The sequence below is a fragment of the Xyrauchen texanus genome, chromosome 15 (assembly GCF_025860055.1).
Source record: "Xyrauchen texanus isolate HMW12.3.18 chromosome 15, RBS_HiC_50CHRs, whole genome shotgun sequence".
NCBI lineage: Eukaryota > Metazoa > Chordata > Actinopteri > Cypriniformes > Catostomidae > Xyrauchen > Xyrauchen texanus.
In genome coordinates, this window is record NC_068290.1 from 42,936,463 (window position 1) to 43,058,358 (window position 121,896).

Consider the following 121,896-nt stretch of genomic DNA (forward strand, 5'->3'; position numbering starts at 1 on the left):
GGTAAATTGCGACAGCACTCAGAGTAGCACTATACTTTTGACATTAACATGCCAAGAAAGTGACAACACAAGTGAGTCAAGACATTACAGTAATAAATATAAACCCAAAGTGTAGTGTAGCAAAATGACATAATCCCTCTGTATAATCTCACTATAATATATTTATTTTCTGCATTGTGACATCAATCATGAATTATTGAATTTTATGATTTTGATTAATGTACGAGTATGAATAAGTGTATTCATTAAGAATATAAAATATTAACGGTAAAATGCTCAAGATTTGGTAGGCATTGCATGAAAGTCACCCTTTTATTCATGTTGTTATAAAACTGAATATCAACGTTTATAATGCACTTGTAAATGACTTATTAGTCATTAATGATAGCATATATACACAAATGAAACATTAATGTTAAGTGATACCAAAAGTTCCAAAGTCCATCATTCATAAAATTCTACACATACCAGGCCCCTGGCATGTGTGTTTATGAAATATATGGGGTTTACAGAACATTCTTTAACAAAGTGCATGATGTTTAAATACATTTCTGCAGATTTTCTCTAAAGATCAGTGCAGAACATGCCAAAGAAGTCTGCTGAATTCATCTGGGCCAAGCTATAACAAAATGATTGGTTATGCTTGGTTGGTTACTTGGTTTTTCATTAAGAGGTGATATATGCATACTTTATGGTTTATATAAAGTATACTATCATTGTTATTAAAAAAGTACACTGAGCTTGATTTAAATAATATGCATTCAGTTTGAATTGGTATATCCAATTTCCATTTAAAATAGCAGTGCCTGCTATGTCCAGAGGAAATACCTCTGGTCAGTGGGGATCAAATGAGTGTCATTGTAAATTCAATCACTCTTGGCAGTCTGTGGAGCTACACGGCAACTTCATTAAAGAAAAAATTCAGATCCTCTAAAGAAAAAAAAGCGTTCACAGAATCGATTGCCTTACAAGGGCAACGCTAGGGCTTACAGAGACATCTCCCTAATAAAAACTCCTTAAAAGGGAAAGCAGGAAACTCTGAAATGGCGAGAAATATTGATGGTGTATCAATGACCTGGGTTATGAGCTCACACTAATTTCCCTGTGAAGATAAAGTGAAAGGTTAAACTATTTGTATTTATTACTCCATCTGTGCATTCATCAAAGCTACCTTGAGCTTGGGTAAATAAAGGTGTTGATGTGAAGCGGAAGGTTTTTTGATGATAGTAGAAGTTATGAGGAAAAAAACTATTTTGATGGTACTCTGCAGCTGAAAGGTCCATGAATATCTCAGAAGGCAGAGAGAGGCAACAGCCGTTAGAAATCTCAGAAGGCAGAGAGAGGCAACAGCCGTTAGAAACCTCGGCAAACTCGCTTCTCCATGAATAAAATCACAGTGGGACTTTGCAATAGCCCCAGCAATGCATTTGCACATAAATACACAGCTCTCAAGAGAACCCTCAGAAAACCCAGCAAGTGGACGCCACCCTGAGTCTGTTTACTTGCAGAGATATAGGACCACAGCCTGCGAGTTTGCACGTGAGCTATATAGAAATGTAGCAATGTATAATAGCATTGTGGAGAAATGAAAGTAGACAGAGGGTGTGGAATGGAGAGGTGAATGAGGTGAACAATAGACAGAGATGCAGGAATGAGACATTTCTGATCCCCAGGTTGAGCATGATCTTCAATCTATACACTCTTAAAGATAATGGCCATTTAGGTGGTTCTACCATCAGTTGTGCATGTGTGTGTGTTTGTGTGTGTTGGATGATTTTTCAAAGGTTCATTAAGCCACTGTGCACAATGTTCACCAGTAAGGAGAGTTAAAAAAATGAAGCTGCCAGAACAGACCATCGGGCGTAAAATAATTTGTCTTGATGTAACTCAAGGTTATAAATTGCTGTATTAAATCAGTACTAGCTAAACATAACAAAAATGGTGTTAATATTTAATAAAGGCCTGCTTTTGATTAGCCGATATTTTCTATAAATCTGTAAATCTTTCAGTCTTTTTTCTATAAATCTGTAGTCATGTCAGACGCAGATGTTGTCTGACAGATAAGGCAAGGACAAACTTTTATTCAAAATGAACATAACGACTAAAGCAATGGGACTCATTCATGAAACCTGAGTAGAACTATTTTTTTGTGTAAATCGTTCGTAAAGCTGTTCTGACGTAAATTCTCGAATTCATTAATATTTTCAAGCGTGGGGATTATTAAGAGGCCATGATAGATAAGGGCTGAGGGGGGGAATTTGTTTAGGACACAGAGGTACATCCCTACTCTTTACTAGAAGTGCCCTGGGATTATATTAACACATGCATTTTGGTGGATGAATTTATTTAGACAACTACATTTAAGGCATGCAGTTTTTTTGGTGTGGGAATGGAACCCATTAGCTTGGCACTCTACCAGTTGAGCTTAAGGAAGAATTTTGTTTCTCACAGCATCAGCACATATGTGTTAGCGAACTATATATGACCTTAAAGAGGGCGCTGGCTTTCACTGGCTTTTACATCATGTTCTTTGCTGAAATTTTCAACATCATAGAAAACAGCAGCACATATTGCCTTCACACTCCATTAGGTATCACGCAGCTCTCTGTGTTTGTGGCAAGACCTAACCTTCCATATCCTTCTTCTCCTCTAACCTCTTCTATTATCAGCCTTCTCACTCTGTATTCTGCTCCTGAACACATGCAAGTCCTTGACTGTTTTCTCAGGGAATATTACGTTTTCAGATTCACAACTCATTCCTTTCATTTTCCTGTCAAGGACGGGGAGCAGCCTGCCCCTGCCCCCGCCCCCTCCTGACTCTGAAAGCATCTGAAAGCAGCCCGTGTTTGCAGCTTTACTCAATCTTGTGTTTGATTGTCAACAGCAGCAGGTCTATTCTTCATTCTCAGATGTAAGATATCAAAAACAACAGTCTGTTCTTATTCAAATGCTCAGTCTGCCACCATCTTGTTAGACATGTGCTTCAAATATACAATGCATATAAAAAAAACGCCACAGTAGTGCTTTGCTTTGTATATATTTACATTTAGAAAAAATTTTAATACAGCATAAATATTTGCCTAGAAATTAACTACGAACCATGCATGCTTTACACAAGTGAACACTTATAGCCAGGCAAACTTGTTTGCAAAATATGCTTTGCGTTTTCATTGTTGATGAAAGTGCTGCTAAAGTGGTTATTAAATTACTAGACTTATATTTACTTATATTGAAGGAGGGACCTGAGCCATATCTAGAGAATATCATAGAGTAGGGCTGCAATCTTTGCCACATGAATATAAGACACTTGAGCATTTTGCCTCTTCAATATGGGAAGTTTCACCATCTGACCAGTAGAATAGCAACAACGGTGGATTAGGTGTCCTGTATAGAAAATATGGAACGTTCCGGCTGTTGGCAAATAGGGAAAGAAAGAATTTATCACCCAATCTTGTTATCATTTATCATAGTTGGGTATGTGGGTCACTTGACTTGGTTAAAAATTTCTCTGATCATTAAGTCAGCCTGACCTAAATCCAACATGGCCACCCATGGTCCAGGAAGTGCGGACTTTGTGATAATGAACTATATATTAGTCTTACTTTTCTTCAGTAAAAACAACCAAACAATTGTGAATATTGTCTTAAGATGCTGAAGACATATGTTGTTCATACTTTTATTTAGCACATTTTCAATTGAGCTTTTCCCCTGAGATACGTTGCCAGATTAAGGGAAGAAAAATGGTTAATCCACAATATTACACATACATATTTATTACACTTACACATGTCATACATGCAACCTTAAAGCTAAACTTTTCTCAGTTTTGTTTCACAAAGTGCTGGGTAGTAACAGATTACAAAAATCAAGTACGTGTTATTGCATTAAATTATATTTTTAAATATTCGTAATTGGACTACAGTTACTTTTTATGTAATTGGACTACAGTTACTGTTAGATTTAATGTTTAAAGTATGTACATTCATGTAATGTTTAATGCACTTTTTAAAAACTGAGCTCTTTTTGTGAGGCTCTTTTTGTTTGTAATAAAGAATGGAATGCATTTTCTTTCTTACGGTACTTTTATGTTAAAATGATTCAAGTTTATCCTAATAATATGCATTTAACATCAAATAAAATTGAATTAGGTTGGAAGTAATCCAAATGTTATAAAATTAGATTACCCCAACATGTAATCTACAAGATTTTTTATTACTGATTGCATTTTTTTGTCATGATACACACACACACACTCCCTCTCACACTCTCTCATACACTAAAACACACACACACATATATATATATTTTTATTTATTTTTCATCATTATTATAATAATCACATTTGAGCTTTTTAAAAATTAAAAGATTCTACATTCTATAAATTAATATTGCCATGATATTGCATACATATATAATAATGAAATTGTTTGAAATAATATGTAGAACTTACAAGTATTTTCATTTATTTGTATAACAAGCGCTACTGTCTCTTTAAGAATGATGGCAGTTCAGAGAGAATCTCACAGAAGTATTTTGGTTGAGCACACATTAACAAGAGGAGTCACACAGCTTCTTCAACGTGCTATGTGTGATAAAAAAAATTGTTTTTCACTTTTTGATCAACAAGTTACTATAAAGAACTGAAAGTATATTTGAAGACTCATTATTTAATTATAGTGGAGTGCAGGGATCAAGTTCGCTTGTACTAAAAAAAAAGCTAAATTTAGGTTTTTTTATTAATCAATTGATGGTCCTTGTTCAAACTCTGTAAACAATGTAGAAAGCCACAGAGCCACAAAGAGATTTAATGTTTGACAGGTGATTTCATTTATCACATTGACAGATAACTGGTGCAAACTACTAAATATCGCATTTGGCCTCAATATGGTTCATAATTTATTTTGGTTCACAATATTTCGACATACAATGTATTGTCCCATCCCTATTGCCAACCCTATAGATGAGTGAGCTTGGCTTGGGCCAGTAGGAAACCACTTACATACTATCTCAGAACACCCTAGCAAGCACTTAGCAACAACCTGGCAGACACCACCCACAACACCATTGAATCAGGTAGTCTAGTTCCCCTTCTGTCGCTCTCTCCACGTTGTGTCAGAGAAGCGACACCAGGGGTCTCTCTTGAGCGCCAATATTCACCTCTGATCTATGAAAAAAGGCCAATGAGAAGTTGGCAGCCGGTATTTGCATGTCCCGCCCCCGGACATACGGGTATTTAAGCGGCGCAAATATGGGAGTTCATTCAGAAAATTTCTTCGGAGCTGACGGTCGTGTCTGCAATTGCTGCGAGTTACACACCAGTTCCTGCTATTCCTCTGCTGCATGCTGTTGGATCTTACGGCGCACAACAGCGGCTTTCTCCTGCTTGCACGGCTGTGCATTCCTGCCCCTGGGCGCTTCGACAGTACAGATTAAAACACTCTCTCGAGTTTTTTCCATAAAAGAGTGATTTTATTTAAAAGAGTAATTTCCTCTAAAAGAGCAAAACACAGCGGCGTTGAACGTCCTTTTAAGGATGCATCTTTATAAAGATGCCTTTCTGCCCCTGTGTTGTTCCTGGATGCGGTAGAGTGCTCTCCACTTCAGGCGGCCACAGGCGTTGTCTCGTGTGTCTGGGTAGCGATCACACCGAGGCTGCGTTTGTGGATGGTTCATGTTCTAACTGCGAGAACATGACCATGACAACGTTGCGGTCGCGGCTCGCTTACAACCGTAAGCAAGCCACTCCAGCCGCCCCCCGCGTTGCTCCTTCTTCCCACGGGATTGAGGACGATGCGGTTGGCGATGGAGGCGATTTGGGGATGGCAGCGGGTGCAGCTCCGCATACCCTCCTGACATCGAAGCCGATGAGCTCGCCGTGGCATCGGAGGGCGCGGTATCTGACACTGAGGACTCCCCTAGGCTGCCGCTTTCGGGCCTGCACGCCCAGGCTGAGGCCGACGCGCAGGTGACCGACATGCTTTCCCGGGCAGCCACTAGCGTGGGCTTGGATTGGAACCCTCCATCCCCCCCACAGCCATCACGGCTGGACAACTGGTTCCTGGAGTCTGGACGCCGCTCACAGCCTCGTCCCACCCCAGTCCCGTTCTTCCCGGAAGTGCATGATGAGCTGACGTCTTCGTGGAGAGCACCCCTCTCCACTCGTCACACCACCACCTGCTCATCCGCCCTCGCCACCCTCGACAGCGGAGCGCGCCACGGGTACACTGCGATTCCCCTGGTGGATAGGGCAGTTGCGCTTCACTTATGCCCTGGAAGCCCTACCACCTGGCAGGGCCACCCTGTACTCCCCTCCCGGACCTGTAGAGCAACATCCTTGCTGACCGCAAAGGCCTACAGTGCCACGGACACGCCGCTTCCGCCCTGCATGCCATGTCTCTCCTGCAGGTCCATCAAGCCAAGGCACTAAGAAACATGCACGGGGGTGTTCCTGATCCCAACAAACGCTGCAGGAACTGCGCTCAGCGACCGACCTGGCCCTGAGAGCGACGAAGGTCACAGCGCAGGCGCTCGGGCAGGCGATGGCCACGCTCGTGGTCCAGGAGCATCAACAATGGCTGAACATGGTCGAGATGCGTGAAGCAGACAAGACTCGCTTCCTCAACGCTCCTGTCTCCCAGTTTGGCCTCTTCGGCGACACCGTCAAGGATTTGCCTAGCAGTTCTCCATGGTGAAGAAACAGACGGAGGCCATCTCTCACATCATGCCTCGTCGCAAACCTGCCGCTACGGCTCATGCCCCGTCTGCTCGCCGAGGGCATCCTCCCGCGGCCAGGAAACCTTCTGCTCTGCCTCAACCCGGGCACAGCTCTCAGCCCCAGCGTCGAGCCAACCGCGGGAAGCGCACGCCCCCTGTCTCTTGGACCCCCTCGAGGACCCGGAAGGCTCCCAGGCACACCTGAGACAGCCCACCCAGAGTCCAAGACGTTAGCTCCGGAGGTGGTAAGACCGCTCCGCCCCCCGGTGGAGGGCCGGGAGGAGAATTTTTTGTTTTTACATTTGCCCAAATTCTCAATAAAAGTGCTATTTCCTATGTCTCTGGGTCACATGGCCCGCAAATGCCATTCTCACAGCACTCTGCTTTCAGGCCTCAATAGTCCCGGCTTCCTGGACGCAGCGTCCCCGCCTTCAGCCCCACGACTGTTCCCCGGCCGGCCGATTCAGACGAGTCCAGAGGACGCCAACATCAGACATCCACCTCAGTCACAAACCCGCCCCCTCCCGGGTGCGTGGAGCAAGGTAAGTGCTTTGAGTCTATTCTCAGCACCGGAGCCTCGGGCCGCTTCACTGCCTCCCGACGCCGCATTACCTGTTCCGCACCGCTGCGAAGCCCCGCCGGGTACATCCAAAATACTCGTCCCCTTGGTGCCCCTAGCACGGAGCTTAGAGGCATGGCTTTCACTGCCCAGCCCGTCACAGTGGCTGCACCGGACCATTCGACTCGGTTACGCAATTCAGTTTGCCAGGCCTCCGCCCCCCTTCGTGGGCGTTCATTTTTCCACAGTACACGGCGAACATGCCCAGTCCCTCCAACCGAAACGAAGAAGGGTTTCTACAGCCCTTACTTCGTTGTACCCAAGAAAGGCGGCGGCTTACGACCGATCTTGGACCTGCGAGTTTTCAATCGGACCCTGTCCAAACTCCCGTTCAAAATGCTCACCCAGAAACAAATTCTATCTGGCGTCCGGCATGTAGATTGGTTCACTGTGGTAGACCTGAAGGACGCGTACTTCCACGTCTCGATTCGCCCTTGACATCGACCCTTTCTACGGTTCGCGTTCGACGGCCAGGCGTATCAGTACATAGTCCTCCTCTTCGGCCTGTCTCTGTCCCCTCACATCTTCACGAAAGTCGCAGAGGCAGCTCTTGCCCCGCTCCGAGAAGCCGGCATACGCATACTCAATTACCTCGACGACTGGCTCATCCTGGCCCCCTCGCGAGAGTTACTATGCGTGCACAGAGACCAGGTGCTCAGGCACCTCAGCCATTTGGGTTCAGGTCAACCTCAGCCGTTTGGCTTCAGGTCAACCGGGAAAAGAGCAAGTTCACCCCAGTTCAGAGCATCTCTTTTCTCGGTTTGGAGTTAGACTCAGTCTCAATGACAGCACGTCTCTCCAACGTGCGTGCTCAGTCGGTGCTGAAATGCCTTGCTTCCTTCATGCCAGGTACCGTGGTCCCTCTAAAATGATGCCAACAGCTCCTGGGGCATATGGCATCCTCCGTGGCGGCCGCGCCGCTGGGGTTGATGCATATGAGACCACTTCCAGACTCGAGTCCCGAGACGAGCATGGCGCCACGGCATGCACAATGTGAAAGTTACCACCGCCTGCTGCCAAACCCTCAAACCCTGGACAGACCTCTGCTTTCTACGGGCAGGGGTACCCTTGAAGCAGGTGTCCCGAAGCGTTCTGGTCACAACCGACGCCTCCAAATTGGGTTGGGGCCCCGTGTGCAACGGGCACGCAGCCGCAGGCCTTTGGAACCGGGCCCCGCTGCGTTGGCACATCAACTGCCTAGAGCTGCTGGCTGTTTTCTTTGGCCTGAGGAAGTTTCTCCCATTAATTCGAGACAAACACGTCCTAGTCAGGACAGACAGCACCACAGTGGTAGCCAACATAAATCGCCAAGGCGGAGTACGCTCCCTCCACATGTCACAGCTCGCCCGTCGTCTCCTCCTTTGGAGTCAGCAGCGACTCAAGTCACTGCGCGCCACTCACATCTCCGGCAACCTCAATGTGATAGCGGACGCGCTGTCAAGACAAAGCTTGCCCAGCGGAGAGTGGAGGTTCCACCCCCAGTCGGTCCAGCTGATCTGGGACCGGTTCGGCAAGGCCCAGGTAGACCTGTTTGCCTCCCAAGAAACCTCCCACTGCCCGCTCTGGTATGCCCAGACAGAGGCTCCCCTCGGGGCAGATGCGTTGGCACACAGCTGGCCCACGGGGCTGCGCAAGTACGCATTTCCCCCAGTGAGCCTTCTTGCACAGGTGCTATGCAAGGTCAGGGAGGACGAAGAGCAAGTCATTCTGGTGGCCCCCTACTGGCCCACCCGGACTTGGTTCTCGGACCTCATGCTCCTCGCGACAGCCCCTCCCTGGCGAATTCCCCTGAGGAAGGACCTTCTTTCTCAGGGACGGGGCACGCTCTGGCACCCGCACCCAGACCTCTGGAACCTCCACGTCTGGCCCCTGGACGGGATGCGGAAGATCTAGCCGGCCTACCACCGACCGTCATAGATACTATCAACCAAGCCAGAGCCCCCTCAACCAGGCATCTTTACGCCCTAAAGTGGCGTCTGTTCGCGAACTGGTGTTCTTCCCGAGCTGAAGACCCACAGAAGTGCATGGTTAGGTCAGTGCTCGTGTTTCTACAGGAGAGGCTGGAGAGGATGCTGTCCCCCTCCACCCTCAAGGTGTATGTCGCCGCCATCGCTGCTCACCACGACACGATAGACGGCAAGTCTCTTGGTAAGCACGACTTAATCGTCAGGTTCCTCAAAGGTGCCCGGAGGCTAACTCCCTCCCGGCCTAACCTATTCCCCTCCTGGGATCTCTCAATCGTCCTCACGGGCCTCCAGAGACCCCCCCTTCGAGCCGCTAGATTCAGCTGGACTCAGGGCCCTCTCTCTCAAGACCGCCCTGCTGATCGCGCTCGCCTCCATCAAGAGGGTCGGGGACCTGCAAGCATTCTCTGTTAGCGACACTTGCCTGGAGTTCGGTCCGGCAGACACATACGTGATCCTAAGACCACGACTGGGCTATGTGCCCAAGGTTCCTACCACACCCTTCAGAGATCAGGTAGTGAACCTGCAAGCGCTGCCTCGGGAGGAGGCAGACCCAACCCTTTCGTTGCTGTGTCCAGTACGTGCTTTGCGTATCTATCTGGACCGCATGCAGAGCACTAGACGCTCTGAGCAGCTCTTTGTCTGCTTCGGGGGACAGCGGAAAGGGAACGCTGTCTCCAAACAGAGGCTTTCCCACTGGGTTGTCGACGCCATTTCATTGGCTTATCACACCCAGGCCGTGCCCCCCCCCCCCCGCGGGTCCGAGCTCACTCCACTAGGGGTGTTGCGTCCTCATGGGCACTGGCCAGGACACTTTCTCTAGGTTTTACAATCTCCGTGTTGAGTCAGTATCGTCCCGTGTTTTCTCAGGTCCGAGCCTGTAGAACTCGGTAACACGCTGACTTTCTGGCCGGGTGAATCGCTTGCGCCTAGCGCCCTTTCCCTCATCCGAGGTAAAATAGTGCACCTCCGTTCCCAGGAGACCCCATCTTCGGGTCGCTGGTTGACTCCTCCCTAGCCCTTTTGGGTCCGCAGTTCAGCGGAGGAACTCGCCGACCCAAGCCACTACGGGTACCCAAAGGCTACCCTGTACTGGAATAGGTGCTCTGTAGGTAAGGCCTCCTGCTCGGACTCCCCCTGTGTGTAATTCCGCAGTACTGTCCCCTCACGAGCGGACCCCATGTCTCCCTTAGGCAGTTACAGCTGCCTCGGTCGCCGTGCTATATGCTTCCCCCCTCTACGAGGCTGGATCTACCACTGCACCAGCTTTTCCACATAGGTCCTAACAGGCCATGTGATGTATTTGCCACTCTTTGCCTCCCCTGCCGGGTAGGTTTGGCCTCCGCAGGGTCTTCTCCCCCTGAAAGAAGGGCTAAGACCCCCTTCCCTCAATGCGTGTAAGGGCCCCGGCCGTAGTTGCTCTATGCGAGAAACATAGAGAGAAAAGAGGCCCAGCCAGGCAGGCAGGTTGGTCGTCCTGCACGTAAGAATACCTGTTCGCTCCTGTATCAGCAATTCACGTACACGGCTCAGCGCATGGCACTTTTATAAGTGGACCCCTAGTGTCGCTTCTCTGACACAACGTGGAGAGAACGACAGAAGGGGAACGTCTAGGTTATGTATGTAACCTCCGTTCCCCGATGGAGGGAACGAGACGTTGTGTCTTCCCCGCCATGTCGCTGAGCCGAGCCACTGTTGTGGCCGGACCATTTCCGGCTCCTCAGAAAAATCCTGAATGAACTCTCGTATTTGCGCCGCTTAAATACCCGTATGTCCGGGGGCGGGACATGAAAATACCGGCTGCCAACTTCTCATTGGCCTTTTTTCATAGATCAGAGGTGAATATCGGCGCTCAAGAGAGACCCCTAGTGTCGCTTCTCTGACACAACGTCTCGTTCCCTCCATCGGGGAACGGAGGTTACATACGTAACCTAGACGTTTTATTTGGGCAAGAAATAAAAAATCACATTTTACTACAAAATTAAAAAATCTAGTTCTCAAATATTACTGTACCCTCAAATCAGCACTGAATACTTTTCGGGTAATCACTGGTACTGGTACTTGTAAACATGTATATTTGTATACAGAGAACAGATCAACTTATATATTTGTTGTAAGTATACACCCGCTCATTCACTAACTGTGTGTATGCATATATTTGTTTGTAAAATCTGCATACAGCGTTTTACACAAAAATCATTATTCATGAATAAGTTCACACTAAAATAAATGCAAAATTTACGAACAAATTTAGGATCAACTGGAATCACACGTACCCAAAAATCACATAATCTCAGTGTCCTTATAAACATGGCATAAACACTAAATGAACGATATTATACACACTATATAAACATTTAGCATTTTTTGTTTTCAAAGGAACACAAATTCTTTGCGTTTTACTTTTAGCTCCAGCTGGGTTCTAGACCTGCACTTGCGCTCAGTGATACGGCACACAAACAGCATACAATGACATAGGATGTGCTTGGATGCTGGTGGAATACTCTAATTTAGCCTGATATTGTCAGATAGCTTTAGCATAGTACTACACAACATCACAATGGCACAGGAAGTTTCTTTACCTTATGGCCATGGGAGTGCTTGATTCTAACTCCTATAAGGTGCCAGTATACTGTTTGTGAAACAATCAGGTGAAGGGACAGAACTGCAATGGATTTATTTGCACTTTGAGCACTTCCCTGCGGGTCACATGAACAGTCTGAACATGAGGATGATGAGGGACAGATATATGCTCCTTCACAAGCAGCACTCCAACCACGCCTTCAGGAAATGTTTCGTGATAATTTTTTCCTGTGCATATAAGTATGCAAAATGCAAGCAATTATTAGTGAATGAGACCCATTGTTTTTACAGGGATCCATCTGTTCTGTCAGTGTGAGGTAAATGGTGGAAATGTGGTGAGATTCACTTGACTGAAATTTACTGAAACAGCAACAGAATTAAGCATATGCATGAAAATCTTCAAAGCATATGTGTGAAATGTGATAAACTACTTTTTAATAAAGACATTTATCTGCCGTGGCCTGGTGTCATGATTGCTCAGATATAAATCTGAGGTCTTTCAGTGTGATTTAAAATGTCTCTCCCTAAACCAAGCCAACATTAATGTTATGCAACAAGAGCAACACAACAATGCTTGCATGAATTGCCAAAGACCTTCTTTCTTGTTGTGGAGCAGGTAAGGCATCAGATGATTAGGATAACTAGCAAATCATTTCTTCTTATTTTTAGCACTGTACATGGCAATTCATTCAAAGTGGAAGTGTCACTAGCTGAACAGTTTTACCTTCTTATTGGTGTTTGCCCTTTTTTAACCCTTCCTTGCTCTTGGCAATCAAGTACCACTGTTGCACTTAGGAGGTTGCACATTGCACATTCAATCACAGTTCAGCAGTCACAATTTGCACATTTTCCTTCCCAATAACAATTTTAGCATCAATAACTTAGAGAAGTAACCATTTTTTGTTCACAATTTCTCTAATAAAATGACAGTTCACAACTATGGACAAATGTAACAGCATTTTCTCCAAATGGCAAGACTCTCTCTTTCACACACACACACACACACACACACACACACACACACACACACACACACACACACACACACAGTTGTGTTTCCATGTTTTATGGGGACTTTCCATAGACATAATGGTTTTTATACTGTACAAACTTTATATTCTATCCCCTAAACCTAACCCTACCCCTAAACCTAACCCTCACAGAAAACTTTCTGCATTTTTACATTTTCAAAAAACATCATTTAGTATGATTTATAAGCTGTTTTCCTCATGGGGACCGACAAAATGTCCCCACAAGGTCAAAAATTTCGGGTTTTACTATCCTTATGGGGACATTTGGTCCCCACAAAGTGATAAATACACGCTCACACACACACACACACACACACACACACACACACACACACACACACACACACACACACACACACATGTTGTGTTTCCATGTTTTATGGGGACTTTCCATAGACATAATGGTTTTTATACTGTACAAACTTTATATTCTATCCCCTAAACCTAACCCTACCCCTAAACCTAACCCTCACAGAAAACTTTCTGCATTTTTACATTTTCAAAAAACATCATTTAGTATGATTTATAAGCTGTTTTCCTCATGGGGACCGACAAAATGTCCCCACAAGGTCAAAAATTTCGGGATTTACTATCCTTATGGGGACATTTGGTACCCACAAAGTGATAAATACACGCTCACACATACACACACACACACACACACACACACACACACACACACACACACACAGGCATTTGTTCCCATTTGTTTATTGACTTCTATTGTACTTATTTTGAGCTAATATTTATGAAGATAAATCAGTAGCAAAACCCGAGAACTTGGCAAATGACAAATGCTCCGGGGATGTTGTGAAATTTAGGCCCTGAGTTCCAAGTAGGGGTTAAATGTTGTGTATAACATAAAATAGCACAACATAACAGCATAGAAATATTTCAGTCAGGACCACTTAATTCAAGTGAATACTTTGAATAAATAAATGTATTCACTTATATGTAGACAATTGAAGCAATATGTTGGTGTTGGCGGTATGGTTCTTTACTGGGCAAACCCCCATCCAAGCAGCCATGCATTGACAGAGGAGGGAGTGCAGCAAATAAAAAACCTCCAGGGATAATAGAACAGATCCAGCAGAATTATTACAACACTGTACTTTTCTTTTCTTTTTTCTTTTTTAAGACATAATTTTCCTTTTTGGGTTAACTATTCATAAACTTTTTAGCAATATAAAAATTCTGTGACCCTCAAATTTTGATGTCCCCCTGGTCTTTACAATGAAGTTCTAACCTAGTGTTCCATGTGCAACACTGAAATCAAACATGCATTTAAAGCTGATAATTGACATACAATTATCTTTGATATTACTTAATCTGGAGAGTTTTTATCCACCAGTCATCCATTAACACTCAAGGTATCCATAAAGTACATGCAAAATATTTACATATCCTTCAAAGGTGCATCCATCAATGACAAAATCTCAAATGTACATAAATTTTTCCCATCTGAACATAAATTTTGCAACCACTCAAAATGATATTCTGTTACTCTTCAGCTATTAAGATTATTAATGCTATCAATGATTAAAAGTTATATGTATTGTGAAAATATACAATAAAAATTAAGACTTAAAATATGTCCTGTAAAACTTTATTGTGCGCTTGGCTAGATAATGTGTTATACTACAGCAATCCACTCACCCCTGACACAGACCTGTCATAGGCTCTTTGCAGTTTCTTCAGACTGTATGACTGTGCCCAAATTTCTCCTTACTCCTCTCCTCCTCAAGAATCAGAGGTACATGCACCAAGAGATTAGTGCCAAGTATGCTAACAAAAACAGAGAATCATATATAAGCATGATCAAGAATTACAGGCAATATCATAATACTTGGATTTATTGTGACAATACTGTGGTTGGGGAAGCAAAAGTGTAATAAATCAACAATGTTTTTTAATACTTTGGGCATTTGGAACGCTGGCATCTTTCCAACTGTGATCGCACATATTAAAAATAATATTATTGCTCGATCATAGCCGATACACACTTGCTGTACACTGGCCAAAAGCACCAGCTCTCTGGCGTAGCGAGCGGTGTTGAGCGGATTTCTTTCACGCCAGTGTACACATACCGTTACATCATACATGCTAAATACGTGGTGCAAGAAATCAGTTAGACAGACCGTGTTTAAATGAAGAAAACATGGCAAAAAAAAAATTCTTGAGGTGTAGTAGTATTAAGTGGAATAATTGTCTCGAATGCCGTGGGTGTGCAATAATTGTCAATAATTTGATGGTCCCTCATCAATTATTCCATACTAAACTGAAATCAGAAAACAATATTTTGGCTTTCTTAAGCTTGTATAATTAAATAAGTATTTTGGCGGGCGGACAAATATGGTCTGCATGCGAACACGTCAATGGCCCTGTCAACGAAAATGACTACCTACAAACACATAACAATTGGACAAATACATGAAATACAAGCAAAATACCAATTATAACAACAAATTAAAGTACCTCTGAATTGATGTGATTCTTCAGTGACTTCCACATTCTTTTTATCTGTTGCACTTGTAGCTCTTCAGGTTTTCTTGTTTAAAAGGTTTGTATTGTGCGGAAGAGTTTGTGCTCTACCTTTACATAAATGAAAGTCCAAATGATCCAATACCCTAGGAGGGAACCAGAAGTCCACAGGCTGCTCTTACTCACACGTTATATGTTGTTCAATTACCCGAAAGAAGTTGCGGAACGCAGATGATCGCTTCACGCTCATATCACAAACTTGTCAGTTGCGCTTGAGCATCAACTCATGGACTGATGACCAGATGTTCTCCTCTAGGATTTTCTGGTAGAAAGCAGAATTAATGTTTCACTCAATTATTGCATGTCACCCTGGCTCTGAACCAGCAAAGCATCCCCACACCATCACACTACCACCACCATTCTTAACCCTAAATTTGATGTTCTTTTTGTGGAATTCTGTGTTTGATTTACGGCAGATGTAACAGGACCCCTGTCTTCAAAGCAGTTCAACATTCGACTCATCAGACCACAGAATATTCTCCAAAAAGTTTCATCAAAGTGTGTTTTGGCAAAATTCAGGTGATCCTTAATGTTCTTCTGGGTTAGCAGTGGTTTTTGCCACTGTTCCATGGATGGCATTTTTGTCCAGTATCTTTCTGACAGTGGAGTCATGAACAGTGACCTTTATTGATGCGAGAGAGGTCTGCAGTTCCTTGGATGTTGTCCTTGGCTTTTTTGTGACTTCTTGGATGAGCCGTCGCTGTGCTCTTGGAGGAATTTTGGAAGGTTGGACACTTCTGGGAAGGTTCACTAATGTGCCGAGTTTTCTCCATTTTGAAATAGCTTTGTAACCATTTCCAAGACTGATATATTTCAATCACCTTTTTCATCATCATTTCTGGAATTTCTTTGGACATTGGCATAGTGTGCTACTGGATGAGACATTTAAGCCAACTTCATGCTGCTGAAAATTTTTATTTAGGTGTTGATTTGATTTAATAGGACTGGCAGAAATCAATTCTGGGTGTGTCTAGTCCAGCTTAACCACATTATGAATGCAGTTTCATAGATTAGGGATTTATTAACTAAGAGGGGCAAATAATTTTTCACACAGGCCCAGTTGGTAGCTTCAATAAATAACATTATCATTTAAAAACTGTATTTTGTGTTAACTCAGATTGCCTTTGTTTTATGTTAGTCAGGCATTCCACAAGGCTCTATGTTGGGTCCTCTACTTTTTTCTCTTTATATGCTTCCTTTAGGCTACATCTTTCAGAAGTACAGTGTAGCCTATCATTGTTATGCTGATGACACACTATTTTACCTTCCTGTCAGGTCTAACGATTGTTGTTCCATCATTAATCTCATCTCCTGTCTTGAGGAAGTTAAATTATGGATATCTGAAAACTTCCTCATGCTTAATGAGGATAAAACCGAGGTCATTGCTTTTGGCTCATCGTTACGTATCGCTGACATTGAAAATCAGTTAGGTACTTTGTCTTTAACCATGCACTATAGAGTTAAGAACTTGGGTGTCATTTTTGATTCTGACTTATTATTTGATAAGCAGATAAATGCTGTTGTTAAAGGAAGCTTTTTTCATATAAGGTCCATTGCTAAATTAAAACAGTTTCTCGCACAGAAGGACTTGGAAATAGTGATTCATGCTCTTATTACATCCCGGCTGGATTACTGCAAAGCCTTATATGTGGGTCTGTCTCAATCTTCTTTATCACGTCTGCAAGTAGTCCAAAATGCAGCAGCAAGACTTCTAACGGGTACCAAGAAAAGAGAGCATATTACCCCAGTTCTCGCTTCCCTACATTGGCTTCCAGTTAGTTACAGAGTTAAATTCAAGGTTGTGCTGTATGTTTATAAGGCCTTGCATGGTTTAGCCCCTCAGTACATTGCTGATTTACTTCATCTACATTCGGCACTAGGTCTCTTCGATCATCAAATCAGTTACTCCTCTCTGTTCCTCGATCCCGTTTGAAAACCAAAGGTGATCGGGCGTTTGTGGTTGCGGCCCCCAGGTTGTGGAATGCACTCCCATTTGTTCTTAGGTCTTCTTCCTCATTTCCTATATTTAAATCTAGATTGAAGACACATTTTTTCTCTTTAGCCTATAATGTTGGTTGAGAATTATAACAGTTTTTTGAGTAGGTTTTATAATGTTTAATTAATTTGTTCTTTTTAACATTTTATAAGTTCTATTTCATTCTGTTATTAATGTTTGTAAAACAATTGTACAGCACTTTGGTTACAACACTTGTTGTTTTTAAGTGTGCTTTATAAATAAACTTGAACTTGAACTAGTCTTAAGTAGTGGCTTGTGAACGCTGGCAGGTCTTTCAGTAATTCATCATCAAATATGGTGTGGATGTGATGGCTTTTTATGGTTGTGGACTTTCAAATACGTATGGTGATTTCAATTAAACAGTACAAAGTTTGGGATGCCAAGCAAGTTATTCATTCCAAAGTTGCAAACGTAAATGTTTTGGCTAAAATAGCATGAATTTCCGATGGACCAGATCAATCCAAAAATGCATGTATACATAAAAAAAGAAATATACATTTATCAATAGTTACAGTATTATAAGTAATAATACTAATAATAATACTGCGTCTCTTACTCGAGTGCGAGCATTCCACAAATCATTGGACACTTGATGAGAGTGTAGTAAGCCAAGGAAGCACATTGCTATACCATGTCTCTGCAATCTAGCAAAGTGATAAAACAATCGCTCCTGTTTACAATCAACGAAGCTGTCTACACTGCAAGAGTGCAAAATTTTAGTGATTTAGTTGTCGTGCTCACTCATATTACAGCTTCTTTGACAACAAGAGCAGTCATAACAAAAATGCTTTGTGTACACTGCCACCAGAACAGCTGCAGGGTGAAGAGTAATGCTTGAAACAGACTACTTCATCATCCTGTTGAACACCTGATACATCTCTCATCTCCATCTGGCCTCAACAAATATATTCTCTGCCCTGTGAATCAGTTATTTTTATATTAAGTAGGCCTGTGTATCGATTTATATAATATAAGTACTTTTATTAATAATATTCATGGATAATATTCAAAATATCTAACGTTATTATACATATTATTTATTTTCAATAAACTAATAACTAATATAGCAGCAGGGTCCCCTGTTTCAGAGTTTCATCTGGCAACTGAAGAGTATTGACTTATTAAAGGGATACCATTGAACATTTAAAGGAATAATTGATCCCAAAATGAAAATTCTGTCATCACTTACTCACCTTCATGTTTTTACAAACCCATATGGCTTTCTTTCATCCATTGATATAAAAAGGAGATGTTAGGCTAAATTTTAGTCTCAGTCACCATTCACATTCATTATATGGAAAAAAGTGAATGGTGACTGGGACTAACATTCAGCCTAAAATTTGTGTTCCACAGAAGAGAGAAATTCCTATGGGCTTGGAACAACTTATGGTGGAGTAATCATGACAGAATTTTCTTAAATGGCTATGCATTTAACTATCTGTAAATTTACTTGTTAAAGGTATTTGCCATGAACAACAATATAAATCTAAGTCAGCACATGATTTCATGTCTTGCTGGAAATATAAGCGCAGCGTTGTTAGCGGGAAGACTAGCAGCTGTACATCATCGCACCATTAGCTGGGTAATTCTCAGCCAGTCACATGTAAGCCATTGCTTTATAAAGCCAGTTTCACACATACTCCGTTTGCAGTGCGTATTTTTTTCCGTACCCATGTTAACAGGTTAGAGCTTTTACACTGCACGCGGATGCAGTCCGTCGATCCGTTCCAGTTGCGGTGCGTATACAGCAGTGCAGCGCCAGCAGCCATGACCGTCCAAGAGCCAGCGCCAGCAGCCATGACCGTCCCAAGAGCCAGCGCCAGCAGCCATGACCATCCAAGGGCCAACGCCAGTAGCCATGACCGTCCAAGGGCCAGCGCCTTCTAGGGCTCCGCCTCCCGAGCCTCCCAGGGCTCCACCTCCCAAGTCTTTCGAGTCTTCCAGGGCTCCTCCTCCTGAGCCTCCCAGGGCTCCGCCTCCCAAGTCTCTCAAGTCTTCCAGGCCTCCTCCTCCCGAGCCTCCCAGGGCTCCGCCTCCCAAGTCTCTCTAGTCTTCCAGGGCTCCTCCTCCCGAGCCTCCCAGGGCTCCGCCTCTCAAGTCACTCGAGTCTTCCATGACTCCGCCTCTCAAGCCTCTCGAGCCATCCAGGGCTCCGCCTCTCAAGTCACTCGAGTCTTCCAGGGCTTTGCCTCTCAAGCCTCTCGAGCCTTCCAGGGCTCCGCCTCTCGAGCCTTCCAGGGCTCCTCCTCTCGAGCCTCCCAGGGCTCCGCTCCTCAAGTCACTCAAGTCTTCCAGGGCTCCACCTCTCAAGCCTCTCGAGCCTTCCAGGGCTCCACCTCTCAAGTCACTCGAGTCTTCCAGGGCTTCGCCTCTCAAGCCTCTCGAGCCTTCCAGGGCTCCGCCTCTCAAGCCTCTCGAGCCTTCCAGGGCTCCGCCTCTCAAGTCTCTCGAGCCTCCCAGGGCTCCGTCCCTCAAGTCACTCGAGTCTTCTAGGGCTCCGCCCCTCAAGCCTCTCAAGCCTCCCAGGACTCCGCCCCTCAAGCCTCTTGAGTCTTCCAGGGCTGCGCCTCTCAAGCCTCGAGCCTTCCAGGGCTCCGCCTCTCCCAGGGCTCCGCCCCTCAAGCCTCCCGAGCCTCCTATGGCTCTTCTCCCAGAAACTCCCGAGACTCCTACGGCTCCGCCTCCCGAGCCTTTTACGGCTCCGCCTCCCGAGCCTTTCACGGCTCCGCTTCCCGAGCCTCCTACGCTCTTCTCCCAGAAACTCCCGAGCCTCCTACGGCTCCGCCTCCCGAGCCTTTCACGGCTCCACCTCCAGAGCCTCCTACGGCTCTTCACCCAGAGATTCCAGAGCCTCCTACGGCTCCGCCTCCCGAGCCTCCTACGGCTCTGCTCCCAGAGACTCCAGAGCCTTCTAGGGCTCCGCCTCTGAAACCTCCTACGGCGCCCCCTTACTCGGCTCTGCCTTCAGAGCCTTCCAGGTCTCCGCCTCTGAAACCTCCTACGGCGCCACCTCCCTCGGCTCCACCTCCAGAGCCTTCCAGGCCTCCGCCTCTAGAGCCGCCTACGGCGACATCTCCCTCGGCTCCGTCTCCTGAGCCTCCCACGGCTCCGCCTCTTGAGCCCCCAGGGCTTTCCATGGTTCCACCTCCCTTGGCTCCGCCTCCTGAGTCTCCCTTGGCTCCGCCTCCTGAGTCTCCCTCGGCTCCTGGGTCTCCCACAGCTCCGCCTCCTGAGCCTCCCTCAGCTCCGCCTCCTGAGCCTCCCACAGCTCTGCCTCCTGAGCCTCCCTCAGCTCCGCCTCCTGAGCCTCCAGAACCTCCTTCAGTTCCACCTCCTGAGCCTCCCTCGGCTCCGCCTCCCGAGCCGCCCTTGGCTCCGCCTCAGAAGTCCTCCTTGGCTCCGCCAGCTCCCCCAGCAGCCACTCCTCCTCCCAGGCCCCCTGAACCGGCCCCTGTCCTATGGCCATCTCCCAGGCCTCCTGAACCGGTCCCTGCCCCTTGGACTTCCCGCCTGTCCTCTGTGCCCCTTTGGACTGCCTTCCTGCCCCCTGTGCCCCCTCGGACTGCCTTCTTGCCCCTTGTGCCCCCTTGGACTGTCTGCCTGCCCCTTGTGCCCCCATGGTCTGTCTGTCTGCCCCTGGTGCCCTCATTTTGTTTTTTGTGGGGTTTTTTTGTCTTTTGCTTTTGTTTTAGGATCGTCTGGAATTCGATCCTTTGAGGGGGGATTCTGTCATGTTCACTGTTGTCTTTTGTTTTTTTTGCTTTTTATGTTGAAGTTTAGTTTAGTTCCTGTTTACTGTTGTCTTTTGTTTTTGTGCTTTTATGTTGAAGTTTAGTTTAGTTCCTGTTTGGTTTTTGTAGTCCTTTGTAGTTTCTTTTTATGATTGGTGTTCCCCTGATTGTATCCACCAGGTGTCCCTCATTCCCTTGTTTGTTCCTCTCTGTATTTAAACCCTGGTTCTTTGTTCAGTCAGGGTCGATTGTTGAATGTTCACGTATTCATGTTCATGCCCATGTTAGCATACTCTTGTCGTTCGTGTTCGTTCGTGGATGTTTTATTAACCTATGTTCTGCTGTATGTTATTTTGTGTTTGAGTTTGTTTTTTCCCATCGTGGACTTTTCATGTGTTCCCGTGTTTGTCTGTGCTTGTTGAATAAAACCGCAGTTGGATCCGCACCTCCCGTCTGCCTTCTCCTCCTTCCCACACAATTCGTAACAGTCATATGATCAGGTCATACAGAGACTAATTCCTATTTCATGGCATATTTATGTTTTCTTACTCATTCAGGCATCATTAAAGTGCAGAAATATGTATGGTATGTCTTCATAAATCATTCACTCATCTTTGTTCAGACCACGTTTCAATCATTGGGGATCTTCAAGCACTTGAGGCTTTATCAATGTTCCAAATTTCAAAGCTCATGAGTCTAACAGTCATGTCAGCCCAACTACATTCTCTTTTAAGTATCAAAGTATTTCGATATGATGCCATTCACTTTTAATGTGCATGGTCAGGGGCATTAAATTTTAGTGGGAGGTAAGTAGGTCTGACAATCATTTTAAAAAACCTGTGCCGAGTCAAGCTCATTAATATAATCTGGTTACCGTTAAAGGAGACCTATTATGCCCCTTTTTACAAGATGTAATATAAGTCTCAGGTGTCTCCAGAATGCATCTGTGAAGTTTCAGCTGAAAATACCCCACAGATAATTTATTATACCATGTTGTATATGCCTCCTTTTGGGTGGAATCAAAAATACGCTGATTTCGTGCGTGTCTCTGTAAATGCAAATGAGCTGCTGCTCCCCGCCACCTTTCCAGAAGAGGGCTGTGCCTTTACAGCTCACGCTTCGGACACTACAGCAACAACAAATCAGAACCAATATGAATGTCAGCAGTCCAGTGTTAAATGATTTGCACAAACATAGACACATTTTAGTATGTTTTGGGGCACATTTCCTTCAAAAACAAAAATTGTCCACTGCGTCTTCAGTGGCTCTGATGCCGGGAGTACATGAAGACACTTATACAGCCAACAAAAGAACACTACGCATGTTGTTCACCTTTCACCAAAGATACCTAAAAACCTCTTCCTTTGTCTGAGGGTTTTCATAATCAAATGTTGGTTATCTTTCAACAAAGATACTGCACAGCAATGCCGGCCTAATGTAGGGCCGCATACCACATTGTTCCTCTTTGGCAAAGACTCTGCACAACCAGGGGCCCTTGACGGAGTGCCCAAAATCACACTCAAGGACAAAGGAAAGGAGAAGGGGGAAAAAAACGCAAAAGGACAAAATCAAACTCGAGGAGAAGAAAAAAACAAAAAAATGCACAAGAACAAAATCAAACTCAAGGAGAAAATAGCTTTTCCTATTGCAAAGTTATTCCACAACCATGCGAGAGATATTGTGCATTTCATGTCAAATCTAGGTGTTCACATCTATTTTGTCTCTCCTATTCTCCAGAATGAACACAAGACCTGGCTCGTACCTGACCCTATCATCTCTTTTGGGGGTTGTATCCTCGCCCCTGCCTCCTATCTCTGGCAGGATATGACTGTTCCGAGTACAACTTATTCAGACTGCCAGACAGGGCCTACACCAAAGAGAGACATTACTTTTCTGTTTTATATTCATCAAATAAATGTCATCTTAAATTTCACTCAAGTCTGCGAGTCTTCCTGATAGAAATGTAAGCGCAGCGTAGTTCTAGCGAGAAGACTAGCAGCTGTACATCATTGCACCATTAGCTGGGTAATTCCAAGCCAATCACATGTAAGCCATTGCTTTATGTCTGCACACAATCTATCACATTGCTGTTTCAGTGTGCTAACATGGCAACCTCCACCACCCCACCACCAGTTGAGTCCCGTCATGCACAGGGGAAGGCTCCTCGCCCCTATCTCCGGCAGGATATGACAGTTCCGAGCACAACTTCTTTACATTACTTTTCTGTTTTATATTCATCAAATAAATGTCATCTTAAATTTCACTCAAGTCTGTGAGTCTTCCTGATAGAAAACAAGTGACTGAAGAGAAGGGTCATAATGTATGTTGAATACTAAAAAACATTCTGAATAAAACTAGAGGTAACAATTTAAGTAAAAAAAGTAGTCCCCTGTGAATTTATATGAGATTATTGATCAATTTTGGATTTAATATTTTTTAATTAAAAGTTGTATTAGATTTATAGATGGATAGACAGACAGACAAACTGGGTTGTGCTAAATACTAAATACTAGTGATGAGTCGATAGCGAACGAGTTGGCTCTTGTAGGTGAACGTTGGGAGCCGGTTTGCATATCAGAAGAGCTGAATATATTTACAAAAAATAAGATATAGAATATAAGAAATAAGACTAAGAAATAGAATTATCTCATTCAAAGAACGAAAAAATTCATTAAATAATATAGGCCTAAACGCCCAAGCGCACACACATTAGTTCAACTCTGCTCAGTCTAACAGCCTCATATGTTGTTCCTGTCAAACAGACACGCAGTGTCAACCAATGAACCAAAGACGCGTGTGGGAGGGCGGAGACAATTTATTATGTTGTTCAGATTGTATTCGTTTTGATTTGTTACATTTACATGCACTTTGTTTATATACATTATAAAAAGTTATACTTTAAATGCACATGTGTATCTCGTGTTACGTGAGGCGATGAATAAAGAAAGGTATTCTTGGAACAACTACAGCATTTTCTTGTTCCCAGACTTTGCGAATTACACAAGAGAGAAACATGATAGATTCAAGGAATGCAAGACACTCTTACATAAACGGAAGGTCACTTTTGCTGTGAAGTTCCTGGCCAAATTGAGAATAGATACTAAGGATGGCCGCAAAAAATGTATGTATGTAAATGTAAATGCCCACAGCAAACCATGTCCTTCATAAGGTCAATGACTAAGTTATCTGTGGTGCTCAAGTTGCAGCCAAGTGGGCCTGACTGTCACTTGACTGTTCGAGGAAACTGAGCGCCTTTTGTCTTTTTGTGCTGGTTCCACCTAGCGACAGGGGTTTGTTTGGAAGAATAACACTCCTTCAGGACAGTTTGTGGATGAATATGCACGTTCTTTGAGCTATGCCTCCCATTGGCTGGAGTTTGTTTTGTGGAATATTTCTTGCAGAACATTGGAGTGAATAGGTCAGTTGTTGCACTCATGTAAACAGCCGGCTCACTGAACATTTACTGCCAGTAAATGTAAACATCTTTTTCTTTTTTTATGCTGGTTCTGGTAGCAGATGAACCTTGTTTTGTGGAGCAACAAACCTTTGGGACAGTTATAAGGATGAATCTACACACTCTTGATGCTTATGCCTACAATTGGCTGGAGTTTGGGATACGGAGCTTCAAATTCTCTCAAGAGATAATGGAAGAAATATTTAAACTTGGTATTGGAGGAGGGAGTGTGGGCTAGGATTCTAAAAAACATCAAGTTTACATGTAGAGATGCAAGTGTGCGTCTGATGCAATTTAAGATTTTACATCGATATGTGACCCCATACAGATTGTATAGACTTGGTCTCAAAGCCACACCCAACTGCTGGCAATGCCAATCAGAAGACGGGGACACAACCTGTGTTTTTTGGTGGTGTGTTAAGATCCAAGAATTTTGTTAGACGGTTAAAAGTTTTATGTGTGATGTAAGCAAATTTTATTTTGCCCAAGACTGTATTCTACGCGATGGGACAGTTATTAATATAGGGATGGGTACATAAAGAATTGGGTCCTGGCTGGTGTCATGATTATCCTTAGGGGATGGCAGTCAGCTGGAGAGCCCTCATTTCGGAAGTGGTGCACGGATTTGAGCAGGGTGGTGGCATTTGATTGGATTATATATAGAAAGGCTGGGCATTTGGGGCAGTTATTTTGATTTTTTGGAGGACTCTCGGGGGAGACAGTGGAGGGAGATAGACAATGTGTGTGTGCATTCTTATTATTTTTATATTTTTTTCTAAATACTTTCTGTTGATTTATTGTTTATTTATGTGTCATTATTAATATATTATCAGACCACTGAGGGGCACGTTTGTGGGGGGGATGTTGGGAGGAAAGGGTTTTAAGTTCATATAATTTGATTCTGTATATTCTGTCATGTTTATTTAAAGACTGGAATAACAAAATTGGTTAACAACAAAAAATAAGTTTGAGTTGGACACTAATATTTTCCTTTATGGAATGCAGAAGGCAAACAGAAGGCAGTTTCTGGTTACAATATCTCGTCCACTTCCCAACAAGAAAAATACAGCCTGTATCTCCAAGACCCAAAAGCTCCTAGCTGTGACTTTGTAGCTACCAAGCAGGACTGTTTGTGAATGTTCAGAATGGCATTGTTTATGTTTTTAACACATTTTTAATCTTCTTCTTAACAAATTGTTTGATTGGACTGACAAAGATTAATAGGCTACAAACTGCAAATTATCCATATTTTTGAGATGCCAGTTGCAGAAATTAATCATGGAACATAGTGAGATATGAATGATTAAAACTAGGCTTGCTTCCATATTTCTTCCATATAAGGCATATTTGTTCTTAGTATTTTCTAATTCTTTTAATACTGGCACTTATTTTTTTTATTTAATTTATTTGAATTCTTTTACTCTTTTGATTTAAATTAAAAAAATTTGTTTATTTACCCTCATTCCAGTGCAGTGACCAGATATTCAATCCCAGAATCATTATACATGACTAAGACATTGAATTTTCATTATCTAGTGTCTACCATCAAAACTAACCCAAAAACCACAACCTGCGATGCTATAATTTTTAACCTTGGGAAGAGAGACGGGAGGACAAGTGTGCACCACGCATCTGCACTGTTCAGAAAAACTTTTCAGACAAAGAATCTGATTCTCACTTGACTGAAGTTGAGTTTTTTTAATAATACATTACTTTAATGCAATTACATTACTTTGATTTAAAAGGAGGCAATTTTCATTGGACGCTCAGGTTAACAATAAAAAATGTTTTCTTAAAGTTACTTAAATCTACATAGATATTTAAATTTACAATGGTGGCAGACTTTAAGTCATGGCACCTTTACATTTTAGGGTCAGTTAATTTACTTAAAATTAATAATATTATAAACAAAATATAAATAAAAATGTATGTAATATATAAAATATAAATAAAATATTATAATAAATAATGTTGGAAGTGCCACCTAAAGAAATTTGTATGTATACATTTATTTCACTTTATACCAGAGGTCTTTTGAATGCTTGATTCTGATTGGTTCACTGACGTTCTAAGGTGTGCAATTATTTTTCAAGTAAACGCACGGCTATAAAGTAGTTCCAGGTCTTGACCGTATAACGGTTCCATATCACTTCACCAAATTATTTCAGTTATTTCAAAGAGTCCTACAGGCTACCACGACAAATAACCAATTAAAACAAAGACGTAAAGTAAATCGGTTAAGAGTGTCAAAACAATATCTAAAATATCCAACATTTATTTCTATTTCGGTTCAAAGGAGCCCTCTTTTCCCCCACACTTACACACGCTCACACAAACGTACATGCACATGCGCAAGCGCACGCGCACACACACACATAAACACACACAATCTTTTTACTCCTATGCTGAAAAGCAGCGCATCCTCCCTTGTTAGTTCTAACGGGTATCTGTGGTGGAAGACAGTAGTTCCACTCACAAGAGCGTTTTGGGGACGAAAACCAGAAAATGTTTTGGGATAAAATGCTGAATGATGTATTAAGGTGTGGTGAGAATTATTCAAGTGGAATAATTGACTCCAGCCTTTAAATTGTTAAATTGTTGTAAAATAATGCTGCTGCATGACCAAATTATAACCTTGGGTGTGCATTAATTTGAAACAATTCAGCGGTCCGACGTCACTTATTCCTTACATATTTAATACATTTTCATTTTATGGTGGAAGAATACCTCATTTCCTGGAAAGTTTTCATTTACTCAGTATATTACATAAAGCTATATATTATTTTGATCTATTAATTTTTATGAAGTTATTAGAGAAATTTTATGTCTAATAAGGAAAATAATAATAATAATTCTACCTAAATAATAGGCTATATAAACAAATGACTGTGTTGAATTTCTTTGAATTGCAATTTAGTAATTTCTTTCATTTCAATTCAACTTTCTGTGGGTTTGGTTAATTAAAATTCCAACTCATGAATTGAAAGAGAGACAATTCTAAATTGTATCCAACCCTGCAGTATTAATTTTAATATTACTAAATAACATAGTAAATATTAAAATTTCTGAATTCAGTAAAAAAAAAAAGTCAATTTCTGTATAGGAAAATGCACCTTGAAAATTTTAAAACTACATTTCCACCATCATTGCCCAGGAAAAAAGATAAAGTTCAGTGAACACACATTGACCTTATGTAACAATAGTGGTACAAGTCATATGTGGTTAGTTGTCTCAATGGAATGTAACAATAATGGTGTCATTTACTTCTGAAAAAGTTGGAAGTGTATGCAACTCCAAAAAAGTTGGGTCAGTCAATTGTTTACCACTATGAAACATCACCATTTCTTCTAATAACACTTATTAAGCATTTGGGCACTGAAGACACAAGTTTGTGAAGTTTAGAAAGTGTCATTTTCCTCCATTCATCCCTTATATAGGTCTATCTGCACAATTGTACAGTGTCTTCATTGCCGTATGGTGTGATTCATAATGCTCCACACATTCTCAATTGGAGATGGTCAGGACTGCAGGCAGGCCAATCTAGCACCGCACTCTCTGCTCACACAGCCATGCACTTGTATTCCAGCCAGTATGTGGTTTGAAGGTGTTCTGCTGGAAAATGCCAGGGCATCCCTGGAAAAGACGGTGCTGGATGGCAGTATATGTTGCTACAACATTTGTACATATCTGTCTGCATTCACGGTGTACAGATGTGCGAGTTATCCATGCTATGGGCACTGACACACCCCTTACCCATACAGACACTATTTTTTTGACCTGATGCTGATAACAGCTTGGATGGTCCTTTTCCTCTTTGGCCCGGATAACACAACAGCTTTGTTTTTCAAAAACTATTTGAAATGTGGACTCTTCAGACTCTTCAAAAAACACAGTTCCACTCTTCTACTTTCCATCTAAGATGAATCCGAGCCCAGAGAAGTCGGCAGAGCTTCTGGACAGTGTTGATGTATGGCTTCTGCTTTGCATAGGAACATCTTAACTTGCATTTGTGACTAACAAACTAAAGGTTTACTAAAGTGATCCCGAGCCCATGTTCATGTTGTCCATTACAGATGAGAGATCATGAGCATTCAGAAGTGGTTTTCGTTTTGCCCTTTTCACACTGAGATTTGACCAGATTCCTGGAATCTTTTAAATATATTGGGCACTGTAAAGGGTGAAATGCCCCAAATTCTTCCAATTTGTCTTTGGGGAACATTGTTCTCAAAATGCTGGGTTATATGGAGAAGTATCTTTTGGCAAATTGACAAGTCTCGAATGATCTTTGCTCTTGAAGGACTAGGCTGTTTTGGAGACACCTTATATACTATGACACCATTTCCTCACCTGTTTAATGTCTATTATGTATGTATTATGTAATTGTTATTAGTCTTAAATTGCCCCTGTACGTGCTGAGTAATAATAATAAACAACATGTACTTACTATAGGTTTATGTTAGGGTAAAGGTTTGGTTTAGGGTTAGTTGCTTGTAATTATTCATAATGTACTGTTATTACTCTATTCATTACATGTAATATGTATAACAAGGACACTGTAAAGTAACATTTTACTAAAATATAAAATGTAAGGGGTTTTGTATGGAGCCAGGGTAGTGACTAAACCAGAGGTGGGCAACTATTTTGGTAAAGGGGCCACATCAGGCTTTAAGTAGTGCATGGGAGGGCCACATAATATTCCTTTTGAGATACAATGTTCTGCATTGATTTGTTTTTTGTAACTTTTAAGACCAGAAATAGTTGTGTACTCAATTTTCTGAAGTGTATCTGTGACTAATGGGACTATTCTGCAATTGCCTAAAGTATTGTATTGCTCTATAAAGATAGATACTTTTCTATCAGGCATTAAAAAACTGAATAAAGGCTGAGCTTATAAATGTATTTTACCATCTCTACTTCCCTGTTCATTTATTATTCAATGTAACAATCTCTATATCATGGGTCTGTTTTAATAATAAAAAATTACATTTATAGAACTTTTAATGTTTGGGCAAAGCGGGCGAGTTTACTTTTTTTTTTTCTAAAACATTACACGTTTACAAGCATGATGATGGTCTCCTCGATGGTTTGACTTTCAGCACACAACAGAATAACACAGGCTGCATGAATATGATAAATGATTACTGCAAGAGTTAGATTAACATACAGGTGTGAAGGGACTTCAACATTTCTAAATTGCGCAAATAAAAAATACATATACATATTCGTCTCTGGCTTGCTTTTGCTCGCATGTCACTGATGCCGAGATCTACTTCTATATTTAGTTTAATCACTGAGAAGGTTTACCTGCAAAGTAGCACCAAACATCACAAGCAGCCTCAAGAATGGACACAGAGTAGCCGTATAACTCTTTTCCTTGAGCAGAATATTGCTCTACAGATCGCTACATTTGTTCAAAGGGGAAAGCGAGAGACAGAAAAAGAGCACTCCTGTGCATGGTTGACAGATTATTTTGCCTTCATTAGACGGAATATTTCCAATTTGCGCAAGTATAAATCTCAAACTGGGGGTGTATCTGACAACCCTGAGCATGTTTGCTTGTGGAGACATTGAAGTCCCAATGCAAGTTAACTGAAATATCCAATGAAAAATAAAAATGTTTTTATGATAAATGAGCCACGTGCCTCATTAAACCATGTGGAGGGCCTGATCCGGCCCGCGGGCCGTATGTTGCCCATGTCTGGACTAAACCAACAAAACCTCTGCTAAAACTTGACTAAAAAACTAATAGTTACTGAAATTAGTTATATAATAGCATTGTGACAACTTCCCCATGTGAAATAATTAAAATATGAAACCCATACTTTAAAAAAGAACAAAGTATAATTTCCTGTTATCTGAAAGAAATATCCCCACCAGATTTGCTCTGCAGTGTTGACTGCTTCATGCTTCTGACAGCAACAAGGCATTAGCCCTGATTTATATTATATTATAATTTCTAAATGGCAGGGGGTAATGTCACCGCTCACCCCAGGATGTGGGCAGGGGACTGAAGCAGGAATGAGCAAGTCATTAAGCATGTCAAATCAAATCAAGCCTGAATGGAGGCATTATGCAACTCTAATGGATATTAAAAGCTCCAGCCGTCAGCAGTCATGCAGGTATTTTACCTGTGCTCACATGACTCCCTCCAGCCACACAACATATGGCATTTACAAAGAACCCAAGCAAGGGCAATTAGGCTCTGGTCGAGTGGCACACACCTCCCCCAAATACCCACATTCGTTTATTTAGTGTTTTCAGTCACGATGGTAAATGACAAGCTGCCTGGCAAAGGAGAAAACCTCCAGGCAGTGTTTTTGGTAGACTTTACAATTTGGATTTCTTTTTTTGTTTCTTTACCTGCTATGATTTTGCACTGAACTGAAGTAATGTAATTATTTTAGTGCATATGGCATGTTAAAATGGCAATACGCTATAGAGAGTAAAGCTAGTGTGCATTCTAAAGTGTCTCTGTTTTGTTTTTTTAGAGGTTATTTACTCTGAACTTGATTGGAGTGGTATCATGAAGGCAAAATAATGGCATTTCTTACTATATATTTGAACAACCATTTCAGGGAGGTTGTTGAAACAAGCTCTTCCCTTCGCAAAACTAAATATAATCCAGGATTTATTGATTTGTTCTCTTTGCTGTACCTCTCCTCTGTTGTCATAGCCCCTTATTCAAATCATCATCATCACCTTCATCTGCCCTCGTTTGAGGGTTAAGGCAGATGAAAGCTCTAATTATCACACTGTGCCATACATCAATCACAGTTCCCACAGACCTTGCAAAAGCACTGAGATGGAGACGAGGAGAATCCATTTGACCTGTCCAAAAGTGAATTAATTATCTCATTATTCCTCTCCAACTGACTGTGATGCCTTGATAACTTCAAAGCTGTTTACAACTCTCCAAGATAACAAAAGAGCCCTCTGCCTCATAATCACCCAGCAGACTGGGCAACCCTCACCAGATTTGCTTTTTTATCCTTCTACTAAAGTAGTAATGGGCAATATCACTTTTTTCAACACCATACTTATTTATTTATTAACAGTTTTAATTCTCCTATATTATTACTATTCACTGTAAAATTTGTCTGTAAATTTAACAGTAAAACACTGTAAAATTGCTACAGAAATAAAACAATAACTGATTAAGGAATTATTAACTGTAAAATATAAAGTAATTTTTATATATATTTTAAAAGACAATACAGAAGTTTTATAATAAAATGTTTTGTAAAAATAAAACATTTTAGATGTAAAATTATGATTTTCCTGTTTAATTAATAGTAAAAATGTACATTATGTTTAACAAGAGAGAACATGTACCTTTTATAGTTATGGTAAAAACTGTAATTGGCATTCCCAGAATTCCCTGCGTGAGCGTGACCCATTACATTTCATTATATTTTTGGAAATAGTTATGTTTCTTCTTATTTTTAATACCACTTATCTACATTGTGTTATATTTAATGTAGTTTAGCTAATATTTACACTGAGCACTGTCTCTACATGTTCATTACAGTACTGTAATTTCACATGTTCTACCCTGATGGTGTTCAGTGTTTGTGTGAGTGACACTGAGCTTATTTATTTATTTATTAACAGTTTTAATTCTCCTGTATTATTACTATTCACTGTAAAATATATCTGTAAATTTAACAGTAAAACACTGTAAAATTGCTACAGAAATAAAACAATAACTGATTAAGGAATTATTAACTGTAAAATATAAAGTAATTTTTATATATATACAAAAAAATAATACAGTTGTTTTTAACAATAAAATGTTGTAAAAATAAAACATTTTAGATGTAAAATTATGATTTTCCTGTATAATTAATAGTAAAAATGTACATTATGTTTATTACATTATTTTAATATCACAAGTGCTACCCTGATGGTGTTTAGTGTTTGTGTGAGTGGCACTGAGCCCTGTCTCTACATCTTTATTACATTATTTTAATTTCACGTTCATGTTTATTACATTATTTTAATATCACAAGCGCTACCCTGATGGTGTTTAGTGTTTGTGGGAGTGATACTGAGCACTGTCTCTACATGTTTATTAAATTATTTTAATAATGCAATGTATTAGGAAGCAGTAGACAAAAAATGATAAAAAAAATTAAATAAAACGTCATGGTTACTGTCGTAACATCCGTTCCCTGAGGGAGGGAACTACCTTGCGGTCTTCCTTGGATGCCAAATCGTACTTCTGAACCTGAGGAAAGGCCAGTGTCAAGTTGGCAGACAGAATTTGCATGCCCCGCCCCGGACATATGGGTATAAAGGGAAGCGGGGCAGTGAATGCCAGCCAGTCAGAAGACTCGAAGCCCTTACCCTGCTCGGCACACCCGGCAGGGGTGGATTTAGAGACTGAGGAAGAGGCCTAAGGGGGCGTCTTCAGAACTCGTCAGCGCTGGCGTGCCGGGGCTGTAGGCAAGGCCGGAGGCAAGGTAGCTGTCTGGTCCGCAAATTTCCTATTCTTTCAGGACAGAAAGACCCTGTGGAGGCCACACCCTGCCCAGTTTTAGGGGGAGGTACTTTGTGGCTAATACACCACGAGGGTTGTGAAGCCGGACGTGGGATATGGCGCGGTGGTAGGTCCAGCCTAATGAGGGGGGACTCTACAAGAACGGCGGCCGAACAGCGGGGCTGCCCGGGGGAAACGCTGGTCTGCTGACAAAGGAAATATATCACAGGGAGTTGGCCTGAAGAGGGAACTATGCCCGTGGAGACCGACCCCAGTACAGATCATTTGAGAGCTTTTCTTGTCCGGGAACGGGTCCTGGAGACTGGGGCGTACGCCGCCTGTGAGATGTTCAACGCTGGGGCTGAGAGCTGGGCCCAGGTTGCGGAGCTGCCTGCCATTTTTTGGTCGTAGTGGGATGCCATTGGCGAGCAGGCGGGGGTGTGCTGTTTGTGCGGATGATGTGTGAAATAACCTCTGTCTGCTTCTTCACCGTCGAGAACTGCTGGGCGAAGTCGTCGACGGTGTTGCCGAAGAGGCCAAGTTGGGAGATGGGGGCGTTGAGAAACAGAGAGAGAGATGCCAGCTGGAAATGTGCCATTCAGATCAAACAGCAATGCTTCTTACTGGTAGAGGTGAGTGGAACAGGAGTGAAAGAAAAATTCGGACTGGCATTCGTTGCTCTGCTTCCAGCATACCCGTATGTCCGGGGCGGGGCATGCAAATTCTGTCTGCCAACTTGACATTGGCCTTTTCTCAGGTTCAGAGGTATGATTCAGCATCCAAGGAAGACCCCTTGTCTCACTTCATTTGACACAACGTCGAGTGAGTGACAGAAAGTGAACTTCACCTACATCTCCAAATAAGCATGGGTGCAAGCCATTACTGTTTGTTGAAAGAGGAGAGCAAGATATTGTGTAGCAGCACAAAAATAAGAAATAGAGTTGTCGGAAGTAATGTGTTAAAGCATGCGATTCATTTCAAAAGTTTAACGCGGTTATTTTGCTTAATCGTGATTAACGCATTTATCGTTAATACAACATAAACACTGGTGTGAAGGGCAGAACCTTTGTAATGTGTCCGCCCGGAGTCAATACACTGATGCACAGGCCACAGCGCCAGAGCCCTTTTACTAAGTACCTACAAGCATAGCATAAAATAGCATAATACGGCAGTCCCATAGCCCATAGACACTTTCTTAACCCACTAGTTGACATTTACGCTCTCTCCTATGATAGAGCCACAGAAGGTGTTATCTTATTAAATAAAATTATCTCTGACAGCACTTCCTTGTCAGTGATAAAATGATGGAAAAAAAGGCCCAGATGGGTCTTCTGATAAAAATCAAATATTTTTCAGCCCATGTAAGTCGCATGTTGTAAAAAATTATAGTTTAATTTTTAAACTATAACTGTAACAGTGGGTATAAAGGATGACATAGGCACATGATTCATGCACGTAAGGTGTTAAAATTAATAATCGCTCTCTAATTGAGTAATCTTTTAATTCAGGACTTCCTTACTCTTACTCGAGTAATTATTAACATCAGTACTTTTACCTCTACTCGAGTAATTCATTTTCAAGACTTAGTACTTTTACTTAAGTACAGTTTTTGGATACTCTACCCATCTCTGTAGATAGACAGACATATCATTCAGTGCTTTATAATCAGGGCAACAAAGTTGTTCATATGGCATTGCTTCTCTGAACTACACAATATGTATCTCTTTGACATGTTTCTATGTGAAAAAGACAGGAAGAGAGAGAAAATGTGTGTATTATAAAAATAACAATGTCTCTGCAGTGTAAATGCACATGTTTTTGCATGCTGGAATATGACCATTTTAAAATACAGTACTGCCTTGAAATCAAACTAGATTTTCCTTCTCGATACACATTCTTGGTGTTAGTCCTGGGTGTGATTCAGTGCTGCACATTAAAAAATGTTTGTCTTCATAATCTTTCAGCAGAATATAATAACTTGCTCCACCTCTGAAACAAATGTCCTTTTTTATGTGAAGTCACAAATGTTGTACTATTTCAACCCTCCAATTACCTCTCGGCATTCTAGTATGTACTTGTTAAATGTTTCACTCGCAAATATGTCAGATTACGGAAGTAAAATGGATTGCAAACACTGTTTCAAATCTGATAAACCTTTATTCATAGACCTCCACATCTATAAAATATTTGAAATTATTTGGAAATCCATTTCATTGCTAAATTTATTGGGAAATCCTTCCAACAGGGTTCATGCACAGTGACGGTTCAATCTGTGCTATAGTTGAGCCCATGCTTTTAGCCTTCAACTAACTTTCTTTCTTCCATGGAACACAAAAGGTGAATTTTATAATATCCTGGCCACTCTGTACCATGAAATAAAACTGAAAGGGTACTGGAGCTGTACTTGTGTCTGTATACCAAGTCCTCTAAAGTCATATAGCTTTAAACTCTACCACTCCACTTTAACTCTGTAAATAATTTAATAAGTGGCAAATTACATTTGATCATGAGACTCAAAAGATCCAATGGCATCAAAATGTGGTCCATTCGACTTATTGAGGCCATTTCAGAGCTGTGGCGGAGAGGAAGATTTTCACTTAATAATGCTAAGAAATTTTGAGTCACACAAACCAAATGGCTTCAGAAGATGTGGATAGCACATGAACTGTATTTACATTTATGGTGCTTTTTCATTTTGTTCATTTTGGAGTTTAACAGCCCCATTTATCACTTTGATTATTTGTAAGAGAGGGTATGATATATTCTTCAAAAATGAACAAAATTCAGCTTTGGTACGACATGAGAGTGGGTAAATGATGACAGAATTTTCAGTTTTGTTTGAATGATTTCTTTAAATTTGAAAAAACCTGAGATCAGAACATTAATTATACTCTGTTTCAAAAAGATATCAAAACGGTAGTCAAATTGAGGGTTCAAAGGGAAGCTATACACTGTGACAGTTGGAGGTATAGCCTGACCTGATCGATATGTGAAGCAAACAGTAAAGCTCTTTAGAGCAATGCACAGCAAACTATAAAGAGAGATGTAGTACACAGCAGCCAGCAGAGTGCAATGCATCAGAGCCAATGTCAAAGAGAGGTGAAGGGAATTCAAACTCACAAACACATTTAAAGCTTTGACACGCTGACCTGTGAGCTACTGATGTGTATTCATGAGTGATAGCAGGTGCGAGAGGAGAACAATTTGATAATACAATCATACAGTATACTTTTACACACACACACACACACACACACACACACACACACACACACACACACACACACACACACACACACTGAAATAGCAGTAAACCCAACATTAATTTTTTTGAAGTGCAGACATTTCTATACACAGACATGCTTAAATATGTAGCTATGCAGTGTACTGTATGCACATTATGCTGTTCACTTATGTGTGGGTTGAACTTGAATCTGCCCTTGGCTGCTGTGTTTTACTTTGATCTAAACCCACAGATCAACATGAATACAGTCTCCAGCCACAAAAAACTCACCAATGCTTTTCAGTGCCATTGAAATTACTACTGCAGTCAGAATCACAATTTACTTCTCTCTTGCTCCAGTAATGGCCAAAAACATACATTATGTAGTCTATGCATTTTAGAAGTTAAACAAGGATTGCTTGTTCTTTACTGTTTTCTAAATGCTCTATACTTGAAAAGATGTGCCAGTGTATAGAAACGATGAGCCCTTTAATTGTCTTGTTTCCTTGTAGCAAATTGTCAATTTTGAGGAGTTTAACCATAGAAAACTAGATTTTCAACCAAGTCTATATTATATTTTGGTCTCTAGATATGGCTCACAACGATTCAATCCAAGTATAAGGAAATTTTTCTACCTGATTTGTTGTCTGCTAGGGGTAATCATACATCTGAAAAGTAACTGCACACCTCTCCTCTACAAGCCACACAATTTGCAACCTGACCTTATTATTATTCTGAGGTGTTCATACATAACTATATTTACTGTACATAGATCGTGACATGTATAACATGGATATATTGACAGCATCCAAAACATAAACTTTTTATGTACTCTATGTACAGCTTTAGAACCATACAAATATTTCTGTCAAATAAATGCTGTAAAAGCACAGAACAAGACAGATGGAGAGAAAACTAAAGGCAGAGCTGCCATGCAAGAGGTGGAGCTGGGGATGAAGGCAGGTGTCAGTTTCAGCTTGCATCCATGCAATGGAAAGGCAGCTAAAACAATGAACAAAATAGGACTTACATTTTGACAATAGGGTTTTTCTCTGGTGATATTTCAGATAAATTCAACAAATACTTATAAGTAGTAAAACACAGAGAACAGAGCACATTATGGTACACAAATAAAACAAATATTTAATACATTGAATAGTTATATAAGATACTGTTTACTTAAAATTAGCCTAATTATATTAACACAAAGTACACATTGCTACTATTAAAAAAAAAACATATAAGCTAACATATCGATTTAAATTAATATTTGTTTTAACATGGTAATGTTAAATGTTTTTTTTTATTATTATTATTGACAGGGCCTCTTCAGCCCCCACTATACCACTGGTATGGGCTATCCTTTAATATGGAATATTGGAATAATATATTGGAATAAAATACACTTAAAATAAAAGTTTCAATGTTACATTTGTGAAGTGTCATTTATTTAGTAAATCTTAAAATATTTCTGGAAATAAAATGAAAAGGTCCCACTAACTTGCGTTTTGGCTTAGATAATATTTGCATGCTTTAACACTATGTACTTTAACCCTCTGTTGTCACAAATTGCGCTACAATAATATGTGAGCAACATGTATGTACACATTTGTATTTTTGAGTAAACTAAGTTTAAACTAGTTGGTAAAAAAAATAAGGACACTGATATAGGGCCATAAAACACATACTAAACTGTCACGGTTCATGAATTCGCTGTTTTCTTCATGTCTCGTGTAATTGTTGTTCTGTGTGTGTGAGCGTGTGTGAATGGACGTTACCGCTTGTTTCATTGTTCAGCGTACCTGTTATCATTCCCCACACCAGCTGCTGCCAATTCACTCCCCTATATAAACTCATCACACTCTCCTCTCTTTGTCAGATCGTTGTTTGGTGACCTCAGTGTTGTTCTTTGTTTACCTGTCTGCAGTCCTGTTCTGGTTTAGTTCCTGTTCGGTGTCTTCGTGGTTTCGCCTCGTCTGGATGTTTACCCGTACCGGATTCACCACACACTCTGTACCAGCACGCTGACCATCTAGCCACTGCGTCACCAGCCCACCCGTACTCCAGAACTGTGTTGTTTTCTTTTCACTCTAATAAAGAGTTACTTGCATCTTTGCTTCCGTCTAGTGATTGTGACACTAAACATTATTTCACAAGACTTTTGAGTGCTGGATTTTGTATGCCAGAGAAAACCATCCTGTCCATACATTCACATGAAATACTACATTGATTTAACTTACACCTTTTGTTTTAGAAAGGCTGTATGCAAGGGAGTGTCAATGGTAATGAATATTGATGTACTCAACACCTAGGTTGTATACCCTCTAATGGGGCTTTCAAAGTGGAATTCTACTGTAAAGAAACAAAAAGAATGTTATTTTAGACTAAAATAAATATTTTTTGTTATTATTTACAATAAAGTGCACAACATAATCAAAATATAAATAATGAGGGTCAAGGGCACATTTTTGAGCACACATATATATATATATTTTTGGTAGTTTATCTAAAAAAAAAAAGCATGCACCGGACACAGCAACAATAAGGCTGGGTCTGCCTCTTTCGGGGGCACCACCTGATCCCTAAAAGGGGTCGTGGGAACCTTGGGCACATAGCCCGGTCAGGGTCTCAGGATCATGTGAGAGTCTTCCAAACCGAACTCTAGGCACTCTTCGCTGACAGAGAACGCTTGCAGGTCCCCGACCCTCTTGATGGAAGTGAGCACGATCAGGAGGGTGGTCTTCAATGAGACGGCCTTTAACTCGACTGACACTAGGGGCTCAAACGGGGACCTCTGTAGGCCTAAAAGGACCACGGAGAGGTCCCATGAGGAAAAAAGGCAAGGGCTAGGAGGGTTCAACCTCCTGGAGGCTCTCAGGAACCTGATGATCAGGTCGTGCTTTTGAGAGACTTACCTTCAACAGCATCGTGGTGTGCTGCTATAGCAGCTACATAGACCTTGATAGTGGAGGGGGACAGCCGCCCGTCCAACTTCTCTTGCAGGAAGGAAAGCACTGACCCGACTGCGCACCTCTGGGGGTCTTCGCTACGGGAAGAACACTACTTAGCGAAGATACATCACTTCAGGGAATACAGCTGCCTTGTAGAATGAGCTCTGGCCTGAGTGATCGTGTTAACCACTGCGTGTGGTAGACCAGATAGGTCTTCCGAGTCCAATCCAGGGACCAGACATTGAGATTACAGAGGTCTGGGCGTGGGTTTCGGAGGGTGCCCTGTCCCTGAAAAAGAAGGACCTGCCTTTAGGAGAATTTGCCAGGGAGGTGCTGTGAATCGACTCCGAATCAGCTGTCCACATGGGGGTGGAGTCTCCACTCTCCCCTGAGTGTCACCTGCCATGAGAGAGCATCTGCTGGGGCATTGAGCTTGCCAGGGATATGAGTGGCCCACAGTGACCTGAGTCGCCGCTAACTACAGAGAAGGAGGTGATGATCGAGTTGCGACATACGACGAGAGCGTAAACCGTCTTAGCGGTTTATATAAGACATTGTGGTCGTGTTGTCCATCCGGAACAAGACGTGCTTGCCCTGGATCAATGGCAATAACCTCCGCAGGGCGAGCTGTACTGCCAGAAACTTGAGGCAGTTGATGTGCCAAAGCAGGCAAGATCCTGTTCAAGAGGCAGCGGCTACGTGCCCGTCAGGCTATACCTCCTACGTACCCCAGCCTGTCTTTAGGCGTCCGTCGTAACCATGATGCGCCTGGACACTTGCTGTATGGGGACTCCAGCCTGCAGGAACGCAATGTTTGTCCAAGGGCTGAAAAGGCGTCGGCAGGTGGGTGTGAGAAACAAGCGATGTGTGCCACGGTGACATGTGTACCACGGGACTCAGGTCTGGAGCCAGTCCTTTAGCAGTCTCATATGCTTCATCCTGAGTGGTGTGACCGCCGCTGAGGATGCCATATGCCCCAGGAGCCTCTGAAAGTACTTCAGTGGGACCGATGTTTCCTGCCTAGATAAGTTCAGGCAGTTCAGCACCGACTGGGAAGCTCGGCTGTGAGGTGTGCTATCATTGACACAGAGTCTAACTCCATGCAGAGAAAAGCGATGCTCTGAACCGTGGAGAGCTTGCTCTTTTCCCAGTTGACTCTAAACGGAGAACCCTAAACGGCTGAGGTTCATGAGCACCATGAGCACCAGAGAGTGCGCTATAATCAGCCAGTTGTTGAGGTAGTTGACAGAGTATGCAAACCCGCCAAAAACTCTGCGACCTTCGTGAAGACGCGAGGGGACAGGGACAGGCCGAAGGGGAGGACCTTGTACTCCTGGCCATCGAACGCAAACCGTAGGAAGGGTCGGTGTCAAGGCAAGATAGAGACGTGGAAGTATGCATCCTTCAGGTCTACCACTACCACACTCAGGCACAAGGGGGGTGTCAGCCTCACACTGGACGTTCCGACCCAAAGGGTGCAGTTCAGTCGAGTCTTCCGTGTCAGACACCGGGACGCTCTCCAATGCTGTGGAAAATTCATCATCCAGCTCAGTGGGTCCGAGGGAGTAAATTAGACTGGCCGTGAGGCGAGCCGCTTTCACCTTGAGCCTGCCGGGGGGTGGGTGGTTCGTGGGGATCTACCCAGCGAAACCAAGCCTGCTGCCATCCCCAAATCGCCTACATTGCCAGCCGGGTCATCCTCAATCCCGTGGGAAGAAGGAGCGAAACAGGGGGTGGCTGGAGTGGCGTTCCTTTTTAGGAAGGAAAGACACAACCGCAACTTTGCCGTGGTTAAGTTCTTGCAGTGAGAACAAGAACCATCCACAATGCCGCCTCAGTGTGATTGCGGCCCAGACACACGAGGCAGCATCTATGACCATCAGGAGATGAGAGATATCGACCGCATCCAGGAACTACACAGGGGCAGAAAGGAATCTTTAAAAAGACGCGTCCTGAAAAGGACGTTCAACACCTGCTGTGTGTGCTCTTTTAGAGAAATAAACTCTTTTAGAAAAATATTATCTTTTAGAAGTGCTGTCAAAGTGCCCAGGGGCAAAGTTGCACTGCCATGCAGAGAAGGAGAAAGCTGCTGATATGTGCCGTAGATCCAACAGCAACGCTCTACAGAGGTGAGTGGAACAGAAGTGATCACAGCTCGCTGATCGCACAACAAATCTGAATGAACAGAGGCACGATTCCCTCCTTTTATACTTGAATGTCCGGGGGAAGAACATGCAAATTCTGTCTGCCAAATTCTCATTGGCCTTTTCTCAAGTTCAGAGGTAACCAAGGCCTTCAAAGAAAGTCCCCTAGTGTCGCTTCATTCGACACAACGTCGAGTGAGTGACAGACTGGTAAAACCTCTCATTAGTTTCATTCGCGTTACATAATCTGAGAAGATTTGAATTGCTTATTTTAAAGTAGACATTTCAAGGTTTCTATGGACATATTTATTATGTCTGTGTGATAATTATTTGATTCAGAGTGTTGGTTAATTCAGAAAGGGCATCCTATTTGTTTTCTGTATTTTAAAAAAGCACATTGTTTTGTTATTATTGTGAGTGGACACAAATAAAAGTAGACCCATTACAATGATGGAGCATTTTAAGTCATTGTCATTGTTATCAGAGAAATACTCTAGAGGGTTCAAATGTGAAAAAAAATTAAAATAATATATATAGTTTTAGTCAATCCCTGCATCAAACTTGACACCCTTTCCACCATAAAAAGTATATGAAATTAGACTTGGGGTGTTCCAAATCTTACTATGTTGAAATAAGTGTACCAAATTGCCTGGATGGTCTACTATTTCTGGTAGATTTGTGAAGTGTGGATCCCTGAACACTTTTTTTGCTAATATTTCCCACAATCACTTGCTCGACGGAAGAGGTGTTTGACTGCTCACTTCAGAACTACAATTGTCATACTTGAAACCTACCAAGCATCACCTCAGTGCATCATCACTTCATCATGTTTTTACAACATAAAATCAACATTCAATGTTACGCAAGTTTGGTTGAATGCTGTGAAAAGAAACTGTTCGTGCTGTATGACAGTAAGTTGCTTATTGACTCATTAAAGGGTTAGTTCTCCCAAAAATTTACATTCTCTCATCATTTACTCACCCTCATGCAATACCAGATGTGTATGACTTCCTTCCTTCTGCAAAACACAAATGAAGATTTTTAGAAGAATATTTCAGCTTTGTAGGTCCTCACTATGCAAGTGAATGGTGATCAGAACTTTGAAACTCCAAAAAGCTGATTAATTCAACATAAATAATCCATAAGACTCCAGTGAGTTAATCAAAGTCTTCTGGAGTGATCCAGTTAATTTTGGGTGAGAACAGACCAAAATGTAAAACCTTTTTCACTGTACATCTTAACAGCAGTCTCCTTGACATTCTTGATTTCAAGCTCGATTACACTTCCTACAGTGTCATCTAGCGCTCTGTGCATATGTCAAGCACTAGGAAATGTAATCATGTCTAAAGACTGCAATGACAAGATGTACAGTGAAAAAGGAGTTACAATTTGGTTACAGTTGGAGGGAAACACTGACTTAAAGATAGTAGGTTTTAGTAAAAGTGTTACTTGCCATAGCAAACACTACGAATAATTAACTTAAACGTTTACATTGTTTTCAAAATAGTGGACAATATTGTATAAGTTAAGGAGTTTTCAATAATAAACCACATAGGCATTTTGGGGGATATTTAAAACTATATACATTTAAGGATATCAAGAAAAGGCAATTTCGAACTGAGCTGTTCACTGCATATAAAATGGTGATTTTGGAGAGAATGTATCATACAGGCTTAGTCTCCTACAGTTAAGCAAGGTCATGCACAAATCTCTCAGTGTGACAGATTAGAACTTGACAGTATGAGACATAGCTACAAGAGGAAACTGTGTCCTGAACAAACAACCATTTTCAATGCTTTTTGCTTCCATTATTTGTATTTCTCTTTAAAGAAGAGGAAAGAAGGAGATATTTTGTGTGCAAAGTGACCCTTGTTTAAATAAAAGTTTGACAATGTAAATGAATGTATGGCAGCAAAAGATAGTCTGGACAAACTTTCCAACAGCATGTCAAATGCAATTAATTCAAGAGTTTATACTCTGCATATTAAATGCTCTTTAAAACTATACAATCTGGCAACGCTTCCCGGGACTCACCATTCACGCAGCTGTGTATGAGGAGCAGGCAAGAGATTTAATGAGCAAGAGCAGTGCCAGTAACGAGAATGCCAGGACATGTTAAGGCCAAGGGCGTAGCAGCAGTGGGGGACGTGGGGACACTCTTTAAAAAGGTGATTTTTGTTCCCCGCACTTTTCCAAGCTAAACCCATGCCGAATCCAAATGGTGGATTTGTATACAGTATTCTTTGCGTTTTGTTACTCTGGGCTGATTGAGCGACCATCCAGCCAATCACAGGTGAGTTTCATGAGCTGAAACAACCCTTATGTAAAAGGTCATCAGTCAGACAGTCTAATCAACGCGGCTCCGTTCATTTCTACAAAGTTTCTTTCAACAATGCTCATTTATCCATGTGTTTTATCGACATTGATGTTGATCTAAATGAATAATCTAGAGATGAGGAACACACAAATGAGAGTTATTTATCGGCACAATCCTTCTTTTAAGCACACATTATGAGTGTACTTTATATCAGTGCATGCGTCTTCATTAAGTTATGCTTTTACATTATGTTTGTGAGGTAATAGTTTGATTGGGAATTGTTGCCAATTTAAGAAGATTACTAGATCTGTGTTAAATATGTAAAGCTATTTAAATCCCACAATGCACAAGCACTGAGTAAAATACAGAATTGTGCACATGCACAATTGTCATTATTGTAATTGGTTAAATAATTTATTCAGGACCAGCTTGTGCTCAGTCTTTTATTGTCATGTTTGAAACAGAAGCAAGTGCTCCACAAGATGCCCTTTCATTTTGCAGTGAATTTGTGCAATAATTCTGCAATACTTGAATCTTTAAAACACTACAAATATTAAAAGTAAATAATATGTATATTTACCAGAACAACCATAAAGGAACAAGGACAAGGAGCAATATTCAAGACAGAATAGGATAAAAAAGAACCTAAACAAGAATGCACTAAGACAATACATATTTTTACATAGAAGAACATAAGGATTCAATCTTTCTATTTTCTTTTTAAAAATATTTGAAGCTCTGATCAAACAGAAATAAATTTTTCCATATACAGCAATACTACCATGTTAACAATGTCAAAACATGAAGATTCAAATTGCTTTTAAAAAAAGAGGATATCTTGTAGAACAATAGGAGGAATTGTCTCCATTTTTACTAACAACCAGTTAAATATGTCAAGCCAAAACTGTGAAGTAAATTCACATTGAAAAAAAGGTGATCAAGTGTTTCAGGGAAGAGAACAGAAAATACAAGGATCCACCTTGAAATGAAATCTTTTCAAAAATCTCCTACAGGGTAAATCCTAAATATGATTTTTTAACGAGTTTGCTTAACCTTTGGAGAAACAGGGTATGCAAGATAAAAGGGGAAAGATTTATCCTTTAAACCTCAACATCTCCAAGAAAATAACTGAAAATCGCTAGTGATAATATTCTTAAACTCTTTATAGATAAGTTTGTTACAACACTTATTATAAACTACTTCCAAATTACATATTTTCAAGGAAGGCAGAGAAACAACAGGCCTAGATACAGGATCAGGTAAACTTCTTTGAATTATTCTTAACAAACCAGTGGGTATAGCTTTGCATACTTTATAATAACCTTTATTAATCAAATTGTTATAAGATAAGAAATTCCCTTCTGCACCTAATACATCTTGAATAAAAATAATGCCTTTGACATATCAATCACTTTTCATCAGAGACTTCCTATTGATAACTACAGCTCTATCATTACAAATAGTGGACTTGTGAGGGGAAATGTTGTGTGTAAATATAATTTTCCAAAAGAGCAGTACTTATTTATGAAAATTGGACAATTTCAAAGGAATTTTAAATAAATCAAGATCACATCTTAACATGAACTCGAGGCCACCAATAGTTTTAAAAATATGGTTAGGAATATGTTACCGTATTGAGTGTGGCTTTGATTAAAAACTCATTTTATTCTGAGTGTACCTAGGAGACATTCAAAATCAATGGCTTTCAAACCACCATGTTCATACTCTTTAATCATATGGAATTTACATACATAGTGTGTTTTATTTTTCCATATAAATTTAAATAAAATGGACTTCACTGATTTGATTACTTTTGGGGCAGTATACAGAGCATAGGATAAATAAATAAATAGATTTAGATATTCCCTTAGTTTTAATATAGAAAGGTGTCTAGGCAACCAATGATTTAAGGATTTTGGCATACCCTCTAGGTAGAACATTAAAAGCCTTAATCTCAGATGATATAATTCTCTTTCTGAATAATCTTGGTACGTCACTAAACTCAGTAATTTGGGATTGACAGTTGACTCAAAAAAGTGCTTGTAATAAGTAAACTATGTGAAAATATAAATTGTAATATAGATAATAGCCGTTTTACTACACAATTGTGGAACTAGGACCTGAACAAAAATCAGTTTGTTGTTCTGATTAAATTCCAAGCATCGTTTTTCCACCAGGGACACAAAAGCAGGAAGTTTATTTAAAGAAGCTTAACATAAGCATGTGACATGCTGAGGCAGCGACACCTGAACTTGATGCGACAACAAGCAGACTCGCTTCAAAACATAAACAATGGATGACTCTGTTGAAAGATTTTCTGTTGATTTTTATTGTCCTATTTTGTTGTGGAAAAAATGCAAATTGACAAGATGCGCTCGGATTTGTAAAAGATGGGAAAACAACAGGAGAGCAAGAGAAGACAAGAGATGGCTAGCTAACACCAGGGTAAAGGAGTAACGAAATACATGTAACAGGATTGCGTATTTAAAATACAAAATATAAGTTAACTGTATTCCGCTACAGTTACAATTTAAGAATACATAAGATAAGATATTTTGGTTTTTTAGAGAATGTATTTTTAACATGTATTTTGTCTTACTGTACTGACAGAGTTTTTACAGTAAAAACAAGTGGAAAAATCTACCAGTGCTGAAGAAGTAATCCAAAGTATTTAGAATACATTAATGACCTTGAGTAATCTAACAGAATACATTACTGACCTTGAGTAATCTAACAGAATACATTCAAATGACATTTTACAGCATGTATTCTGTAATCTGTAGTGGAATACATTTCAAAAGTAACCCTCCCAACCCTTCCTAACACTACCTTCATCTGTAGGAATCTGCATTTTTTTTTTGTTGCTTTTTCATACCTTTTTTACGGATTTCAACTAGCAATTCAATCAATGTCAGCATATCAATCAATTTGATTTGTAGGATAGTACTATGTACACATGAGGAATGTAAAAAGATCACTTATAACAGGGGTGCCCACACTTTTTTGTGTGATGATCTACTTTTAAATGCCCAACTCAATAAGATCTACCAACTAAAAAAACACAGTTTCATTTAAAATAAGAAAATGCTTGTTGGGACTACTGCATGTATCCCTACATGGAATTCATCTTCTAATTAATAAAAAAATATATAATAATGTTAACGTTGATATCATTCAGTTTTAAAACTAAACCCAAAACACCTACAGCACAATAGATTACACTAGCCAGGGCATTTACCTTAATCTGATGACTTGCACTGAATGGAATCAGACAGTTTTGCCTAATCCGGGCAGTAGCATCTCAATTTCACGCTCTGTTCTCAGAAGTCCTTGGAAGGCGCGTATGCGCAAACCTAGTTGTCATGGCAACTGAATAAACAAAACCTCGCCTGGTCAATATTTACTCGTCAAGTCCAAGTCAGACAGAAACTAAAAGAAAGAAAGACATTATATTTATTTTTATTAAAATTTAACTGAAGTACATTTACATTTTGTGCGATCTACCAGCATTGCCTTTGCGATCGACTGGTAGATCGCGATCGACATATTGGGCACCCCTGATTTATAATATTGAGGTCAAATTCAAACTTCTTGATTGGTACATAATACAAACAGTGAAGCCTTTAAAAATTGCAAACAAATGTGCAAACGAGGTAAGCAGTGCTAAAAGTTTAACAAAACATTTAAAGTACTGACCAGTAGAACGCGCAAACTATATACATAATACAATGTACAAACTATATACAAGATATTCATGGAATGTAAATGATTTCATGATCCTTTATTCTCTTGTAGTCTTGTTTAATTTTCTTTATTTTCAATCTACAAAGTTTAATGTCATCAAAGCCTAACTTGACAAGGCAAACAGATTATTTGTACACATCATTTCTAGTCGACGTTTCAAACTCCATTTTTCCTTCTCTATAAATACCAGCATATCCTGCACAGCAACGTCTGGTTGCTATCCATCTTGATTTGAAAAGCGTACAATAGCAACACCTCAACAAAAGATTTAATGAAGGTTACTAACCAGACTTTGGCCGGTATTGGCTGTCTGTTGGCTGAATACACATTTTTCTAGCATTTGCTGGTTTGCTTCAGGTTTTAGTTCCACAGGGAGGGTTATCATGTAGTGGAAAAACAACCTGAAATAGTTCCAAGAACTACGAAAAGTTCCTGCAGTGGAAAAATGCCTAGTGCCTTTTATGGTGCTTTAGCATTCCAACAGGGAAACTTTTAGCCAGGTTTTTATAGTTAGGCCTGCAACAGTGACACATCTCAACTTTATGATGCAACATGTCATCACACTGTCAACGATGTGAGTGAGTGGGATGTTGACAGCACTGGCATGTTAGTTCATGAAATTGTGTCTCAGATAACCAATCCAACACTGTATATCTCGTAGTGAATTCATGACTTATGCTAACCATTTGCATGAATAAACATATTCTGCACTAATTAAATATTGGAAATGTGTCTGACTTCTATAAAATGAATGAAAGATCACTGCACAACAATTAATTCCAAAAGTGTTCAATAAAGTCCTATATAAAGGCTATACAAGTTCAGAAGCCCAGTGTAGAGGTTAAAGATTTATGTTTTAGCTTGCAACTAACTTTGCGCAGCATCAGGTCTTAATTAATGGGGAAATATACCACAGGAATTCTAAAAAAAAACATTTATTGCAATGACTATGCATCAAAAACTGAAAGTAGAAGGAAAAAAGACCACCTTGAGCTATGAGTCTAAATAGCACAATATATAGATCTTTAAATGATAAAAAAAAAAATATTCAAAGTCAAACAAATCAAATGTCACTGACTAAAATCAAATAGTATTCTTAACCAACAAAAACAACAATAACAACAACAAAATGCCATTAAATGCCTAATATGTGCACAGCCTGGGCTAGTTCACATTTCTATGAGCATTGTGTCATATGAGTATCATGTGCATTGCTGCAGTTAATTAGCGTCTCTGAGATGCTTTGATTTTTAAATAGTTTAGAACTGAACTTATTGTACATAGTTATTCACTACAAAAATATTGGCTTAATGTTTATGAAGTGCTGAAACTTTGCTGGGTGAAAAAATCTGGAATCATGTGTCTTCTTTGCAATCTGAACTTTTTCAGAACGTCGAATCTTTGTGACACCTGCATTAAAAAAGCTAGATGCAGTGCAACAAATGAAACAGAATGCAGCAGGTATCCCAAGATACATTTATAATAATTACAATTATTATTATTTTAATTATTTTTTATCCCTTTTCTCCCCAATTTGGTATGCCCAATTACCACTTCTTAGTAGGTCCTTGTGGTGGCGCGGTTACTCGCCTCAATCAGGGTGGCGGAGGACAAGTCTCAATTGCTCATGCTATTCTCCGTGATCCACACACAATTTACCAAGCGACCCATTGAGATTGAGAACCACTAATAACAACCACGAGGAGGTTACCCCACGTGACTCTACCCTCTCTAGCAACCAGGCCAAGTTGGTTACTTAGGAGACATGGCTGGAGTCACTCAGCACACCCTGGATTCTAACACACGACTCCAGGGGTGGTAGTCAGCGTCAATACTGCCTCTACAGTGAAAGACATTCTCGGTGGCTCAGTGGGTCGCACTGTCGCCTCACAGCAAGAAGGTCCCTGGTTCGAGTCCCAGTCCACTGACCTCCAGGTGCTCCTGTTTCCCCAACAGTCCAAAAACATGCAGGTCAAGTGAATACTGTAAATTGCCCATAGGTGTGGATCATGGATATTTTTTACAAATATTTTTTGTGATAAAATATACCATTATATGAAATAAGAGGTTAAAATTGTATTGAAAAAAACAAAAAGTATAAAATTTAAAGCATTGGGACCAACTTTATTGGTTGGTCTTTAACTGCTATGTATTAAGCATTTAATACAATGTATTTATTATGTACATACGTGTTGTTGCATTGTACTTACCTTTGAAGTACCTGCATTTAATTACATCTTTAGTTACACTGTTAACCTTAACCCCTAATCCTAAACCTAACCCTACCCCAACCATTCCCCTAAACATAACCCTTAACCATAACCCCAAAAATAAAGACTTTTACAATACACTTCTGTGGGCTAATCAATTTTAATTTATGCCTATGAATTTGTATGTTTATTAGCCCAGTGCTAACGCCTAAAAAGTAAGTGCAGAGCACTGTGCTACATTACACTTTCACCACCCCAAATCAATGGAAGGACAGTCCTCCATCTGGGAATGGTTAGTGACACTCAAATGGATCATGAGATTGAATGTAATGGAAGAGTGGCTGCCTATTTATTGTTCACGAGCATGCAACAGAGCAAGCACTCCCTACTGACAAAACTTACTGAGCATGAGGACATGGAGGTACATCTCCACATTTGAGATGGCTGCACAGAACAAAGATTGGGTTGAGGAGGAGTGGCAGAGTATTTTCTAAATGTGGAATCACAAAACGACCTACTACTCCCTCCCCCTGACTCCTCTGCAAACAACTATGAAGCGTTGCTGGAGAGTGTCTGTTACTATATTAGGTTGCACTGCAATTTCTCTCCTAGATGTTTGATCCTTGTAAATCTATTCTTATCCTGGCAACCAAGCTAGCATGTCTGACTCACTTATAGCTCCTCATTGGCAGCCCTGCCAAAATAGCAGAGATGATCCTTTGCTATGGATCCTATGGAGGCTCTGGAGTTTGTCCCACAACTGGAAAGCTGTCAGTATGCCATATCATCTCAGCAGCAAGCAGGAAGCAGCAAAATTGGCCCAGGCTGTGCAAGAAATATGATCGGTGCAAATTCCTTCAGTCAGGCTGATTCTGACCTGAAAATACTTCCAGTCAGAAGTGTTTTGGCACTGCATCCAGGCAATGCCATCAAACCCTGGACTGGCAGATGTGCGCAAAGTTAAGCATGTGCTATAACCAGAGTCAGGCTGCTGAATGGAAAATATGTCACAGCTGCTGGTACCCCTGGTCCTGAAATGGGACTGGTCTAGCATGGATCTGCGTGAAACCCTACATAGCATTTCTGGGTTTCTAAGACTAAATTGAGTCTGAAGCTAATAACAATTTTAATATTGGTCAAAATCCAATCAAAGGTGAGCATTTTTATGCCTTACTCACCTGAAGGGAGCATGTCATTGATTTACCCTCTGCTAACAGTCTTGTGGAAGGGGCCATCATGAAAAGATTAATATTCTCACATTCATTTGAAACAACCTTTTGAGTGGCGCCCCATCCCACATTACCATCCAATTGCACAAAAGTGCTGTTTAGAATAGGGCCATTTTTTTCTAAGCTGTTCAGCTGATTACCAAAGGCAATTCTTTTACCATGATAAGAAGGTCAGTTCATCAGCCCAAACACTAATAGGATCAAGTCAGCGTGGTGGAACGTAACACCCAGAATCACAAATATTTGTTTGGGGGCAGGTTATGTTAGTAACATAGTCATCCATGTCATCATTCGGGTCTCAAGTCTGTGGAAACGTGTGCCGGTTCTGAGAGAGGTTATAGATTCCCTGACTAAGCACCAGCTCAGGCACGAGCACCTGTTTTGGTGGACAAGGGGTAATTGGACAAAAGGAAAACGCTTCTGCTAGTGCTGAGAACAGCCCTCGCAAGACCACCACTCTGTCTGTCCCTTGGTGCCACTGCCCAATGAGATCCCATCACATGGGGCCAGGAAAATGTTCTAGTTGTTTTATGATTTATGGATTATGATACTACCCTGAAGCTATTACTTTACAAATAGTTATTTCTATGGCCAAAAGTATGTGGACACTCTATTCTAAATAATGGGTTTTGATATTCTACCACCTCCTACTTGAAGTTGGGGCAGATAGATCAACCCAGATCTCAGTAAGAAGCATAATCTTTTCCAAGATGGTATTGACGAACATATTTCTGAGAAGGCATTATGTTGTAATTGTATTGTCACTTATAATGGTACCGTATTTTTTGCTTTTTGCCTGCATTTTGTCTTCATGCCTTTTACATTTTCTGCCATAATTGGAAAAAAACAAAATTTTCTTGTTGAGTTATGCCACCATCTTGTAGTGTGTATAATTGACAGTGATTGATTGGAATGCTTTAAGGTTGAAAGTGGGGAATTAAATTCTGATATTCCCACCTCTGACTTCATCAAAAAAAGTGGCAAATTAGTTTCATAAAATAAAGCATACAGCCATTCATCCTCCTTTGACAAATTTTATATGTAGGATGGGGCTTACCAAAGTGCTCACTGATATTCAACCTGGCATTGTCAAAGGATACCAGAAAGATGTTCACTGTGTCTGATGTGGAAGAACTTGAGTGGCCTTCATAGAGCCCAGACCTAAACATCATTAAACAACATCTCAATATCTTGTGCCTGACTTCAGTTGGAGCAAATCCCATCAGCCACGTTCTAACATCTAGTGGAAAGTCTTATCATAAGAATGGAAGCTGTTAAAACACAAAAGAGAGGTCCATCCATCTATTGAAATGAAATGTTCAATAAGCACATACTGGTGTCATGTTCCGGTTTCCACATACTTATGGCCATGTAGTGTATCATCTGTTGTTCAGCAGGGTTGGACTGCTAAAGCACAAGCTTACAGATTAGGAACTCTATTAAATTCTCGGTGAACATGTGTAAGCTGCTGTGTGCATGTGACCTTCTCTGGAAAATCTCCCCATCACAGCCAGAAAGGACAATTCCTGCTGCTCACATCATTCCTCACTCTGATCAATAATGATCCCCTCCAGGGTATTCACTTTTGCACCTCAATCATTATCTGTGCACCATTAGTTTGCCACATTGCCCAAATAACATCCATATCAAGGACCTGTTGAAATCAAGGCCAATGAATGCAAAATAGGCTCAGTGGAAACTGACTGATTGAAGTCTGCCAATTGGATTCTTATTTTAAATATTTTCTAAGCTCCAAAATACCCACACATGAGATAGACGTATATGAACCCTTCTGACTTTCACCTATAATTAAATAAAATGGAGCACAAGGACAAGGTGAGGCTTAATAGCAATTTATTCCTCCCAGGGGATTGTGCAAGGTTAGGGTTAATTAAAAGGAAAGAGGAACTATAATGGTGACAGACATAAATCATACCATTAAATTCAATCAGATTTTTACAACTTTATATACGCATATATAAAATATTCCCCAGGTGACAACTAGCCCTGATCTCCCCTGTATTTATATATAGGGGAGACTGGGGCCAGTTGCCACACGGGGAAGCCAAAAGTCCAATTACACAAATGTGTTTTATCTAGTAGTATTTTAAATTAGAATATTTTTTGGTGAATTCTTGTCAGAACTAAAATGTCAATATACCGTAATTTCCGGACTATTGAGCGCACCTGAATATAAGCCGCACCCACTGATTTTTAAATAAAATATTATTTTAAACATAAATAAGCCGCACCTGTCTATAAGCCGCAGGTGCCTACCGGTACATTGAAACTTTACTCAGGCTTTAACGAAACACGGCTTGTAACAAAAATAAATAACACGGTGTGGCAGCGGGGGCATGGTCAAGCGGCCGTCCGGGAGAGAAAAGCGGTAAGGGCACTTACACCTGAGCTAAATTATGTCTAACACCGGTGTAAGACATAATTTAGCGCAGGTGTAGCGCCTACAGCTTTCTCTCCGACGGCGCTTGACCACGCTCTGCCACACACGCTTGTAATAAAACATTTGCAGTAAACAGTAGCCTACCAAGAAAGTCATTGGTCACTATCTTCCTTGTCCTGTGCACTGAAACCACTGAAGTCATCTCTTTCGGTGTCGGAGTTGAATAGCCTCAGATTAGTTGTCTTTTTGCACTGAGTCAATTCCTTACGCTGCTGTTTCCAACGTCTTATCATCGACTCATTACACCAAGCTCCCGTGCAGCAGCTCTATTTGCTTTTCCAACAGCCAGATCAATCGCCTTCAACTTGAAAGCAGCATCATATGCATTTCTCCGTGTCTTGAGGGTGACAAAATGACTACTGTAATCAGAATGATGGGAAGTTTGAGTGCGCTCGATTTAATCTAAACAGTAAACAAAAAAAGTTGTTTTGACCTTAACCCGTTCGGCAATTTCATTGGTCTAATGAAAGCTTCACGCTGCCAAAAAACTGAGCACGTCACCGAATGATTATTTTTTTTTTTTTTATAAAATTTGAAAGCGGGAAAAATCCATATATTAGCCGCGTCATTGTATAAGCCGCGAGGTTCAAAGCGTGGGGAAAAAGTTGCGGCTTATAGTCCGGAAATTACGGTAATCATATTTTTTAGAATGATTGCTTAGTTTTTGTTGTTAGAGAGCACTATTTTGAAAATCTGCTTAGGGCCCCCATAAAGCTAGGGCTGGCCATGAGGATAGAGTATGTAAAGCAATGATCTTTATCCTCTGCTAATTGACTTGATTCTCAGACACTGCCGTTTACATCACAATGAGCCCAGCATGATGTGCAGACTAGGAAGCAAACACAAGAGACACATAAAGGAGATTGAGTGCATCAGTGCATGCTGATGTTGAAGTAGTAACTCTAAATGACCCACACAAATGGCTGCATTTTCCTCCATTTCCTCTTGCCAGAGTACTATGAAAAACAAGGCTGTATGTTGTGTATGAGTGAGTATATTACCCACACGAATGTGTTAAGATAGAAAAATGATTTATTATTATTAACTCTAGGGTTCCCACGTTCATGGAATACCTGGAAATATCAGGGAATTTTTTAATTGTGATTTCCATGCCAGGAAAAGTCATGGAATATAAATGTCTTATGCTTTGAAAACTGTTCCTTGAAAAGAGTGGGAACCCTTCTCAAAAGCAATATCTAGCTGATGATTGTTTTTTTGTTCATTTCCCCCAAGACATTTTATTTGCCCAATGGGTGTAATATTTAAGCAAAAACACACAAGATGTCATGATGTATATTATGGTTATTGAATGTTTACTTTTCTCTTAATTCATCACACACATTCATTTTAAAGCGTGCAGCACATGCAAAATATATACACTCACCTAAAGGATTATTAGGAACACCATACTAATACTGTGTTTGACCCCCTTTCGCCTTCAGAATTGCCTTAATTCTACGTGGCATTGATTCAACAAGGTGCTGAAAGCATTCTTTAGAAATGTTGGCCCATATTGATAGGATAGCATCTTGCAGTTGATGGAGATTTGTGGGATGCACATCCAGGGCACGAAGCTCCCGTTCCACCACATCCCAAAGATGCTCTATTGGGTTGAGATCTGGTGACTGTGGGGGCCATTTTAGTACAGTGAACTCATTGTCATGTTCAAGAAACCAATTTGAAATGATTCAAGCTTTGTGACATGGTGCATTATCCTGCTGGAAGTAGCCATCAGAGGATGGGTACATGGTGGCCATAAAGGGATGGACATGGCCAGAAACAATGCTCAGGTAGGCCGTGGCATTTAAACGATGCCCAATTGGCACTAAGGGGCCTAAAGTGTGCCAAGAAAACATCCCCCACACCATTACACCACCACCACCAGCCTGCACAGTGGTAACAAGGCATGATGGATCCATGTTCTCATTCTGTTTACGCCAAATTCTGACTCTACCATCTGAATGTCTCAACAGAAATCGAGACTCATCAGACCAGGCAACATTTTTCCAGTCTTCAACTGTCCAATTTTGGTGAGCTCTTGCAAATTGTAGCCTCTTTTTCCTATTTGTAGTGGAGATGAGTGGTACCCAGTAGGGTCTTCTGCTGTTGTAGCCCATCCGCCTCAAGGTTGTGCGTGTTGTGGCTTCACAAATGCTTTGCTGCATACCTCGGTTGTAATGAGTGGTTATTTCAGGCAAAGTTGCTCTTCTATCAGCTTGAATCAGTTGGCCCATTCTCCTCTGACCTCTAGCATCAACAAGGCATTTTCGCCCACAGGACTGCCGCATACTGGATGTTTTTCCCTTTTCACACCATTCTTTGTAAACCCTAGAAATGGTTGTGCGTGAACGTGTGGTTATAAGCAGATTCGGATCATTCATATATTAATTGAAAATGAATTTACATCCTAATGTATAAAGGCCGCATCACCATGCTACCACGTCAGTTGTGAACTCATTTTAAAAAAATAATTAAAAAAATCAGCAGTCTGAGCGGTTTAAAACTCAAATGACTATGTAGGTAACAACAGCAATGTTAGAAGGAATGTCAGAATTTTTTTTTTTTTTTTCACTATATCAATAAACTATTTTGTCGGAACAAAGCAGAGATGTCAGCAGAGTAGCAGAGAATGTACATGACAGAGCTTCGTTCATGACAGTCAACTGTTGACGTTTCACAATGTGCATGCAATGTATTCGTACATGTAACAAAAAACATCTTAGCCACAGTCAAAATGTTTTATTACAAATATTTTCAAGGAGAAATAATTATTTTCCAGGACATTTAGGTATTATTTTCCGTTTCCATGATTGAAAAACTGCATTGCAAGATTCCAGGTTTTCCCGGACGTGTGGGAACCCTGTTGTGTAGAGTACAACTTGCTTGCAAGCCAGAGTGATGACTGATTTGTAAACCAATCATTCATTATAGTCAGCTCTTGTCAATGAGTAATTCTAAATGGTTAACAAATCAAGTTTAAATGATTCATTTGTGAATCAGTGTAAATCAAATAGATTTAAATCAGTAAATCATTTTCCAAATGTTTGTATCCAGAAACACAAACACTGGAATTTTTGTGTGTGTGTGTGTATATATATATATATATATATTATTTAATTTTTTTCTAATTTTGTGTTCTACAGAAAAAATAATGCCATAAACATTTGGAATGACATGGAGGTAAGTAAATAATTTCAGAATTTTGGGGTGAACTGTTCCTTTAAATGTTAAGGTAGGATGATTCAGGAAATTGTAAATACACTAGCGCTCAAACGTCTTGGAATAATAGTAAAGTCATCAAAACAATGGAATAACATAAATGGAAATATGGGAATTATGCTGTGACTAAACAAAATCCAAAATATATTAAAACGGTTTTATATTTTATAGAAAGAGCTGGATGGATGAAGGCATCTGAGTTTGGAGCGAAATCTTCCTCCATCTTTCCAATTTCGTGAACTGGAACTTCAGTTAAAGTGGAACAGATGGCAATGGAATGGGATGCAAGAGTTAAATACACACAAGTCACACAAGAGGGTGTGGACAAAAGGCAAAACTTTGTGGAAAAGCACAATCTGTATCTGCTCCATCTGTCCATTGGGGCACAATCACTCAAACACACATATTATATTTTGTCAAGTTTATTCTAGTTACCCTGTATTTCTCGCTCTCTCATACCCAATCTTGTTTTTGCTTTGCTGTCATGGTGACATATGTTCTGTTCGCATCTGTCTCAGCTTTAGGCGAGCCCCATGCTGAGTCGTTCTTGCTCTGGATGCTGCGTTGCCATAGAGAGCAGCTTGCAATTACAATAGCATTGCCATAGTGAGCAGGTGATATCTGCAGTTTTGCCAACTGCTGAGGGCCTCATGCACACTGTGATAATCGATGCTCGGTCCAGGTAAAGCTTCAGATGGTTTTAAAATGCTGAGCTTCGACTGAATTAAATGAAAGCCAGGCTTGTGTCGGAGTTAGTTTTGGTTTTGAGCCCAGTGGACTCACAAAAATCTGCTTATTATTGTTTGTGAAGACAAGCATTAATATTACTATTGCTCATAAGGTTAGTATTTTAACAATTATTTAAAGGTGTAATCAGTAATTAAAAAAGATATTAATTGTAATTTTGAAACATACAGTATATAAAATCATGTGCATCCACATGAGACGAAGACGCCAGTCATTTCAGTAAAGCCGTTTTATTCTACATGGAGAGGGTCCACACATGGGGGCCGCCATGTTAGAATCACATGACCAGCCGAATACTACTCCCTTAATCTCAGTAACGTCCTGTTATTGGACACACAATGACATCTGAAACTGAAAACTATTGATCTGAAATGAAGCTGCATCCAAGCCGCTAGGAGTCAGTGTAAGTCTGAGATGACACAAAAGTTACTGAGAGGACCTTTAAATGGGCTATGAACATGAATTACAGAGACATGGGTGGGCTATTTTGACTTGGGTCAGTATGCAACCACCTAGCAACCATGCTAAAACTACTCAAGCATATTAGCAACACTGGGAACCACCTACAACATTCTAAGCATGTTGGTGTGAGTTTAGCTCAGGCTTGCATAACCACCCATTTTTCTTCAATAAAGGTAAAAATCTAGTTTAGATTTGCATATGGGATGACAGTGGGTCAGGAGTAATTTAGCGTGACACTGCTACATACTGAGCAAACAAACACTTTTCTGGTCGAAATGTTTAAACAAACACATAACAGCTAGCCTCATTTACAGTAAAATGGATCCTTTAATATTTGTGATGCCCACCTGAATATATCCAAAAGATTGTGCAGCCAACACTGTTATTATAAATACAAACACAAATCAATCCCAAATCAAAATAAATAATTCATATATCTACATTTTAATATTATCAGAGAGCTTTACATGCACCATCGCCAATTCTAAAGATATTTTACAGTCCTAAAATGATATAACTTCCCTATTCAAAAATCAGTATATGCCAGCATAGCCACATACTTCTTTTACAAGAAGAACATTTATAGAGGATTTGTTTGTGAGAATATTTGGCACAACCAAAACCGTATTTTATACTTTTATAGGACAACTTAACTTCACAATTCATACATAAATATAAAATGAATCATTCTTGGACTATGGTGACCCCCATATAGAACTAAACATGTTGAAGTACATGAAAAAAAATATATGGCACAATAATCATGAGAATATTAACAAACTTTCTAGAGCACATGTCAGACAAGAGACAAATACAATAATTCAAGAAAAAAAAATGCTATTCTGAAAACATACATTTTCAATAGTCTTTTTTTTTTTTTTTATCAGTTGTGATAAAAGCTATAAACATCTCATTCTCACATTCATTAACACACACACACACACACACACACACACACACTCACACGCAGGCACGCACACGCACGCACACACACGCACACACACGCAATGCAAGCATGATGTGAGCTGTACAGCATCATAACTGAAATAATACAGCCTAAAGTACACTTTATAATGTAACTTTATAATGTAACTGAATTGGCACTTGCATGAAATACAGGCCGTGTTGAGTCATTAGCAATGTTGTAAGGATGAATCTCACACTGCAAAAAAGTAATTAATCTTTGTATTTTCTGGTAAAAATATCTAAAAATCATTCAAACATGAAAAAAATGACATAAGATTGTTATCAGAGAGATTTAAAGTAATTTGGAGTTTATGCTTAAAACAAAAAGTACTTATTTTGCAGTGCTTGAAAAATGAACATGTCTGGGTCATATTTCACCATAAAATGTAAATAAATAAATAGCATTATGCATAAAGATAATGAAGCCCATTTTAAGATGATTTTTGCATAGTGACATTTTCGTGACAGTCAATTGCATTTTCACTATTCTAATGCAATAGTAATATATATATATATATACAGCTCTGTGAAAAATGAAGAGACTACTGCTAAATTATTACTTGCTCTTGATTTACTATTTATAGGTATGTGTTTGAGTAAAATGTACATTTTTGTTTTATTTTATAACGTACTGACAACATTTCTCCCAAATACCAAATACAAATATTGTCATTTAGAGCATTTATCTGCAGAAAAAGACAACTGGTCAAAATAACAAAAAAAGATGGCGTGTTTTCAGACCTCAAATGATGCAAAGAAAACAAAGTCATATTCATTATGAAACAACACAATATTAATGTTTTAACTTGGGAAGAGTTCAGAAACCAATATTTGGTGGAATAATCCTGATTTTCAATCCCAGCTTTCATGCGTCTTGGCATGCTCTATGCCAGTTTCACATTACTGTTGGAGTGACTTTATGCCACTCCTGGTGCAAAAAATTCAAGCAGCTCGGCTTTGTTTGATGGCTTATGACCATCCATCTTCCTCATGATCACATTCCAGAGGTTTTCAATGGGGTCAGTCTGGAGATTGGGCTGGTCATGACAGGGTCTTGATCCGATGCTCCTCCATCCACACCTTGATTGACCCATTTGTGTGGCATGGGGCATTGTCCTGCTGGAAAAACCAATCCTCAGAGTTGGGGAACATTGTCAGGGCAGAAGGAAGCATGTTTTCTTCCAGGATAACCTTGTATGTGGCTTGACTCATGCGTCCTTCACAAAGACAAATCTGCCCAATTCCAATCCTTGCTGAAGCACCCTCAGATCATAACTGATCCTCCACCAAATTTCACAGTGGGTGTGAGACACTGGCTTGAAGGCCTCTCCAGGTAACCATTAGACGACCAGGTGGAGGATATGTGATGATCTGGGGGTGCTTGTCATGACCAGCCCAATCTCCAGACCTGAACCCCATTGAAAACCTCTGGAATGTGATCACGAGGAAGATGGATGGTCACAAGCCATCAAACAAAGCCGAGCTGCTTGAATTTTTGCACCAGTTATGGTATAAAGTCACCCAACAGCAATGTGAAAGACTGGTAGAGAGCATGACAAGACGCATGAAAACTGGGATTGAAAATCAGGATTATTCCACCAAATATTGATTTCTGAACTCTTCCCAAGTTAAAACATTATTATAGTGTTGTTTCATAATGAATATGAATTTGTTTTCTTTGCATTACTCGAGGTCTTCATATTACACAAACACATACATATAAATAGTAAATCCAGAGAAACTGATCATTTTGCAGTGGTCTCTTATTTTTTTCCAGAGCTGTATATTAAATTCTTAAAATCTTATTCTCATAACTGTAATGCAAAAAAAGATATATTATGTAAACTGTAAAGTATTCATGCATTACAGTAGTTGTACTGCCTTTTATTTATTTTGATTCATTTAAAAAAATTATCCTGTCTTACAGTTTTTTTTATAATTGTACTACAGTAAAAATCAAATCAAACACTGTATTAGATGTATAGTCATGAGAATAACCACTGAGAATAATAACAAAAATACAACGTTCTCAGCAAATTGGCGGCAAGACTTCATTTATTTATGCAAATGATATTACCAACTTCTTTTTTCCTTTTGATTTCGGGATGAAATGTCACCTGGCTATGTTTTCATCAGATTCACTCATACACAACAGCACCAGTGCCTGAATTATCAATTATTAACATTATTCACTGATGTGTCCTTGTCACAGGTTTGCTTGTGCAAAAAAGATCAAATTTTACCAAAGGCATCTGAATCGGAGCAGTGTTGAAGAATCCCTGAAGTGAGACATGTGCGTGTAAGTGTGTCCATTGAGTCCCAGCAAACACAATCCTGCGTCAGGCCATGGTGTATCCGTAACTCCCACAATGAAGTGCGACTAGCAGGCGATCTCGCAGGACGTCCTTGCTGGGGTATTCTGGGAGTTTCAGCATGTTAATGCTGCGAGAACAAAGACAGACAGGTAAGTGATGCTTTTTTCATTACAAGCACTATTTTCTATTTGTTAGTCTTTATAACCGTCTATCACTTCATCATGATCACGTTATAAAGCTGCTCTGTGTTTATATCTCAGGAATATCAGAAGAGTCACATTGCCCTCTAGTGTTTCAATCTGAAGCACACCACACACATGTGGATCTCTCACCATGTACTAGAGGTAGGCAGTAGGTTGCATGTGAAGGGAACAGCGGCGATAGTGAACTTCTGCAGGCCACTGCCACCCATAAGAAAAGCAAATCCTCCATGAGGGACTCTTGAACTGATAGGGAGAAAACCACAAGATAATGTAGGACAAGCAGATATACTCATGGTTATAAATGCATCATACTTGTTTCAAATGCATTTGTGTTTTAACACGTTAATAACATTAACAGACATGAATACAGCATGAGGAAACAACTACACATACCTTCCTGTAACAAACTGTAAGAGAAGGATTCTCTCCTCTTGAGTGAGATTTTCAACCACTTCCCAGAACCACTGTAACACAAACACATGCAGGACTCTAATAGTAAAGAGATGTAAAGTAGGGTGGTGTGATATAGCAAATATGCTAATCAGTGATTTTGCTGCCATCATGAATACATCATGAATATAGTCATTGCGCTTTTTACTTAGCCATTCATTTTCCTAAAGACAGGCCAGTAGACAAGTTCGATTCATTTCCGTAAATCGGTTCGAACTGAGGATTTCAATTAATGGATTCAAAACACTGATACAACATCTGATTGAAGGAATAGGTCACCCAAAAAAGAAAATGTTCTCATCATTTACTCACCCTCATGCCATCCCAGATGTGTATGACTTACTTTCTTCTGTAGAACATAAACAAAGATTTTTGAAGAATATTTCAGCTCTGTAGGTCCTTACAATGCAAATGAATGGGTACCAACATTTTGAGTTCCAAAAAGCACAGAGCCCACATAAAAGTAAACCATGTTTAAATCAATATCTTCAGAAGTGATATGATAAGTGTGAGAAACAAATCAATATTTAAGTCCTTTTTTGCTAGAAATTCTTCTCCCTGCCCAGTAGCTTGAAATAGCATGAGTATGCATGAACAATGAGAATCACCAAAAACACAAGAAAATGAAAGCAAAAGTGGAGATTGACTGAGCAGGGAGTACAATTTATAGTAAACATTAACTAAATATTGATCTGTTTCTCACCCACACCTATCATATTGCTTCTGAAGACATGGATTAAACCAGTGAAGTGTAATGGGATACTTTTATGCTATTTTTGCAGCTTCAACATTTTGTTCACCATTCACTTTATGGACCTATATAGTTGAGATATTCTTCTGAAAATCTTCATTTGTTTTCTGCTGAAGACAGATATATCCGGAATATCATAAGGGTGAGTAAATGATGAGAGAATTTTCAGTTTTGGGTGATTCATCAATTAAAAATATTCACAAAGTCCCAATATGGCCTTTTACGTGCTTCAAAATGTTTTTGGAAAAATATATGCAGGTAAAAATGGCTCTTTATATACAGTGCATTGAAATGTAAATGACTAAATCTCAAATATCATGTTCATTTAATGAAAAACTGTTGGAAAACATGCCTTGAACGATTTTAAATACAAGACTATTAATACATTTAAATACATTTTTATGCAACTTTATGTAACTAGATGAATATACGTTTAGTAGATTTTAACATTCATTTTGTACAGATTTCATTGGTTTGTGTCCATCAAGTTCCACATAATTATAAAATATAAAATATTAATTTGTAAAATATATTTGTTGAATATTGATTAGAACACAAAAGGGGCATTACTCCATTATGTGATACATCAAATATTTTAGTGTTGAATTTCCAGCAAAAACAACTTTGTGATACTGTTATAGGAATTTTAAAGATTTAGGTTAAACTGCACAATCATGGTACATGTCCTAATATCCATGGTAGTAATATTTTTGTTAGCGTTAGTTCAAAACAAAATACTGCCCTTCACTATAAGAAACAAAAACAGAATACTACTACCAAATACATTTTTGCATTAAACATTTAGAATCTACTGAAAAAGCCATTTCAGAGAAAATACATAAATATTGAGATGTAATGTATACTGAATATCATCTAAAGACTGAATAACGTTGAAACATATTTTAGTTATATTGCCCAGTCCTAGCCTAAACAGATGCAGCAAGATCATTGTTGTGTATGTGATACCTGTATAACAGGCTCCTTCAGGTCATATCCACTAGTGTACTCTGTGTTTCTCTTCCAGTCCATGACATCAATCTCTGGCATTCCTGACAACAGCAGCTCCTACACGCACACGCACACGCACACACACACACACACACGTAAGCAGGATGCTATTGAACATGAATAACAGCAGCCTATCATGTCTATTCTAGTTAACTCATATCTAATTTTTAGTTAGAAGGTATTTGCACACAGTGTTTCTAAGTACATTTAAATGGTATAAAATCGAATATACATGGTACTTAAACACGATGACGGCCCACAATAAATCGAGAGTTCATGGCGAATACATTTTCAAACTTGCGGCAAATTGTCCATTGTTGTCAAAGATTTGCAGAAGGTTCACCACTACCAGCAAAGAGCTGCAAACATCTGGCAAACATTTGCGGCAAACCAGAAGCTTATTTGCATTCAAAGTCTTTTTGATTAGAAAATCAACTTCTGACTTCACAAATCAAGAAGTGTAACCAACAATAAGGTGTAAATAAGCTTGTAAACAGTGAAACATGCAAGCTCATTGATTAATCAAACCCAGTGCTAGTGGGAAAATCAGCTATGAAAAGTAAAATTTACTTATTTTATTTACCTGTGAAATTTACTAAATGAGTTGTAAAGATCGCAAACAATCATAAATATTATTTACTTATTCATTTTTACATTTTGAAATTGTGTACAAATTTAAAATGTAGGGATACACCGATCCGATATCTGAATAAGTATCGGCTCTGATACTGAAGCTTTTAGATGGATCGGGAATTGGTCTGACGAGCCCGATCCAAATTCCGATACTGTGAGCTGGTCATGTTCATTACTGTCAAGCTCAAAAAATGACATAAAAGAACCATAAAAACACACTTAAAGTAGTTCATATGACTCGTGCATTTTATTCGAAGCCACTTGAAGACGTGTGATAGCTCTGTGAATAACAAAAGTCTAAATAAATATATAAAATGCACACGCAGCTCCAGCACGTCAGTGAATGGCACTGCTCTGTTTGCACACACACACACACACACACACACACACACACGTGGCTATTTTTAGTCTTCACGCGGTGCGCGATATTTGAGCGCTACTCACGAACAACATCTCAGATGTAGATGGTAATTAGTTTGGTTCACTTATAATATCCATTTAGAACAACACCGGAGGTGCATTTTACCAGAATTTGAAAAAGAACCGAATTAAACTACTGTGAACTTCAGACACATACAGGAATTCCTGCAGAGTTCAGAATGTCAAAATAAAAGCGTGAGGGTTTAAAAGTTAAAGGTGCACGATTGAGATATATTACTATATATTACTTTTATACAAATTATAATAATATTTAAGTTGAATGGGTCCCAAAGAATAACTGAATGAAAAGTGAGCTGTTATCTTACAACTAAATTGAACAAAAAAGAGATCTGAATCCTTTAAAGTCCAGATATAATTATTACAAATACAAGTTGAAAACGTTTTGAGAAAAAAAAAGAAAAAGAAAAATGCTTTTTTTCTACTTATGACTGATACTGTAATTACTGTTAATTTTGCTGCTACATTATCCAGTACACTAGTTAATAATGAAGTGTTTCTTAATAAGCTATACATTTATATTGAAATATTGTGTAGTCAGAGGTTTGTGTTTCTTTCCATATTAAAGATTACTCCCAATTAGATATTCTAAACGGATTATGCAAAAAATAACACTGGTATCGGATCGGGATCGGCCGATACTGAGATTTCCGGTATCGGAATCGGAAGAGAAAAATTGGTATCGGTGCATCCCTAGTAAAATGTAGTTAATATTTTCAAGTTCATACTTAAACGTATTCAATGTAGAGAATACTTTGTTATATTTAATTCACCACATAATAATAGTTTTTTCTGTGCACAAACCCATTTTATATTTTCATAAGATTTGAAATCCAGCGCATGAGATTTATGATACTTCCAGGTTGCTTTTTGTCCTTTTTGGAGCTTGAAAGATGTGGTCACTGTATGCTTTGTACGTAAAAGAGAAGCCAGGACAAAGCTGCTATTGCTAAACACCTTTTTTCTTCCACAGAAGAAAGAAAATCATATAGGTTCGAATGACTTGAGAGTGAGTAAACGATGACACAATTTCTATGGTCATCGTTTTTTATGGGAATAATTTATTTAAGCTTGCTATGAAAAGCACAGCAACACAAGACAATACTGTAAAAAGACTTATGAGTCAGAGTGAGAGAGCAAGAGAGAGCAAGAGAGAGCAAGAGCGAACAGTTGCGAACAGTTGCCCGACTTAAAATAAAAGGAAGTAAAACATACTTCTAATTATTATTATAATAATTGTTTAACTTTTTTAACGTCTTTTTTGGGTTGTGTTTGTGCTGCTACATAATTTGCTATTAGTTGGCACAATTAATATGTGGTGAATTCCTCCAGAGAGAAGCTGCCTTCTTCCTGCAGATATAAATGTAAATGTGGAGCACAATGGCACGGCAGCATCTAAATGGTGAAGCCCATGACTCCACTGAGCCCAAGAGGGGAAGAGAATAGACAGAGAGAACCTAAAAAATGCAAGAGGAGAATGTAAAGAGACAGAAGCAGCAGAGCATCATGTGGAGATGAGAGAATTATTGACTGACCAGCTCATATTCATCAAAGAGCTGGATGAGGGAGGGGGGGATGAAAGTGTGGAAGCCCTGCAGGAACGCATTGATCTGGGGCTGGATCGCTCGCGTCATCCGCAGCTCCGTCACCAGCTGCACATACTCCTCCTGAGCACAGAAACATTTGAGAAAATGTCTATCACTCACTTCTTCACAGTCTTTTTACTTTGAGTAACTAAAGTGAGGTCAAATTTCCCCTCACAAAAATTTTGTAGCAGTATAATGGTACTCATAGGTTCAACAAATCGGCCCTACAGAGTCAAAGCACAGTCACTACAGGAACACTGAAACTACTAAAAATAGCTTAAAAGTTTTTTGATTGTCCAGTTAAATGTGGAATCTCAAATTAGTTTCACTCTAATTCAGAGCATAGTTGAGCCAAACCTGTCTGCCACAGGACAGATCAGTCTAAAACAGGGGTTTCTACTGGTTTTATATATATATATATATGTATGGAATAATTGATGATGGACCGTTGAGATGTTTAAAATTAACGCACACCCGAGGTGGTTATACGGTCACAATGAACAGCAGCATTATTTTTAAACAATTCAACAGGCCGGAGTCAATTATTCTGCTTATACCACAGTTACAACACCTAAAGACAACATTCAGGGTTTTATCTCAAGACATTTTCAGGTTTTGTCCCTAAAACGCTCTTATGAGGAACTACTTTCTTTCGCGTCCAGCTTAAATACAGTCCAAGCCTTCCTTGCTAATTCCAAAATGTCACATTAGAACTAGCGATGGAGGATTGTGAGGATTAACTGGAGCACTTACTGGAGAAACAAGGTAGTGCATTCGTGCATGTGTGAGTTATTGTGTTTGTGCTTGTGTGTGTGAGTTAGTGCATTTATGTGCTTTTGAGCACGTGTGTGTGTGAGTTAGTGCATTTGTGCTTGTGTATGCGAGTGTATGCGTGTGTGCTCGAGCGTATGTGAGTGTGTGTGCCTGTGAGCGTATGTGAGTGTTTGTGCGAGCGTGTTTGTGTGTGTGTGTGCGCGAGCGAATGTATGTGTGTGTTCACGAGCGAATGTATGTGTGTGTGTGCGCGAGTGTATGTTTGTGTGCGCAAGCGTGTGTGTGCGCAAACATATGTGCGTGTGTGTACGAGCATATGTGTGTGCAAGCATATATGTGTGTGTGTGTATGTGCAAGCATGTTTGTGTGTGTGTGTGTGTGCACGAGCGTATGTGTGTGCGCGAGTGTATGTGTGCGAGCGCGTGTGTGTGTGTGTGTGGAAGCTGGAATTACTTTATAGCCATGCATTAACTTGAAAAATAATTGCACTTAGAACATCCGTGAACCAATCAGAATCAAGTATTCAAAAGATCCGTGGTATAATTAAGCAATAATCACAACACAACAACACAGTATGTGGTTTGAAGTTGTTCTGCTAGAAAATGCTGGGATGTCCCTGGAGAAGACGGTGCAGGATGGTAGTGTATTTTGCTACAAAATTCGTATATATCTGTCTGCATTCATGGTCTTCTCACAGATGTGCAAGTTACCCATGCTATGGGCACTGACACACCCCTGACCCATACAGACACTGGCTTATGGAGCTGACGCTAATAACAGCTTGGATGGTCCTTTTCCTCTTTGGGCCAGATAACACGATGGCTGTGTTTTTCAAAAACGATTTGAAATGTGGACTCTTCAGATCAAAAAACACGGTTCCACTGTTCTACTTTTCATCTAAGATGAGACCGAGCCCAGAGAAGGCAGCAGCGCTTCTGGACAGTGTTGATGTACGGCTTCTCCTTTACATAGTAAAGTCTTAACTTGCATCTGTGGATGCAGCGGTGAGTGGTGTTGACTAACAAAGGTTTACTAAAGTGATCCCAAGCCCATGTTCATGTCCATTACAGATCAGAGATCATGCGCATTCAGAAGTGGTTTTTGTCTTGCCCTTTATGCACAGAGATGTGACCAGATTTGTTGAATCTTTTAACTATATTGTGCACTGTGGAGGGTGAAATGAACAAAATCCCTCCAATTTGTCTTTGGGGAACATTGTTCTCAAAGTGCTGGATTATTTGCTGGAGCATTTTAAGGGACTAGGCTGTTTTTGGAGGCTCCTTATTTAGTATGCAGTACTATAACACAATTGCCTCACCTGTTTAACATCTCCTGTTACATATCGCCTTATTTCAACTCACCAACTTGTTATTAGTCTTTAATTGCCCCTGCCTCAACTTTGTGTCGCAATCATCTGATTTTAAATTACTGTAAACGAAATTAACAAGGTAAAACATCATAGGATGTGTAGTTGTAGTGCTCTCAATAGAGCAAAGAGCGAATATAAACTTTGTATTTATTAGCATTTTTCATACTGTCTGAACTTTCTTGGAATTGGGGTTGTATATTTTCTGACCTTCCAAACATATTGCTAAAAAAACCCCAGTATTCAATAGCTGAGCCCTAGTAATACCATAATACTTTGATATATACCATGATACTGCAAGACCATTTACCATTGATCCTTAAAAATACTACTACAGCACAAAAGAATTGTGGTGGTACTTGATTTGTTAATGTTGGTTAAAGAACACAATACTGCCACTATTGTGATACAGTCAAACAAACTGACATTTTTCTGTGTTCTATTTATCATACTTTTTATTTCCAGGAACACAAATGGCTCTGTTCCAAAACCCAGTGTGCTGTCTCACTATCTACGGTCAACCTAGTGAGTTGCCTTCTAAGGGAGTGTACAAATATGATGCATTCTTGCATTTTAAAACAGCTAGACAGTGCACATCAAAATGGAACAGAATGCAGGAGTCTCTTCAAAACCGGTTTTTAAAAGTTCCTCTCATTCAAAAAATAATGACAAAACATGTTTTCACCTTGTTGTCTTGTGTGACCTGAATAGCAATTCCTCCTGATTTGAGAGGCACTTCCTCCATGGTTCCAAACACGTCCGTCTCTACAGAGAAGGTTAACTCAAGGCCGAGATCACTGATATCATTGTCCAGGATCCACTGCAGGTTCTTAGCATACTCTGGGTCAATGGACGACACATCCTGGTAGCTCACTGGGATACCTGATTACATACAACAACATAAAAAAGACATGTACACATGTGATTCACGCTACAAACCCTCCTGTCGATGAGTCTATGCTTGAAAGTAAAAATTCGGATTATTTTCATTTTTAGGGCCATCCCAGATTCTATGGCTATTTTCATGGTGAAATGCTGGTTAAAATATAAAACTAAAGTTACTAAAAACCTAAATAGTAATACGTTACTAATAAACCCATCCTTTTTTAATAAAAATCTCTAAAAACTTATTCGGGACTGACTTTGTTAAAAACCCTGTCATGGTGCCAGCAAAATAAAATTAATTCTCTGTGGGCTAGAAATGCCACTGTCCAATAAAATATGTTTGACTGACAGTAGACTCAGACAAGGGGCCATCCGAACTTTTTAACTTGGAGCTGCATAATTGGTTACGAGACATGCAAGAACCACCAGCGTTAATCATTATTGACCTCAAACCTGTGTTGACAAGTCTTCACACACAAGTTGGAACTTTTTAAAAGATGCTTTCATCCGCATTATTTTATTATAATGTAAGCACGTTTAATACAACCTCTGAACTCAAGCCAAAAGCTGAATTGTCGGTTAAAAGCAGTTGGTTACTCACCCAAAAAGTTGATTAATCTTTGTAATTATCATTAGTTTAATTGATGAAACACCATGTGAGTGGAGTGTTTTACCCAGTATGTGCTTGTAAAAGGAGCGTGTGAAGTAAATGTTGACAAGCTGGCGATGGTAGAGTGCCAGACCCAAGATTTGACCAGCAAATCTAAAGTAGTTCAGATGATCGGGGTTGACTGAGGAGTTGCTGTTGGGTTGAAACGTGGTACCTGTAGAATAAATAAATGCACACACAAAAACACAAACATTCTGTCAACATACAAACTGATTAAGAGATGTTATCATCCAGTGCAAGATTGCTGCATGTTTTGACAGCAGAGAAACTCAAAAACACTAAAATGCAGCGAAAAAAGTGGGAAAAATATTAGCCATTTTTAATCATACTGGACTGAAAAGAGGATTCCATTTACCATCTGCAGATTGTGTAAACAGTGCATAGTCTGGGTTGATGATCTCATTGGACAGAATGTCAAACCACTCTCTGACCACACCCTGACCCTGAGAAAACAACACAGAGAATAAAGTTATTCATGGCATTAGTCTTAAATCTAATGCCTTGCAGCTACATCAAAATAAATAATTCGGACCCACTTTATATTAGGTGTCTTTAACTACTACGTACTTGAAGGGGTCATGTCAAGAGGAATACAATTTTCCTTGATATTTTGACAAAGAAGAGGTCTTTCTACGATTAAAAACATACTGTCAATTTCAGAACTCAAAACTTAATCCCCAATGCAATAAAAGCATTTACTGAAACTGTAAGAATTTTGGTTAATGTACATGTACACAGTACGGATTAAAGTGCTGAGTACCTCCATCAATATGTAGGGACATTTATACTGTAATTAGTCGCGTTCGACAACCATTATAAGAAAGATAAATGACAAATAAATTAATTGTCTAAATTAAATTCTCCACCATTTAAATCATAATACAACGTCTTGTTGTATCCGTTCACAATTTCTAACGTAAGGAATTAGCTTTAATAAGGGAATTAGGATTAATTAAGTTATTGGAGTAATATTATTCTCATGGATTACTGAAAATAATATCACACATATTTTAGGAATATCTTTTAGTGACAAGTAACAAGATTATTTATCAAAATATACCACAGTCTTGTTCTCCTTGAATACAAACAAGACTTTATTGCTAATCTAAACATAAAACTAATCTGTTCACTTTACTCATTTTACCCGTTTGATGTTTGTATGTGTTAAAGTATCTTGACTGGAAATGATCTATACAGAGAAAATGAACTTTATGTAGTCTGTAGACTCATATTCTCTGTCATTCAGCTGCTGCTTCTTGCCGTTTTGAGCATTAACGCATCGTGGATGCATTATTTCGCCCATCTGTGCTATTTTTAATTGTTGGTGTATGAAAATGTGCTGGATGTACATCTTTGACCGCTTGGATGCGTTTCCGTCGATGTGCATTTCAGTGCAGGATGATGCTGGAAAATGAGTGAGGATGTGTCTTCAGCATGGATTGCATGTTTTTACAGCTCATGTCACTGTTGATTGCTTGTGAACCATGACGCAACATCTTGAGGCTGTATACACAGAGTCAGCACGAAATGCCGAGGTCCCACCAACTTTGGATCATACACCCAAAAGGTAAGTGAAACAGCCTTGCAAATACATACAGTCCATGCAATAATTAAAGACATTGTAAAGCTGTATTCACCTCAATATTTACCTTTAGTCATAAATTATTGTATATTTCTATTTTCTACCCAATTTGGAATGCCCAATTCCGAATGTGCTCCAAGTCCTCGTGGTGGCGCAGTGACTCGCCTCAATCCGGGTGGCTAATCTCAGTTGCCTCTGTGTCAATGTGTCAATCCGCACATCTTATCACGTGGCTTGTTGAAACGTTACCGTGGAGACGTAGCGCATGTGGAGGCCCACGCTATTCTCCGCGGCATCCACACACAACTCACCATGCACCCCACTGTGAGCAAGAACCATATTATAGTGATCACGAGGAGGTTACCCCATGCAACTCTACCCTCCCTAGCAACCGGGCCAATTTGGTTGCTTAGGAGACCTGGCTGGAGTCACTCAGCATACCCTGGATTCAAACTTGTGACTCCAGATGTGGTAATCAGCATCAATACTCACTGAGCTACCCAGGCCCCCTGTCATAAATAATTTAATCAGTAACCAGTTCACCATGTTCTTTTCCCCCTCAGAACACAGCGATACAACTGGCTGCAGCCCAACACGCATGCGCAGCACGGTGGCACATGAGAGAAGTAACAACACGTTGTTACAACACCTGGCTGGTATTGGCAGTGCCTTGTATGCTGGTCATACCACCGTTTCTGGTTCTTCTGGGCTTGTTGCAAATTAATTCATGCCTCTTCTCTGTATTTCTCCATTCGCTCCCTCATCAGCAGGACATACTGAATGAAACCCCTTTCAGAGTTTGTCCCTGTGAATGGGGCTTCCCAGCTCTTTTGCAGGAGATTCAATGGACCTTGCACTTGTCATCTATACAGTAACTAGAAGGGTGAAAATTATGTAGGCGCCTGTGTTACCTCCATGTAGGCAAATAGCAGTAATGGCAGCCATTTGTCCCAATCCTTACCGGTGTCTGACACAAACTTCTTCAACATCCTCTTGAGGGTCTGATTAAATCTCTCCACAAAACCATCGGTTTATGGATGGTAGGGGCTGGTTTCGATTGTGTTGATCCTGTTGGTCTCTTGTGGGGTAGTCACATAACACCAAGATATATTGGTACACCGCGCTGCTCTTTTCTAATGACCTAACTATGTCAATGGAAATCTACCTGAATGAAGTGGAGATAACAGGTAGCGGTTACAGAGGGGCTCTGTCAGACCTGTGGGCAAGACTGGTTTTCTGGCATTTGGGGCATTTATTTCAGTATTTCTGAACATTTGTTTTCATAGAAGACCAATAAAATCGTGAGCTGATGTGCATGTATGTTTTTTTATGTGCTAAGTGTCTTGCCCAACATATGGTGTATGCTAGATGTAAGATCAATGATCTGCAACATGTAGGTACAATTAGACGTTTCACATCACCACTTTGGACATACAATACATCAATCACAACAAAAACCTCATCACAGCGATTCTTCATTTTTGATTGACAGACCCAGAAGACACAGATGAACACACACGACAGTACATGCTAGACACAGATATTACGGACAACATTTGTAACGAAAGTAAAAATAAACAATGTTAACATTCTATGCAAGGTAAATGTTGATGCTATTTTCTTAGTGTTCTGAATGAATGAATAAATTAATGAATGCGTAGAAGTGTGTGTGAATGGGAACGTTAACGGCATTTGCATGTGAACCCACAAGGCTTTTTATAAACTGTAGCGAAGGTGAAACAGTGGAATTAATGTATATAAGTATTATAAGCAGTCATCGCCGTGGCCCAAGACAGAGCCCTCTGTCACATTACACTTAATCCTAAACCCTAACTCCAATCTAAACCCTACAGAACAACATGTAGTTATACAATAACTACATTGTATTGTACATATTTTAATGGTAGTATGTAGTAGTTTAAGACACCTAATATAACGTGGGACCAAAAATTATTTATTATAAATGAATTAGTTTAGACTCTAAATCTGATTAGACAGTAGATAAAAGTTAAGACTGTATGGCACATGCGAGTGATCAATAACAGATTTGCTGTCCTTGTAGATTGTTTCAAATCAGTCACTCTTGAGTGCATTTATCATATATCTGTTGTTTTTATAAAGCAATAAGCCATTCAAGGTTGTGCAATGCAGTGATTTTACCACCACATAACCATGGTAAAATCACTGTATGCACAGCTCTCATGACTGGTTGCTTTACTCTTTTTCAGGATTACGTGTCTGAAAGTGGCAAATGATTTGACATTTGTTCAAGCTCACCATGCCCTCTTCACCGTGGAACCGCACAGCGATGCCTTGTTTGAGCTTCTCGTTGGAGGATTTGGACACAACCTCACAGCTGCTGCGGAATAATGAGTCTGTAAGAAGAGGATACAAAAGATAGATGAATGATGGAGTGAAAGAAAACAGAAAAGTACAAACAGATAATGTAGAAACTGGTCACCTCTGTGAACCAGAAGAATGTCATTTTCATTAACCGGCCGGTGAACCATATCAGAGTCTGGCTGTCCGACCAGAAGATGTTCATAATACCACTCACACCGGTCTTTAAATGGCTGAGGAGAGGGAAACAAAGATCAATTACTCATGATAACGTTCGGTGAACTTTGCAGTGCAGTTCTTGCATCTAAGGCAATCACTAACAACTGGGCAGTTTATTCCTAATGTGTCCATGGACTTTTTACAACATTTTAGGTAAAGATTCATATGAATGCATATGTTAGGAAAGAGCATATATTAAGTCCTGTAACTGGTCACCTTTTCCAAGTTCACTAGTTCATTTGAAAGGGTTCTGCGAAGTAACAACAGTGTATACACATTTTCCATGTAGTCTCTCAATTAATATGAACTCGTAAAAACTGCATGCATAAAATTTATGAAAGAATAGATTATTAAAAAGCCTAAAATATACTTTAAGACGGGCAACTACCCATGTTGCCTTTTGTTAAGTCCCAAAATAGATACAAACAAAATGTTCATATACACACAGAAGAGACTGACATTTATTTCCAAGATTTTTGGAATAGCTCTGTTCCTAATGCAGAAGCCTCAGAGAAGAATTTAATGATTTCTCAGAGAACTCACAGAGAGAACATGCAGAGGAAACTCTGCAGATGAAATTACAATCTACCAGTTGAATTCTGTAATTAACAAAATGCTGCTTTCTCCAAACTGATCTTTGACGGTTATGGGGCTATCACTTTATAATAACTTTCTGAAAGAAAGATAGTACAAGCACACTTTTCAAGCAAAACCTTAAAAAAAAAACTTAAAAAGTACTCTGGGGGGCCTGGGTAGCTCTCGAGTATTGACGCTGACCACCACCCCTGGAGTCACGAGTTCAAATCCAGGGTGTGCTTAGTAACTCCAGCTAGGTCTCCTAAGCAACCAAATTGGCCCGGTTGCTAGGGAGGGTAGAGTCACATGGGGTAACCTCCTCGTAGTCACGATTAGTGCTTATCGCTCTCAATGGGGCGTGTGGTAAGTTGTGCGTGGATCGCAGAGAGTAGCATGAGCCTCCACATGCTGTGAGTCTCCGCTGTGTCATGCACAATAAGTCACGTGATAAGATGCATGGATTGACTGTCTCAGAAGCAGAGGCCAATGAGACTTGACCTCCGCCACCCGGATTGAGGTGAGTAACCATGCCACCATGAGGACTTACTAAGGGGGGAATTGGGCATTCCAAATTGGGAGAAAAGGGGATAAAAAAAAAAGTACTCCGACACTTTCTGTATTGTGACACTCTGTGGTTGACAAATGTTAGTGGAACATGCACACAGTTAATGTGCTGAACTCCAACTGTGGTTACTATGCTAAGTTTATGCTAGGACTCTTGAGGGGAACAGACTTCATACAGTACATGTATAATAATTAGGCAAGTCAATATTCTTATCATGCATTATTTTCAAGCATATTTTCCAATTCCAAACCATATCAACCTGAACTAAGAATAATAAGTGCTATTTAATTGTTGATCAGAGAGGTTGTGGGTCGAAGCGACTTGAGGCATATTTACACCAAATATGTGACAAATTTGCGAGACAAACTGCCTACGAAATGTCTATTGACACAAAGACCGAAATTATTACAAAGAAAAACAACTTCACCCCTGTCCAGTAGGTGGCGCTGATCTACAAACATTAATTCAAACAGGTATAGCATAAAATATTTTGCATAATATTAAAACACTATATAAGAGCACAGCTTTGGTCTGTGGTCATGGTCTTTTCTTTATTCAATTCTTATATAGTTGTACTGAATTCAGGGTTTTTTGTGTGAGACGAGTAAAAGAGCACAGCACCTATGCTTGCCGGTTGATTAGCGCCAACAACATGCTGGATTGTGCAGCAACAGCGACTCTGGATAAATGACAAAAAGCTTGTATCTCATTGGTCAGTCAGTTTTCATTGCAGTCAGAAGAAAAATCAAATCGGACTGTTCTCTATAAAATAAAAAAATAAACTGTTTTTCAGATTGTCGGTGGACTATTTGTCGAAACTGGTGTGAAAAGATTCTTGGGAATCCATTGTTTCTATTCAAAAGCTCATTTGGAACAAACGTTCACACTGAAAATTCAGTCTTGGTGTGAATAAGCTTTCACTCTCTGTTTTCAGATTTGCATAATTATTAGGCAGCTGTCTTAGTATAGGTCAAATGGATAAAAAAAAGAGACTGTCAAAAAAAAATTCTAAACTATGAAAAACCTATTAGAAAGATTTCTTTCTCCTTTTCTCCCAATTTGGAATGCCCAATTCCCACTACTTAGTAGGTCCCCATGGTGGCGCGGTTACTCACCTCAATCTGTGTAGCAGAAGACAAGTCTCAGTTACTTCCACTTCTGAGACCGTCAATCTGCGCATCTTATCATGTGGCTCGTTGTACATGACACCGCGGAGACTCTGCATGTGGAGGATCATGCAACTCACCGCACAACTTACCACATGCCCCAATGAGAGCGAGAACAACTAACTGCATCCACGCAACCACGAATACTCGCTGAGCTACCCAGGGCCCCCTGATTTTTCTAAGGTTTTATGAACAGATGTGATGAGAATGACCCCTTGATGGATCAGACGTGTAAAAACATAGCTGGATCACTAATGTACGCATGATATCAGTTAATATCAGATAGTTAATGATGTGAGTTGCTATCATTAATGATGATCTAGTTGTACTGATTCTGACTACCACCCCTGGAGTCTCGAGTTCGAATCCAGGGTGTGCTGAGTGACTCCAGCCAGGTCTCCGAAGCAACCAAATTGGCCCGGTTGCTAGGGAGGGTAGTCTCATATGGGGTAACCTCCTCATGGTCATGATTAAATGGTTCTCGCTCTCAATGTGGCGAATGGTAATTTGTGCGTGATCACAGGGTTTGGCATGAGCCTTCACGGTGTCTTGCACAGCGAGCCACGTGATAAAATGCACAGGATTGGCGGTCTCAGAAGAGGAGGCAACAGAGACTTGTCCTCTACCACCCGCAATGAGGTGAGTAACCGTGCCACCACTAAAGTAGTGGGAATTGGGCATTCCAAAATTGGGAGAAAAGGGGATAAAAAAGGATGATCTAGTTGGACCTTTTCACGCTGTGAAAATCTATTCTAAAAACCGCTGCCAGTTTCTGGAAGACATGTTCTTCAAACAGTAGTACAAGATGAATTGTTCAAGAAGATGATGATCTTCATGCAGGAGGTTCCTTCAAATGCGTTCCATTGCTGAGCTTGCCAGAAAAGTCTTAAAAAATGACTGAATAAGGACCTGGCCCCCTTTCCAACCTGAATTTAAGCCAATTAAGAACTTGCGAGCCCTTCTCAAACGTGAGATTTGTGATTGAAAACTGTACGTTCTACATTTTTTAACAACATCTGGGATGTGGAGGCTGCTTCAGTTTAATTTGGTCTAGAACACATGACGAAACTCACAAATTCTAAGGATGGGGGGTTCATGACATTTTTCAAAAAGAAATGTGGTTATATTGCCCACTAAATATCTTGAATAATTTTTTTTGTTATTTAACACATGTTATTTATTAAAACACTCCTTTTTTGCTCTTACATTTTAAGGTTAGAGGAGGAAAAAATGAAGCGTTACCGTGTTGCCTAATAACTGCTCACACAAATATTAGAGAATTCCACTAAGAAATACAAAAAAACAAATCTCACTTTTTCTTAGTTAAAGCTGAAGTATCTGATTTCTGCAACATTAGCACCACCAAATGGATTTGCAAAAATAAACAATGTTTTCATTCAAATTTCTGAATATGCCCCTCATCTGCAGTTGATCAAACAAAGAGATAGTCCCGCTCCCAACTCACACCATTGGTTGAATAATGTTGTTGGGTCACTCTAAACAAACTTTTTATAGGGCCACAGAGAGATATTAACCTATGAATGGCTTACTTGTAGATGTCTCTGCATATTAAGCTGGGATTGGAGAATCTATTTTAACACCAAAAAAGTTACATATTTCAGCTTGAAATATTCAGTTTTGATACAAGTTTTAGGAATCACTGACCATGTTGTGTCTGTTTATTATTAAAATTAATAATATGATAATTATGCATGCAGTGTGCACCCACTAAAAAACACCCACACACCACCAGCTTAAAGTCATTTGAGAAATGTCTCAGGAAAGTCTACTTAGTTCTGAGAATACATCTAGCATCATTTATTTGAAGATGCCACAGATTTGATATAATTACATTTTATGTATATTATAACAATAGACATTTCTAATTGTGACTTAAGTGTCAAAATACATTTTGGGGCTCACTGTATTCCAAATTCTCCTTCAATCTCTCATGCATCATGTTTTACCTGGCCTTTGATGATATGCATGAATCGAGACATGATCTCAGGACACTCCAGCAGGAAGTGGAAGTGATTGAAGATAATTTTTGGATTCCTGGGAACAAAAGACAAGCGATTAGGAGACTGATGTGAGGAGAGTTTTTTGAAAGTATAGAGCTAAACATACTATACACACAAAAACACATACAGTTAAATACATAATTGAATAGATGCTCTTGACTTACCTTGTGACAAAACACTTGAGAACTTCATCATGTTTACAGACAAACTCGATGAATCGCGGGGAGGTCAAGCTAGATAACAGAGAAACAACATGAGTATGCAGTGCTTTAGACTTGCAGATGAGACTGTATAAATAATGCTTTAATTAAAAGGTGATTTAATAATCCAATTACATTTTCATTAGAGAACATTAGCAGCTGCTTGTGAGGAGACATAATGAACTCTCAAACTGAAGCAGTTTTCATGAGGAGATGTTCATGATGTGACCATAAATACTCACCTAAATTTCACTCTTTCTCTTACACCATCAAACTAAAAGGTGCCACTGATGCTGAAGTCAGCTTACAATATTAGTCGAGGTCTCTTACGCCCAATACAATAGTATATTCTTTTATACTTTTCATGTTTTTAATGATTATTTGATCCTTACAAATAAAAAGGCTGTTTAAGACTTCTATATGTAAATGAGATCTGTTACGATTGGCTAACATCTGTGTGCTAGCATAGTTCACACAGTCAATCAGGGCAGGTCGAGTTTGTGAAAAGTGAATAGGTGACATTTAAATGTGGGCTGTCATTTGTTAATGATTAGGGCTGGTAAGCGAGAAACCGTTTCTTTTCTGAATCCGTTCCATTTTTATTTTATAATACCGGAACTGTCAAATTTTCATGACTGACTCCATATATATTTTTTACAACAGTTAGTCGAATATTAAAAACAGTATTCGAATATTCGAGTGAAGACGCTGAGAACCACCCCTGGAGTTGCAAGTTCAAATCCAGGGTATGCTGAGTGACTCCTGCCAGGTCTCCTAAGCACCCTAATTGGGCCAGTTGCTAGGGAGGGTAGAGTCACATGGGGTAACCTCTTCGTGGTCGTGATTAGTGGTTCTCGCTCTCAATGGGGTGCGTGGTAAGTTGTGCTTGGATGCCGTGGAGAATAGCGTGAAGCCTCCACACATGCAAGGTCTCTGCGGTAATGCGCTCAACAAGCCACGTGATAAGATGCTCAGACAAGCTTATCAGACCGCTATGTGCAGTAAATCTGAACACGGGCAGAGCACATTATATAAAAAGCCAACTTTCATTACTTGTTTTCTGAATAACACAAATGTGATAGCCTTTATATTAGATATATGTGCATTACCCTTATGCCATCAGTACTGGATTCTATGTAAGCTCCAGGTGAGTGCAAATGTTTTTTACTGTTTTTTTTCTTTATTGTTATTATTAATGTGTATTGTTCATTTGCTTATTTGAAACCATTCCTGGTAACATGTGTGAATAAAACCAAATATAATTTCCCATTCGTTTTTTAAGAGTAATCGATAACTAGTTTTTTTTGTTGGTTACACCCTGTCTACACCAGATGGGAGTTATGTCGCATTGCAGCAGCTTGAGACTATCTACACTAGATTAGTCTAAATGAATGTGCTAAATAGTTTATTTGTCTTGTTGGCAGGAGTAACACCAATTCGTGCTGCGCAAAATGTTTGTTAACTGTCGTCACGGTTTGTAGCAAGTAAACTAGAGATCCATGAGCAAATTATTTCTTAGTTTTATTTTAAGCAATTTGATAAATTGTAAGCATCCCAGATTACATTTCAATAAAATACATAGGCTGATTGACAAAGGTGGGCTAGGCCTACCCAAGATTTTGTTTTAATATTATGCATTCGATCTCAGACATTTGGCTCAATGGTCATTTCCACATGTGAGAGCCCCTCCCTGGTTTTGTATTAAACAGGAAGTTCTTGCCCCTATTTTGCAATTACAAAGCCTTTCTATCAAACAACTGGAGAAGTTAAGTTACACTCCGTTATCTCGCATTTGCACGTGGTATGGACAAAACTGTTCAGTGTTTAATTCAGACATTTATTTTAATGTTGCCTCAAGCATATGGCCGAACCCAAAATTATGTATTAATAAGTGCCCTTTCTGCTGGTCAGAGTGGATTGTGAGGGGGGTTACTACACTCAGTGACCTATATGAGAGTGGAGTGAGATCCTTTGAAAAAATGGTTCAACATTGTATGATTCCCAGATCTCAGTTCTTTAGGTATTTACATTTAAAGCCACCTGCTCTGTATTATTTTTAGGAGTAGCATACACTCCCCCTAAAGTGGCCGATACTATGTGAGTGGTGATTACTGCTTTTGGAAAAGGCCATGAGGCATCAGTGTATTAATCCCTGCTAATTCAGAGTCTGGGGGAGAGAGCTTCAACTTCACTCAAGAGATTATGGGAGAAAGATCTAAATTTGGTATTGGAGGAGGGAGTCAAAAAAGGATTCAAAAAAAGTTATGTCTACATCTATTGATGCAAGGTGAGTCTGATGAAATTCAAGATTTTACATAGATTCTATTGGACCCCCTCTAGATTGTATAGGCTTGGTCTTATAGACACACCCACCTGCTGGCAATGCCAATAAGAAGATGGGGACACAACCCATGTTTTTTGGTGGTGTGTTAAGATCCAAGAATTTTGGTTGAGGGTCAGAGCTTTATGTGTGATGTATTGGACACTCGATTTTCATTTTGCCCCAGACTCTGTATCTGTGATGGTGTGGTCATTTATATAGGGGATAGACATTTAAAAAGTTGCATCCTAGCTGGAGTTATGATTGGCAGACGGATAATTCTCAGGGGATGGAAGTCGGCTGGAGCACAGTCGGAGTGGTACAAAGAATTGGGATGGGGTGACAGCACCATCAATCATGCCATGCTCCATAGCAATGAAATAAAACAATGTCCGTATTCTGATGGTTGATGTGAACTGAACTGAAGCTCCTGACCCATGTCTGCATGATTTTATGCACTGCAATGCTGCCACATGATTGGCTGATTAGATAATCGCATGGATGTTTGTTGGTGCCAGACAGGCTGGTTTGAGTATTTATGTAACCGCTGATCTCTTGGGATTTTCACGCAAAACAGTCTCAAGAATTTACTCAGAATGGTGCCAAAAACATAAAACATCAAGTAAGGGGCAGTTTTGCAGATGGAAATGTCTTGGTGATGAGAGAGGTCAACAGAGAATGGCCAGACTGGTTCAGACTGACAAAGTGTACGGTCACTCAGACAACCGCCCTGTACAATTGTTGTGAGAAGAACAGCATCCCAAAATGCTATTCTGAGATGCGGGCTATTTTGGTGGCACAAGGGGGACCTACACAATATTAGGCAGGTGGTTTTAATGTTGTGGCTGATCGGTGTATGTATATGTATATATACACACCCACACACACACAAACACACAGTACTGTGCAGAAGTTTTAGGCACTTGTGAAAAGTGTTGCATTTTGAGGATGTCTTAAAAAATTATGTCATAAACAGTTTTGATTTATCAATTAACGTTATGCAAAGCCATATAAGTATAAAAAAATTCTATATAAAAATAAATAAATCTATATTTGGGTGACCACATTTGCCTTCAAAACAGCACTAATTCTCCTTTAGGTACACCCGGACACAGTTTTTTCTTGGCTTTTGGCAGATAGGATGTTCCAAGCTTCTTACATTTATTCTATCTACTTAGGCTCAATTGCTTCTGTCTCTTCATATCTCTTCCAAAGGAATATTTGGAGACAAAAATGTATATCTCCTATTGACATGCTAAAGCTGAAGATATAAATATAAGATATATATTTTATATTATAAGATATAAATATAATACTGAGATTAAGTGTGTAGTATTCAGCTGGTCATGAAGAATAAAACAGCTTTTATAAGGTTACTGATATGTCTGGAGTCTTAATTTTAATGTGATTGGTCATAATTTCCTACATATATTCCAAAATTACAATTCATGTCTTTAGGAGTTAAACTTTTATAATGAGGAAAAAATTACAGAGTGCAACTTAAAGACATGCCTAAGTCTTTTGCACAGTACTGTATATACAGTATATATCATTTATGGAAATGTTTCCTTGATGCTTGCATCATTTGTATTCTTCAAAGTATAGTTTATAGCTTCATACATTTTATATACTTTTTCCAGCAGAAGTGTTTTGCATGGGGCAAAAAGGTTGTGAGAAGACAGTTTGTTTGATTTTGTAAGAAAAATATATTACACCCCCTAACATGACCGGTTGGACAGTTTTCATAGTTTAGGTTACATAATTCAATCTAGGCATCGATAAATCACATTTAGTAGACTGAATGCCCCATATTAGCCCCATTTGATCATCGTTACAATGGCTACCTGTTAAATTTCGTATTCATTTTAAAATTCTGTTATCTACTTACAAAGTTTGAATGGTCTAGCTCCACAGTACTTAAGTGACCTTCTATCGCAACATTCTGGCCTGTTAATAGTTCCTAGAATATCAAAATCCACAAAAGGAGGTAGATCCTTTTCATATTTGCCTCCTAAACTATGGAATATTCTCCCTAACACTGTTTGAGATGCAGACACACTCACTCAGTTTAAGTCTAGACTAAAGACTCATCTATTTAGCCAGACATACACCTAATTTATCCTTCAACCCACAATTAGGCTGCTTTGGTTAGGTCTGCCGGAACTGAGGTCACCAGAACCGGCTGGATCCAGCACCATTCCTGCTTCGTGTTGGAATCCACTGCTATGTGTCGCTGAATGACGATGAAATGATGTTTGGCTGGCACCAGATGCATTAGCATCCGGTGCCAGCCAAACATCACTTCAGTCTATTATGATGGACTTCAGAGGATGAACTGATGCCAACTCCAACCATAAGACATGGAATACTTCATATGCCATTGTCTGAATCTTGGATTTAGGATGGACCACACCGAAACTCACCGAAATTACTGGCCAGGTTGAAATGCGTTTCACATCCCTGATCTCTGCCTGCATCACCTCGGTCTATTGATGGACTACAATCTTGAAATGGAATGCATAGACTAACAATTGCCAACAAAACCCTTCATCAGCCAATTAACAAGGACAAATGCATCTATGTGAACTTCTGCAGTTAATCCAGGATGAACTTCAGAGACATTAATCATTAATCTTACAGTTCATACAAAATCTTTGTTTAAACACTGTCCCTTAACACTTACTTAGTTTAATCATTTTAAACCATGACTTTGATTAACATATACAGTTTAATTGCATATAATGCCAATATTACTTATGTATATTTAGAGGGGAACTGGCCCCCACAGTGAGTCTGGTTTCTCCAAAGGTAATTGTGGAGCGGAGGGGGGCGGGGCCGGGTCGGAATATCGCGCGCCCGGTCCCCAATCGGCCTGATGAGGCGCGGAGGGATAAAGGCGGCTGGTGACGATGGTTCGAGAGAAAGAGAATTACAGGCATGTCCATCATGTGTGTGTGTTTATGTTTGTGCTTTTGGTTTGAGTTTAATTAAATTATCATTTATGTTGACAAGCCGGTTCTCGCCTCCTCCTTGCCCATCCTGAACTGTGTTACAGTAATTTTTCTCCATTAATCAACATCTTGTGGAGTTTTGTGTTCCTTTCCACAGTCACCTTCGGCTTGCTCAATTATTAATTAATTACTTATTTTTAAACACAATTCGCAATTGTATTTTATCAAACTACACAATGATGACTCATCGACATTATAGACATTACAGTTTTATCTTCTGTTAATGCTGATCTTTTGTAAAGCTGCTTTGAAATGATGTGTGTTGTGAAAGGTGCTATACAAATAAAAATGACTTGAATACATATTTTTAACATCGATAAATCATGTTTAGTTTATTAGCGAATCTTGTGCCTTCCTTATATGGCATTATCATGGGCTTGGATTATGAATGAACGTGTGCACGCCCCCCATTTACGAATGTTTGGAATTCAGTCAAAGGTCTAACTATGCAATACTAGTCTTACCCTTGTGGCATCTGACAGGAGCAGCACATGTAGAAGGCCTGTATCACAGCACTCAGGCGATTGGCAATCATGGACATGACATCCTGGCCATCGGTGTATCCCTCCGGTGTCTTTATCACAGCTTTGGCCTTCAGCAGCAGTGGAGGAGTTTCACTGGACAGAGAGGATTCAGACTCCTGCTTCTTCAGGAGAAGTGAGGCGATGTCATTTCCTGACGACAACACGTTGGTGTCTCTGTACTCTTTATCCAGTTCAGTGGAGATGAGCACCAGCCACTCCTCCAGTGAGTGCCATAACAGCTCCAGAGGCTAAATAATGACATCAACTACACTGGATCACTGGATTCTAGTTATTCTTCTATGCAGTACTCAACACTAGGGCCAGGCAATATATAGAATATATACAATATTTTCTATATGATTTTCAAGGTTCAACAATAAAGGCCCCTGCACACTTCATCCTTCATGTTTTTGAGTCCATTTCGGTGGTTCGTAATCGCTTGCCAGTGAGAACTTTCAGGTAAACTTTGTTCTGGATGCTAAACAGCATCTTATTGCCATTGGTCAACATCTTCGTTAGGTGTGACCTGGAGCTCAACCTACTTTGAGGCAGACAACTTATTCTGTTTACATTCTTCATTCAATTAAGACCAGTCAACATGAACACACCAGCATGTAGATTTATAAGCGAGCTGGTGCATATGTACCTACATCTGTATGATCATTCACTTACAGTGTTGGAAGGGTTACTTTTGAAATGTATTCCACTACAGATTACAGAATACATGCTGTAAAATGTCATTTGTAATTATTCCATTAGATTACTCAAGGTAAGTAACATATTTTAAATACTTTGGATTACTTCTTCAGCACTGGTAGATTTTTTACTTGTTTAGACTATAAAATCTCTGACAGTACAGTGAGACAAAATACATGTTAAAAATACATTCTCTAAAAAACCCAAATATCTTATGCAGTGATGTTTCTAAAACAAGATCAATCTAATTGATCTTGTTTCAAGAATTTTTGATATTTTTACAAGAAATCAACACCAAAATTGTCATCAAGAATATGATTTTTGCCCGAAAACCTAATTTTCTTGATAAAAATACGATCGTGTCTGGTAACGTGCATGTAAAATGGCTAGAAATAGCATTTTAGCTTAGAGTAAATATACAATTTACACAAGGTTTATTTCTATTCAAACGTACGTGTTTCACCGCTGTTCAAATGCACTTTGGATCTCATAATTTATATGTATAAATGTTTTCCATCTGAAAGAACTAAATATTAAATGAAACAAATGACAATAAAATGCAAAGTAATCTCTTCAGTAATCAAAATACTTTTTGAATGTAACTGTATTCTAATTAGCAATGATTTAAATTGTAACTGTAGTGGAAAACAGTTACTTCTATTTTGTCATTTAAATACGTAATCCTTTACATGTATTCGATTACTCCCCAACCCTGTTCACTTAGAGATATTTTCCAAGACCATGTCATGCAATTTTTTTTATTATTTAGTTTAATTAGTCTACAAAAGGATTCAAATCTACTCAAAAACTTGTTTGATATTCTGATTTTGTTTGACAGTTAGATTTTTGATATCTGCCCTAAGTGAGATATGCCTCTTATCATCATTCATTTGTCATTATTTTGTCAATAAACACTAATTTATACACACATCTTTGCAGTAGTTTCAATGTCATCATAAAATACAAGAGCAGAGTGAAATCAGTGCACATTACATGAGGAATAATTGACGACGGAACGCTGAATTGTTGAAAAATAACGCATACCTGAGATGGTAACGCAGTCCCGACGTGCAGCAATTCAACAAGCCGGAATCAATTATTCCGCTAAAACCACAGTTACCACACCTCAAGACATCGTTCAGGGTTTTACCTCAAGACATTTTCTTGTTCCTAAAAATGCTCTTGTGAGTGGAACTACTTTCTTCCACCACAGATTCAGCATCTAGCTTTAATACTGCTCAATCCTTCGTTGCCAATTCGAAAATGTCATGTCAGAACTAGCAACAGATGCTTGCGCTGCTTTACTCGAGGACATACTGGAGTAATAAGGTAGTGCATTTTTGCATGTGTGTGTGACTTTGTATTTGAGGGATTGAAAGAGAGAAACTCAGAAAATTAGATTTATCGCTCCTGGGATTACCTTTTTTGTTGCAGCTCTCGTCAGAAGTAACATCGCTTCAGAATTGCCAAGTTGTGTGTCGCCATATTCCCGCTGTTATCCTTAACAACTTTTTTTTCATCCCTACTGAGATGCAGGAGTGCACTGACATGACAACTCTGTTCTTCTCTCATGAGTATGTTTGGGCCTTAAGTGTGTGCGTTACGCATATAATCTGTGTCCAAGAGTGTGTGTGTGTGTGAGGGGAAGCGGGAGGGTTTTTCCCAGAGATATTTCAGATAATATAGAAACTGTTGTATTGATCAAGTGTATCTAGCTTTCATACAGTTCAAGCTTTCGTTGCTAATTCAAAAACGTCATGTAAGAACCAACAACGGAGGATGAGCTGCTTCTCTATCTCTTTCTCTCTCTGATTTGGGTAAAATATATTGAACATTAAAAGTTATTTTGGATAATAGAATTTGTTGTATTGATCAAGTCGTGAAGGTGTGGATCTATTCGTAGGTCGCGACTCGAGTCTCCAGTGTGTGTGTGGGCACATGTGGGTGTGTGTGTGTGTGTGAGAGAGAGAATGTGTAAGTGCAAGTGAGACGAGGGAATTATTGAAAAATAATTGCACACCTTAGAACTTCTGTGAACCAATAAGAATCAAGCATTCAAAAGACCCGTGGTATAAAGCCACGTATAGCATCTTAGTGCATTAGCGCCATGCATGTAGACTATAAACATGACAATGTACATATTATCTACTGCATATATATTACTTGAGTAGTTAAAACAGCTTCTTATACTGACCTCATGTGAATTCTACTCACAGAATGAGGCATGAAGTCATTGATAACACATTTTGCTGTAGCATTAGTTAAGGTTTTACATGTAGTCTTATGCATCCTCATATTTAATGCTTCTCTAAAAGCAGTGTGGCTGGTGTCTGAATGTTTCTAAATTTTTGGCTCAGAGCAAAGAATGAAGAAGCACTTCACCATTAGTATGCCGGGACCTTAAGGATGGCCTGCTGGCCCGGGGCTAGTGTGAAAGAAATTTGGGCCAGTTGACTGAATGGTTACACTTGCCTTATTGGGTAAAGATGTGCTTTAAGTAAAGTCTAGCTGGATAGTTAAGTTAGAGTATTTCTTTACATACTCTAAAAGTGACCTTATAGATCGCTCCACTTATAATGAATGAAGCTGTGCAATTCATGCGCTTGCAGTGTTAACAACCCTTGTGTCTACTAGGAACAGATTACAAGATTTGTTTGCAATGTCCACTGACCTTGAACACCTGGTTACGGGGCGTCTTGTTGCCATTGTAGCCCATGTCATTCCCACTGTTTGGAGTGGATGGTCCAAGACAGAACACATGACAGAAGATACGGACAATCCGGAGTAAACTCTTCATTTGCACCTCAAAGTTACTGGACAAACTGAAAGGGAATAAGAGAAATAGAATTGTGTGCAAAGGAAGTTCTAAATAAGAAAAGGATGGGCAGGCTGTGACTGAGATGTACCTTAGCAGTTTATGCCCATTTGTGGTGGCCACCTCAGCCAAGCTAGTGAGAATCCTCTGGTAGTTGGAGTCATTCTGCTGTGAGACGTGCTCTAACACTTGCCTGAGCTGAACGTAAGAACACAACAACATCCACAGTCAATATGTTATGGCCATTTATGCACATAAACTCATCGATGGGAAAAGAGGGAGGTGTGCGGTACCATGTTCTCTTTAATGTCTTCATTCTGGGTCATCTGTATCAGCGTCTGAAATAGTCTGCTGTGATGCTGGATGAGTATTTCACATGTTTCGCCATATCCACCCTGAAATGAGTTACACTTGAGCTTTAGTAGTCGTAATACGAGTAGTGTAAAAAAAAAAAATAACATGTTCCTTCTTTACTGACAGATTACTCCAAATGAATCTTTTGGAATTTATAAAACACAACTGTCAGGTTCCGGCAGTAAAAAACCCACTTCTTTCATAAAAAAACCTTGATAGCATATATTGTTTCTATACGTATAATAAAAAACCTAAAATCAATAGTTTTCTATATTAACATAGTTTTTAATATGACTATGCCATTCATGGTGCTTCATGGGAGTGTAGTTCGTGCCCTCATGAAAGGCCATAAGTACACAGTCTTGTACCATTGTCTTTTTGTCCTTTTTTTGCTTTAAAATAAAGTTTTATAATGTTGTGATTCACCTCTAAACTGGTTGGTTTGGTTAATGGATCTTTTTATGGCGAATTTTATGAATAGGAAAAACACTTCCAGAACCTGTGCAATCTCTACAACTAATAAAATCATTCAAACTCATATCAATGTTTCCTGTCCATGTATTTATTTATTTGGCAAGTGGTCTTGTAATAAGCTGGATAATGAGTAGACAGACATTTTTGCAAAATAGACTCCAACAGTTCTCCAACGCAAACCGGAATTCAGCTGTTCAGAGAGTTCTTTATTCACATAATAAAATAATTTAAAACGCAAATCAATATATCATGTCCATTTACTTAGCTGTGTAATAAGTGGGATAATGCACAGTGAGAAAGCTATTAAAATCGCAAAAAAAAACCCTTCAAGGTGATATAAGATCCATTTGCCTGATCAACCTGTCGAGGTTTATTTTGCAATAGCAACCGGCTGACTGTATATTTTCTTTTACATACAACATGTGGCAACAGTAATAGTACCATCAAAATATTGACATTGAGAAAGACTTATTACAATTACCCCCAAACACTTACTTTTGCCACAGGGTTTTAACCGACTGCATCTAAAATAAGCGCACCCCGAAGTAATAATATCATTGTTTTAATACTTAATGTTACAGAATATTTTTCAACCTAATATGCTAAAAAAAAAAACTTCTGGAATAATAGAAGTTAAAAGTAAATGCTTTTAAAAAAGTGATATCTAATTTGTAATGTGAAATAGGTGAAATGTTTTATAAGCAATGCTTGTAACACCAGTGACAAATTGCCTTAAAATTTTCTAAGATGGTGTAAATAGCGTCACAAAACACACGACACTGATCAAACAAAAATTAATAAATCACATTTTAATATATTTTCTTTGTTTTTTTTTTAGTTGATTTGAATATTTGATTGTCAAGATATTTTGAAAATGACCAAATTATATTTTTAGTGAAGTTGAAGTTGTTTACTTTTAACTTGTATTATTCCAGAAAGTACATTTCACATGAATATTAGCAGTGTCACCACTCTTTTCAAGGCACAATTTTCCAGGACATTTAAAGGACATTTTATGAGCCCAACAACTGCAATATTTCAGCAAAAATAAATGTGCCCATTTAAATCTAGCCTTTATTTTGCCATTTTGTACAGCAGAAAAGCAGTTCACTACATGGACTAGTTTTATTAAATTAAATCACAGCTTTAAAGGGGTTTATAATCAATACATATTCTGCTCTGCTCTCTGTCTTGTACTACACACAAACACGAAGCGTGCACGACGGTGATGATGAGGTGTTTTCAATGTATGAGCGGACGTTTGTTTTGTAGCGGAACACATGCAGATTATATATTTATTTAATTAAACCATAGACTTGTGCAGTTGAATTATCACATTATTATTATTTTATAACATATTCCATGACATTCAGCATTTTATAGCTAATGCCATTTTCTTGACTAGATTCCGCAATTGAATTATTTCTTTTTATGATTAACATTTTTATTAAAACACAGAAAAACAAAAAGATAAATACACAAAATCAACTTTAAACACCCACTACCACCCCTTCTTCTCCCCATCCTCAATCCCACCACAAACCCCAAAAAACACCCCTGTGGTCATACATGAACACATAAAAAAGAAAACAAAAACCAAACAAGAACACCAAGTATCCACCCCATTTCACAACAAACAAATCACAATTCCCTAATCTTCTATAAGACCTTTCTTCTAAGGCAGCAACTCTCCCCATACCAAAGCACCACTCCAGAAATGGATGCGCCCCAACAACTTCCAACCCCTCAAAATCACCTGTCTGGTGACCATAACATTGGTTAGGACCCAATCCTACACATGTTTATTATCCACATTAATCTTCCAGAATACAGAGTCTGGGGCAAAACAAAACCAGAGTAAGCAAGATGTCACATACAAAGCTCTGAACCCTCAACCAAAACCCTTGGATCTTAACGCACCCCCATAAACATGGATTGTGTATCCATCCTCCAATTGGCATCGCCAGCAGGTGGGTCTGTCTTTAAGGCCAAGCCTATACAATCTAGAGGGGGTCCAATAGACTATGTAAAATCTTGAATGGCATAAGGCGAACCATTGTATCACTAGGCACAGACTTGACATTTTTTAGAATCCTAGCCAAAACTCCCTCCTTCAATACCAAGTTTAAATCTCTTGATAGAAGTTAGAGCTCCATCCCCCAAACTCTGAATTAACAGGGAGTAATACGTCTCGGGTTACATGTGTAGCCCTTGTTCCCTGAAAAAAGCTGAACGAGATGCTGCGCTGCTAAGCGCTACGGGGAACAACTCTAGCTGTGAACCGAGCTGAAATTGTGTGTGTAACACGTCAATGATACACTGACTGGAATTTATAGCCTCGGCTGATGTAATCATTAGATGCACCTGTGGCCAGGCTATAAATGGATACGTCACCAGGTGTCGTCAGATACTTCTTTTGAAGAGCAGTCCTGGGACGTCCCAGTGCGGCAAAGCAGCGCAGCATCTCGTTCCGCTTTTTTCAGGGAACAAGGGTTACACATGTAACCAGAGACGTTCCCTTTACAAAAAGCTTCACTTTGATGCTGTGCTGCTAAGCGCTACGGGGAAATCAATACCCACGCCGCCGCACTTGGGGCTGTCCGGACCCCTACGGTTGTGCAGTGTACTCACAAAAACGCGAGAGGTCTCAGACATGAGCTTGAGATGTCGACTCAAGGGCATAAGAGCCCGGAGTAGCATAAACATCTAAACCATTCAATTTTGATGAATGTGTGCGGAGAGGACCAGCCTGCCGCATCACAAACTTGTTTAGGCATGGGCTGAGATGTCGACTCAAGGGCATAAGAGCCCGGAGTAGCAAAGCATCTAACCCATAAAGTTCGATGAATGTGTGCGAAGAGAACCCGATCGCAACACAAACTTGTCATAAAAACTGATGAATGTGAGCGGAAAGGACCAGCCTGCCGCATCACAAACTTGTTCAGGCATGAGCTGAGATGTCGACTCAAGGGCATAAGAGCCCGGAGTAGCAAAGCATCTAACCCATAAAGTTTAATGAATGTGTGAAGAGAACCCTATCGCAACACAAACTTGTCATAAAAACTGATGAATGTGAGCGGAGAGGACCAGCCTGCTGCATCACAAACTTGTTCAGGCATGAGCTGAGATGTCGACTCAAGGGCAAAAGAGCCCGGAGTGCAGAACATCCAAACTATAAAAATCCAATGAATGTGTGCGGAGAGGACAACCTGCCGCATCACAAACTTGTTCAGGCATGAGCTGAGATGTCGACTCAAGGGCAAAAGAGCCCGGAGTGCAGAACATCCAAACTATAAAAATCTAATGAATGTGTGCAGAGAGGACAATCCGCATCACAAACTTGCTGCAGATGGAGACCTCTAGCCAATGTTTTAGAGGAGGAGAGCCCTCTGGTAGAGCGTGCCCTAAAACCTACTGGCGAAGCTTGACCGCGCGCCTCGTAGGCCCGGGCAATAATGAGGATGCCTCTTTGAGGGCACCCCGCCCACCAAGCCGTGGCAAACCGCAGTGGCCACATAGAACCTGGCAGTGGCGAGGCAAGTGCCCGCTGACAGTTCTTTCTACAGAAAATCCAGAACTGAAGCAAACTGGCAGTTAGCTGGTTCTGTAATAAGAACTTTAGTAGATGGAAACGCATGCAGGTGCATTTTTGCTATGAATGCGTTACTATGATCAGCCCCACCATGGGGTTGCTGGGCGACTCGGGAGAAGTAGAGGAGACATTGCGCTATCAACAGAGGCGAAGAGGTCCTCTTCTGCCCTGTAAAATCTACCCAGATCAGTTCCAAGTGGAGGGAGCCCTAGCACTTGAAATGGTCTCGATAACCTCAAGAGAAAACCCTGTGAACCTCATTCGGTACCCTTAGGGGCCAGACATGAAAGGTTTCACAATTCGGGCCAAGGATGAGAAGGTCCTCCCTGTTCGGAATCGCCCAAGGCGAGCCGTCGAGGAGAGGAATTAACTCAGAGAAACATATCCTGTTCGGCCAGCGCAGCGCCATTAATAGGAGGCAAGATCTCACCCAAACTTGTTCCAAGTGGAAAAAGCCCGGCATTTAAAAAGGTCTCGATAACCTCAGGAGAGAGCCCTGTGTCCCTCAGTTAGTACCCTTAGGGGCCAAACATGAAAGATTCCACAATTTGGGGCAGGGATGAAATATTGCCCTGTGCCTGAGATAGAAGATCCTTCCTGTTCGGAATCGCCCAAGGCAAGCCGTCAAGGGAAGAGATTAGCTCCGAGAACCAAGCCCTGTTCGGCCAGCGCGGTGCTATCAGTAAGAGGCAAAAACCCTTGCTGGCGAACTCTGGGCAACTACTACCTTAGGGTGGAGTTCTTAATTCCCCCGTTGGTATTTTCTGTATGGACCGTAAATCTGCTCCCATATACGGGCATCCAGGGATATAACTGACCTGAGTGACAGGAGCTTGCCCTGGGCCCTAAGGAGAACCCAACGTGTCAGAAATACAGCTGACAAGAACGTGGGTCTCCTTGATGATTTATGTAAGAGGCTACCGCTGTATTGTCCACTCGCACCAAGACATGGCAGCCTCAGGAGGAGGTATTTCAGGGCCAGAAATACAGCCATCAACCCGAGACAGTGATGGTGACAACCGAGCTGACGACCCTCCTATCCCCTTAAGCTGGACGACCACTTAAGGCCGCTACCCCGTCCATCAGGGAGGCGTCTGTCGTTAGCAGCCTGTGACAACAAGACGCACCTAAAGTGGGACCCAAGGCAGAAAACCGGGATCTGAACCACATAGAAAGGGAACGAAGCCTGAGGCGCGTAACCCTATTTAGCCTAGGGGTTTTGGCCCTTGGAAGAAATCCCCTGGCTTTTGGCCACAACAAAAACGGTCTCATGAGCAGAAGGTCCAGAGGGATCACCGTGGATGCGTTCGCCCTGAGACCTGGAAATCATTGATACTGATAACAGTGCAACCTTGACCTAGCCTGACTTTGCTCAGGGTGATTTGAATGGACTCAATACTAGCGGGAGACAGTTGTGCCCGCATTGTGATTGAACTCCATACGATGCCCCGATAGACAGTGTTCTGAGTGGGAGAGAGGACGCTTTTCTTGGCGTTGAGCCTCAACCCCAGAGAAACAGATGAGCTAAGACAATGTCCATGTGCTGAACTGCCAGTTCCTGGAACTGCGCTAGGATCAGCCAGTCGTCTACATAATTCAGAATGCAGATGCCCCGGAGTCGCAAGGAGCCAGCGCTACATCATGCATTGTGAATGTGCGGGTAAAAAGGTCTAGGCTGAGTGAAAGAACCTGACCCTGGAAGACTTCGCCCCCGGAAGTGAACCTCAGGAACTTTCCATGTTGTGGCAGAACTTCTAAATGAAGTATAGAAGTGCGTCATAAGATCGGTGGTGACCAGCGAAATGAGTTGTAGGGCTTGAGACATGACCGTCTTGACAGGCATCATCTTGGACTTGAACACCCAGGGGTAGTTCAAGCTTTAAGATCTAAGCCAGACGCCACCCCTCACCCTCCATGGGAAACGGGAAGTATTTAGTATAATAACCTAACTCTCTCTCTGGAAGGGGAACACATACCATGGCCCCTTTAACCAGGAGATTGAGTTTTTGCTTTTTTACAAAAAAAGAAATCCGGTTTACGGTAGTGAGAACACACCATTGAAACACGGAAAAGTTCCGGCAGAAGTTTCCACGCTGCCAGGATCTCTGAGATGGGTATTATATTTTAACACTTCCTGTTGAGGGGTTGTCGGGTCCTGAATAAAATGCAGGAACAGCGAAAACACCCAATTTTGACGGAAGCCTCTGCAACCCAAAACACCAAGAGGTGGCAGGAATGGAGGGGTGAAGTGAAGCACGCGCCCCGTCCCGAGGGGAGCTACCCCCTAATCTAGGCGCAAGACCATCAGGGTTTTCTCTTGGGTCTTGCTTCGGGGGCTGGCGAGGGCGGCGAGACTGTCCCCAATCCCTGGGAGGAGGAGCACGACTCGCCACGCTTTGCTTTTGAGCCTCCCTTCAGTCAGGACCGAGGCGGGTCTGAGGCTTGTTCGTCAAGCGCAGAACCCACACTCAGGTCGTCCAGGAGGTCAGCTGGTACGCCTGTAAAATAGCATAGTGTGCAGAGCAGCACCGGCCTGAACTGCTGCTTGATAAGCCCTTCCCACTAAAGTGGAGGTTGTCCTACAAGGCTTTGAGGGGAGAGAGGGCTTCTTAAGTGACGATACCGAGCCCGGCGAGAGATAGCCCGCAAGCGTCTCTTCGACCGGCGGCATCACTGAATACCCCCGTGCCTCAGCACACACGATAGTCGAATATAATGATGTCGAGGGTATGTGAACACGGGAGGAAAATATATATATATATATTTATTTATTTATTTTTTTTAGAGGTTCTCCATGAGCGATAAAGCTCTTCATGGAGGTTATCAAAGAAGGGAAGGGACCCATGAGGTGTTCCCTTTCTTCGACTGGAAGATAAAATCTATCCCCTAATTTGGAGCGTTTGGGGGTCTCTTTTTCGCGTGGCCAGTCCAATCTGGCAACCGCACGAGTAACAACATCGAGTAACATTTCTATCGCGGACGGAAATCTCGGAGGCGGGAAGAGAATCGCGATCCACCTCATGATCCGAAGAAGCGTCAGAACGCGCTTCGAGATCATGTGAAGGACCAGCTGGGTTTGGGGAGAAAGTGAGAGAAAGGGAACAACCCGTCTCTTGCTCCTCAGCCAAATCCATGCAAGAGCCCCACGAACTATCTTTTTTTTTTTTCGTGAGTGCTGACTCCCGGAAGCAAGCGAGGCGAGCACGACGCACTCTGCCTGTTAAAGCAAATCACAGTGCTCGCACCCGCCCTGCTGCAACGCTCTTACCCCCAAACAAACAGCAAAAACTGATGTGTGTCGTCTTCAGCTATAGAGCGAGAAGAGGGGAACATGCACCGTTTGCGGCTTTCAGTCATTCTCTCTTTTTTTTCCTTTCTTTTTTAGAAATATATATATATATATAATATTTTCTAAACAGAAGAGAAAAGAGAACAACATTCACTGCACACTGCCTAACTGATTCTAACTTCTAACAGAGGAAAGAAAGTTTTGACAGGATTTGTGAAACACACAGAAACAGAATCGCTCAGAAAATAGGAGTTTCTGACGACACCTGGTGACGTATCCATTTATAGCCTGGCCACAGGTGCATCTAATGATTACATCAGCCGAGGCTATAAATTCCAGTCAATGTTCACTGATGTGTTACACACATTATTTCAGCTCGGTTCACAGCTAGAGTTGTTCCCCGTAGCGCTTAGCAGCATAGCATCAAAGTGAAGCGTTTTGTAAAGGGAACACTGATGCTTCATGGCATTTTCCAAAAGCAGTAATCATCTCTCCAAGAGTATCTGCCACTTTATTCTACTCCCAAAAATAGTACAGAGCAGGTGGCACAACTGTAAATACCTAAAGAACAGAGATCTGGGAATCCCAAAATGTAGAACCAAATTTTCAAATGATCTCAACACTCCACTCTCATATAGGTCACAGAGTGTAGTAACCCCCTCACAATCCACTTTAACCAGCAGAAAGGGGACTTAATACATCATTTTTGGTTCAGCCATATGCAAGAGACAACATTAAAATAGATGTCTGAATTAAACACGGAACAGTTTTGTCGATAACAAGTGCAAATGCGTGATAATGGGGTGTAACTTAACTTCTCCAGGTAGTTTGATAGAAAGTCTTTACAATGGCGAAATAGGGGAAAGAACTTACTGTTTGATACAAAACCAGGTAGGGGCTCTCACAGGTGGAAGCAACTAGTAAGCCATATGACTAAGACCAGATGCATAATAAAACAAAATCTTGGGTAGGCCTAGCCCATATTTGTTAATCAGTCTATGTAACTTATTAAAATGTAATCTGGGACGCTTACCATTCATAATGAAGGACTTCGCTATGCTATCAAATTGCTTGAAATAAGAGAGGGGGACATCTATAGGAGAGATAGTAAAAGGTAGTTACATTTTGGAATACAGTTAATTTTAACAACATTAACCATCCCAATCATAGATAAATGTAATGAAGCCCACCTGTCCACATCACTCGAAACCTTTTTATTAAGGGGCCAAAATAAAACAAACTAAATCAAACAAATTTGCTGCGAATAAAATGCCCAAATATTAATGCCCTGTTTGGGCCACTGGAATGCACCCAACAAGAAAGCCGTTACTGGGCAGTATGCTGTCAGAGCCAGAGCTTTTAGACCAATTGACTCTGTATCCTGAGAAATTAGAAAAGGAATTAATAATTCTATAGATGCAAGGCATAGATCTAGTGGGGTCAGAGACGAATAATAAAATAGCATCTGTATAAAGCAAAAGTTTATGCGCCACACCTCCCACCATCACCCCTGGAAAATCGTCCTCCTTTCTTATCGCGGCTGCTAATGGTTCCAGGGAAAGACAGAACAATAATGGGGAAACAGGGCATCCCAGCCGGGCACCCCTATCCAGAGTATAATAATCTGAAATTAATCAATTTGTTTGTACCGCTGCTACCGTTTGTCTATAAAGTAATTTAATCCATACAATAAAAGTATTCCCGAATCTGTATATTTCCAAAATCTTAAAAAGATAATCCCATTCTACAATATCAAACACGTTTTCGGCATCAAGCGACCCACCAGTTTAGAAACCCTCGCCTCTTTCTGACATTTTCTCCGCTGCATGTTTATGTGTGGCGCAAGTTGACGAGTCTGACAGGCAGTCGAGGAGGAAAGAAGATGCACATGTGCAGGTGAGATTCTCCGTCCGGTTGCATTTTTTTCTCAATACCGTAGATATGCAAATGTCCATGTTATGAAAACAGTCAATTTTCATACCGTGGTATACCATGAAACAGGTATACTGCTGCAACCCTACTCCCAATATTATATCATGATGGGTGCCAGCGGCTTGCAACATCCCTTCAAGATCTATAAAAAAGCCCTGATCATCAGCGTTTGATAAAACAATAATGACTCTATTTTATCTTTAATCTGTTTGAGACATTTGAATTGTAGATGTTTATTTATCAATGTAATGACACCCCTGCTCTTACTTGAGCCAGCACTAAAGAAAACATGCCCACCCCATATCTTCCCAAATTTTTCAGCTTCCTGCAGGGAAAGATGCATTTCTTGAAGAAACACTATATCACATTTCTTACATTTAAGAAAAGAAACAACCTTCCTTCTTTTTATGGGGTGCCCCCAAACCTCGCATGGCGCCACGCAACTCTCCTCCAATAATTTAATTATTGAAAAATTATTTGCATCCCAGGTATGAAGGCCGAATCACCATGCTACAACTCAGAATGTGAATTCATAAATGTAGAAAAAATGATCTGACCATCATCTTTGTCTAAAGTTTATAACTCAAATGTTTTTGTGGTTAACACAACAGCAAAGTTGGAATGGAAAAATCATATTTTGTACTATATCAATATTTAATTTCATCTGAGCAAAGAAGAGATGAAAAGTGATATACAAATAAAAAATAACTTAATTTGACAGAGATGACAGCAGATAAGCAGAAAAAGTATGTTACAGGGATTCGTTCATGACAGTTAATTGTTGCCATTGCTTCACAATGTGCCACTGCGGAAGAGACAAAACTATACAAATTTGTTTATTTTACTCCTATTCTGAGTCCCGATCAATACTATGTTTTTGTGCATGTAACAAAAAACCTTGTTAGCAACAGTAAAACAGTTCTATTATACTGTACTAAAATATTTTCCAGGACAAATGACTATTTTTCAGGACCTTCAGGTATTTTTCCAATTTTCCATGACTTTTCCATGACTGGAAAAACTGCAGCGCAGAATTCCAGGTTTTCCTGGATGCATGGGAACCCACATCAATGACACATTTAAAAGAACCTTGTGAAAACTTTACAGTTCAATTATTCAACATGGTGGGAAAATCACTATATGCACATTTGAGCAACCTCTTCTTCCTCTGAACTTTGACCTTGGAAGTTATTTTCCACAAGTTTGTATTTTCAAAATACAAGTTTTTAACATAACACAAATTACATGAAATCAAGACACTAACATTATTTTTTAATTATTACAATTATTTATTACTTAATTTGTTTTGCTTTGCTTTTTGCACACTTGATAGGCTTTGCACTAATGTTTGACCTGAGAACACAAAATGAATGATAAACATAAATAACGGTAAATGTCAGAAGTTGAAGGGGACAAGGGATTTTTCAGGCAATTGCCAAATTCAAATATATTTTCAAAACAATTTGAAAAACAATCTAGTCAAACCATTTTGGTTAATTTAAAGAAAAGGTTAGGTTGTAGAATGATGAATTTTAAATGGGGTTTCTTAAATATTTGAAATCTTTTTTTATGAAAGAAAAGTCAAGGAACATGTTTGTTGCCATATTTTTTTATAATGACCCACTTAGAACGTGTCAACACTAATTTGTGATTTACAAAATGTTGTGTTACAATAGACCTTATACACAATAGCGCCATCTTTCATTTTTGAGAGGAAAGAAAATGAGTCTAGTGAGAGGGTGAAAAATATAAAGAGACTTCACTTTCTAGAGGGTCCACAGTGCTAAAAGTGCCCAAAGTTGAATAATCACATATATATATATATATATATATATATATATATATATATATATATATATATATATATATATATATATATATATATATATATATATATATATATATATACATATATATAGATACACACAGTATGTGTGTGTTACACTTACCTGCACACACAAGTCAAGCGGTGTGACCCCATTCTTGTCTGGCAGATACTTTGCTCCTCTTAAGAGCAGTATTTGAGCGGTGTCTCTCTGACCATGACTGCAATACAATGTCAAATTGGTGTAAATAACATTAATATCAGTTAATATCTTTCTTCCTTTTTAAGCTGTTTAGTCACTTGCTCCGTTTTCTATAATTCTTTGTAAATTTTTTCTAGTGTACAGTGTCAGATTTGATTTCAATAACAACATTTTATCTATTTATTATACAAAAGCTTGGCACATTATGAATGACTTAAAGTTGTCTCTGCATAAACTCTGCTCCATATAATGACTACTGCCTACAACTTTTCACATCTAAATTTAAAAGCTCACCATACACATATATGGTGGACCAATAATAATAATTATTATAATAATAATAATTATATATATATCCATACACATATACACTCACCTAAAGGATTATTAGGAACACCTGTTCAATTTCTCATTAATGCAATTATCTAATCAATCAATCACATGGCAGTTGCTTCAATGCATTTAGGGGTGTGGTCCTGGTCAAGACAATCTCCTGAACTCCAAACTGAATGTCAGAATGGGAAAGAAAGGTGATTTAAGCAGTTTTGAGCGTGGCATGGTTGTTGGTGCCAGACGGGCCGGTCTGAGTATTTCACAATCTGCTCAGTTACTGGGATTTTCACGCACAACCATTTCTAGGGTTTACAAAGAATGGTGTGAAAAAGGAAAAACATCCAGTATGTGGCAGTCCTGTGGGCGAAAATGCATTGTTGATGCTAGAGGTCAGAGGAGAATGGGCCGACTGATTCAAGCTGATAGAAGAGCAAATTTGCCTGAAATAACCACTCGTTACAACCGAGGTATGCAGCAAAGCATTTGTGAAGCCACAACACGCACAACCTTGAGGCAGATGGGCTACAACAGCAGAAGACCCCACCGGGTACCACTCATCTCCACTACAAATAGGAAAAAGAGGCTACAATTTGCAAGAGCTCACCAAAATTGGACAATTGAAGACTGGAAAAATGTTGCCTGGTCTGATGAGTCTCGATTTCTGTTGAGACACTCAGATATGGTAGAGTCAGAATTTGGCGTAAACAGAATGAGAACATGGATCCATCATGCCTTGTTACCACTGTGCAGGCTGGTGGTGGTGGTGTAATGGTGTGGGGGATGTTTTCTTGGCACACTTTAGGCCCCTTAATGCCAATTGGGCATCGTTTAAATGCCACGGCCTACCTGAGCATTGTTTCTGACCATGTCCATCCCTTTATGGCCACCATGTACCCATCCTCTGATGGCTACTTCCAGCAGGATAATGCACCATGTCACAAAGCTCGAATCATTTCAAATTGGTTTCTTGAACATGACAATGAGTTCACTGGACTAAAATTGCCCCCACAGTCACCAGATCTCAACCCAATAGAGCATCTTTGGGATGTGGTGGAACGGGAGCTTCGTGCCCTGGATGTGCATCCCACAAATCTCCATCAACTGCAAGATGCTATCCTATCAATATGGGCCAACATTTCTAAAGAATGCTTTCAGCACCTTGTTGAATCAATGCCACGTAGAATTAAGGCAGTTCTGAAGGCGAAAGGGGGTCAAACACAGTATTAGTATGGTGTTCCTAATAATCCTTTAGGTGAGTGTATGTATATGTATATATATTGATGTCAAGGTCAAAATGTAATCAAAACAAAAGACAGATGCAGTGCTGTTGCTCGACAATTGAGCTCATCTAAGTGCATCCGATGCTCCACAAATAGAATACCCACAGCAGAATACCAACGTCTTTTCTGTGGCATCCCCTCATCAGGCAGCATTCTTATTAGCTTGTCCTAACAGCAAAGAAAGCTGAATTCCCTTCTGTTATTCTCAAAGAGCACACAAGCTCTAAGATCCCTCTGTTAAAGGCTATAAACAGGAAAACACATGCATCCAAACCCTAATTACCATAATTGTTTTTTTTGTGTGGTCAGAAAGCGGTCCAGATTCACTCACGGCTACTTCATGAAAGGAAGTTAATTTCTTAAGTGGCCTCATGTGCCACAGCTTAGGCTGTAGTGAAATAAACATAATGATGGTAAACATTGGCAGCTGATGTGTTTATAGGGTTGATTCTGGTGCGCTACTCACCTGCAGGCGAAATAAAGTGGAGTCGCTCCAGATACATTGGGTCTGTTGATGTCTGCTCCACTGTCCAGAAGACACTGCACTGTCTGTGAGCACACACAAGAACACAACACAATGACTGGAAAAATAAATAACATTTCTACTTCCTCTGAAGTAAAAACAATACAATTATTCACTTCTTTTTAGGCCTTAACTACATTTCTCAATTTCACATCAATTTGCATTTGCAAATAAGATTCACAAAATGGGAAGAGGCTATAAGAAAATAGTTAAAGCATTGAAAATATCAATTTCCACAATCATGGCAATAATTAAGAAGTTCAAATCAACTGGAGATGTTACAAATTGGCCTGAAAGAGGACGTGTGTCTATATTGTCTCCACACACGGTGAGGAGGATGGTTCGAGTGGCCAAAAATTCTCTAAGGATCACAGCTTGAGAATTGCAGAAATTAGTTGGGTCTTGGGGTCAGAAAGTCTCAAAAAGATGTCCCTACATCACCACAAGTTGTTAAGGGGGATTCCCAGAAAAAGGCCTCTGCTCTCATCCAACAACAAACTCTTCAACTTCACAACTGGAACTTCAAATGTGACTGGTTTCTATGGTAAGATAAATAATAGATAATAATAGAGCTTTTTGGCAGCAATATGGAAAAGTCGCTCATGCCCACTGTTAAATATGGTGGTGAATCTTTAATTTTGTGGGCTGTTTTTATGCCAGAGGTCCCATGGACACTCATGAAAAACCAACAGATAAAAAAATTAAAACCTGGCTGCCTCTGCCAGAAAGCTTACAATGGGCCCTGGTTGGATCTTCCAGCAGGACAATGATCCAAAACACACATCAAAATCAACACAAAAGTAGTTCACTGACAACAAAATTAAGGTTCTGCCATGGCCATCCCAGTCCCCTGACCTGAACTCCATAGAAAATGTGTGGGGTGAACTGAAGAGGAGAGACTGAATTTGAAGGATCTGGAGAGATTCTGTATGGAGGAATGGTCTCAGATCTCTTGCAAGATGTTCTCCAACCTCATTCAGCATTATAGGAGAAGACTCAGAGCTGGTATCTTGGCAAAGGGAGGTTGCACAAAGTATTGAATAAAAGGGTGCCAATAATTATGGCCAATGTATTTTGGAGAAAAATATTTATTTAATAATGAGATTTTTCCCATTTCAATTGTTTTAATTCAATTAAAAGGTTAGATATTGGCGATTTTTATTTTTATGTAAGATCAAAAGGATAAACAACGGCAATATTTTTCACACCCTTCTTTGCACATATTTAACAAGGCTGCCAATAGTTTTGGCCATAACTGTACATCATAATGAAGATGTTTGTCAAACCTAAGCTGATTCCAAATCACGTATTTTTAGAATACAGTATTTGATGGAAAACGTCCTTCTCCCATTTACTGCTTTTGGTGTAGTATACTGTATGTACAATTTGTACAAATGTACAGTTGGAAATATTTTAAAATGTATATGTTTTTTCCCTAAAACTTTTGGCATATTGTACCATATCTTAGTTACAAAAGTACAGTTTGTTTTCCAGTTGTATTTTCAGACATTTTTGGAATGTTTTTAATATCCCAAAATGTGTCACTATCATAGAAATACACTATAATATAAAGGAGTATAATTTATCTATTAAGAATTAGTTTCCAGCCGACCTATAAAGATAATTTTTATACATTTTCAATTTTAATCAATTAAAATTACAATTTTATCACATTTCAAAGTACAATTTATAAGATTCATCAAATGCAAATGTACAATTTAGCTTTAAAATTCATAAATTTGATCATACCGATTTGAGAGTTATAATTGATGAAATTTAAAAATTGTCAATCATTATCATAAAAAATGTGTTAAAGCTGAAGTGTGTAATTTCTGTGACACTACCGTCACCGAACGGAATTGCAAAAATAAACGTTTTCAAAACAGCTTTTTGAATACGGCCCTCACCTGCAGTTGTTCAAACAGCCAGATAGTCCCGCCCCCAACTCAAGCCTTTGTTTGCGGGTCTAAGCAGGTCACTCAAAACAAACACAGGAATTTGTATAGCCCCACAGAGACACAGTGTTTACAATTTTTAGTTTGGCTTACTTGTAGTTGTCTCTGCATATTAAGCTGTGCCAGAAGAATGCAGTTTATACAAAAGTTATATACTTCAGCTTTAATAACTCAAGTTTACTGTATTTTTGATGAAACATCAGGGGCCTGATGTATAAACGCTGCGTACGCACAAAATGGGCATTGAAATGTGCATAAGCAATTTCCCATGAACATATCGGGATTTATTAAAAAAAATAAACTTGCCGTAAATATTTGCACACCGTCGGGACGCTCTTGACTGTGCATACGCACTCTTTAACTGGTGTGTGTGAATTGGCGACTCCAGCTGGACAAATAATGAACTGAACAGACTGACATTTCTCTATATTATTTTTATGTAACTAATTGAAAAGGCATTCAAATATAAGCTGTTTTTGGTTTGGAGAACTTTCCCATCACCTCATAGAGAAGGAACATACAGAGAAGGCCCAAGTAAAAATGACAGCAAAGACTTCTTAATTTGACATTTTCTGTTACAATCATGTACAGAGATAAGTGCAGCCTTTGAATAAAGATGATCTGTAATGCGATGCACACTTGACTTGGTAAAATGGACAGTAGCTAGACAGTAGTCGAACTGACCATTGGAGAGACATGTCTCATCAGAAACAGTATTGTACAGCTGCATACAGGTACAGCAATGCACATCAAATGTGCTGCCTGCTCCACTTCATCCCGACCCTCATCACAATGAAACCCCCGTTCTAGTCTAATAAAAACATTATGAAAAATACATTTGCCGTTCTGCTGTTTTTTGAATAGAAAATACCAGTCAAATATAAAATCTTAGTAATCTGATGATATCAGACACTGCTGCACAAAGAATTTTAATATTTTTTGTTTTGTTTCCAGTATTAAATATTTAACTTCTCAGAAAAACTTTTAAATAGTTTTAAGGGTGTTTTTATTGAGAAGCAAAATTGCTTAGGTTAGATTGATGTCTTTATGTCTTTACCAAGGGAAATTCAAGATATATTCTTTGAAAACAAGTTGATATCTTAATAAATAATGTTTCTTCATGGTGCAGTCTAATCTTACATGTGGCATTTACAGTCTTATTTCTTATACTACAGTTTCTCGTACCGTTAGACGCAGTTATCACGTGTCTGGATCTGGTAATTGTATGCAAATAAGGAAATGCTTAGTAAAAACAGGCGATGTACACCCATACATTGTTATTCTGGGGAGGAGACGGGGTGGGGAATGAATCACGTGCATGTAAGCAAAATCTTCTGCTAGACGGGATTTATTAAGGGAACTATGCACAGGTTCTGCCGTGCGTACAGTTTTCTAAATCGTCTTTTTTTTTGTGCGTATGCAAAATCTGACTTTTGTACTTACACTTTTAGGAAGAAATTCTAGAGTAGAGTTATATACGTGAGGCCTCGGGTGTTTTGGTAAATCAGTGAGTAGCTTTAAGAATTGTCACAATCAGACACATATTCTAGGCAATTAAATGCACTTTTTTAGATTAAATTAGTGCTGTCAGTAGGTTTTGTTGGCTTATATTATAAACAACAATACAATTTATCAGTACATTTCTCAGAAACAGGTATCATGATCTATAACTCTGCAAAAAATTGAATGGCATCTATGCTAATGTATTTATATTTGTTTCCCTGTCTCAACCTCTAAAATACTGAGGTCACCAGAGACGACCAGATCCAGCTCCGTTCCTGCTATGTGTTGAACTCCACTGCTATGTGTCTCGGAGTGATGATGACAAACTACAGCTGGTGCCAGACAAACATCACTTCAGTCTATTACGATGGACTTCAGAGGATGAACTGATGCCAACTCCAACCATAAGACATGGGATACTTCATATGTCATTGTCTGAATCTTGGATTTAGGATGGACCACACCAAACCTCACCGAAATTACCGGCCAGGTTGAAATGCGTTTCACATCCCTGATCTCTGCCTGCATCACCTCGGTCTATTGATGGACTACAATCTTGAAATGGAATGCATAGACTAACAATTGCCAACAAAAGCCTTCATCAGCCAATTAACAAGGACAAATGCATCTATGTGAACTTCTGCAGTTAATCCAGGATGAACTTCAGAGACATTAATCATTAATCTTACAGTTCATACAAAATCTTTGTTTAAACACTGTCCCTTAACACTTAGTTTAATCATTTTAAACCATGACTTTCAATAATACATAAGTAATATTGGCATTATATTCATGATGTTAGTCAGAGGGGAACTGGCCCCCACAGTGAGTCTGGTTTCTCCCAAGGTTATTTTTCTCCATTAATCCACATCTTATGTAGTTTTGTGTTCCTTGTCCCAGTCACCTTCAGCTTGCTCACTGGGGTTATTAATACAATTATTATTGAATTACTTATTTTTAAACACAATTTACAATCATATTTTATCTAATTACAAAATGATGACTCATAGACATTATAGACATTACAGTTTTATCTTCTGTAAAGCTGCTTTGAAACTATGTGTGTTGTGAAAAGAGCTATACAAATAAAAATGTCTTGACAATAAAAATAATAAAAAAATTAAAAGAAAACAATTAATTGCATATTTGTGCAAAATATCAAATATTTTCTTACAGTCTTGTGTCCATTTTGGCAGGCAACATGTAATGCCGTCTGGCCCATAGCGTCTTCCACATCCACATTAGACACATGCTGAACTAGATCATGAAGCAGTTCTGTCCTTCCATTCACAGCCAGCCAGTGAATCTAATTACAAAAGACAATGAGATGATGACGGAATAGAAAAGATTACACTAAATATAATTGTATAATCATATATAATAATTTTTTTATATATATAAATAACTATAAAATATAATAAATATGAATTTGTATTATTAAAGCAATTACTATACTAATAAATATATAAGAACACATTCATTGTTTAAGAAAATAATTCAAATATACAGTTTAAGAACATTTTTCTTCCACAACAATCAAAAATGTCTATTGGGTGACCTATAATAATAATAATAATAATAATAATAAAAAGGAAAGCAACATAAATGCTCAATTTATAGAAGAATATTTAATAAGAAATACTGCAGTTAACAAGTTAAAACAATTACGCAATTACGCAATAATTTGCCACAAACTTGTTTTTTATCATCATACTCACAGCAGTCAAGCCTTCATTATTGCAGATATTGACATCAGCGTTGTACTCTAACAGTCTGCCCATACACTTCTTCTGTCTGTGAAAAAATAAAACAATATTGACTTCAACAAATGTATTCTTCAGCATAAAATTGATCTCGGTTTCTTTTCTTTCAAATACACACAATCGCTTTGGCTCTAAACATGGCTGGAGTGGATAGAGACAATGAATGTGAATGGCTTTGTCTCCAGCAGGCGGCAGTAATGCACTGAGTTTCTTCAACAGTCAGTTTTACCCATTTCTTGCTGCCAGGTGTAGAGGTGTACAGCCAGAAATGTCCTGATAGTTTGGATTCGCTCCACGTTTTAATAGCAGGATGAGACACTCTACTGACCCACAACTGAAACAATGAAATAAAAACAACACCAGGTTTTGCTTAGAAGATATTTGGTATGAGCAAGGAAGCACTAAAACAACTTGTATGTGGACATTTCTGTAATTCTTAACAAAAGGTAACAAAAACAAAAAGCCTACAACTGCAACCTACTTGGCAGCGATGTGTAGAAGGCTTCTTTTAACACGTCCAAAGGCATAGTTGACATCAAACTTGGAGTTTAAAAGCAATTCAGAAACAGACCTATAAGCAAAAAAATATGTAATTCATAAAAAAGGCAATAAACATCCACAAACATTATGTACAGTGACTACATGGACATTTTGACATTTAATCATGTGCCTGATATGAACTATAGATAAATGTTATTAAATTGTTGCTAGTTAAAAATGGACATTTTTGATATCAGCAATGGAATAACTACTAGTAATATTGCTCAATTTGGTTTGCACTAATAAAAACATTAATTATTGGTATACAAATTACTTAATTACATAAATACTATGGGTGTAACGGTTTGAATTTCTCACGCTTCATTTCTATCACAGTTTAAGGGTCACGGTTTTGGTACAGTTCAGTATTTGCTTCGTTCAAAAAATAAATAAATATATATTCTTCTCTATCAGTGTTTCGATTTCTCCACTTGCCATTTTCAACTACACACAACGCTTGCAGAATAGTGATGTCATCAAGTTGACCCCTGTGAAACACAAGTGGAGCGTATCCATTTACAGATCCATTCAGGGGCATTAGTGGAGGTTGTAACTGTGCCTGTCAGTTAGACGCTTTGTTTTCTTGCCCAAAACTTGTGCTCCAGATGCGTCATTAACGCGAGGTGAACCGACTTCTTGATGATCAATAACAGATATTTAACATAATACATTTGTTAACTTCTCTATACGTGATATCATCAGTCATGAGATATTGAATATCAGTGGAGAAGTACAGAAATCAGCGCTGATAAAATGAGTCTGACCGAGTGGTCTAGTGGTAATTAATCTGCCCATTGCATAAGAGGTTAAAGGTAATCCATCCACATAAAACTATATGTATTAACAAAGATTTCAACCGCACCTCAGTTCATGTGTATATTGTGTGGGGACACATTGGTTTGCATTTTTCTATGGGATTTGACTGGAAAAGAGCTCAAACTCAAGCACGGGGCTAGTTGTCACACACATGGTTTAAACGTTTCCAACTTCATTTTTTTACTTGTTGCCATATCAACACTGCGTGGATTAAAAAAATTGCGGGAAAATCAGCTCCGGGAATTTGTGGGAGAACACCGGTGACCAAGTTGGCACAGCTCACAAACACCCGTCGCACAACCCAGCCATGATCATTAATATTGATGTGATTCACACCTAAGGAGACAAACCCCTCCCCTGGGAACAGAATAAAATGTAATATCTGATATAGGGCATATACACAATATATAAAAACATTTTCAGGATAATAAATCTGATATAGAAAGATTTTGTAATATTATAAATGTCTTTACTGTCACTTTTGATCAATATAATGCATCCTTGCTGAACAGAAGTATTCATTTCTTTCTTATATATAAAATATATATAAATTCTTACTGACCCCAAACTTTTGAACGGTAGTGTATGTTAAAAAAGCTTTACATTTCAGATAAATGCTGTTATTTTGAACTTTCTATTCATCAAAGAATCCTGAAAAAAAATATAATAATGTTAATTATTATTAAAAAATGATAATAATAATAATAAATGTTTCTTGAGCAGCAAATCAGCATAGTAGAATGATTTCTGAAGGATCATGTGACACTGAAGACTTGAGTAATGATACTGAAAATGCAGCTTTATATCACAGGATTGCATTTAAAATAAAAAGAAATTTTATATATATATTTAATTTCTTTTTAAAATGCAATCCTGTGATGTAAAGCTGCATTTTCAGCATCATTACTAGCTGCAGACAGCAATCAATTTCCTCCTGGCGGCTTTAGTAAAAACATGCATCAAAAATCTTAAGTGATTTGTGTAAATGTAAATTGATTTTTTCAATGACTGTTGTAAGGGCCACACTTCCTGCTGCCAGTTGGTGGCACTACGACCATGACCCACAGTAGATACATCAATGTGATCACCCCTCAATTCCAAACATATGGGTCAATATTTATGTAAATTACACAATGCACGCAGAAGATACGAGACAATTCTTTCTTCCCATCTTTTTGTAACTTTATCAAGTCGCCATGGAGACACTGTTTGAGACATCATAAATCCATTCACAATTCAGCATCTTCAATGTTTTGGCATTTGGATGCCAGTCAGATGAATTCCCTATGAGGAGTATTTAAAATTCCAGAGCATGCCATTTTCAAAAAATCCAAAATGGCTGACTTCCTGTTGGGTGGAGCTAATGTCTGTACATACTGTATGTGTAGATCATCAAGCCAGACCACTTTCACACCACAAAGTTTGGTGACTGTAGCTGAAAAAGGGAGAGAGTCCCCTGAACATGACTATTTTCTATTTGGCACTACATGCCCATGAATTAACCTTTGCCCAGCCATAATGGCCAGCGATTCTGATGTGTGTGCAAAAGATCATACAAATTCAAGCATGCCAAGAACCTCAAAAACATATGAATAAACATAAAAAAGAATAATAGTGTTTAATTAATTGCCATGGCAACAGTAGTTAAGATATCAAAATCACTTCATAATTGAAAATCTGTACTGTCTTGACATTATTATAAAAAGTGCTATACCAAAGTCTGTAAAAAGTTCCACACTTCCTGCTGCCAGTTGGTGGCACTATGATCATGCCCCACAATAGTCATATCCATGTGATCAGCCCCCAATACCAAACATAATTCTCAATTTTTATCTAAATCGCACAATACACGCCGAAGATATGAGCACTTCCTCTTTTTCATTTTCACCATTCATTTATTGCCTTGCCATGGCAACACCGTTTGAAATATAAAAAATCTGTTTGTAATTTAGCATCTTCAATGTCTTGGCATGATGTTGCCCACATTTGGTGCCTGTCACATAAATCCCCTAGGAGGAGTATTTCAAATTCCAGAACATGTGTTTTTCAAACAATGTAACATGGCAGACTTCCTGTTGGGCAGAGCATATGACTATGAGGGTGAAAGTTGTCCAGATATCTATATGTTGTCCAGAGATCTATATGTGTACAAAGTTTGGTGACTGTAAGTGAAAAGGCATGTGCTACAGAGCCTCCCAAAAATCTAATTTTCAAGAGGCCGACAGAGAGCACCCCCTAGACCCCCCCATGTGAACATTTGCCTTTAACAACACACATAGTTTCAAAGCAGCTTTACAGAAGATCAGGCATTAACAGAAGATAAAACTGTAATGTCTATAATGTCGATGAATCATCATTGTGTAATTAGATAAAATACGATTGTTAATCATGTTTAAAAATAAGTAATTCAATAATAATTGTATTAATAACCCCAGTGAGCAAGCTGAAAGTAACTGTGGCAAGGAACACAAAACTCCATAAGATGGAGTGTATGTTCTAAGGTTATGCTAGTTGGTTAACTTTTAGCCAGCAATAGCATCCACTAGCATGCTAAATGCTAATAAGTAATTGCTCCTTGAGTGAAGCAACATACAGCATGTTATTTGTGTATCCTTCCTCAACAAATGCAAAAGCATCACTCTTTACCACAGTGTAACAGAATCTGTTCTAAATAACAATATTAAACACTATTAAGTCTCCACCTTTTCTCATCTTACACAAAAATCCATAAAATAACACTTTTTACTCTCTCCATACAGATCCATGCAAAGCATGCTGGGAACTACAAATCCCTGCTCAAGTTCAGTTGTCAACAAAAAATATTTAAGTAGTCGCAACACTCATTAAGTAAACATCCATTTAAAAATGTAAGTAGATTAAATACAATTCAATTAAGTGTGTTTTAGAATTGTTGCATTAACTTATTTATATCAATTCAATTTAAAGGTGCACTCAGTTATTTTTTTCCTCATTAAAAAAGTTTACTAAAAGACATGAATTGTAATTTTGTAGGAAATCATGACCACTCACATGAGATGAAGAGTCCAGTCATATCTGGCTGCTTTCCAAGTAAAATGAAAATCGCTAAAGTAATTCCACTCTTCAAAAAGGATAACAAATACGCTTTTACTAATTACAGACCAATCTCTCTTTTGCCTCAGTTTTCAAAAATATTAGAGAAACTCTTCAATTCTCAACTTGAAAAGTTTCTCGAGAAACATCATGTAATTAATGATGGTCAGTATGGTTTTAGGTCCAAAAGAACTACCGCAATGGCAATAACTGAAGCTATTGAAGAAATTACTAATGCACTGGAGCAAAAAAAGTATGCAGTTGGTATCTTTATTGATCTAAAAAAAAGCCTTTGATACTATTAATCATTCAATCCTATTAAATAAGATGGAAAGATATGGAATTAGGGGGCTGGCTGGAGATTGGTTAAAAAGTTATTTAACAGGGAGGTTACAGTTTGTAAAAATTGGTCAGTATTTATCAGATACTCTTGGCATTGTTTGTGGTGTCCCCCAGGGTTCAGTATTGGGGCCAAAACTGTTAAATGTGTATATAAATGATATTTTTTATATATCCAAAGTATGAAACTTATACTATTTGCAGACGACACGAATATATTCTACAGTAGTGATGATTATAATGAGCTCGTAAATACGGTAAACAGGGAACTAAATATAATAAAAAAGTGGATGGATACAAATAAATTATCGTTGAATATAATTAAAACTAAGATAATGATGTTCGGTAAATCACAACAAAATGTCTAAACAGAGAATAAGTATTGATGGTACCCTAATTGAAATTGTGAGTGAGAATATATTTTTGGGAGTAAAAATTGACAGTAAATTGTCATGGAAACCCCATGTCAGATACATAAAATCAAAAATCTCCAAAAGCCTCTCAATTATAAATAAAGCAAAACTATACCTTGATGAGAATGCACTCCGTACTTTATACTGCACCCTGGTACTACCATACCTTATTTTTTGTGTTGAAGTGTGGGGAAATAATTACCAGAACACAATAAATCCTCTGATTATATTACAGAAAAGAGCTGTGAGGATCATTCATAAGGTTGGTTTTCTAGAACAAACTCATAATCTGTTTACGCAGTCAAAGTTGTTAAAATTTGATGATCTTGTAAAATACAATACATCAATAGTCCTATATAAAGCATTTAACAACTTATTACCGCCTAACTTACAACGTTTTTTTCAAATTCCAGTGCGAGCTCATAACTTGAGAGGTTTTGGATATTTTTCATTACAAAGAGCCCAAACCACTCGTAAACATTATTGTGTGTCTGTATGCGGAGTGAAACTCTGGAACAAACTGGACTTGCAACAAAAGCAATGTAAAACTATTTATCAATTTAAACTGTTATATAAACATCGGGTCTGGTTAAAATACAGAGATGAGAATCTTTAATTTGCATTGCTGTTGTACTCTGTCTTATAGTGTTAACATGTGCTCAATGTTTCCTAACCATCGTTGGTATTGTCCATTAACATCGTCGGTATATTGTCCATTACCATTGTTGGCATTGTTTATTCTTCTTAAAATTGTTGGTACTGTTGTTATAATAAATACTTGTTACTTGTGGTAACGCCACCATGATACAACATTTGTAAACAATCTGTGAGCAAAGTAACCATGAAGCTCAATGTATTAATTACTAAATGGGGAACTGGGGTGGGATTAAATAAGTTGTCTTCTTCCCACTCCCTTTCAGGCAGATTTTGATCGTCATAGTTTACTACTGTATGTTTGTTTTACACTGTATGACTTAACAATATTTGTTTGCCTTGTACTTCTGTGCCATTGCCTGAAATAAATGAATAAATTAGAAAATATCAGTAAGCTTACAAAAGTTGTTCTATTCAACATGGAGAGGGTCCACACATGGAGGCTGCCATGTTAGAATCACATGACCAGTCGAATACTACTCACTTAATCACAGTAATCATCCTGCTATTTGACAATTTCACTCATTGATTAAAGTAATCATGGCTGACTGTGAATTATGGCTGAAACACGTCTCTTATTGTTATTAAGCACATTAATACAACATTTGAAGTCAAGGTACAAGCTAAATAATTGTTAAGAGCTAATGATTCATTGTTGCAATAATCGACAAATAGTTGAATAATCATTAAACTAATCAATTATCAAAATAATAGTTGTTGCGAATACTAAATTTCTGCAATAGCATCTGTAACTAAAAACTAATGATTTTAAATTATGGTGCATCCAAGTCCAAGATCGCAAAGACAAAAGTTACTGGGTGCACCTTTAACAAGCAGCAAAAATAATTTTTGTACTGCTGTTGAACATACTTGATTGGTTCACATTCAACCTACATAATGTTATCTAGTAGAGTGCACAATTTAGAGAGTTACATTAATTAAAAAAAGTTTAGAGGAAAAAACAAAATTTTGTTGTGTAGAAGACAAATTATATGACAACATGTGTTTTCCTACAAAATGACCAGCTAACATAATTTCACTAATCATATCAGCAGCACCTGGGAAAGTGTGAACGAGTACTAATCAGGTGAAATCACTCCATCATTCTGATTGTATTATAAGAGCAGACTGATTGCTATAAAAGGAGGGAAGAAGTACTTCCAATCATTGTGTTCTTGTTAGCAATGGTTACGTCTAAAGAAAGACGTGCAGCCATCATCGCTTTGCATCAAAATGGCCTCACATGCAAGGAAATTGCTGCAAAGAATATTGCACCTGAAAGAACCATTTACCAGATCATCAAGAACTTCAAGGAGAGAGGTTCAACTGCAGTGAAGGAGGATTCAGGACATCCCAAAAGTGTCCAGCAAGCGTCAGGACCGTCTCCTCCTGAGGAGTCAGCTACGGAATCTTGTCACCACCAGTGCAGAGCTTGCTCAATATTGGCAGAAGGTTGATGTGAGTGCATCTGAATGCACAGTGAGGCGAAGACTTTTGGACAATGGCCTGGTGTCAAGAAGGGCAGCAAAGAAGCCACTTATCTCCAAGAAATACATCAAGGACTGACTGAAATTCTGCAGAAAGTACAAGGATTGGACAGCAGAAGACTGGAGCAAATATATTTTCTCTGATGAAGCCCCATTCTGACTGTTTAGAAAAGGTGAACGCTACCATGAGTCCTGTGTCATGCCAACAGTGCAGCATCCTGAGACCATCCATGTGTGGGGTTGCTTTTCATCCAAGGGAGTGGGCTCTCTCACAATTTTGCCCAAAAACACTGCCATGAATGAAGAATGGTATCAAAACATCCTGCAAGAGCAACTTCTCCCAATGATCCAGGAGCAATTTGGTGATGATCCGTGCATTTTCCAGCATGATGGAGCACCATGCCACAAGGCAAGAGTGATAATGAAGTGGCTCAGAGATCATTACATTGAAATTTTGGATCTGTGGCCAGGCAACTCCCCGAATCTTAATCCCATAGATAACCTGTGGTTAATCCTCAAAAGGTGAGTTGACAAGCAGAAGCCCACAAAATGTGATCAAATCTGAGCAGTGATGAGGCAAGAATGGATCTCCATCCGTCAGGATTTGGCCCAGAAGCTAATATCTCAGCGAATTGCAGAGGTTATGAAGAACTAGGGTCAACACTGTAAATATTGAATGTTTTTGCCAATAAAAACCTTTCAAACTTATGAAATGCTTATCATTGTTTTCCAGTATACCATAGAAACATGTGAAAGAATTATCTACAAATACTGAAGCAGCAAACTTTGCAAAACACAAAATGTCACTGCCAATACTTACGGCCACGGCAGTAGAAAGTTATTTTGAACTGTTGTTTCCAGGTGCATAAGAATGGGTGGTCAAATAACATTGCACACTGTAGTTAAGATATAACTGAGGTAATAGCCATCCATCCAACGAGTCCAAGTTTCTATATTCTTCTATAAATTAAATACAAAATTACAAAAATTGGGACGCAAACTCAAACGGCAAATCCTGCTTATGTCCCTGCTTGCTTTTTTCTCCCCTGCCTGAAAGAACAATGAAACTGAAAGAACAAAGAAAAATTGCATTTTATGTCTAACCAAATGATTATCATATAGTCTCATTCAGTTTCCTCTGAATTTTAGCTAAATTTAGCCTAACCCATCTGTCACAGAACAGACCAGTCTTAGAGACCCAATTTCAGTCATATTACAATTATGAGAAAATGTGTATTTACTAAGAGGGAGTACTACTACCTAAAGGCCTTTGCACACCAAACATGAATTTTTCCCTTGATTTATTGCAAAACATTCTCCTCAGCATTTTGAACAGAAACAATGGATTACTATGAAGACATTTACACCTCAAGCATTCATTCACACACTGACAAAGCAAGGTTTTTTTTTACAGTGAGTGTGTCAATTGTTTTTCTTTGTCTGGCAATGAAATGCCCTGAACAATTAAATATGAGCTTTGGATCACATGTCAGCAGCCACTGCCATTTCCAAAAGCAGCAGATGGCGCAAAAGCAAAGAAAGCTGTTAGACCACTCTGTACTGTATATTAATGGCGTGAATGGGCTAACACCAATCATTTGCCTTGCTTTTAATGCACAAGGGCCGTTTGTCTGCAATATGTTTCATGTTATCGCATCGCCTCTGGTGTGCAAAGACCTTTAAGAGAAAGCAAAAGGTGACATCCTGTGATTCCCATTGCTCTCAAATTTGCTGACGTATGAGCTGATGTAAATACTGTAAATAGTTGATAATAATACTGGGGTAGCTGTAGGAGTGGCTGCCATTCTATTTGTTTTAGTAGACAGAGAGTTAGAGAAGTTATTGTATTTTTGATTCTCTTTTCATTTGTTAGGTCATTTGGTTTTCATTCAAGGAGGTAGTTTAAATTTTGTTTTCACCTTTGTTCACCTCTGAAACCTGTCCTTCCTCTTGATAAACAATAAAAAGGTTTAAGCTCTGCCCTTACCCTAGATGGGAATGTAACACAATACATTTAGATTGACATATTCATTGTAAAAACTATGACACTCACCTGTGCTGGTCAGCCATGACCATGGGCATTAGTGTGTACACAGCTGTTTCACTATCTACAAGGTGAAGAAGAAAGAAGAACATGTCTTTGATGTATTTTGCAAATAGTGTACTTGAATTGCTTTGAAAGATGAGTGCTTATTAAACATTCTGCAGATTTCGGAAGAAACCATGTAACAACCACCAGTTAATGTGTGAATAACAGAAAGCTCTTTCTGACACAAAGACCTTTACATACACTGGTTGCCAAAAGTTTGGAATAATGTACAGATTTTGCTCTTATTGAAAGAAATAGGTATTTTTATTCACCAAAATGTCATTCAACTGATCACAATGTATAGTCAGGACATTAATAATGTGAAAATGTACTATTACAATTTGAAAAAAAAAAAATCTGAACTTCTTCTACTTCAAAGAGTTCTCATCATAAAATCCTCCACATGCAGCAATGACAACTTTACAGATCCTTGGCATTCTAGCTGTCAGTTTGTCCAGATACTCAGGTGACATTTCACCCCACATTTCCTGTAGCACTTGCCATAGATGTGACTGTCTTGTCGGGCATTTCTCACGCACCTTACAGTCTAGCTGATCCCACAAAAGCTCAATGGGGTTAAGATCCATAACACTCTTTTCCAATTATCTGCTGTCCAATGTCTGTGTTTCTTTGCCCAATCTTTCAAGTTTCTTTTTGTTTTTCTGTTTCAAAAGTGTCTTTTTCTTTGCAATTCTTCCCATAAGGCCTGCACCCCTGAGTCTTCTCTTTACTGTTGTACAGCCATGGCCAACAGCCACTTATCTCCAAGAAAAACATGAAGGACAAATCTGCAGGAAGTACAAGGGTTGGACAGCTGAAGACTGGTGCAAAGTTATTTTCTCTGATGAAGCCCCATCCGACTGTTTGGGACATCTGGAATATTGATAGTCCGGAGAAGAAAAGGTGAGCGCTACCATGAGTCCTGTGTCGTGCCAACAGTGAAGCATCCTGAGACCATCCATGTGTGGGGATGCTATTCATCCAAGGGAGTGGACTCTCTCACAAAAGCACTGCCATGAATGAAGAATGGTATCAAGTGGCTCGGAGATCATTACATTGAAATTTTGGATCTGTGGCCAGGCAACTCCCTGAATCTTAATCCCATAGAGAACCTTTGGTCAATCCTCAAAAGGCAAGTTGACAAGCAGAAGCCCACAAATTGTGATCAACTCTGAGCACTAATAAATATTGACTCTTTGCATATATTGAATGTCTTTGCCAATAAAAGCCTTTAAAACTCATGAAATGCTTATTATTTTTTTGCAGTATACCATAGAAACACGTGAAAAATAATCTACAAATACAGAAGCAGCAAACTTTGCAAAACACAAAAAGTATGTCACTGCCAATACTTTTTTCCACGGCTGTACATGAAACTGGTGTTGAGCGGGTAGAATTCAATGAAGCTGTCAGCGGAGGACATGTGAGGCATCTATTTCTCAAACTAGAGACTCTGATGTACTTATCCTCTTGTTTAGTTGTACATCTGGTCTTCCACATCTCTTTCTGTCCTTGTTAGAGTCAGTTGTCCTGTGTCTTTGAAGACTGTAGTGTATACCTTTGTATGAAATCTTCAGTTTTTTGGCAATTTCAAGCATTGTATAGCCTTCATTCCTCAAAACAATGATTGACTGACAAGTTTCTAGAGAAAGCGGTTTCTTTTTTGACATTTTTTACCTAATATTGAGCTTAAGACATGCCAGTCTACGGCATAATGTGGCAACTCAAAAACAAACACAAAGACAATGTTAAGCTTCATATAACGAACCAAATAGCTTTCAACTATTTTTATTATAATGGCAAGTGATTTTCTCTAGTACCAAATTATCAATTTAGCATGATTACTCAATGATAAGGTGTTGGAGTGATGCTGCTGTCTTGATTTTATAAAAAATTGCTTTATTCAAATAGTGATGGTGCTGTTTTTTACATCAGTAATATCCTGACTATACTTTGTGATCAGTTGAATGCTACTTTGGTGAATTAAAGTAAACATTTATTTCTGAAACAGCAAAATCTATATATTATTCCAAACTTTTGGTCACCAGTGTAAATTATTCAGTGACCTTATGTGATTATGATAAATGTAATGCATTCTAATCTTTATCAGCATATACTGTATATTTCAGTATATGGTAATAACCAGTGATCCACCCTTTTGATTCTTCCTGATTCACAAAAGGGATCATAAAAGGGGTGAGACAGTATTGATTGTGTAATCAGTTTTAGCTATTTGACAGTAGTTTACCATATATGGGCAAATCTCACAAAGTCCATCAAGAACATGGGTCATATTTCACCCCAAAATCAAAAGAACAAAAATAAGAAATTATCTTTGCTTAAAGAAAACAATTGTGACATTAATTGCATGACATTTTCTCTATTATTATTTAAAAATAAAAATGATTTCTTATAACAATATGGCAAAAATAATGAAATATAGTATTAAATATAAAATATGTATGATTGATTGTAGTATCTGCAATGCCACTTCCTGATTTGAAATAGATTTGTGTATTTGTAGTAAAAACTATAGAAATGACAAAATATACCATGGTTTTACTACAGTAACCACATGTCATACATCATATTCAAAGTAAACCATGGTAATGTTTTCCAGTAACCAGGAAAACCAAAATGATGGTTATTAATTAAAACTATGATCAAATCTGCCAATAAAAAACATGGTTACTACCGTTTTACTAAAGTATCACACGGTTAATGTGTGGGTTTAAAAAAAAAAAAAAAAAGCATTTTCATGCTATTTTTTCTTTTTATTACAGTAATACGAAAATAAAAATGTATATAATTAAAAATATAAGCTACCTATATCGCATTGTGGACCTATTTTCTTTATATTAAACACATTTAATTTGATGTATTTAGTATTGAATTGACCATATATGGAAAAAGCCGGATGGACGTGTATGGCCGTAGTCGGGATCCTTCCCGGAAGCAGAGATAGCTACAATGTATAAGGGTCGCCTTGACAACTTCGATGGGTTCAAAAATATAAGGAATGTTTGTAAATAAGGAGTACTGTGTGGCGTCTCACCTTCGGGGAGCTCTATTGTCCTGGCGCGGCGCAATGAGCGCGTTAACCGATTCAGCTGCACGTTAAAATGTTCCATCGCCCGTTCCATCATATGAGACGCCAAACAGCAGGAATCCAAATCATGGGACGCTTATTCTGTCTCTGAACAGCCAACGTGTCGAACTCGTCCATCTGCTGTGGGGGTTTAGGGGCTGTGTCCACGGCTCACGCCAGCGAACAACATCCCTCTATCTCTCTGATTCATTTTGGAAAATATTTCCTCATGTCACTAGTTTCTTCCTGTTTTCATTGCAATGCAGCATGGGAAATATAGTCTAAGCTTTTTTTTTTTTTTTTTTAAATTAGAAACAAGCGAAACAAGCCAGGGGTATACATAGTACATTTTTTTTATTTTATTTTTTTAATTTATGTATTCCCAATGTTATTTACTTCTAATTACTTGTATTCATTTTGTATATTTGTTGTTTCTATGCATGTCTTGTGAATTGTGTTTATTTTTTTAGTGGACTATCCCTTATCCAGCCTATTGCCTTGCTTATTTTGAGTGTAATGTCTTATTTTTATTTTATTTTTCTGTGCTTGATACATGTATCCCCTGTGCTTTTTGTTCAATAAAAAAAAAAAACAACAAAAAAAAAAACCTTCAGATATACTTTACAAGTGTGCAAAGACATTATATTAATTGCATAGTGCAATGGTTTTCAATGCTTTGGAGTTGTTGGAGATACAAAGAGTATTTAAATAATATTTCAAGTCTTTGCAAAAATTTGTAAATAGAGGCTTTACAGACAGAATCTTAAACGTATAAAAAAAACTTAGCAAGAAAAATAAACAGATTTATCAGAAAATACTTTTTAGGTTATCAAAACTGTGGAAACCAAATAAAACATCTTTATAAAGCAAAGAAAAACTAGTTAAAATATAGGTGCATACAAACAAACAAAATTTCTCCAAAATAATACAATGTGGACACATTCCCAAAAAAGGTGAGAGGCAGATTCATCTACAGCATTACAGAAGGAGCAAAGTGGATCTATTTCAGGAAGCATGTTTCTTAAATAAAGATTGACTGGGTAAAAACAGTGTAGCAGTTTAAAGGATACCTCCTTAACCTTGTTGGTAATTGAATATTTGTGAAGTAAAGGACATGCGCTCTTCCAGGGAATGTCTTCATAATACCTACTCCAATAAGAAACTAATGAGGGGACAGTACATAATATATCTTTCTGAAAAAGTTGTCTAATCTTTCTATTTCTGAGAGCTGGATTGGACAAAAAACAAATATTCCCTACTGAGGTTTCACATGGAAGTGATAAAGTAGTAAAATACGGCAAAGGTCCACTTGAGCCTTTTAAAAGTTCTTTAGCATCACAAGGAATAGTATCCATAACTATAGTGAAATTCCAAGAAGTGGCCGGAATACAGTACTTTGCCAAAAACTGTGAGAAAACAAAACACCATTTGTATTTATAAATTGAGAAACCAAAAGAATATTATTATTGAACCAATTAGGAAAAAATAACGTCTTATTTTTTGTATCGGATATCCTGGTTATTCCAAATACAATAACAGTGGGGACTAAAATGATGTTTGTAAATTAAATGCCAGGCCAAGAGTACCTGCTTACGCAAATTTGACAATTTAATCATTAATTTGGAAATAATATAATTACATAATAACAAAAAGGAGACATATACCTATGTTTCAAAATTACTTTTAATTTCTTCAGGAAAAAAAACTCTGAGTGCAGCTTTAAGATCTATCATTACAAAAACAAGCCCACAGTTGCTTAGAAGTCAAATGCTTTGAGCTCATAAAATCTTAAAGTGATCCTTTTAAATTATTTTAGTTTTTCACCCATGTTCTATTTCTGATCCTTAAGTGATTTATGTAATGGTTTTACTCATTAATAATGTTGAGCACAGTCATGTATTGTTAGAATGAAGCGATGCTGTTTCTGTAGTGCCAAACTTTTATTTAAAAAAGTGCTTTCAAGTATCTGCATAACTTTAAACACACAATAATTAATAGTTCATTATGACAACTGCATTATCACACACACACACAAAAAGATTAAATGGAAATGCTTCAAACAAACTGGACATTCAATAAATCCAATAACACTTCATTACTTAGAAACTGTTCAGCCTACATCAGTGTTTCCCAAACACTGTGCCATGAAGGAGTGACAGGTGTGCCGTGGAAAATGATCAAATTCCACGAAATAAATAAATGTATAATTTCAGGGATCCAAACTCCTGACCTTTCTGAGAAATTTGCCGTTTTGAAACCATAATCGGTCACTTCTGTGATTGTGAAGAGCAATGATTAATGTGCACAATTGAGTGATATTTATTAAGGGTCATCACATGACTCGCGTCAGCGCTGCAGAACACATTAAAGTCTATGAAGTGACGTCACACCAAAGTGTTTTTCAAAGTTCTTGAAAAGGAAAAATATTGATGATGGTTAGCCTACGTGGGATA

At 39.3% G+C, this 121,896-nt stretch overlaps 1 protein-coding gene across 1 annotated transcript; it reads right to left on the reverse strand.

Moving 5' to 3' along the window:
* Positions 1 to 60,454: 60,454 nt before the first annotated feature.
* On the reverse strand, positions 60,455 to 119,654 carry hace1 (HECT domain and ankyrin repeat containing E3 ubiquitin protein ligase 1). Its single transcript, XM_052143756.1, has 24 exons — positions 119,411 to 119,654; positions 116,320 to 116,374; positions 107,427 to 107,516; positions 107,175 to 107,279; positions 106,901 to 106,976; positions 106,357 to 106,488; positions 101,668 to 101,750; positions 99,511 to 99,607; positions 88,214 to 88,315; positions 88,012 to 88,118; positions 87,777 to 87,927; positions 84,350 to 84,657; positions 78,519 to 78,587; positions 78,301 to 78,388; positions 73,929 to 74,040; positions 73,745 to 73,842; positions 70,241 to 70,328; positions 69,890 to 70,039; positions 69,016 to 69,212; positions 66,140 to 66,271; positions 63,492 to 63,590; positions 61,718 to 61,788; positions 61,454 to 61,567; positions 60,455 to 61,248 (listed from the first exon to the last, which is right to left on the reverse strand). Exons 1-24 carry the CDS (start codon positions 119,499 to 119,501, stop codon positions 61,146 to 61,148), a joined length of 2,718 nt encoding a protein of 905 aa, XP_051999716.1. The 5' UTR covers positions 119,502 to 119,654; the 3' UTR covers positions 60,455 to 61,145.
* Positions 119,655 to 121,896: the final 2,242 nt, after the last annotated feature.

Excerpts from the sequence above, each read along its gene's own strand:
- hace1 (XM_052143756.1), bottom strand. The coding sequence starts at position 119,501 with ATGATGGAACGGGCGATGGAACATTTTAACGTGCAGCTGAATCGGTTA. Across the intron at positions 99,608-101,667 it reads CCACTTTATTTCGCCTGCAG|TCATGGTCAGAGAGACACCG; the intron begins GTGAGTAGCGCA and ends ATTGTATTGCAG. Across the intron at positions 70,040-70,240 it reads GTTTACACAATCTGCAGATG|GTACCACGTTTCAACCCAAC; the intron begins GTAAATGGAATC and ends TTTATTCTACAG.